At 39.5% G+C, this 128592-nt stretch overlaps 6 protein-coding genes across 11 annotated transcripts; 3 read left to right on the top strand and 3 right to left on the bottom strand.

The window, feature by feature from the left end:
• Positions 1-9704: 9704 nt before the first annotated feature.
• On the bottom strand, positions 9705-37274 carry LOC311081227 (vascular cell adhesion protein 1-like). Its single transcript, XM_084111662.1, has 8 exons — positions 37135-37274; positions 30624-30890; positions 30190-30519; positions 29673-29915; positions 19007-19120; positions 14113-14238; positions 10182-10511; positions 9705-9969 (listed from the first exon to the last, which is right to left on the bottom strand). The coding sequence occupies exons 1-8, from the start codon at positions 37196-37198 to the stop codon at positions 9725-9727; spliced, it is 1719 nt and encodes a 572-aa protein (XP_083967788.1). The 5' UTR covers positions 37199-37274; the 3' UTR covers positions 9705-9724.
• Positions 37275-39794: 2520 nt separating this feature from the next.
• cdip1 (cell death-inducing p53 target 1) lies at positions 39795-48952 on the top strand. 4 transcript variants are annotated; one of them, XM_084113411.1, is made up of 5 exons: positions 39795-39956; positions 44711-44831; positions 45668-45844; positions 47365-47632; positions 48376-48952. In XM_084113411.1, the coding sequence occupies exons 2-5, from the start codon at positions 44747-44749 to the stop codon at positions 48485-48487; spliced, it is 642 nt and encodes a 213-aa protein (XP_083969537.1). In that variant the 5' UTR covers positions 39795-39956; positions 44711-44746; the 3' UTR covers positions 48488-48952. The 4 variants fall into 4 exon arrangements, with proteins under 4 accessions (XP_083969537.1, XP_083969535.1, XP_083969538.1 ...); XM_084113409.1 differs by having other exon boundaries at positions 39812-39956; positions 45665-45844; XM_084113412.1 differs by having other exon boundaries at positions 39823-39956; positions 44738-44831.
• Positions 48953-51851: 2899 nt separating this feature from the next.
• Positions 51852-53479, bottom strand: polr3k (polymerase (RNA) III (DNA directed) polypeptide K). Its single transcript, XM_084113472.1, has 3 exons — positions 53247-53479; positions 52258-52345; positions 51852-52127 (listed from the first exon to the last, which is right to left on the bottom strand). The coding sequence occupies exons 1-3, from the start codon at positions 53355-53357 to the stop codon at positions 52000-52002; spliced, it is 327 nt and encodes a 108-aa protein (XP_083969598.1). The 5' UTR covers positions 53358-53479; the 3' UTR covers positions 51852-51999.
• A 198-nt stretch (positions 53480-53677) lies between these two features.
• snrnp25 (small nuclear ribonucleoprotein 25) lies at positions 53678-55478 on the top strand. Its single transcript, XM_084113459.1, has 5 exons — positions 53678-54081; positions 54182-54272; positions 54344-54449; positions 54525-54599; positions 54725-55478. The coding sequence occupies exons 1-5, from the start codon at positions 53872-53874 to the stop codon at positions 54780-54782; spliced, it is 540 nt and encodes a 179-aa protein (XP_083969585.1). The 5' UTR covers positions 53678-53871; the 3' UTR covers positions 54783-55478.
• Positions 55479-55631: 153 nt separating this feature from the next.
• LOC311082557 (uncharacterized protein) lies at positions 55632-58312 on the top strand. The gene is made up of 6 exons (XM_084113456.1): positions 55632-55753; positions 55925-56135; positions 56316-56426; positions 56566-56619; positions 56847-56994; positions 57109-58312. Exons 2-6 carry the CDS (start codon positions 55991-55993, stop codon positions 57215-57217), a joined length of 567 nt encoding a protein of 188 aa, XP_083969582.1. The 5' UTR covers positions 55632-55753; positions 55925-55990; the 3' UTR covers positions 57218-58312.
• Positions 58313-60208: 1896 nt separating this feature from the next.
• Positions 60209-97200, bottom strand: mrtfbb (myocardin related transcription factor Bb). Of its 3 annotated transcripts, XM_084113383.1 has the most exons (17): positions 97043-97200; positions 89332-89397; positions 81936-82173; positions 73584-73649; positions 72672-72727; positions 72121-72196; positions 70419-70559; positions 68924-69084; positions 68511-68636; positions 66216-66463; positions 65353-65521; positions 64538-65275; positions 64333-64452; positions 63035-63181; positions 61363-61497; positions 60915-60975; positions 60209-60817 (listed from the first exon to the last, which is right to left on the bottom strand). In XM_084113383.1, the coding sequence occupies exons 3-17, from the start codon at positions 82087-82089 to the stop codon at positions 60360-60362; spliced, it is 2856 nt and encodes a 951-aa protein (XP_083969509.1). In that variant the 5' UTR covers positions 82090-82173; positions 89332-89397; positions 97043-97200; the 3' UTR covers positions 60209-60359. The 3 variants fall into 3 exon arrangements, with proteins under 3 accessions (XP_083969509.1, XP_083969511.1, XP_083969510.1); XM_084113385.1 differs by lacking the exons at positions 81936-82173; positions 89332-89397; positions 97043-97200 and adding an exon at positions 77306-77545; XM_084113384.1 differs by lacking the exons at positions 81936-82173; positions 89332-89397; positions 97043-97200 and adding an exon at positions 75686-76092.
• Positions 97201-128592: the final 31392 nt, after the last annotated feature.

The raw sequence follows: 128592 nt of genomic DNA, 5'->3' as shown, positions 1-128592 counted from the left end.
AGAGTCAGACTGTATTTTCTTCAAACCAACTCAGAAGAAAACTGCAACTTTACCATCACTGAATGGGCAAACATCTTCGACTTCCTCACTCCTTGGTTGCCTGCGTGGCCTTTCTAGCCCAGGGCCGGCAGGTCACAATCTGCATGTGGTCAGCCATGTGCTCATGGAGAGAGAGAAAACCTTCAACCAGAACAGAGTCAAACAAACCACTCAAGTTCATCATATCTTCTTCATCCAAGAAAGAAAATGATCGCAAGTTTAACATTTGACACTCACAGAACCAACAACTTTGAACAATTTTCAACAACTTCAAGAATTGTGTCCACTGCACAGACCATGCAAGTATCAATTTAATGAGGTGCTCTGAAAATTATAAGCTGATGGTTCTTTTCATAGTTAAATGGATCTTCCATATAGTTCCATTTCCTGCTTCCGTTTCCATTCTCTCACTCACCATTTTACCTATTCATGTATGTATGTGTGTTTAGATAGGTGGTTTGCAGTCACGTGATTGTGATGACGCGCGAAATTCAGATGGAGGGCAGGAAGTGAAGAGCGGAATGGACGAGATGGAGGAAAGTCCATACTGTACTACTTTAGACGCTATTACAAAAGAAAGATATAACAAAAAAATCGAAACATATGTTGGACGTGATCTTTACGCTAGGAAGAGGAGCGATTTTTCAACTGAATTGAAAGATTTGCCTGTAACGTTACGTTTGTCTTCAGTTACAGGGGTAACTTACAAACCCAAAGAAAAGAAGAAACAATTACTTTGACTTTACAAAGTTCGGAAACTGGTACGTTACACAAACATACTAGCCACATAAGACTCACCTTTGACGAAGTGATCACTGCACAAACGGGCATTTTCCGATTCGGCTCCTCCCGACCGCAGACGTAGGTTTGCAAGCAGAGTAGGCAGCCAGCCGATTTTGCCGGGGCTTCAGTCCCGAATGTATTTTGAAATTTTAACTGACAAATATGAAACCGGACAACAGCCTATTGTAAACCTCCGAAATCATAAGTTGCCTTATTTCATTGTGCTATGGTTTTGCTGCTGTCTTTGACTGGTGATTGTTGAAATCTGTCTCATTCAGAGACGCACCACGTGAATGATTTCAGCCTATTTCTCCAGGATTTGCGCGCAACAGCAAACAATCTCACAGCAATTTTTTTTAATTTTATAAATAACGCAGTCAGCAGCGCCGCACAGTCCTCTGTCAGATGAGATGTTGTCACGGTATATGTCCGAATATAAAACTCTGAAACACGAACTTTCCTGTCGTGTCAGCCGTGCGCTCGAGGCGCGCACTCTTCAATATCACGCACTAATGCAATCAATACATCTAGCCTAAATCGTTCATGACATTCTTTTAACTATAAGCAACCCAATTTGTCTAGATATGTAATATTATTTCCTTTGTATAATGAGCTTGTCTTTGTTTTAAATTATATTGTATTTTTATTGTGAGTGCATGTGAACTGCTGCACAGTCGTGTGATTTAGTCAGCTTGATTAACATTATTACAATGTATTCCTATTTAACACAAATGCTCTTTGCTAATTATAGAAACTATAAGCAAAATTGAAATGTTTGATCGATTTGAGCAACCATAAACGACGCAAAACATAGGCATTTTGAGTTTGTTATAGTGCTTCCTAAATGTAGCACAACACTTCCTGCCCTCCATCTGCATTTCGCGCCATGGCAACGCAGTGACGTGACGTCATATGCAAACAAGCTATTAGTTATGTCTGTGATTTAGTTAATAAAACTTGTGCACAATATGTATTTGGTTCTGATTCTCAGCTTGAAACAAAGTTTACTTTACGATTTAGATTCTGACTACAGGCTCTTAGTACTGTACAGTAAGAAAGACATTTCCCTTACCCGGAAATGAATATTTCTTAGAATTAATAAACAATTAACGCAGAGTGTTCACACCGAGTGTGAATAGGTGGGTTGATTTTAATATTAATTTTACTACATTAAGTTAATTATATGAACTGATCCAAATATTCATAATCAATTATAACCAGTTATTATTGATTATTAATATTTCATAGAGCTAATTCTTCACATCACATTCACAGAGTACAGAAGAAATTTAAAAGATGACCTGAGCAATGAATGATTAATACTCAATACCTTTAATTGAGGCATTACAAGATGACAAACAATCAAATATTCATAGATGCCACCTACGTCACTACAAATAGAACGCCGCCATATTTGCGACCGACTCGCCCGGTATGGCCGCCCAAACTGCCAATTTGAATGAGAGAGAGAGACAGAGATACCTGGAGAAAATTTCTATTTTAGGCTCCGATCCTTATTTGTTACCCCCAGTTCCCTTTCAAGGGAACTCGCGTTGCGTCGAGAATGACGCTATGGGGAACGCTTTGCGTGATGACGTCTTGAAGCACATGTAAAATCAGTCCAATGGTGTGGCGGAACGTCAGAGGCGGGTGACGTCACGTACCAGGAAGCTATAAAAGCCGGCCTGAAACAGAAAACGAAAGCTTTCTGAGTCTTCAGTCGCGCTCTGTGTTGAAATCTGTCCTTGTTATTTGGTGTTGTCTGTCTATATATATATATATTCAGTATGGCGAGCAAGCAGCAGTTTAGAGTGTGTGTTCATCCTTGCCCGCGTTATATAACGGGAGGTGATACTCACACTCTTTGTGTTGTTTGTTTGGGAGAGGAGCATGCCCAGTCAGCACTCGAGGGTGGTGACTGTGTGCATTGCTGTGCGCTTCCATTGCGTACGCTCCGATCCCGTTTGGCTCGGTTCAATCCCGACCACGCTCCCCAGGGCTCGGGTCCCGCCGCTGCCGAGGCACGGCGTCGATCTCAGACCTGGGGTTCACAGATGGATTTATCAGTGGATGTTGAGACGGGCTCTGCCTTATCTCAGCATCCGTCTGATAGATCCAGTGCCTCTTATCAGGGTGTGGAAGCACGCGCTGCGGTTTCTTCCCCCCCGATAGGGGTACCAGTACTGCAACTATCCAGCTCTGAGGAGTTGGATGTTGTGAGTATTGAAGCTGAGTCTGAGGATTCGCCACCTCAGTCTCATGCGTTTGAGGAACTGCTCGATGTCATTACTAGAGCTGTTGACAGACTGTCTATTGAGTGGCCAGAAGATAGGCAGGACGTTCGTTCGAAAAGTAAGCTCGACGAACGCTTCCTGCCATCTCGTGCGCAGCCCCAGCGCAGGAGCCTGCCGTTTTTCCCCGATCTCCACACCGAGGTGTCGAGATCGTGGGCGAAACCAGTGTCTCACAGAGTTTATACACCACAAACATCTCACTACTCCTCAATATCTAAATATAAAGAGTATGGTTATGGGGAGATGCCGAAGGTGGAAGAGACGCTTGCGGGCTATCTCTCTCCAGCAACGGCATCTTCTCTGAAAGCTCCTACACTTCCCTCTAAGCCAGTTAAAGTAACATCTTCCCTGGTTCATAAGTCGTATGCAGCCGCTGGTCAAGCTGCAGCGTGTCTGCATACGATGTCCATTTTACAAGCCTATCAGGCTGAATTGTTGGGGGATTTGGAGGAGGGCGGGGGAATTGGTCCTGACACTGTGGCCGAACTTCGCAGAGCCACAGATTTGTCTCTCAGGGCCACCAAGGAGACCGCTAAATCTATCGGGCGGTCTATGGCAGCCCTGGTGGCCACTGAGAGGCATCTGTGGCTCAATCTAAGTGATATCAAGGATAAAGAAAAGCATGTTCTCTTAGATGCTCCGGTCTCCACTGTTGGTTTGTTTGGTGATGCAGTTAGTGTTGCGGTAGCAAAATCACAAGAAGCCGCTAAGCAAGCTGCTGCTCTCCAGAAACTTCTCCCCCGCCGTTCTTTCTATGAGGCTGCTGAGCGGGAGCAGCCTCACTCCTCTAAAAAGAGCGCTGAGCACCGTGCCACTGAGAAACAGAGCGTGTCCTCCCGTGCTCCCCCACAAAAATCTCGGGGACACGGAGGGCGCGCTCAAACCCAGCAGTCCTCGAGGGGTAAAGCGGATCTGCGGACCGTTATTACCGCCAAGAAGGCTGCTGGGAAGAAATCCTGACGTCCGAGGGCTCAGGACTAATGAGGGTAGTCCCCCCCGAAGCAGAGCGGTTAACACCTCTTTTTACGGTGCCCGTCTCTCTTCGGTACCCTCAGGGGACCGTTCTGCTAACCCTGCCGCCTCCGGTGTTACAGGGCGCAGCGGTCTCCGGCGAGCACATATCTCAAGGACCACCCGGAAACGTAGTGGCCTCGGGATGCCCGCCCCCTCCGAGGAGGGTGTTAGAGCAGTCTGTTCGATCGTTCCCTGCCGGTGCGCCGTTACAGGGCGACGAATTGACTGCTCAACAACAACAAAATCCAGAAACCAGTCTCGAGAGGCTGGTACCTCTAGTAGAATCTTTGACAGCGTGGAAGCTACTGTCAAATGTTTCTCGTTGGGTCCTGCAGACCGTGGAAAAAGGGTATCAGATACAATTCAAAAAACGCCCACCTCGGTTTATGGGGGTCCTGCCCACAGTGGTGGGCCCCGAGCAGGTTCTGGTCATGGAACAGGAAGTGAACACTCTGTTAGAGAAAGGGGCCATAGAATATGTACCTCCCTCCGACAGGGAAACCGGGTTTTACAGCCGGTACTTCATTGTTCCGAAAAAGGACGGGGGATTGCGTCCCATTTTAGATCTTCGAGTTCTGAACGATTCAGTCATGCAGCTCAAGTTCAAAATGTTAACATTGAGACAGATCGTGCCACAGATCAGGTCCGAGGACTGGTTTGTCACGATAGATCTCAAGGACGCATATTTCCATATTTCCATCCGTCCGTGTCATTGGAAGTTCCTGAGGTTTGCTTTCGGGGGCAAAGCATACCAATATCGTGTTCTTCCATTCGGCCTAGCTTTATCACCCCGCACTTTCACCAAATGCATGGATGCAGCTCTGGCGCCGCTGCGCCTCCAGGGTATTCGCATCATGAACTACATCGACGATTGGTTGATTTTAGCTCAGTCGCATCAGTTGGCGGTTCAACATCGAGATGTTGTTCTCGCCCACATGAAAGAGCTGGGGTTACGGCTGAACGCCAAGAAGAGTGTGCTTTCTCCACTCCAGAGGACCACTTTTTTAGGCGTGGTTTGGGACTCAGTGTCGATGCAGGCGCGCCTGTCACCGCCACGTATAGAGTCCATCCTTGCAGCTGTGAAAAGTGTAAAGCTAGGCCAGCTACTCACTGTCAAACAGTTCCAGAGGCTGTTGGGTCTCATGGCAGCAGCTTCCAACGTGATACCTTTTGGACTGCTGCACATGAGGCCCCTGCAGTGGTGGCTCAGGACCATGGGGTTTTCCCCGAGGGGCAACCCATTTCGCACAATCAAGGTCACGCGGCGATGCTTACGTGCCCTGGTTATGTGGAAGAAACCTTGGTTCCTGTCCCAGGGCCCAGTGTTGGGAGCTCCTTGTCGTCGCAAACTGCTAACGACGGATGCTTCCCTCACGGGTTGGGGAGTGATCCTGGAGGGTCGCTCATCTCAAGGTCTGTGGGAAGACCATCATCATTCCTGGCATATCAATCGCCTAGAGATGTTAGCTGTCTTCCGGGCTCTGAGGAGCTTTATCACAGATCTCAGGGGACACCATGTGTTAGTACACACGGACAACACGTCGGTAGTCGCCTATATCAACCACCAAGGGGGTTTGCGCTCGCGCCCGTTATCCAACTTGGCACGCCATATCCTCTTGTGGTCCCAGGGGAAGTTACTGTCACTCAGGGCAGCTTACATCCCCGGGGTCCAGAATATTGGAGCAGACACTCTGTCGAGACAGGGGCCGAGGCCCGGGGAATGGAGGCTCCACCCCGAGGTGGTGGAGCTAATATGGAGGGAGTTTGGCCAAGCTCAAGTGGATCTGTTTGCATCTCGAGAGACGTCTCACTGTCCACTTTGGTTCTCCCTCACGCATCCAGCTCCTCTGGGACTGGATGCTATGGTGCAGACGTGGCCGAGGCTACGTCTGTACGCTTTTCCCCCAGTTGCTCTGCTCCCGGGAGTTCTGGAGAGAGTTCGCAGGGACCGGGTTTGCCTGCTTCTTATAGCCCCGCGCTGGCCGGGCAGAGTATGGTTTCCCGATCTTGTGTCGCTCCTCGACGGGCCTCCTCTGGAGCTACCCGTCAGGAGGGACCTTCTGTCCCAGGCGGAGGGCTCGATATTTCACCCCCGCCCAGAACTGTGGAACCTGTGGGCTTGGCCTCTGAGGGGGCCCAGCTCATAGAGTCAGGTCTCTCAACTGAGGTTGTGGAGACCATTCTACAGTCCAGAGCTCCCTCCACGAGGAAACTTTATGCCCTGAAGTGGAGAGTCTTCACTTCTTGGTGTAGTGACCGTCGGTTGGATCCAGTCAACTGCCCAATTGGTACAGTTCTGGAGTTCCTGCAGGACCGGTTCACTGCAGGTCTGACCCCGTCCACTTTAAAGGTTTATGTGGCGGCCATAGGTGCTTACCACATTCCTTTGGGTGGAATGTCTGTGGGGAAGGACCCTCTGGTATCTCGTTTCCTTCGTGGCACCTGGAGGCTGAGGCCTGCAGTTCGCTCTAGGGTGCCACCATGGGACTTGTCCATTGCACTTCAAGGCCTGTCCCTGGCCCCCTTTGAGCCCATTGAGGAGGTTCCTGAGAAGTTTCTAACTTTGAAAGCTCTTTTTCTTCTGGCTATCTCTTCTCTCAAGAGAATTGGGGATCTTCAAGCATTGTCGGTTGCTCCGTCATGCTTAGAGTTTGCTCCGGGTATGGTGAAAGCTTTTCTACATCCCAGACCGGGTTATATCCCCAAGGTCCCCACTAATGTGGCCAGACCTATTGTTCTGCAGGCCTTTTGTCCTCCTCCTTTTCAGAATGCGGACCAGGAGGCTAATAATTTGCTTTGCCCAGTTCGGGCGTTAGACGCCTATGTCCACAGAGCTGCCCTGTGGCGTAAAAGTGATCAGTTATTTGTATGCTTTGGCTCCCCTAACAAGGGAGGTCCGGTGTCTAAGCAAAGAATGAGCAAGTGGGTGGTCGAGGCTATCTCACTTGCTTATGAGGCGGCTGGGCAGCCTTCTCCTTTGGCTGTCCGGTCGCACTCTACGAGGAGTATGGCGGCCTCTAAGGCCCTTATATCAGGAGTTTCGTTACAGGACGTCTGTGATGCGGCAGGCTGGTCCTCACCGCACACTTTCGTCAGGTTCTACTCTCTGGATCTAGACTCTGCTCCAGGGTCTCATGTTTTGTCTTCCTAGTGCTGCTCACCAGATTTCACACGGGACAGACACTTGTAGCTATGGAGGCGTTGGTATAGACGTTCCCCATAGCGGCATTCTCGACGCAACGCGAGTTCCCTTGAAAGGGAACGCCTCGGTTACGACTGTAACCTCGGTTCCCTGAAGAGGGAACGAGCGTTGCGTCGCCCTGCCATATCTCCTTCATGCCTGTCAGCCCGACTTCAGACTATACAAAGCTTTCGTTTTCTGTTTCAGGCCGGCTTTTATAGCTTCCTGGTACGTGACGTCACCCGCCTCTGACGTTCCGCCACACCATTGGACTGATTTTACATGTGCTTCAAGACGTCATCACGCAAAGCGTTCCCCATAGCGTCATTCTCGACGCAACGCTCGTTCCCTCTTCAGGGAACCGAGGTTACAGTCGTAACCGAGGCGTTTTCTTTAGTCCATTATTATCTGCCCCAGGCTTGCCCCAATTGGCCTTTCATGATATAGAAATACTTAAGTCATAGAGCTACATGGCACGCGTTCATGAGAGTCGAGGCGATGTCATGAATGAATCTATGAATCTGCAGCTGTTCGGCTGGCATGAATCAATCTATCTAATCCGTCCATCAGCACAGCCAGAGACATCAGTCAAATATCATAAAAGACTGCCATATCTGTCCAAAAGAACAGATGTTCAATTACAGAGAGAAGGTTTAATACACACAAATATCGAAATGAAAGAATCTTTCGAGTCGAATCTTTTTGAATGATTCGGCTGTGATTAAAAGCTATCAAGAGGTAAAGCTCATCAGTGATTATAATATAACGACTTAAATTGCAGTTTGTTCGTCACATAAAGCTATCATATGAATAAATAACGATATTAATATAATGGACGAGTCGTATTAGATCACTTTTATGATACTTTTGTGATGTTTTTTTGTCTTTTATTATTATTATTTTTTGCGTGACAGCCTCCAGTAGGCTAATGTTACTCATTCACTTTCATTACATCGACAAGAAGAGTCTCCATAGGCTACATATTCAAAAATGTCCCTTTGTCTTCCACGGAAAGTAAACTTAAGGATTTGCACATGAAGGTGAGTAAATGACGGCAGAATTATCATTTTTGGAAGAACTAGTCCTTTAATATGCATTTCAAGGCTGAGATTATGCATCGTCTGCAGAGCTAACGTTAACGTTACTCAAAATAACATCTAAAGCGCATGTGACGAAGACAATATCTTTATGAACTTCAGAAAAATATTTATTAGATTTAGGTAGGTATTAACTAACAGACAGATAGTTATATTCAAAACAACCCCAAATCTTACTAACTTACCATGATAAAGTGCATTTAAACAGATCCAACAATAAAATGAAGACAAAACATTATCTGTCGATATCTGTGTATAATGTTGGCCACGTGTATAATGGAAATATAATTAACCACAAACCAACATGAGACTTCAGGTCTTTTAAATAAATGATTCTCTCTTCTCTCTTCTTTTGGTATAGAATAAAATACCAGTTCAGGGTTCCTCTTTCCGCTGTTGTTACAGCCAACTGCACAACATATTGCAGGCATTACTGAGACCGCCGCGGTCGCAAAGATGGCGGCGCAAAGCTACAGTGACGTCACGTGAATCGAATGAATACTAGAATACTGCTGTTAGAAAACAATAATGTCAAAAACATGACATTTTATCATTTACATGATGTCATGTACATCAGTGGTTCTCAGTTGTTTTTTTCCATTTCCAGATCCATATTTTACACTAGACACAAAATAAATCTCAAAAAAATCCAAGTAAACATTAAAGAAAATTTACTTTTCAGTGACAGATGTTTAATTTCATGCTAACATTCAAAGGCAGGGATTTTATTTATGAATAAAATGGATGTGTAATAGCAGTTTCCCTGATCATGCATCAAGTCATTAAATACATACATTTACAAGTCAACAGCATTTTTAGTCCCATTTTGGAGAAAAAACAAAAAAACAATTCTGCAGCTATTTATGTGACAATTATCGATGCAACCAGAAGCTGGGAGAAGATAAGAACATTCCAGAATGTGGGACGACTGCCTGTGAAAGAAGACCTGTGTCTGGTACAAACAGAAACACACACACAATGTTTTCAAAGCTCAATCCCTGTCTACAGTTACAGAAGAGAGAAGAGCAGTGCTGGAGCTGCTGAGGAAACTCCCGACCCGACATCCAGAAAGAGTTTTTGTCATATATCAGCACAAAATACTCAAGTAAGTCATCAGATATTTCACAAATGTGCCCTCAGATTCCTTCCTCATTTTCAATGAGAGCAAAATGACTAAGCTAAATACATAAAAAGAAATTCAATGCAAAATATCTTAATGAACATTTATAAAATCCTATTCAAATATAAGCAAAAAATAATTACTGTAAATTATACATTTTATCGAACACAGATATGCAGTTCATTTTTCTTTTCATTTATAACCCACCTGTAGATTTGAGGATGAACACTTTGGCGTCTCTTCCCTGAGAGTTTGTGGCGATGCACGTGTAGTTTCCTGAGCTGAGCGTGGAGGACAGAAGCTCTGAGGAGCTGATCGCCTCTTTCAGATGTTCTGAGTGCCATGAGTACGTAGGAGCCGGGTTTGCCTTCACTGTACAGTTTAGTGTGAGCTCTTCATTTATATATATGGTCTCTGATGAACTGGAGTGTTTTGGTTTATCTGAGGAGGACAGAAGAACATATTTTCACAACTGAAACATATTTATGTTAATTAATATGCAATATTTATCAAATGATCTCAGTTAATATGCAAATCTCTGCATAATGATGAAATATGACAGTTGCACATCCTTCATGCTAGAAGACCCTTCAGAAAGTATAAACTGAATTAAATTTAATCAAATTTGCAAGCTTAGCAATAAGTTAACCTACAGTAAACTTCAACATTGAGTGTTTCTGATGGGGCTGTTGGAGGAGGTTGAGGTCCTTCTTTTCCCAGTTCCAGCTTTGCTTCACACCAGTACTGAGCTCCATCATCAGCTCTGTCTGGACGGATCAGGAGTTTAGATGTTTTACTGACTGGAGTCTTGATGGTGTCAGTGAAGATGGTTTGATCCACCAGAGTCTGTCCTTTGTACCAGTTGAGAGTGAGATTCTGAACAGGAGCCACATTGAGAACGTCACACTGGAGCTCATACTGGTTTCCCTCCATCATTGGTCCGTTGTGACTCACAGTGTTGATGGACACACTGTCTGGAGTCTCTGTGGAGGAAGATTTACACAGATATTTTAGAGAAAGAAAAGATAAAAATATGAATATATGTATATATATTTATAAATATAGCTGCGAGCAGCGATGACGGGCCCAAGGCGGTGGCACCGCCACCCCGTGCCTTTAGTTATCCTAAAGGCACCGGGGTGTGGGTGCCACCGTCTTGGGCCCGTCATCGCTGCTCGCAGCTATATTTATAACTATATATACATATATATGTATATGTGTGTGTATATATATATATATATATATATATGTAGTTGTAGTTTATAGTTTGACAAAAGGACAATGTTGTGTTTTATTGTGAGTGTTCACTCACATTCCAATATCGACGGAAAAAAATCATCCTCTTCAAACGTGCAAAAATGTGCTTGGAAACATCACAGTGGAGCATGCTTACCGTGAATGGTACGAATTGTACTACTGACTATTTAAACAGAGCAGTGTAATTTTTATATGTTAGGCTGACTATTTTATTTTTATATTTTATTAAGGCTATACTGAACAGGCTGCGATGACAAGATTGCAATGCTGGAATGTGTGTGTGTGTGTGTGTGTGTTTGTGTGGCACGGGCGCGATTGAACAGTGGACACATAAAAACATAATCCGTAATTTTGAAGAAACCTTGAAAAACATTAAAAGCAATAGACAAATCCCCCACACCCCACACACACAGAGACAGAGAGAGAGAGAGAGAAAATTCTCCAGAAAATCCACATTCAAACCAAAATATCTGACTTCCTGTTGGTTGGAGCTAATGACTGTAAATTAGAAAGTTGTCTGGCTTGATGAGAACAATATACATACCGAGTTTTGTTACTGTAGATAAAACTAACCCCCCACTTTTATCAAAAGGTGGCGCTACTGAGCCCCTCACTGTGCCCGTTTTTGAAACTTTGCACATGTCTACTGGCTAGTAAATGTGATGTGTCTGTCGAGTTTCATGCAATTTCAAGTATGTTAAGAGTCTCAAAAGCATCAAAAAAGAATAATAAAGTTTGATGCATTGCCACGGCAACAGTATCTAAGACATCAATAATCCTTTCACAGGTCTACATCTGCCGTGTGTCTACATTATACACATAAAGTTTGAAGCAAATTGGGTAAAAATAAGAGGGTGATTTCAAAGCATTTTGAAAGTGACACACTTCCTGCTGCCAGTTGGTGGCGCTATAACTTTGACTCACAATAGTCACGTCCATGTGATCGGCCTCTTACAACGAACACACTGCTGAAGTTTCATCAAGATCAGTTAATGTATGCAGAAGTTATAATACACTTCCTTTGTCCCTTATTCGCCATAAATTCGTTTCCTCGCCACGGCCAAACCATTTGAGATATCAAAAATCCGTCCGCAATTTAGCATCCTCAATGTCTTGACTTCATGCTGACCGAGTTTGGTGGCAATCGGAAGAATTGCCTAGGAGGAGTATTTCAAATTCCATTGCATGTGTTTCCAAACAACCCTAAATAGCTGACTTCCTGTTGGGCTGGCGTAAAAAGTAAAAGTACGAAAGTTGTTTGGCCCAATGAGATCTATATGTGTACTGAGTTTCATATTATTACATGCAAGCGTGTCTGATTTATGGACCAAGTTTTCGGACCCCGTTCAAGGGGGCGCTGTTGAGCCCCCCTGCCACGCCTGGGTACCAGCTTCAGCCCGGCCCTGATGGCGGCGGGTTCTGACCTGTGTGCAAAGTTTCAAGAGTTTTCGAGCACGTTAAGGGCCCCAAAAGTAGGGCCCTATAATTTCTGCGATCACAGAATCGCGGAATTGGCGAATTAACGCGGAATCTAGTGTTAACGAGGAATTTCGCGGAATTTTACATATTTGGAATAAAATTCTGTTTTTGTGTGGGAGAAAAACATTTGTCTGAGGAAAATGTAAACTGGGGGAAGCAAATCTAGGCGACACAACCCCTCATTTCAGCTCCCCCTTCAAAACAATGAGAGCATGGCGAAGCAGCTCTCCACGGCTCTGCTTTCGTCGGCGAAAAAAAAGTTAAGAAACTCGACGCTAAAGGGGGTCGCACACCGGACGAGAAGCGCAGCGCCACGTCTTTAAAATTCGTACACATTATTCTCTATGAGTGTCCACACACCGGCAGTGCCATTCGGCGTCTGTCCGCAGCGCCCAGCTACAGCTCAGGACCTTGTTCAAAATCCTTCCGTGCCACAGAGCGCCATTTACATTTTTGTCTCATATTTGTCTCAAATCGTCGTTAATGTATATACTGACTTCACTCTGTGCTGCAATATACATTTAGTTTTACATTCATTTACAGAAATCAGCTGCGTGGATGAAAATTGCTGATGTTATCGGATTTTCAGGTGATATTCTCAATTCATTCAGTTAACGGACGCTCTGAGGTAAAGTGTTCAGACTGCAGACTTAGCAACGATTGTATTTAATTGTACAGTACAATCATAACATAGTACAGACCTTATCTTAATTCCATAATGTCCTTAAACATTACAATATTGCTGGCCATAAACTGAGAAAGTGCGCGTCCGGTGTGCGATACCTCGAGTTGTCCTAGACGCAACGTGGCGCGGCGTTGCACTTCTTAGTACCCAGCCAAGCAGTTCCCACGTGAGTGTGAGGCGAACTCTTGTTTTGTAAGTTTAGTCAACATTCCGTTGACTGGAAGCGCAAAAATACATAAAAATACAAGGGCGCAAATTCGCCCTTTCAGGGCTTTGGCCCTAAATATCAATAGCAGAGAAACTCACTGTAAATAGTCACTGGGAGATTCACTGTACACTGTGTCTTATAGTTTATGAAGCAGGATGGCTCTATGCCCCATTCTCTCAGTTGTGACTCCCCATTCTCCCCATTCTCTCAGACACTCTCCATGTGATCAGACTGACAGTGTTTCTCAATGTCAAGGATACTTCCTTGGCAGGACTGGTCCTTCCAAGTCACTTCCTTCAGAGGCTAGGCGAGACATGAGGCGAGGCTCCTCTTTAGCATTCGGAGAACACGTAAATGGAACAGGCTAGCAAGTGCACGTCATTGCGTCATTACGTCAGTGAAAATGAAAAACAGAGCGTTGCTATGGACGCAGTTCTGTTCACTCAGGCAATATAATCGTTTTTAAATCAATAAACTCCTTTTTAATCATATTGATTATTTGACTGTCAAGTGTGTTTAAACAGTGCGGGTCAATTTGACCCATAACATAATGGATGTAATTATTTTTATTAAACAATTATTTTTATAATTAATTATTTTTTAAAACAAATGTTTGGTAACGTAAATATATTTGAAAGCATATTGCCCCGTTAACGCTCCGACTCCGTTAACGTCCAACATTTTGAATTTTTTGAACAAGATAGCAAAGCTACACGCCACGGATCTGCATAGGATTGTGGGTGATTTGAGAGCGCGAAGAGCGCGAAGGCTACACATATGCATCCTTTCCTGTATATGGGATATTTTTCGAACGAAGGACTCCGAGGATCCTCGACATTGGAACAGTCCTTCGACGGATGTCGATGACGTAGCATCCTCGAAATTCTGGCTTCCGAGGATCCTTCCTTGACATTGAGAAACGCCTTGACTCTGGTCATGGGCACTACTCCCTCACTGGCTTCCAATCCCATTCCTCTAAGCGGGACAGAAGTGCTGCAGTCGACTGAGACAGAACCGCCATACTTCACAATAACTCTCTGTGGGTTGAGCTGAAGAGGACATTCATCATCAGCATGTGTACCTGTTAAACACATTGAGAAGGATGTGATTTAAAACTGGTGAAGATTCAGCACAGAATAGCATCACTAAAGTATTGGATTACAAGCAGACACAGAAATAACTTTCTAAGAGTCATTAAGACCTGCAAACTGAACACTGGTCCATGATACGCCTCTAGAGTTTTGTATTTTATAGAGTTGGGACCATGACATCTTAATAGCTAGTGAAAAATGTAATGGGTTTCTGTAAAAGCCCATCTATTGTCATATGCAACAAAAAAGCTTTACTAATACAGTAGCAAGGCAATATTTGGCAGGGTTAGTCCAAACTCAAACATGTCAATTGAACAGAAATGAATTTACCACTCCCAACTCTGTTACTTTAGCCTACAATAAAGTAAAAGCAAAACTTTAAAACATATTTAATCTCATTCCAGATGCATCGGAAGAATAAAAGAAAGAATTAAGTCAACATACAAACCTGTGAAACTCAACAGCTGTAAAACTGCCAAGAAATAAAGTCCAAAGAAATTGATCAGAAAATACTGTAAATAAGACCCAACTTTATCACTGTAACTCAGAGTGCAAGTCTGTGACTGAATAGCTGTAGCTCGAACAACGCAATAGTGAAACAACAACAACAAAAAAACTAACCCCACCAATAAACGAATTTGAGAGGAAATTTCACTGGGTTGAAGTCACGAACATTACGTATTAATGGATGACTGCAAAACATACTCAGAAACAAAATGAAATCTAGAAATAACCTGAATCCTTGCAATGATAGTATTACCCTAACCAGATAACCAGAAAATACGTAGATGACGTTGGATGTTGGAGTTATTTTGGTTCATAATTTGATGCTCTCACAGAAATTTAACATCATACAAAAAAAATACAAAAAAAACAAAAAAAAACTAAAGTTTCTCTGAAAAACATTTTCCAAGGGGTCCTTTATGGGGTGAGATTTCGGTCAGAATTCTGCGCACGCAAGATCACATTTTGAGCGTGCAAAAGGGCATTTCGCACGCGCGTGAACTGAGTTTTACGGAGAAATGTTCGTCTCGCAGATAAGAAAATATTGCGAGCGAACGAAAATCAATTTTGCATTTAAAATAAGTATTTGGATGTGCGCGGACGTTCTCTTTCGTGTGTGCAAAGTTTCACTTTCTTGCTCCTTTCATACCAGCCGTTGTGTTGCTCAACACAACCCAGCGTTACAATATGCCATAATTCCAGCCAATCAGAGATGAGACTGCTAAATTCTGATTGGCTGGCTTGAAAACCAATCACAAGACTCCCTGCATCACCGACTGCGGAAGAGAACTAGTGCAGTTGAGTAAAGTTGGCAGTAAATTCACAGATTCGATTGTTTTATAACAGCAGTGATGGGTGAACTAAATTTGGCAACAATACAGTGAATTACAGTGAAGTTATTAAATATTTTTCATAAAAATCATAAAAAAATCACAATTGTACAACTTAAAATATATTTTCCCCAAAATAAGTGTTGTTGTATAACCATCAGGACAGCAGTGATGTGTGAACTGAATTTAGCAACAATACAGTGAATTACAGTGAAGTTATTGAATTTTTTCATAAAAATCATTTTAAAAAATCATAAATTTACAATTGTATATACAACTTTAAAATTTTTTTTTTTTTTTCAAAATAAGTGTTGTAGTATAACCATCAGGACATCAGTGATGTGTGAACTGAATTTAGCAACAATACAGTGAATTACAGTGAAGTTATTGAATTTTTTCATAAAAATCATTTTAAAAAATCATAAATTTACAATTGTATATACAACTTAAATTTTTTTTTTTTTTTTCCAAAATAAGTGTTGTAGTATAACCATCAGGACATCAGTGATGTGTGAACTGAATTTGGCAACAATACAGTGAATTACAGTAAAGTTATTGAATATGTTTCATAAAAATCATCAAAATTATACATTTACAATTGTATATACAATTTAAAATATATATTTTACCAAAATAAGTGTTGTAGTATAACCTTCAGGACAGCAGTGATGTGTGAACTAAATTAGGCAACAATACAGTGAATTACAGTGAAGTTATTGAATTTTTTCATAAAAATCATTTTAAAAAATCATAAATTTACAATTGTATATACAACTTTAAAAAAAAATTTTTTTTTCCAAAATAAGTGTTGTAGTATAACCATCAGGACATCAGTGATGTGTGAACTGAATTTGGCAACAATACAGTGAATTACAGTAAAGTTATTGAATATTTTTCATAAAAATCATAAAACTTCTACATTTACAATAGTATATACAATTTAAAATCTATATTTTTCCCAAAATAAGCGTTGTTGTATAACCATCAGGACAGCAGTGATGTGTGAACAGAATTTGCCAAAAATACAGTGAATTACAGTGAAGTTTTTGAATATTTTTCATAAATAATAATCATAAAAAATATGCAAAACGATATTTATACAAAATAAGTGTTGTAGTATAACCATCAGGACAGCAGTGATGTGTGAACTGAATTTGATGACACTATAGTGTGTGACAGTGAAGAGCCACTGCACTGCTCTAAACAACCACCCGGGCCCGGCCCCACCCCACCCGTCTCGTCTCATCTCATCTCAAATCTCCGCCCACGCTACTTGATTGACATTCATAATTTGCATTTGATTTGCCATTTGCGAGGTCCGTTTGAGCATTTGATTTATCATTTGCGATGTCCGTTTGAGCATTTGATTTGACTTTTATATTCAATTATGACAGGTTTATACTGGGTTGATGATGAAAATTAAAAATCAAATCCCGAATGAGGAAATGAAATATGGTTTGAGCATTTGATTTATCATTTGTGCAGCCATTTTTAGATTTAGATTTATTATTTAATTATTTGACCATTTGATTTATCATTTGATCAGTTGTTTTGATACTTTGATTTATTATTTGATCTTTTTAACCATTTGAATTTTCATTTTAATTATGTTAGGAAAAAACGTCTCAGGTTACGACTGTAACCTATGTTCCCTGAGAACAGGGAACGAGACACTACGTCAGAATGACGCTATGGGGAACGCCTCAGGCGTGACAGGTGTCTGAAATCAAATATCATCTCACAGCAATCATGCTGACCGGCGACAGCCCGTGAATCATTAGCGTGAATGATTAACGTGCAACCTGCAAGTATAAAAGGGGCGCTTTGCAAACATGACAACATCCTATCGTCTGAAGGGACTGTTGCAGGCAGGCCCCGAGGCATGGCAGGAAGACGTAGTGTCTCGTTCCCTGTTCTCAGGGAACATAGGTTACAGTCGTAACCTGAGACGTTCCCTTTCGAAAGGGAACTCTACACTACGTCAGAATGACGCTATGGGGAACGATATACCAACGCCACCATGCTAAGGGGAGTGCATGCCAAAAGGCAGTGACAACTGTCAGAACCGGCAATTCAAATGAACGCTAGTACCACTCACCCCCAGGTCACACTGAGCTGTCAGTGACAGCACTCCCTACGGTCATAGCCCAAGCTAAATGACACCACAGAAAACCTCCATAAACATAGTTTAGTGAAAGGTCTACCTGGGCCTGCTCAAGGGCCAAGGACCACAACTTCAACTTCTTAGAAGGGGTCCCTTCTAGGGAATGTGGCTAGGGAACCTGAGGAACCCCAGCCAGTCACTATTCAGGGGAACGTGCCACCTGAAACGCCACCAGGCAGGCCTGACCTGGTGTCACTATATAAGACACTACAGTCTGGCCACTTCCTGTCTGTCCGAAGACAGAGCCTCTGGACACTTGCCTTTAGGAAGGCATCCAACCCGAGGGACTGTGAAGCAGGCAGTGAACCACTCGGACCGGATCTCAGAGACGGGATATCCTGGAGAGTATGACTCAGCATAGTGCTTTACAACCCTTGCCAGCGAGGGGAGTTTCTCTACTCAATCCACGGATCAACTCAGTGTTTGTGTTTCAAAACACTGAGGAGGCCTGTGAGGGCCTAAGGGCTGATCTAACTGGGAGGCCTCAAGAGAGGCCTACGACCGACTGACCAGACTCAGGAGAGCTGTCAGTGACAGCACTGAGCTGTCAGTGACAGCACTCCCTACGGTCATAGCCCAAGCTAAATGACACCACAGAAAACCTCCATAAACATAGTTTAGTGAAAGGTCTACCTGGGCCTGCTCAAGGGCCAAGGACCACAACTTCAACTTCTTAGAAGGGGTCCCTTCTAGGGAATGTGGCTAGGGAACCTGAGGAACCCCAGCCAGTCACTATTCAGGGGAACGTGCCACCTGAAACGCCACCAGGCAGGCCTGACCTGGTGTCACTATATAAGACACTACAGTCTGGCCACTTCCTGTCTGTCCGAAGACAGAGCCTCTGGACACTTGCCTTTAGGAAGGCATCCAACCCGAGGGACTGTGAAACAGGCAGTGAACCACTCGGACCGGATCTCAGAGACGGGATATCCTGGAGAGTATGACTCAGCATAGTGCTTTACAACCCTTGCCAGCGAGGGGAGTTTCTCTACTCAATCCACGGATCAACTCAGTGTTTGTGTTTCAAAACACTGAGGAGGCCTGTGAGGGCCTAAGGGCTGATCTAACTGGGAGGCCTCAAGAGAGGCCTACGACCGACTGACCAGACTCAGGAGACCACATACTCATACTGACCCTCAGTGAGGGGAGGAGCATTAGATCTACCTGGTAGGCAACCAGGCTGTAGCAGGAAAAAGAGGTTCCAGGAGGGAACCCGTAGCAGAGAATAAAAACTTGAGTCGAGCCAGGGCGCAAGCTCACCTTCGCTAGCTGCCTGATAAGGTCTGCTAAACTGAAAGTAAGCGGCCACTAGCTTACAAAAACCCAGCACCACTGTGAAACTACTCTCAGGGAGACCTGGAGAGGCCTTACTACCTGACAACCACAGTATGTGGGAGCTCACTTTCAGAGAGGCCTGGTGAAGCCTACTATCTGATAGCCACAGAACGTGGGAGCTCACTTTCAGAGAGGCCTGGGGAGGCCTACTACCTGACAACCACAGTATGTGGGAGCTCACCTTCAGAGAGGCCTGGTGAAGCCTACTATCTGATAACCACAAAACGTGAGAGCTCACTTTCAGGGAGGCCTGAAGAGGCCTACTACCTTAAAGACCATGCTAAGTGGAAACGCACAGTAAGTGGGAGCTAACCCTCCAGGGAGGCCTGGTAAGGCCTACTACATGACAACCACAGTATGTGGGAGCTCGACTTCAGGGAGGCCTAGTGAGGCCTACTACCTGATAACCACAGTGCATGGGAGTTCACTTACAAAGAGGCCTAGAGAGGCCTGCTACATGACAACCACAAAACGTGGGAGCTCAACTTAAGGGAGGCCTAGTGAGGCCTACTACCTGATAACCACAGTGCATGGGAGTTCACTTACAGAGAGGCCTGGAGAGGCCTACTACCTGACAACCACAGTATGTGGGAGCTCACCTTCAGAGAGGCTTGGTGAAGCCTACTATCTGATAACCACAGAACGTGGAAGCTCACTTTCAGAGAGGCCTGGAGAGGCCTACTACCTGACGACCACAGTATGTGGGAGCTCACCTTCAGAGAGGCCTGATGAAGCCTACTATCTGATAACCACAGAACGTGGAAGCTCACTTTCAGAGAGGCCTGGAGAGGCCTACTACCTGACAACCACAGTATGTGGGAGCTCTCCTTCAGAGAGGCCTGGTGAAGCCTACTATCTGATAACCACAGAACGTGGGAGCTCAAGAAAAACTCAAGTGGAAACTCAAAGTATGATGGAACTCAACTCCAGGGAAGCCTGGTGAGGCCTACTACCAGAGAACCATGACATGAAGGAGCTTACTTTCAGGGAGGCCTGGAGAGGCCTACTACCTGAAAACCACAGCTGACAGTGGGCCAGACTGGCAGTCCAGTTGACTGTCTATGGGGCTTTGCCTTCAGGGAGGCCTTATGAGGCCTACTACCTGATAGTTCAACCTCAGGGCCACTTAGTACCACAGTATGAGGGATTCAGCCCTCAGGGAGGCCTAGTAAAGCCTACTACCTGATCCCCACAAAAAAATGTGGGAGCCCATCTTCAGGGAGGCCTGAAGAGGCCTACTTCCTGAAACAGTCTAATCAGCTGGATGTGTACTGCTGCTGGGGACTCGCCTAACAGGGAGGCCCGGTCGAGCCTACTAGCTGATAGCGAGTCTTTCTGCTACTTTAATGAACACTGCTGGAACCATACTAATAAAAAACTTTCCTAAAGTTTTGACCTAGTGTATGCTCCACAATGTTGTGACCCACCTCCGAGGAGGCCTGTTAAGACCTACTACTCGGTAGTGAGTCTTCTGCCCGAACTACCAGGGCCAACCAACGAAGGTGAGCTGGCCTAGGAGCCCTATCTTAGGGGCTACCCGGTCAAGGAGGCCTGCTGGGGCCTACTACCTAACTGTGCAGCCTTCAAGGCAGAAAAACTGTTACTACAGCGCTTACAGCATCCTGGTACCTAACCACATCGCCAAAGGCAGTGTACTCAGCACAAAGCAAAACCCTCATAGCAGGGGAGTACAACATACGCCACTCTGCCTAGTGGAGGCCCCATTTCAAGGGCCTACCTACTAAATGCATGGGCGTCAGTTCATGGCAATGCCCTGGCTTCAAGGGAGCGGAGTTCAAATACCGGAATGAAATGTAGTTAGAACTCCCTGCTCAACCGGAGCCATCGTGGTGTGAGGTAGATAATACAGAGCTGAGAATGGATTACTCAAAACTACCCCGCGTTTAGTGGGGGAGTAACACCATATGCCCCTGAAATGTTAGACAGGCAGCGGGCCTGCAAGTGGCTCCAAAGGGTAACAGGGATTTGTCCTGTGCCCAGCCTGGGGAAGCGGGGCTTGCTTGCAAGCCAACCAACCTTCACCCCTCGTTCGAGTGGTTCAGCTCAACGGGCTGAGTGGAGCCAGCTCTAGAGGCCTAATCCAAGTAGCTCTGTTCGGCAGGGTCTGGCAAACTATCACATCGCAGAGCGAAAGACAGCCTAACCCTGCCTGAAGGATCATACCTCAACTACCACCCTGCATTACTCTACCACCCCTGAATGCAGTGAAAGGGGCGGGCCTTGGCCAACAACTCCCATTTAAGGGAGGAGGCTGAAATCTAGGGGAGGAAGCCTAACACATAATGAATGTGGCAGCTATACTTAGCAGAACGCCTCCAACATCCCAAACCTAACCTAGGCCAGCTACAGAGGCGGCCCGGGTTAGGGCCGACCTACAAGCATAGATCTACCTGAGAGCTCGGAGGAGCCACAGCCTACTTGATTGAGAGGCTGTAAAACACTCACCTACTGACACCTTACAGAGCTCAGGGGAGCGAAGTACTCAGGATACCAATGTCACAAACCAATAGGTAAGACATAAGATCTATCTGAAGCGCCAGCGTCAGTCTAAACCTAAAGCAAAAAAGTTCTTTTTTTTTTTTTTTTAGGAAGACCAACTACTCTACCCCAGGGTGGCTAACAGCCCTGCGGCTAAAAAGAAATGAGCGGTGGCCCACCACGCATAAAAAATGTTATGACAGGAAGGCCATCACATACTCAAAACGGAAGCCACAAAAACAGTCCCTGAAGACGAAAAGATGTTGTCATGTTTGCAAAGCGCCCCTTTTATACTTGCAGGTTGCACGTTAATCATTCACGCTAATGATTCACGGGCTGTCGCCGGTCAGCATGATTGCTGTGAGATGATATTTGATTTCAGACACCTGTCACACCTGAGGCGTTCCCCATAGCGTCATTCTGACGTAGTGTAGAGTTCCCTTTCGAAAGGGAACTTCCATACCTTCATCCCTCCAATAGCGCGCGTGGGAAAAGTGTCGGTGTTGGTGACGCGTTTTACCCACTTATGCTACATATTCAGTTTGACACAAAATGTGAATGTAGAGGTAACGTTATCCATTCTTACTGTTTTTATTTTATGTAACCATCTTTTGTCACACGATGTCCTGTCATTTCTTTGTAATCTTTAATAAATACAACTTTAATTAATAAATTCTGATTTCACACATTTGATCCATGGTATTGCTTGGAAACACAACGTCATAAAAACATGCCAGACAATACTCTTTTTTCCCGCACATGTTTACTGGGAAGAAATGGCAAAACATGAAGTGCTGCATGCATATATTTCAAGGAAGTGGACCCACCATTCCCTTCACAGACATAAGTTGGGAGAAATTCATTAAATCAGTTTCTGTGGAAAGACCTTGAGTGCATAGAAAGTATTATAGCAGAAGAGGCAGTACAGGCATACAAGTTACAAAGCCAGGAACCTACAAACCCACTGGCTACCACAGGGAGTGCTACAGCCGTTTCACGAATATCACGACAAAGATAAAACGAGCACAAAGGAGATGAGAGAAGGTAGTATTAGTTGAAGAAACTGCAAAAGGAAGGTTGGTATTATATTGTATAGAGAGGCGGTGCAGTATAAGACATTCAGTGCAGAGTAGACAGTAGTATACAGTTAAGAAAGTAGTATGGTTTACAGTAATATAAATTAAATATGTACAATGTATTAGCAATAGCCTTAAGAGCAGAATAGATATGGATATGCAGTATGAACAACATACAGATATGTGCAGTGTAGTAGCAGTAACAGTATAAGAGTAGTACAAATAATATAGATATATACAGTGTATTAACAGTAATATAATAAAAACACCCTGCAAAAATTGACCCTTCCAATTATAGCATCATAAACATCAACACCTGAACGCTGTGAAACTGGTCAATTACCCATGTTAAGGGAACAGGTGGAACCAATATATGGAGCCTGAGTTTTCCCCTGCTGAAATTTACAAACCATTTTTCTTTAATCAGTGATGTGGGGAAGGGTGCAGAACCTAAATCTATTGTTTTGCACTTTTTTAAGTGGTAGAGGCAGAGGATGGTGAGGCAACTCCAGTAAAAAGAAAGGCTCTGAGGTCTTACGCCCGTGTTCTCTACGCGTCCAAGCGGGCCCCACACCTGCTTCCAGTACAATGCATTATTTGCAAACATGAGGTTCAGACACACAGCAGGGAAATGGTAAAATAAAAACTAACACAGTGTGAAACACTCCATGCCGGGAAATTGTTACTTACTGAAAAACTTACTGGAGTATTTCTTCCAACATTGGAGCTCATCTGCAAAGAATATAATTGACAATATAACCGTCATTGTTGCACATGGAAGCAAGTGTCACGCAATTAAGATGAATGTGAGCTATACTGACCTTGAGATACTGGAACTCAAAGACTTAGAGACAAGTCAAGAGGAGGCAGACACCAGAATGATACTGCATGCAGCCCATGCAGCCAAACACAGCCGTGACCTGGTAATCAAGAGCCCAGACACCAATGTCTTTGTGCTGGCTCTAGCTTTCTGTAGCCACATTGATGGCCACCTCCATTTCTATACTGCCAAGGGGAGAAACACACACATTACTGACATTACCAAGCTACATGCCCATCTTGGCGAAGACAAATGTGATGCCCTTGTAGGTCTGCAGGCCTTTTCTGGATGTGACACTGTGAGCGCTCTGCATAAGGTAGGGAAAGCAAAAGCATTCAAACAACTAAGTTCAAAAACAGAATACATCACTATGTTTAGAGAACCAGGAACAAGTTTCACCCCATCACCAGAACTATGTGAGGCTCTGGAAGCTTACACATGTGACCTATATGATCAGAAGGACTGCCAAGATGTCAATATTGCGAGGGCTAAACTGCTCAAATCAGAGAGATACCTCCAAACAAAGACTCCTTGCATAAACACATCCAGTGGGCAAGCTATCAGGCTGCAGTACACAGGAGGAGTTTTGAGTGCATGTCAGACATTCCTCCTCCTGTAAATCATGGCTGGAAGATGGTAGGAGATTTCTACAGAGTGGACTGGATGACACTTCCGCCAGCTCCAGAGGCCATACTGGAACTTGTGCACTGCTCGTGTAAAAAAACAAATTGTGTTAAGGGTAAACTGCATGAGCTGCCATGTACAAACCTCTGTCAGTGTGTAAACTGTGACAATAAGTCACTTGAAGATGACTAGGGCACATGTGTGTATGTATGTACACATGTGGGGAGTGGTGTGTGTTTGTGTGTTGGCTATTCCTGCAGAAGTAAATCTGTATGACATGTTTATGTACATTATAACTCTGCTCTGTTTGATATCCTATGTTCTTTGATAGTTATAATCTTATTTCTATTACATGCAGTTCTAACTTGAGCTCTTAGCTCTTAGAATATTGGCTGCTTACTGACCCTTTAACGTTATGTCAGATGTAACTGATAATTAAATATGTCTTAAACATCAACAGGTTCATGTTTACCTTGAGTTTTTGGCGAACGTTTGCAAAACAGTCTGAGGTAATTATCCGCGAACATACAGTAGAGCTGTAGCCTATGTGAGTTGGACGAAGTGTTACCGTTAGAATGGAATGTTTACACCAAATCAAATATGTAATCGCATGATGCTACTGCTAGTTGGCCAGCTGAAACTACCCTACTTAAAACGACACTAACGAGACGCTTACATACGTTTGAACAACACAGTGTACAAAACTTCATACTTAGAATCATATTCTAATTAAATGAATTACAATCACACAAAGAATGTCCTTGGCGATGGTCAATATACCTTATTCAGAGCCATGACAGACATGAAAGTGAGGCTGTGAGGGATAGATTGCCGTGTTTCCAATGGCATCCGCTGTAAAAAGCTGTATAAAGCTCCTCGATTTTTTCTAGCTCCTACAGTTTTCCACAGCTTAAATTGTCGGGAGTTTTTTTGTCAACTGAAATTTCTTGGAAAGAATTTTTTTCAGTGTTTCATGAGCGGAACAATCCAAAAACACATTAAATAACAGTCTACAGCCCAACAAGCAGAAAACATTGTCCATTTTAACAGAGTTAAGGTGCAGTAAAATTATCTGTTGTTCTGTGAATGCTCACTGGTATGGCAAGCCGTTTTAGCTTAAATTGTACCCAGCGTTACTCGTAGTAATTGCATTTTTACTAGTAAGAATTAAATTTGAGAGCTCTACAATTCAATTCTTACTAGTAGCAATTACAGTTAGAGAGCTCTCTAATTCAATTATTACTAGTAAAAATTACAGTTAGAGAGTTCTCTAATTCAATTATTACTAAGAATTACAATTGACTTACATTCATTTTTAATTACGGAGCTCTACAATTTAATTGTTACTAGTAAGAATGCCACCGAGCCGGGGTGCAGTCAAAGATTTCCTTTTCCCCATTCTCTCGTGTTTTGTTTTGACGTTGGCTATAAGCTTCTGCAGATCTTGTACACCAGTATCCAGCTTGAGTTGGCATGCTGCATCTTATTTGTTTGTAACTCAAGTTACTTGAATTGTGATGACTGATATATTACCATATTTTGTGTGGGTAATGTGTTGTAGTCCTTGGCTGCTGAAAAAGTAATATATTTTGTAACTTGTTACTTTTGTAATATGCTACCCCCAACAACTGCTTCTGATGTAGCAACAAATGCAATGTGTGAAATTGTGGAACTAAACTAAACTAAACTAAGAATTACAATTAGAGAGCTCTCTAATTCAATTATTAGTAACAATTCCAATTTGAGAGCTCTCTAATTAAATTCTTACTAGTAAAAAACGAATTAAAGATATGTATAATTGCAAAGCTCTGTAATTGAATTAAAGAGCTCTGCAATTGCATTCTTACTAGTAACAACTGAATTAGAGAGCTCTCTAATTGGAATTCTTACTAGTAACAATTCAATTGTAGAGCTCCGTAATTAAAAATGAATGGAAGTCAATGGAGACATATGACTAGTAAAAATTCATTTGTAGAGCTCTCTAATTGGAATTGTTACTAGTAAGAATTGAATTAGAGAGCTTTGTAATTGTAATTCTTACTAGTAATAATTGAATAAGAGAGCTCTCTAACTGTAATTGCTACTAGTAAGAATTGAATTGTAGAGTTGTAGATTCTTACTAGTAAAAATGCAATTACGACGAGTAACGCTGGGTACAATTTAAGCTAAAACGGCTTGCCATACACTGGTGAATTCCAGTCATTTCTATTAGAAACCACACGATCAGCAATTTCGTGTGTGGTCAAAAATTTCCCTATGGGACCAAAGTGGTCACTGGAATTCGCTGGATTTGACCAACAGAAAGCTGTGTGAAAGTGACTCCTGTGTGAGCTGTGCTTCATACATTACATCGCTACACTGCTGACAATGGTCAATGGACCTTTTTGCCTGTGTAATTTCACAAAATTCACAAATGTGACCGCACCTTTACTCGCTGCAACATAAAATGTAATCAATAATAAAATCTACACAATGGACATGTGGGGTAGGCCTACTTAACGAGTTGGAAAAGTGAAAAGGTGCATCAGCTTCATTCTCCGTTTGTTTTTCCTCTTTTCTGATGGATGTTCCAGGCACTTCAATGAAATTATACAATCAAATACAGCCCTATAATTATAGCTAAAAACCCTCAACACTAAACCTTACTCTATCCCTTTCAATAAAATACAAATTTACTGTAGTGTTTCATAATTAAAGTGAGAGATCTAGAGTGAGAGAACTTCAAAAATGGAGGGGAAGGACATGACCTTTATTAAATTATTAACACCACACATCAACAATCATTAACAATATTCTTGAAAACATACGTACTGAAAGCATTTACCATTTTTATTAAAAGACTTGTTTGGATCTAAGCAATTCAGAAATGCATTTAAAATAAATCTAATTATACAATAACTTTCTGAATTACTAGTAGTTTATATATGTTTTTAAGTCTCATTATAAGGCTCTAGAAGGAAAGAAAGAAACCTTTTGTATAGCAATTTTCTCCTATTGTTATTAAAAGAATAAAACAGGCATATTATTATCTGTCAATACAGACTTAAGTCACACACAAAAGAAGAGGTTTAAAGAAGAAGAACATAAATGAAAAGTGCTGTCAAATTTGTCAAACATAGAAAGCACATATTTCTGGCTTTTGGCTTTTGACGTACAACACAGAAGCGCTACGCAGTTACACTGCGTGAAATAACTCGAGGCCCAGAGAGAAGGAAATGAATAGTGGAATAAAGTCGTTATTTTTGTTTGTTTTTGCGCACAAAAAGTATTCTGGTCGCTTTATAAACTTAAGATTGAGCCACTGTAATCACTTGGACTATATTAACGATGTCTTTAATACATTTTCTGGGCCAGCAAGTTATAGTGTCTTAGAAGCCTATGGAGGAGTGATCCAGCACTCAGATTTAATCAAAAATATCTTAATTTGTGTTCCGAAGATGAACGAAAGTCTTACTGGGTTGGAACAACATGAGGGTGAGTAATTACTGACAGAATTTTCATTTTTGGGTGAACTAACCCTTTAAGTTATTTACCACAAAGATATATTGTTCTTGTCACATGGGCAACTTTGACAATCTCACAACATGGTGGATAACACTTTTGTACAGCAAATAAAAGTCAGTATGGCATAAACAACATACAGGAAAACATTTTGTTGTCATGTGATAAGATAACTTGATACGTTTTAAACATTTATTTTTTATCTCAGACAATCTTTTTTGACACTGACACATATTCATGCATGTGACAGCACATGCTGCTATGAGCTTTTACACATTATACCAGCTTTTTTTTCAATGAACGTATTTATTCATTGTGATCTGAATGATGTTCAATATATCATCTGTTCAATCTTAGCATTTGCATCCACTGCTGAAGAGACACATTTCATTCTGCTTTACTGACTGCGATAACTTCCAGTTGATTGTTTCTTTCTCCGCACATAGATAAGTAATGCGATGATTATAAGAAGCAGTGCAACAGCCGCAGCAAAACTAAGAATGTAGTTTAGAGATTTGCCTAGAAAGGAAAAAGAAAAATAGGTTCAAGTAATGAATAAGTAATATAAAACTCAAAATCATTAGCAAAAAATTCATTTTGGGGTTAAATGACCGAACAGTAATATATCACATAATTAAAAGGTTGTTCTAAGAGCTATAGTTAATATCTAATGGAGAATATCATCATATTTTCTTTCATTTTCATTGAATACAGTACTTAAGTTAAAAATAGAGCAAATGTATTTAATATTCAATGTATAGAAGGCAGATACCATGGTACTAGATGCCTGTATAGCCCTAAGCTATACAGCATATTTCCTTCTTAGTATTTTTAGACATAATTACTTACTTTTATTACAGTTTGTATTTGACAGTATCTGAAACTACTTAATCATGGGGGATTAGTAGATTGTACCAATAAACCTGGGTACAATAAATCTGTATTTTCATATTTTCCATTAATTTCCTGGTCATTTTTGAATGCCAAGATCACAAGTGTGAATATAGTCAAAGCAGGGGTGGGCAACTCTGGCCCTCAAGATCCACTTTCCTGCAAAGTTTACTAATCAAACACACCTGAACAAGTTAATCAAGGTCTTCAGGAATACTAGAAAGCTAATGGCAGGTGAATTTTGTCATGGCTGGAGGTAAACTCTGCAGGAAAATGTATCTATTGTGTTTGTAAAATGTCTGTGTGTGTGTGTGTGTGTGTGTGTTTCCTCCGAGGGGGCAAGGGAGGCAACTGCCTCCTAAAGAATATTGAATGAGAAAATAATCCACAGCGCTGCTGTAATTATATTGTATAATTTAGTTAAATTATTATTAATTAGTTTTATTAGTTTGCTTAGCTCGGAGGAGAGTGGTACATAATGGTACTGAAGCGTCCATTGTAGCACGTAGTTACAGATAGCGGTTAATAAGGCTACAGCAACATTAGTTAATTGTTTTTGTGTCGCGACACGACAACTTGCTTCCCGAGCTTCAGATACAGACAATAAATGACGAGTTCAAGTCATGTCAGGATCATCGTATTGCCATTGAACGCACATGAATGCCACAACAAAGTGTAAATATGAGTGCATGGGAAGCTCAGGATTTTTTTTAAACCCCTATTTTACGAGTTGGGGGAATATCAGTGAGAAACGTGTCAGAATACCATAGGTGTTTAGCTGTGACATTGTCAGACTTTTCTATTTACAGCATAATAAGCTAAATGCCTGCACAAAATATAATAGCATTGTAATATAACAATATAATAGTATGTAGGCCTAATGAAAAAGTTGACAGTGGCTTCATAAATTAATTATAAACATAAAAAATCAAAACACACCTAAAGCACATTCTTTGTTCTTCATTTTCTGGAAGTAGAGTATAAAAACCTTGCTGTATTTTAACGACATCTTGCTCTGACGAAAGTGACCTGAACGCACCTTACTTCTAGTGGACCATCAGTAATGGCTAAGAGGCTTTATTTTTATATGAGTCTTTAAAAATACTTCTTTTTTTTCTGCATAGTGCACCTTTAAAGTCACTCACTTACAATGGAAAATGTTACAAAAATGCACAATTACCTTGTTTGGACACTTTTACACGTCTGGTGGTGCTGCCAACTGAATTGCTCGCAATGCAGAGCAGATCCTCAGGTGTTGAATCTGTTATAGTAAGAGTTTCACTATAAACTATATCAGTTGTGCTGACACTCCAGCTGATTGTTGGTTTTGGGTTTCCCTCGGCTTCACAAACTATCACCACTGGATATCCTCGAAACACAGGCACTATGGAGGGCAGTTTGGTCTCATTGATGATCGGTCCAACTGCAGGAAGGAGTGAAAGAAAAACAGTTTAAGAGGTTTTGCATTGCATATATGGCATCATAAATTTCTTATGTTAATCTACATTAATTTTAATTTAGTAGTTTTCAGCTAAATTGATCAAATTTAGAAAATTGATAAGAAAAGGTTACATGTTGATCCCTAACATCACACAACTTGACACTGTGTCACATGCTACAACCATTAAAAGTCTGCTTGATTTGGACAACAGATGTTCTTAAAAGATTAATAATAGAAACTGACAGATCTTACTTACAATATACAGTAATGCTGAGATGTTCTGATTGGGCTGTTGGAGGAGGTTGAGGTCCTTCTTCTCCCAGTTCCAGCTTTGCTTCACACCAGTACTGAGCTCCATCATCAGCTCTGTCTGGACGGATCAGGAGTTTAGATGTTTTATTGACTGGAGTCTTGATGGTGTCAGTGAAGATGGTTTGATGCACCAGAGTCTGTCCTTTGTACCAGTTGACAGTGAGATTCTGAACAGGAGCCACATTGAGAACGTCACACTGGAGCTCATACTGGTTTCCCTCCATCATTGGTCCGTTGTGATTCACAGTGCTGATGGACACACTGTCTGGAGTCTCTGTGGAGGAAGATTTACACACTGATATCTGCAGTCATGAATGTACATACATTAGACATTTCTGAGAATGAAAAGATAAAAATATCAATAACAGAGAAACTCACTGTAAATAGTCACTGGGAGATACACTACACACTGTGTCTTATTATAGTTTATGAAGCAGGATGGTTCTATGTCCCATTCTCTCAGTTCTGACACTCTCCATGTGATCAGACTGTCTCTGGTCATGGGCACTGCTCCCTCACTGGCTTCCCATCCCAACCCTTTATGCTGGACAGAAGTGCTGCAGTTAACTGAGACAGAACCGCCGTACTTCACAACAACTCTCTGTGGGTTGAGCTGAACAGGACATTCATCATCAGCATGTGTACCTGTTAAACACATTGAGAAGGATGTGATTTAAAACTGGTGAAGATTCAGCACAGAATAGCATCACTAAAGTATTGGATTACAAGCAGACACAGAAATAACTTTCTAAGAGTCATTAAGACCTGCAAACTGAACACTGGTCCATGATAGGCCTCTAGAGTTTTGTATTTTATAGATTTGGGACCATGACATCTTAATAGCTAGTGAAAAAATAATGATGATTGTGGTTATGGATGACTGCTAGTCACAGACATCAGTCACAGTCACAGCGTTCGGCAAAAAACTCTGGCTGGAAAATGCCGCCTAAGAAAAATCCAATCCTACCCGACGAGGTGGAGGAGATCAAGAAATCTCTGGACTACTTGTCGGCGGAGATTTCAACCATAGCAGCGCAACAGAAGAAAATCATTGATCTGATGGGGGAAATACAAATGCTAAAAAGGCAAAGCTTGGAGAAGGACCGAAAGATCGCTATTCTGGAGAATCGAGTTGCTGACCTCGAGCAATACTCCAGAATTAACGATGTGGTTATCAGCGGCCTGAGAACCAAACACCGGAACTATGCCAGGGTGGCTGCAGACGCTGGGCACACTGCTGCCGGAATGAGTGAAGCTTCCGAGGAGGAGAAGGAGTCGCTGGAACAACAGGTGATTTGCTTTTTGGACAGCAAAGGCATTCATGTTGACAGCGGGGATATTGAGGCTGGTCATACCCTGCCGAGCAAAAACAAAACGGCCACTCCATTGGTAATAATCCGGTTCATGAACAGAAAGAAAAAGTCAGCACTCCTCAGACAGGGAAGGAAATTAAAAGGCACCGAAGTTTACATCAACGAACACCTCACCAAGAAAAATGCTGACATCGCTAGAAAAGCACGCATACTCAGAAAACAAAACAAGATCCAAGCAACATGGGCAAGAAATTATCAAACTACATGGGTCGACACCTGAGGCAGTGAAAGTGCTTCTCATCAGGGACATCACCGAGCTCGATAAGTTTGAAGAAGGAATGAATCAAGAGCAACACAGGCCTACATAAAGTAACTGAATACAAACTGAACTGAACTTATCAAACACAATGACCATGACAAACTCGGACAGAAACTCATCTGCTAAATATGAACAACTGAACTTGGAAACTTTCAAATATACAGAACATAAACCTCAAGATATTGAAAATGACATTGATCCAGATAATAATTTTTACATTGGTACTCACAGCCAGTGTGAATATTACACAGTTGAACAGTTAAAAAAACACATAAAAATGGATGGCACAATATCAATTATACATTTTAATAGGAGCCTTATCGCAAACCTTTCAAAAATCAAACAGTGCCTAAAACAAGTGGAAAATAAATTCACAGCAATAGCAATAACAGAGACTTGGCTCACGGAATAACATCATGATTTGGTTGAGATTGAGGGATACGAACTGTTTATCATCAACAGGAAACAATCAAAAGGTGGGGGGGTTGCATTATATATTGACCAAAGATATCAATGTAAAATAGTTAATAAAATGTCTTTTGTTTTAGATACAATCATGGAATGCATCACAGTACAAATTGAAATGGAAAAATCTAAAAACATTTTAATTAGCTGCATTTATAGGAAACCGGGATCAAATATTAAAATGTTTAATGGAAAAATAACAGAAATATTTAGTAATAGCAATAACAAAAAAATGGTTTTTATCTGCGGAGACTTCAATATTGACTTGCTCAACCCACAAGAACACAACAAAACTACAGAGTTCATTAATTTGATATATAGTACCGGCTTGTATCCCTCAATCACTCGACCAACAATAATTACAATAAATAGTGCTACATTAATTGATAACATATATACCAACGTCATTGACTATAAAGTTGAAAGTGGACTAATAAAAAATGAGGTCAGTGACCATTTGCCAGTTTTTGCAAACATACATAGCTACACTGGGACCAGGAAAGACAACAAAATATACACAATTGCCCGACACAGAACCCAAGAAAACATCAATATATTCAAAGAGGATTTAATGAAACAAGACTGGGGCAAAGTGTACGTAGATAACGTGAATGAAGCCTATGATTCATTTTTGACTGTTGTAACATCACTTTATGAAAAAAACTGTCCTGTAGTAAAGAAAGAAGTAAAACCGAAATCTGATGAAAAAACGTGGATAACTAATGGAATATTAAATGCATGTAAGAAGAAAAATGTATTATATAAAGAATTTTTAAAGAAGAGGACAAAAGAAGCAGAAAATAAATATAAGATATATAAAAACAAACTAACCAGAATCATGAGAAGCAAAAAAAAGAATTATTATAGTAAACTACTGGAGGACAACAGAAGCAATATAAGAAACACTTGGAAAGTGCTGAATGAAATTATCAAGAATAAAAAAGGCAAAACAGGAGACACTAACTATTTTCTGACAAGAAACAATATAGAAGTTAAGGATATGACCTTAGCTGCAAATTAATTTAATGATTTTTTTGTTGGAGTTGGTCCAGGCTTAGCTGAGGGGTTTGCAAAGACTGGCAGTATAAATGATGTGCTAAGCAAGATTGTAAATATTAATGAATCTATGTTTGTTAGGGAAACTGATGAAAAAGAAATTATAGAGATCGTTAAAACATTTAAGAGTAAAAAGTCAACTGACTGGAATGGTATTGACATGTTTATGGTAAAAAGTATTATTGGTTGTGTTGTTAAACCTCTAACGCATGTGGGTCAATGACGTGAAAGCTTATTTTTTTCAGCTTTCATATGATGTATAAATCTCAATTTAAAAAAATTGACCAATGTGACTGGTTTTGTGGTCCAGGGTTACATATTAGAATGATTTCTGAAGGATCATGTGACACTGAAGACTGGATTAAAGATGCTGAAGATTAAATTTAGCTTTGATCACAGGAATAAATTACAGTTTACTATATGTTCACATAGAAAACAGATATTTTATACTGTAATAATATTTCACTATTCTCCTATCAAGGTACTCCGCTCTTGCTGCAGGGTCAGAATTTTTTCGCTTGGCAGTGGCATCTGGTAAAATAGATTCAAATAGTTTTAAATAAATAAATAGGCAATAATAAATACACTACTAATAAATGCATAATTACTAAACTGAAATTTCATGCTCTAATTTTTTGTTGTTGCATTTTTCTCATATTGTACAAAGAGTAAACAAACTTGAAATGTATGAAAAAAATATCCCAAATTGCATAAAAATCTATTCCAAATGATACTAAATTAAAGTATTTTTTGTATATAAACTGTCAATTGAATATAAAAGCATAAAACTGCCAATCTAGGACATATATCTATCATGGAAAACAGTCTGCAGTGGTCGCAGCACATGATATTTGGTCGCACCACATGATATTTTCAAATTCATTCAAAATTTAAAGGCACAGAATTGGCCACCTAAACAAAACAAGCTAGCTTCCCAAAAAAAGGTCACTATGAAATTTATAATACAAATATATATTTGTAGAAATAACTTTAATATAATATATTTTTTTTTGAGGTCATACCACATGACATCCAAATGTGGCAACTACATACCAACCATTACAGAGGTTTATTTTTTTCCAATTTGAGAGAATTACAAACCTGCTTGCTGCTTCCATGGGTCCTTGGTAAATTGGTATATGATGTAACGTCCTGTGTTTGAATAGTTTTCAACATAAAAGTCCCAAAATGGTAGTTCCTTGATGGTCACACCACATGATATTTCATAAAATGGACATCATCGGACAAAGTTTGTTTGTATATTATGATGGAAATATAAATACAAATGCTTTGAATTTTTTTAAAGGATTACAAAACATTTTGGAAATCATGCCAAATAGTGCAGAAAATAAATTTGAATAAATTCAGAGTAATTTCAAAGACGTTTTCAAAACAGAAGTTATGGCTGGACGGTCGCACCACATGATGTTTTGACACTTTAAATAACAAAAAAAATTACAAATAAGTAAAGGTTTTTGATGAGTTAAAGTGAGTACATACATGGGAGAGGTACTTCAAATATGCAGTATCTTTTTATGCATTTAAACCCGTTTTTGCCTGAAAAAATGCAATCGGACAGAAAATGTAGGCGTCACGTCATTGACCCATGTATGTAATCAATCTCTGAAAACTGGAGTCTTTCCAGAAAAAATGAAAATGGCAAAAGTGATACCAATATATAAGGCTGGTGAAAAACATACACTTTCAAACTACAGACCTGTTTCACTGCTCTCCCAAATTTCAAAAATATTAGAAAAAATATTCTCTAAAAGGCTCGATAACTTCATTATTAAACATAATATACTGTGTGATCAGCAATATGGTTTCAGGACTAATAGGACAACCTCACATGCACTTATTCAATTTGTGGAAGAAATAACAACAGCAATAGAACAAAAAAAATATGCAGTAGGGATATTCTTGGATCTTAAGAAAGCATTTGATACAGTAGACCACAATTTCTTGATTATGAAATTACACAACTATAGAATTAGAGGGACTGCACTTTCTTGGTTAAATAGCTATTTACGTAATCGACAACAATATGTTGAATTGCAAAACCATATTTCAAAGTCAAAGAAAATTACCTGTGGGGTCCCCCAGGGGTCAATGTTGGGACCATTGTTGTTTAACTTGTATATTAATAATGTATGGGAGGTGTCAAAAACACTGAAAACCATTTTATTTGCTGATGATACTAATTTAATCTGTTCTGGGGAAAATCTGGAACAACTCTTGGATACAGTGGAAAATGAATTACAAAAGATGAAGAGCTGGTTTGATGCAAATAAACTAACACTGAACTTAAGTAAAACTAAATGTATAATTTTTGGTAATCGTGCCACAACTCTAAACAAAAAGCTTATGATAAATGATATTGAAATAGAAAGAGTAAAAGAACTTACATTTCTGGGAGTAATAATCGATGAAAAATTATGTTGGAAGCCACATATACATTATATCAAGGCTAAAATATCCAAATCAATTGCTATATTGTATAAAATCAATTACTTATTAAATCAACAAACATTGTACACGTTGTATTGTTCCTTCATACTTCCATACATTACGTACTGTTTGGAGGTATGGGGAAACACTTACAAAACCAACACTGAACCAATATTTATCTTACAAAAGAGAGCCTTAAGAATTGTAAATAAAACCACCTATAGAGCACCAACTACTCCACTGTTTATTAAGTTAAAAGCACTAAAATTCAGAGATATTGTTGACTTCAAAACTGCACAAATTATGTACAGAATAAATAATCACCAGCTATCGAACAGTATTCAAGGATTGTTTCAAATGAGAGAGAGCAAATATCACTTAAGAGGAACATTTGTAGTGAAAAAAAACCTTATAAGAACAAATTCTAAATATCACTGCATCACAACCAAAGGAGTTAATGTATGGAACAGCTGCAGTGAAGAGATTAAATCAAGTTTAACAATGAGTAATTTTAAAAGACTATTTAAACTAAATATATTAAATAAATACGAAAAGGACTCAAGGTGATAGTATTGCATACAGGTTCATTGATCTACATTAAGTCTAGTATGGAGGTGTTATTATTTGATTTGATAGATGGCAATGAAGAAGATAGATGGAAAAGAAAGAAGAAAAGGAAAAAAAAAATGGGAATGTGTGCGTATGCATGTATGTATGCATCTGTATCTATGTGAATGCATGGGTTTATGTGTATAGTAGGTAGGTAGATATACGGTGTATGTAAAGATGTATGTATAAGAGAAGCATCAAATTGTTTTGTATTTAACTAAAGGATAAAGAAAAAAGAAATGGGGTAGGACCTGAAAAGTTTGTTATGAACTTCTTCCTACTCCTTTTGAACATGGGAATTTCTAATTTGAATTATTTACAATAATTTTGGAAGATTGTGCTGAGAAGTACATGACTTTATTTAGCTGTCATTTTAATTTTAATTTTATATATGTATGCATGTCTGTATATATATATTTTTATTTACATGTTCAAATAAAACTACTAAACTAAAAAAAAGCCCATCTATTGTCATATGCAACAAAAAAGCTTTACTAATACAGAAAGACAACTTTTGGCAGGGTTAGTACAAACTCAAACATGTCAACTGAACATAAATTAATTTAACACTCCCTATTCTGGTCTTAAGACCGAGACAGTCATGATCATTTAAAACATATTTAATCTCATTCCAGATGCATCGGAATAATAAAAGACAGAATTAAGTCAACATACAAACCTGTGAAACTCAAAACCTGCGAAACTGCCAAGAGATAAAAAAGTCCAAAGAAATGTTGAAGCATATTGAAAAACAATTGATCAGAAAATACTGTAAATAAGACCCAACTTTATCACTGTAACTCAGAGTGTAAGCCTGTGACTGAAGACCTCAAGCATGGCAATACTGATAATAAAAAATAACTAACCCCACCCAAAAAATATTTTGAGTAAGTTAATGGATGACTGCAAGACAGAAGCAGAAATGAAACTAAATGAATACTTCGTCCCCTTGGAATTATAAGGTTCTATCTGACATTTTTGTCAAAATTTAGTTATTCACATATTCTTATTCTGTAACTTTACATTATGTGATGTTGTTTTTTAAGTTGTGTACATTTTGGAACTTTTTATTTAGAAAATAAAAAGGTTCTTTCTACAAAGGTTCTTTAAAGCTCAATATCTCAAAACTGCTCAGAACGCAGATAGAACCTTATAATTCCAAGGGGACGACTTGTAAATAACTTGAATAATGTCGTTTCCCCTAACCAGATAACCAGAACATCTGTAGATGAGACTGATGTTGTTTGGCACATGAATTCCTTCTTTGGTTCATAATTTGATGCTTTCAAAGAAATGTAACATTATACAAAAACAACCAAAAAATATATTTAAAGTTTCTCTAAAAACATTTTCCAAGGGGTCATTGGCCTAAAAAAGACAGCAATCTCAGACAGCAAATGCAGTGAGTTTGCTTCATTCTTCTCTGAGAAAATCAATAATATCAGAAAGGCGATCAGCATATCCTCATGTGGCACTGAGGTAAGACAGATCAGACCTCATCCTCAGAATGTCACCATGTCTGATTTCGAAGAAATTAATGGTAAAATTATGGAAGAAACAGTACAGCACCTTAAAACATCAACCTGCGCCCTTGACACTCCCCACCTCCTTTTTCAAAAGTGTGTTAAACTGTTTAGAAGCAGATCTCCTAGAGGTGGTAATATCCTCACTTCTCTCTGGGAGTTTTCCAAATTCCCTTAAAACTGCAGTTGTCAAGCCCCTCATGAAAAAGAACAATCTGGATAAGACCATATTAAACAACTATAGACCAATCTCAAATCTTTCTTTCATAGGCAAGATCATTAATCAGCAGAACCAGAAAATATGAACATATCACACACGGTCTTTACACTGGCTCCCAGTTACATTTAGGAATGATTTTAAAGTATTATTACTGGTATATGGCCTATAACCTCAATACATTGCAGATATGCTCACTGAATATAAACCCAATATCACTCAGATCATTAGGATTACATAAACTAAAAATACCAAGGGTATTTCACTCTAAGCATGGTGAGTCCGCTTTCAGCTATTATGCCAGCCGCAGGAACCAGCTTCCAGAAGAGATCAGATGTGCTCCTACAATAGTTCAAATCCAGACTCAAAACACTTCTGTTTAGCTGTGCATTTACTGTTTCCACTGTGCGTCCAACTGATTACACTGTATTTTATCTCTGCATTCTCCTTTTGATAAACTGAACTCAAATGACACTGTTTTGTGAAGGGTATACTAGTGTCAGAACATATTAGATTGGGTTTGCATAAACCCTCATTGTATTGTCAGTACCCTTGCACAAATGCAGACAGCAGCTTGCTTTACTGTATACCAAAAGAAGCATTTCGGTTCTTGAACAGCTAAGAGTCAGTTTAATAAACTCTATGTTCAGTTCATGTTAAACTCGTGCGAGAACGATTCAAAAGCATACGGAACTGTCTGTTCTCGCATGGCTCTCGCGGTACTTTGATGTCATACACCGACCGGTCTGTGCAGCGCTGCTTTAAAGTCCGCGTGAACCGGAAGTTGCAAACGACTTTTCTCCAGTGCTGTGACGTATTTCCCAGTGAAAAGGAATATTGAACAGAGGGCAGGGTTTTACTCTAACGCTCCTCCTCTCCATCTCTCGCTCATAGCAGACTAACGATTTGAGGGGAGTGGTTAAGCGTTTCCCAACCCAAGTCCTCAAGCCTACGTCATCAATGAAGGTCCTCCAATGCAGAGGGGAGGGGCATTTTCAGATTTCGATTAAAGATTATGAAGCCAAAAAAAAATTTTGTGTGGATTGACTTGCATGAATTGTTCAGCACAAAACGATCAATTTAGGCGAACAAAGTAAATATGGTCAATTTTGATTTCATGTGGACTTGAAAAAAAAAAAAAAAAACTGAGATCAGTTTGAAGTGGGCGTAACTTGAAGGGGCGTAACTTGAAGTCTTGCAGGCTGCAGACAGATTCTATTGGAGAATTTCGGGAACCGAATATTGTAACACCATAATCAAAGTTCATAAATATTTGATCACCTGACCAACGACTGACCAATCAGAATCAAGTACTCCGTTGCAAAATTATTTCAATAAAACCTCACCATTTGCAGTGTGAATCAGTCTATTGACTTTCTTATGCCATAAATGCATTCAAGTGCCGCTCAATAAAATAGAGTAAACGGGCTCAACACTTACCTACTTAAAAACCCTACTACGGCGGAGGCTTAAAGCGTGCATAATAATTACGTAATGCTGACGTTGCTTAGTAACCTTGCGAGAGCGTCCACTCATGTGGCCTACTTAATATTCATAATCTATCCTTCGCCATAGTAAGATAAATCACCAGCGGGATTCACACACAGACACTTTATACACCTCCCATCTCCCATGTTTACGTCAAATCCTTCCCAGCAGCGGATGTTATTGGAAAACTGGAGCCACAAAGCATCAACGTTTAAGCTAGAAATCGGAAAGTTCTCAAAGCTGATATTTTGATTGACGCCGTGGATACAGAAGGTAACAGCACGTCGCCTGCATGAATACTGCTTTGTGTTTTTGTGCGCTGACAGCGTTATGATCTGCAACCGCAGGCCTGTGCTCGCATCATTCACGAATAGCCTATCAATCGCCGATGGATTTTAATCGCTAAAGATGTTTATCGCTCTCTGAAAGTTGTTACGTTTCGCTTGAATTTCTAACAGATGGATTTACATGTGTCGTGCTTTTATGTTAATATGACTAAAAGACTGAAATATATGTTAGCTAGCCAGGCTTGCTGCTGATATTGCGATGAATGAGTATTGCATGTATGCAATAGTGCGAGTCACTCTACACTTGTGTGCTAAATGTGTCAGTGTAGAGACCGGGACTTATTTTTAGACCAGAAAAAGTAACTCCCGCTTTCCTTACATTGATGATGAGGCCAGTAACTAATGACACAAATAGCTATTTGCAACACTATCTTTCTATGTTAGGGTGAATCATAGTCAAAGTTGAGTAATAGTGAAGACATGAAGGGTTAGGACAGTGTTATGTAATCATAGCCAGCGCCGATGGACGCAGGTTGGATAATCGCTGATCTCTGTTCCAGAAAACACCAGAACAAACACACCAACTCATGCGCTGCTCGCTCAGTTCAGCACGTTTAAAAGTTAAAAAGCTGTCGATAATCGTCTTAATATTATAATTGGTAAAATTATAATTAAATTAAAATTATAAAAACACAATAAAGTTAAGGCAAGACCCTCCCCCTCCCCCCTCCTCTATTAGTTAATTAAAAATTAACTAATAGATATCACCATACTTCTCCAGTTGGTTGTTTCCATAAATCAGAAAATACTGTCAACAGCCTGAAAAAAACAAACAAAAACAAAAAACAAAAAAAACAAAACATTTTCATTATTTTTGTTTAAGGAATAAAATGTATAAAATCAGGCAAATTATTTATGAACAAACCACTCTGTAAAAAAAAAAAAAAAAAACTCAGAATATATATAGGGATAAAACTGTAAAGTTTTGGTGTAGTAAGTGCTACTAAATTGGAGATATTTGACTCATTTTGAGAAAACGGCCTTTAATGAACTGTAATGGAAATCTACAGGCGCAAATAAAAATGTGCCATGAAAGATAGCCTACACTTCAAAGTGTATTTTGGATTTTCTTTCCACTAGTCTGAAATTTTTTTCAGTAGTGTATCGCCTTATTAAAACTATGCCAAGTGCGTGTTTCAAACACATAAAAAGTTGTAAGAATTCTTGAATTATCCCATTTTTATACAAAACGAATGGTTTCCCAGCTAACGGAACGTTCTCAGAACTTTGGCAAAAATTCTGGCAACTTTTTTTCCTTGTAACGTTATTAGAATGCTTGTTAAAAGTTATCTAGTCTTCAATTTTTTAAAGACTTAAAAACTAAAAAGTTATCTTTAGCTATTTAACCTATACATCGTTCATGGAACTTTTTTTCTGAAACGCTTTGGTTTGTTCAACGTTTTTTTTTGAAACATTACTACTTGTTTCAGAATATTCAGAGAACATTCAAAAGTAACGTTTGCAAAATTACTAAATGGAATGTTCCCTTAATGTTGATTATAACCATTAACAATTTAAAAACATTTTAAACGTTCAGAAAACGTTTTCATAGCAAAACGTTCTTAGTACATATTTTTGTTGAGTTACTGTTTATCTGCTGTAGATCTGGACCAACACTGGCCTATCCACCTTTTTCCTGCGCCCCATGACTTGAATTATGAATTATAGGAGTATAACTTAGCCTATGTTACCTTGTAAACAATCAGCGAAAGGTTCACTCTATGAACGCAATAATAAACATTTTCAAAATACAATAAGAAGACATTATTCCTTCACCCATTGATCATTAAGAGGGAATTTTCCTTTGTAAAGAAATTAAATAGTATAAAAGCATTAACAAATGACTTCAGCAGACCATGAATTCCCCAAAAGCTCGATTATTTCTGCAGCGTTGCTTTAATAAAAAATGTTAATTAACTGGAACATTGAGTGATAGGCTAATATTTCCAAGTGATTTCCATCATTTTTGACAGACGATAAATATTGTATTTACCCGTTTTAGAAACATTCCAGTAAACACTGCTAATACGGATTAGAAGTGAAAAGGGGAGACAGTTACATTTTAAACATCGGTGTGAAAACAAACCTGGAAAGAGACGTGAGGATTTGAGGAGAAAAACAAGATATTCTTAGTACAGTTCTGCAGTGAGTTATTCATTGGATATATCGTAAATTAAATCGGAAGAACAGACCACAAACACGCAGTATATGTTGTCTTTTTTTAACTACAGCTCAATAAAAAGGGGGGAAACAAAGAAAATAATCAGAAGGAAAAGATAAGAATGTAATGACTGAAAAGAGATCTCTTGTCATAGATATTCTTGTTATACAATGTCACATTAAAATACCAAGCATTACGTTATTAACATGAAGGAAATTACAGCTCTTTCGGTCAAACTGACAGATCAGGATTATTTGTAGCTCAACCTTATGATTTGAAATGATTTGTTTTTTCGCTTCTTTGAGTGGAACTTCCCCAAACCGGAAGTCCCTCTCATAATTTAGGCTTGTTAGGAAAAAGGTGGAAAGGTATCATTATGAAATGAAAGTGTATAAGCTAATGTTCACTGTTAATGTTAATGTTAATTCAATGTTAATGTTTTTAATCAACACGATGTTCTGCTGTATAGTTTTGTATCAGATCTTTTTTGAATGTTCTAATTATACACGGCGGCAATTAATGCATCATAAATGTTGCCATAATTTGTGGTTATACGGAGAAGCTTTCTGTGTAATTCATTTCCATTAGGCTATTCTAAGTAATACAGGATGTGAACTGGGCAACGAGTTACTCTGACTACATAAGCTAATGGACATTAGGCTCACGCAATATTTATACGCTCCACTTATAGTAGTAGTCACATGCTTTATTTGTGCATTTCCTGCTTCATCCCTATTGGCTGGTGGTAATCATTCAAAGAAAGTGCAAATGAGATAATGTGTAGTCATATCAACAGACATGAAGAGGACACACCTATGACTAGCCATTTTAATGGTTAATTATGTTATGTCAACTATATCTGATTATAAGTATTTGATGAGAACCATAATAATGCCACATATATGCAGTTAGGCCACTATTATAACTAAGGAATAATGATTGAAGTTGACATAAAAGGTCAAAACTGATGCCAGTTTTATAGTCTTAGTTATAGTGTCGTTTTGGTTTTCAAATGAGGTGCGGTTTCTCCCATGATTTTGTTTTTCATTTGCATTTATTTCCCTTAAACTTTGACAATTTTCATTTTTTTATATTTCACACAAAGGACACGATGTTTGATGTGGGTCGAGACTAACCAGACATATCTGAGGTTCTAAGAACACTGTGCCACTGTTTCTACTGTAAATATTATTACTTTAACTTCTTAAAGGCCAAAACTGTCTACTTAAGCCAAGAGACTGCGCATATTCCATAACATTGCGCTGCATATACAATATATATATATATATATGAGGATTATACTATATTATACTATATATTATTCAAACGTTTCGGGTTGGTACATTTTTTTTAAATGTTTTTCAAAGAAGTCTCTTACGCTCATCAAGGCTGCATATTTATTTGATTAAAAATGCAATAAAACAGCAATATAGTGAAATAATATTAGTATCATTTAAAATAACTGTTTCCTATTTGAATATATTTAAAAATGTAATTTATTCCTGTGATGTCAAAGCTGAATTTTCAGCATCATTAAGTCTTTAGTGTCACATGATCCTGATGATTTCTTATTATTATCAGTGAATATTTTTGTGGAAACCATTTTTTTTTCATGATGAATAGAAAGTTCAAAAGAACAGCATGTATTTGAAATGGAAATATTTTGTTATATTCTAAATGTCTTCACTGTCATAATTGATTAAATTAATACATCCTTGCTGAATAAAATTATTAATTTCTTTAAAAATCTTACTGACCCTAAACTTTTGAACAGTAGTGTTGATGATTGATGAATCCAAACATATTGTGTTTACATGAACGCTAAATAAAGTGATCGGGTTGACTGTCACAATCTTCAAATCAGAAATGATCTTGTGCGCGCACTGCACAAATATACAGAGTTTCCGGTTGTTTGCGCACACTAGTCATCCTCTTACAGTTTCTTTGTTTTAAAAAGCAGACTTAATATTTCTTTATTTCGGGTCCTAATTCAGAGACGACGAGCACATGAAGCTTTGTGCCGTGCTGCTTATATTTTTAAGGTCTGGTGGAACGTTGACTTGCACCACTTGACAGAAGTGGAAGGAGTGGATGGAGAATTTAGAAAAGGGGTGTCCAAACTCGCTCCTGGAGCGCCTCTATCCTGCAGAGTTTAGCGCCGGCTTTCCTCAACCCACCTGCCTGGAAGTTTCTAGTATGCCATTGCCTAGTAAGACCTGGATTAGCTGGATCAGGTATTGGGGTGGGAGCTAAACTCTTCAGGACAGTGGCTCTCCAGAAGCAGGATTGGAAACCCCTTTATTAGTCTAAAGTGCAAAGAAAATCTTTGTCCATAAGGCTAGATATTTCAAGCTTATGTATGTTGTTTTTATTTGTGGGCTCGTGGGAGTGTTGAAGCAGTGAGCATCTGCAAATTAATAATTGGATGTGAAATGCCTCAGCATCAGTAGTCCGGGATGCCGGGATCACATTACACTGTGTGCTTACTGAACCATGTGGCCTGTCTGTGTTCACCTTAGAAACTCCCTTATCTGGCCTCCTTCCAGGGAACCAACATGTCCAGTGACCCCCCTCCTCCTTACCCAGGGGGCCCCAATGCCCCACTTCTTGAGGAAAAAAATGGACAACCTCCAGTTTCTGGTAAATACCTAGATATTTTTCTCTTCTCTTTAAACATTTGAAATGAACTTCTACTTTTTAAACCTGCTTTTAATAGGAAAATGCAATGGCTTGAATAAACGCTCACACCATCATTAGCTGCAGAATTTCAAAACAGTTTTCTAGAAAACCATGGAAACTTGAATGTAAACACTTTCCTCACAACCTTTCAATGGGCCACTAGAATTGCATGGAACTAGATTTCTTTTGTTTCACTTAATTATAGCAACATATGTTCAATGATGAAATAATAACAACAATAATAACTATTATTATTATTAACATCACTTTGGTGTGAGCAGGAAAGACTATATATATGAATATATTAGCTAACTCTGTAAAATGTCTTGTTGAAACCACACTGCTGTCTGTGTATGAACATTTACTTTGATTTACAGTAAAGTCTGACACCACAGGATTCTGCAATAGATCACTAATACATTTTGTGACTATTTAAACACATTTAAACTTTAAAGGTTTGATACAAACTTGTGGAGATCATGCAGCTCGAGTGCTGCTGTTGTTGAAAAATTAAAATGGGTTTTGTGGTTTGTTCCACATTTGCTTCAGATTAACTTTTCACTCAAATTGGCTGATATAGAAATTTATAAGGAAGAATGTTGTATTGAATTAAAAAAAAAATACTATTATTAATTAATGCAAAATTAATTAATGTCATTTCACTTGTGGTCTCATATATCTGGACACCACTGCATGTTTATAATTAATGATGAGAGGAGCAAGTCTAGCAGGTGGGATACAGGAATTCTGTAATTTAAAAAATAAATAAATTGACATAAAGCTGTTTCCCTCAGCAGCCACTGCTCCAGTAATGACAGGACCTCCACAAGGACAGCCGCTGCCTCCAGAATACGGGCCTCCGCCTTATGAAGCCACACCTGGCTTTGTTCCTCCGCACGTCCCAGGCGAAGGTCCCAAGCCTATGTCTATGCCTATGCCTATGCATATGCATATGCCCATGCCTCATCCTCACGGTGGGTGTGCCAACCAAACTCACACACTAATGCATCAGCAGCCATTCACGGATCATTAGCATTTCAGAGTGAAGAGCTAGCAATAATGTTAAATCAAAATGATGTGATGCGACAAGTTACGAGCAACAAGTGATTTTTCTGTTCACAATGAAACTAGAGAAAGAGATGTGTCAGGGCTTTGAGCACGATTAGACAAAACATTGTCACAGTGTGTGTAATAATACATTTAAGTACTGAGTAATATTAACTAACTACCTATACTATATAGGGTTAGGATTAGGGTTAAGTTTTGGTTCAGGGTTAGTTGCATGTAATAATATGTAACTTACAGTTATTATTATAGTAACTATACTGTATGTAACGTGTAAAAAGGACACTGTAAAATAAAATGTTTCCAAAATCTTTCATCAAAATGTAATAACTGCCTCTGAATTGACACTGTTTTCGGTTACTGTTGTAGGTATTGCTGCCTTTCTAAAATCTTGTTTATAGTTAAAGCAGTAATTAAAAGGGTTAGTTGCTTAGTTCATCCAAAAAGATTTTTTTTTATCATATACTCACTCATACGTTCTAAACCTGTAAGACTTTCGTTCATCTATCTCCGAAACACAAATTAAGATGTTTTTAATGAAATCTGAGAGCTTTCTGTCCCTCTGTTGACAGCTACGTAAATACCACTTTCTCGCTTCAAAAAGTTCATAAAGAGATTGTAAAACTAATGCATATTAATCGAGTGGTTTAGTCCAGATTTTCTGAAGAGACTGGATAACTATATGATAACCAGATTAAATTCAGACTTTTATTCTCATATAAACATTGATCAGCGAACATAAACAGAAACTTAACTTGGCCTGCTTAACGGGTGAGAACAAACCTCTTTCGTTCTTGCGAAAGCTCATACGTGCTGCGTAACACACGAGAATTAACCTCATTGGTTCTTACAGAAGCTCAAACGTGCTGCGTAACACACGAGAATGAACCTCATTGGTTCTTGCACGTCAAGCGAACATGCTTGAGCTTCCTTTTACCACAACTGATGTGTGAGTAGATTAATGTTTTTGTTAATAAAATCCTTAATTAAATCTGTTTATCATATAAAGCAATCGTGCCAAGATACAATCTATGTGTGTAGAACTATCTTCAAGGGATAGTTCACCCAAAATTAAAATTTTCTCATCAATTACTCAACCTCATGGAAACACAAATTAAAATATGTTGGAAAATAATCCATACGACCCCAATGGATGAATCAGTATAAGTGAAACGATAGGCGTGTAAGAAAATTACGATAAAAAAAAAATTATAACTATATTTTAACGATATTTTAAGTGTCAAACGAGCAACAGCCATTCAATGGCATTATATGGGCTCACACAGATGGATTATTTTCCTACAAATGTTTGTTTGTGTTTATCTGAAGAAAGAAACAGCCATATGCGATCGGGGATGGGATGATGGTGAGTAAATGATGAGAGAATTTTCATTTTTGTAACTTTAACCTCAAAATTGATGCGCTGCAGGTGGTTACTACGCTCCCCCTGGGCACTTTCCTCATCCGATAGCGGAGCACTATGGTCCGGGGCCCAGTCACTTTGGTCCAGGTCACACAGCCACAGTTCTCTCCCCTCCTGGTACCACCACCACCGTGACTGTTCTACAGGGGGAGATGTTTCAGTCAACTCCAGTGCAGACGGTTTGTCCACACTGCCAACAACCCATCACCACCCGCATCAGCCACGACATCGGCCTCATGAATACTCTAATCTGCATGTTCTGCTTCTTTGTCGGGTAAGTGACGAACTGAACGGCACAATATATGATATGATCTCTCTCTGTGAAATCATTTTTCTGTTATGTTTGCATGTTGGTTGGACTACATGTCTTTATGCTCATACAAAATATCTACACCACTGTTCAAAAGTTTGGGGATTTTTTATGTTTTTTAAAGAAGTCTCTTGTTCAGCAAGACTGCATTTGTTTGATCAAAAGTTAAAGTTAAAAACAGACAAAATAACTGTTTTCTATTGTTATATATATATTTTAAAATGTAATTTATTCCTGTGATCAAAGCTGAATTTTCAGCATCATTACTGCAGTCTTCAGTGTCACATGATCCTTCAGAAATCATTCTAATATGATGATTTGATTCTCAAGAAACATTTCTTATCGTTATTATCAGTATTGAAAACGTGCTGCTTAATATTTTTGTGGAAACAAAAGAACAGCATTTATTTGAAATATAAATCTTTTGTGACATCTCTTTTGAGCATTTCAATGCGTCTTTGTCGAAATAAAAGTATTCATTTCTTTTTCAAAAAATCTTTCTGACCCCAAACTTTTAAATAGTGGTGTAAATGAATTTTAATACATAAATTAAAAACGTGCACCATACAAGAGGTGCATTCAGGCCATGCATGCATGAATTGCATTTTTTATGTAGTTTTGAATAAATGAATACACAATGAGCCCTGAATGATGAACCATACAGTACGCTCTCGAGATCCCTCATGGCTTTTGTCTTTGTTTTACAGTTGTGATCTAGGTTGCTGCTTGATCCCCTGTATGATTGACGACCTCAAGGATGTGACACACACTTGCCCCAACTGCAAGGGCTATATTTACACATTCAAGCGCATATGCTAACAGTCTATCCCATTAAAGATCGTGCTGTGACCTCATTCTGGTGGGTGTTGACGACTCACTTTCATTTCCGTCTGCTCTGTGATCGCCCCAGCTGACAGCTCGTATTTCTAGCCATTTCTCGCTTTATGTAACTATTGATTCACACATTTAATTTACAGGCACTTGATGTAGTTACTGACACCTCTAAAATGAAGCAGAGGACATGAAGGATCGGTACGTTTTAATATGCACAATGGTCATTGTTTCATCAAAGCACTGTTTCAATTTTTATTTTATTTTTTAGCAGTAAAGCAAAGTGTAAACGTGTAGAAAATATGTGAAAACAGTAACCTTAAGCTCATTTGTGAATCTTACTGAGTAGCGAAAACAACTGAATTTCACTACAGGGTCAGTATTGTTGGAATGTAGGATTATTATTTTATGCATTATTGTTTTATTTTAACATATTAAAATGAAAGTCTTTAATGGCTGGGTCTGGGACCGTTTAGCATTGTGCTGGAGTAACATTGTTGCTTTTACATGTGAAAAATGCATCTATATTCGGCATTTTATGCAAATGTTATGGAAATTTCACTTTTGTCATGTTTTCAATTTCTTATGTTTGTCGAAAAGACTCATTTGATTTGATATGCTTATATATGAAACATGCATTGTTGTGTAAATGTGACATTTTAGTTGAAAGGTTTCTATTGATGTCCATCTAAATCTCCTTTTAGTAATTCTAAAGCTCAAGGTGTTTTAATATGCCGTGTAGTTCATGTTAGGGTCATATTTGTGGAATTCAACCAATATACATTTAACATGTTTTTGAACTGTGAATCAGAACTATAGCCATGGTGCTTTTCAAACCACTATACTAGCTGTTCTGTTGTCAATAAGCTGTTTGAGCCTTCTCTAAACTATCATTGGCTATCCAGGTCAGTTTACCAGTCATTAATAAAGTAGGTCTGTTTGCTGATATTAAGATCAGTGTAGAATCATCTCTAATCACACATTTATTTGAACATTTATTCTAGCCAGAACTGCTGAACAACATGTTTAGAAGTGGCTGCTGCGTTATTTTTTTCATTTCTACTTAACGTGGTGAAGTTGTCGTCTTCTTCTTCAAAAAGGGAAGAAATCTCTTGTAAAGGCTGTTCAAAGCTGCTTTGCTGTTGGAGTTCACCAGCATGATGAAATGCGCTGCATGGCATCACTGTAATCTTGCATAGCGCTCTATTGGGCCATATGTCCCCTCAGTGTGTCAAGCTGGGCTTGTTGCTGCACTGGGCTTCATAACTCAAAGCAGATTAACCGTTCGCGTATTAATACTGTGTGTAACCGGCCACAAGGACTTAAATGATGGTTGTCCTGATTTTTCCTTTTTGTGGTCAGATTGTGATTTCTGTGGAATCATCCAAAGAGATTGTTTCCGTTATTTGGTCATTTCGGAATAGATGTTTGTTCTGGTTGTGAAATTGTAATCTTTCAAAAACCATTTTGCTCTGTCTGACAATGTGATTTATTGCTGAAATGGTACAGAAAACAAAATCTACAACATCCACAGTGCTCATGAGATATATATATATATATATATATATATATATATATATATATATATATATATATATATATATATATATATATATATGCACTGTATTATTAATTACTGCATTATTAATTATTATTAAGGTTGATTGTCCTATTTTTTTCTTTTTTGTGGTCAGACTTGTAATTTCTCAGGAACCATCTAAAGAGGTTGTTTCCTTTATTTGATCATTTCCGAATAGCTCTGTCCAAAAATGTGATTTAATGGTACGAAATTCAAGCACTACAACAGACTATCGCCCGGTTTCACAGACAAGACTTAAGCCTAGTACTAAAATGCATGTTTGAGCTGTCTTAACTGAAAGCAAAGTGCACTGACATTTCTTAAAATATGTCAGTACCATTGTTTTGAATCAAGATGCAGATCAGGAATGTGTGTTTTTTTTGTTTTTTTTTATAAGGCATGTTTATAAAAGATACTTAAATGTCCTAATTAAACTAAGGCCTAATCCTGGCTTAATCAAGTCTTGTCTGTGAAACCTAGCCTATATATCTCAATATGAGTTAAACCTCTGATTTTCACTTTTGCCTAAAGCTACACCATATAACTTTTGGCCCTGAAGCGTAAAAACAAAATGTGTCTTGGTCGTGCTATGGCTCTAGCACCAGTTTACCGGTGTGCAAGGGTTTCTTTGGAGGTTTGTCGTTTTGAATGATTCATGGTGAATTTTTCTGAATTTTTGAATTGTTGTGACGGCAAACTTTTATCTTCACGCTACTGCAACAACATTAACGCGGAGATACTTTTCTCTGTGTGCGGATATATACGGATACATCGTGACACGCACGTGCGAATGTATATATTTTTATCCACAAAATCCATCCCGACAGCTCAAAAATATTAATCGTTATTATTCATCAAAGTGTATTGGGCAAAAGTAAACGCATTTGGAAAAAATAATCTGATTAATAACATGTTAGCAAACACAAGTTACACAGTGTAGCTTTAAATGAAGATTCAGATACTAATCATCTTTCTCCTGTAGACAATCTGCCAATATTAAAAATCAGAATCTCCGTCTTTCCATTGTAGTATTTAACATGAAGGAAAAAATGTAGCAATTGCTAGTGTGTGCAAATGTATTTAAACTTGCTGTCTCATTGTAAATGATTCTTTTTAATCAGATCTGTCCAACGAACACTGGATTTTTCATAGTATTTGCACATTTGCCTCATACGTGTATGCAAGCATTACAAAAAGAACTTTTGCCACATTAAGTTCTATTTTCTAAGTTTAAATTCCAATGTTCTATTTTCTGACTGAAAAAAGGCCTCATCCCACCCTGCTTTATTTAATCAAAAAAAAAAAAAATCATCAATATACCTCTCCATCAAACATACACAAAACATATATGATGTCTGTTTGATTACTGAAAGATAATCTCCAGTAAATATGCATGTTCATGAGGTTTACTTGCACAATCCAGGCTGGCTCCCTTTAATCTAATATGCTCTTGACTACGTAGGTCTACTTGCTTTGTGAAGTGACTTGATGCTGTTGCAGACAGTAGATGTCAAGCTTGTGTTACAGGAATGCAGTTGTAGATAGATGCCTTGAGAATAGTTCAACTGAAGTCTCAAATGTGTATGTAAAATAAAACTTGTGAACTTAATGATTATTTGAACAAATAAAAAGACTATAACATATATGAGATGTAATTGTATTACTTGCGCACACACACGCACACATACAAGAATGGTCATCAGGCCAGAACAACCCAGATGTAAATGATGTGGTTATTGCACATAACCGAATGACACATGCACATTTTGTTAGTTAGTGAAAATAACGTTTTTTTTAATCCATTTAAATGATGAGACAGTTTTGGCTCCAAAAAACATAAATATATAATCAAAACAGAATATTTTATTATGAACACATAATATTTAGTCATATATTTTGAGTCTCAAAGTCCAAGACTGATTTAGTCTCTCCAACGATGCCCACACTGTATATTGCAACACTTGTAGAAAGTTGTCATTGGTTCATCAGCAGACCTAGTTTGAATCTGCATAAAGTAGGCCCTTGGGTGCTCACATTTTGGACAAGGTTCTTCAAAGAAAAAAAAAAGAACATGTTATACTCAAAATAAATCAAGTACACTTATTTAAAGCCACCTGAATGTGTGATTAAAAACACATAGAAGTATTGTTTTTTATTACATTAGGATACACCGTTTTACCTGGAGTGGAATCCACATTTTCCCAAGCAGCAGCGCCCCCGAGAACATCATCAACCTCCTTCAGTTTGGGGTACATTCTGTTATTTACCTGTCACAATAACCAACCAATTATTTCAACACACATCAGATATATATTATATCAGAACGTTTTATGCTGGCAGCGTCTCAAAAACTACATTGACAACATTTTTGAGGGATGTTCTAATCAAGGTTTGAAATTAACTTTTTCGCTCACACACAAAGAGCAGCCAGTTCGGCTACTAAATTTTTAAGTTAGCGGCCATTCAGATATTTAAATATATTTATTAATAAATCTTAATCTGGATTATTGAATTGAAAGCTTTTAGTTTTATGACAGATTATCATTGTTTGCGGATACTATAAAAAAAAGAATGGAAATTAAACAATTCTCAGTAACTTTTTTTTCGTACAATTTTAAACCAAATTTTAAAGTGTGCAACCCTCTTTACGCTTTGTTTCGCTAATGTTGGAGCATTCGGGTTGGAGGATATAATTTATTAATAAAAATAACCCACCAAAATGGATGGTGAGTTGAGGTGTTACACGCCATGGTTGATTTTAGAAGGTCTTTTATCAACCTTTCTCAGACCAAAAACCCTAACCAGCCACGGATATGAATGAACAAGAAAATGAATATTCGACTCAAACTTTTTTCCATGTTCTAAAAGAAAAGCTTACACATTGTTCATGTTATCTGAATGGAACGTTCACATTGTTTAATGCAAATTTAGTGTTATAATGTTATAAGCATTGATCTTATCAAGTGTTCCAATTGTTCAAATCACGTTTACAATCGAACAATCACTATTCCATGTGTAATTTAATCGACGCTTTGCATCATCCGATTTGTTTGACTCAAACTTTCACATCACTCATCTTTTCACTTCATTCGAATCGAACGTTCAACTTATTTATGTGTTCCATTATCACGTGTTCGTTTATGTGTTGTGGTGGTAACATCACATTACCTTCCTCGTGACATTGTGCACATATGGACATGTATTACACGCGAATCTGAAGCATCTTTGTCCTTCCTCCACGATTAAAACATTCCCACAAGTTGGACAAAACATAAGCATTTTCAACGGTTATATATAATATTGTTTACTAAATACTGGTATTGCTTTTCTGATCCAATTAAAGTAGGTGTTTACACACATTCTCAGCTGCAGTTGCTACAGGAAGCACATGATGACAAACGTGCCTCTCTATTCTGGGCTCGACATAAAACGTAATATAAACACAATGAAACATTGATTATAGAGTATACAAATAATAATAATTTGATATATACCTGGCAATATATAAAATTGTTGAATTAAAATATATATATTTGTAAGAATTATATAGCTAATCCCGGACATATAGTTTAAAAACGTACGCGGAACTAAAGTTTGGTGCATCATATAAATCTTCCGACAGTGAAAGCTGAAACGCAGCATGTTGATGTTACAGTTTCATCAGAAAGAATTTCCGCAAAATGCCTAATTTATTATTTCTAAATTCCATTTATATTCATTGTTAACTTTTATATGTCTTGTATTTCTGTATTTACTCTTAAATCAGGAAGTTTTCGCTTATTATTAGTTGAAAATGGATGAATTAAAGGAAGAAACCCCTAAGAATGTCGACGTGGCTGACTTTGCCGAGAAAATCGTTGTAGATGAAATTAAAGAAGAAGAAGAAGAAGAAGAGGAGGAGGAGGATGAGGAGGCATTGCCACATTCTGAATTTCTTGACATCTTCGAGGAAGGCTTGGCTCTGATAGTGCAGGACCCTTTACTGTGTGACCTGCCAATTCAGGTGTACCATAAATAACAATCAAGTTTTAAAATCAACTGTTATTAATGCATTTCTTTATAATCTTTTCTGCTCTCTGAAATCGTTTGTTCCATCTGTTCAGGTCACATTGGAGGAGGTGAACTCTCAGGTGGCTCTGGAATACGGTCAGGCCATGACTGTTCGTGTTTGTAAGCCTGATGGAGAAGTCATGCGTGAGTTTTCTTGGAGTCGCTCTGAATTGTTACAGATTTATTGATTCTAACTGGAGCAAATCTCTTCACAGCTATCGTGGTCGTGCAGTCTGCTACGGTTCTGGATCTCAAGAAAGCCATTCGCAGATACATGGAGCTAAAACAACAGCGAGAGGGAGGTGTCAAGCACATCAGCTGGTAAGACATGAAAAATGTGGTTTCCAGGTTTCATTTTGTCAAATGTTTTTTTCCTAATCTATTTACCCTGTCAAGGAAATACGTGTGGAGGACATTTCTTCTGGTCTTCAACGGAGAAAAATTAGAAGATGACGAGAGAAAGCTGAAGGAGTGAGTCCAAACAATTGCTGCTTTTGTAGAAATGTGTGAAAACTGCACAATAGTTAATTCGCTTTGAATTACGTTAATGATTTTTAATGTGATTTAAATATGACTGTGCTTTCCTTTATTCTCAGCTACGGGATCAGGAACAGAGATGAAGTGACGTTTTTGAAGAAACTAAAGAAAAAATGAACAGGGACAATCTCCAGTTTTTATTTATCACTCTAATTTGTAAATAGACGAGACATTTAAAGGAATAGTTCATCCAAAAAGGAAAACTCATCCTCATGACGTTCCAAACACTTTGTTGTTATTTTCCGTGGATCAAAAAAGGGAAAACGTTTTTTTGTTTTTTTTTTGCCCCAAAATGCTTTTTAACCTCTCCTTTCCACACAACAACATTTAAGTGACCACACTGTCGTCTAACTTGAAATTAGAAATACGATTTCAAGATCAGTTGAATAACAACCTAAATTTCGTATGATTTCAGGAGATTTGGATATAGTGTACAAGCCATATGGACTAGTTTTATGGTGCTTTTTTGTCCTTTTTGGAACTTGGCAGCTGTGGTCACCATGAACTCTGGACTATGTCCTTCAAAAATTCACCTTTTTTATTTCACTATACAAACCGACATCAACTACAAAACAGAAACCAAATCTGTCATGCAAATTAATGTATGTTAGGCAGGGATGCAAATGTTGGCTAGGCCTACTTGATGAAGACACTGTATTATTAATGTACATATTGTACATCCACAAAACTCACTGTAACTGCATGTCTTATGAAGGTCTTTAAAAAGTCATATTTGTGGGATTTTATGTTGCTTTTATATTGATCAAAATACTACTGAACATGATTAAAATACAAGTTGTTTTTAAGAGTGCAGTTTTATTCCCCTTGTTGTTATTTTAATATAGTCCCACCAGAACCTGCTGTAAAACTATATATTACTATATATAAACTATATAGACAGTTACTGTTTAAGACCCTTGTCGTGACATGCCATGAATTTAGTAAAATGCAGGTAAACCACACACTTTAAATATTGCGAACATGTTCCTCGTACTGTTACACTACAGTAATATGATGACCAGCCTCTTATTTCCTTTATACCTCAATGAATGTGAAGAGCGACTGATGAGACGCAACAGCACACATGGGTAACTATTTGTCATTTTTAACCACTTTTACTTAAAACAGATATTTACTGTTTATTCACATTGTAATTGTGCTTGGGTTGAGTAGTATTTTTCAAATCAGGAAAAAAAACCTCTATGAAACGGTATTCTTGACTAGACACTCGTTGTGACGCCGTATTGCATCTCTTTCAGAATGGACACTGTATGAAGTTTTGAGGCTCTCGGAGGTTTAAGTGAGCTGTCGTCTCAACCCTCAACATGCCTCAACAATCTGATGAGCGTTTGTCGAGTGTCTTTGAGGAGCTGAACAAGCTGTCCTTTCACAGACAGCAGCTCATGGACAGACGCAATGTCCTGGCCATGCTCATCCAATTCAAGCGAAACAACGGGCAAAACGAGCAACGTTAGTACGAGTCGATGGAACTATCTGATGATTTATTAACCGACTTACAAATGAAGCCGAAGAAACTGTGAAAGACATTTGGAGATTATTTTTTAAATGAAGAAATTTATGTGAATATAGAGATTTTAACGCGAATACACTGATGGTTTGTTACTCACACTTGATCTTTGTGACCAACAGAGTATTCCAAAGACACTGGAGAACTTCAACAAATTGACGAGGATCTTAAAGATCTCTCTGACAGGAAGATTCAACTTGAGAAAGTGCAAGAGGAGGGCTCTCATTTAATAGGTAAAATGACTCCTCATAAGGTTTGCCGTCTTGAAAAGATTTTTGCCAAATATATTCAAACATTTGGAAATTGACCGCTATAGTCATAGGCCTATTTAAAAGTATAGTTGTCATATGTTTGTATGTTTTTATTTTGCAGACACCACTAGGTCATCTAGCGTCATATTTGTAGACAATCCACCTCCGTTTCCAGGTTAGTAGGTATTTGTTTTTTACGGTAACACTTACGATAAGGTTCCATTTGTTAGCATTAGTTAACTACAATAGCTAACATGAACTAACAAGGAAAAATAGGTAACACTTTATAATAAGTGTAGTGTAATAAAGCACAAATAATTTGTATGATTACCATTTCAACTACGCCAGTACAAAATACAACAGGACCAGAGCTTCCTGAAAGCGGGTTGTTTGTTTTCTTAGCTCCGCAGGTTATTCTGGATGTTAAGCAACTTCCTCGACACTCCTCTAAGACACAGTGTCCGTTCTGTCGCCAATATGTAACCACAGAGGTCATGACCAAAGCTGGCAGTGTGACCTATCTTGTGTGTGTTATTTCCATGATTTTTTGGTGAGTTTAACTATTTACCTTATTTGCTTGACTTATTATCATTCACGTCCTGTATGTGATTACCATAATGTCTTTCTGTCATGACATATTTGTTTATGACTGTTTCTTGTGTAGCTGTGTAGCTGGCTGCTGTCTAATACCGTTCTTTGTGGATTCCTGCAAAGACGTCATTCACAAATGTCCAAAATGTCGCAGTAATATAAACACGTGCAAAAAGTTCTGAGGAATGGAAATGTAATGATGTCAATTGGACTGAATCACCAGCATCTGTACTGAAGACTTTTCAGGACTTTTATTTTTGATTATCGCACACAACTAAGGCGGTTGGAATTGTTTCGGAGATGTCATCCTGAACTTTTTAAAGGGACAATCCCCATGGAATTGCCTACGTGCCTTTACTGAAGGATGCAATTACGATATCCGATATTGTTTCCTCTCTGCAGGGGCCAAGCCAAGCTTTCGGCTAACCTTAAAACGTTCTAGAACTATCCAATCCGAAAGGAAAACAGAATATGTCTGAATCTTCAGGGTGACCTTCCAGTCTTCTGGTTTGAACTTCAATGCTAAGTTTGTATTTTGGGTTATTACACTATCAGGAATATAAAAAATGGAATCAAGAAGCAATACTATGACCAAATTCCTGATTGCTTTTGGATGTAATGGAGTAGGAGTTCTTCAGCTGATAAAAACAATCTTGTTTTGTAGACCATAAGTTATGATCTTTCTTTTGAGAAAAATACTATCTCTGGTACAATGTCAAATGTTAAGTTTATTTATTGTGTAGCTTTCTTTGGATCATAACTGAGGTTATGCATTGCTGGAACATGGTTCTGTGTTTTGGAGGGCCAAACAAGTCATTTCAGTGATTTCAAATACAGAAACATTTTAATGATAAAAGGCTGTATATACAATAAAGATATGTACAAAGATAACCTCCAAAAATATTTACAGTTGCACAAATACATTTGTATAAAAAATGTATATTGTAAAAATATATACACTGTGCAAAATATGAGGCATATGATCTACATCGCATGTCAAAGGGTCAGTATGTTTTCAAATATTTCTTTACCTCTTAATAACAAATAGCAATTACTCTGATGGACATGTTGAAAAAATAAAAAGGTATACAAGGTTCCTCTGAGGTCTTATGATAGGGTTTTGCTCCACCACGTGTCTTTTTTTTTTTTTTTCAACATATAAAAATATTTATAGAGGCATAAAATGTGTGAAAAAAAAAAGTATATATGTGAGAACTGCATAAATGCAGTAAAATGGTATGTTTACAAAATTAAAAGCTTTGGGTCTCTGACAGAGACAGAACTATGGTAATTACATTTCTAAATATAGAAATACATTTTCATTTTGACGTGTTTGGATATAGAAATGATTGTCTGAGTTCATGATCAGTACAAGGTCAAGTAAATGCATTATTTGGCATATTTTCACAAAGTGTCTAGGGGGAAATCTGTTATTATATCTGTCAAACACTGCAAAGAAACATTTCTTAGAGTGATACATCGAAAGGAAGTGGTGATAAAAAAAAATCTTTTTTTCGAAACATTCCAGCAGATGTCGCTACATTGTCACATTTTATAGAAAATCTAAAAAATCTATCTAAACTCTAAAAGACATTTAGACTGAAATCTAATTCAATCTTACAAATAACTAGAGAAGATGAGGTTTAGGTACATTCACAAAGGCATATCACCCGCCAGCTACCTGTACTTCAGTGGTTATGTAGAAAGAAGCTTGAATTCTGTGAAATATAGTGAATTTAGGCCTCAGCAGTTCATCTACATCCAAAGCAAATATCTACTCTACTGCAGCAAAGAGTCTGACCAATCAAAATGCAGCTGCTCTCCGATGTCATTCTGATCGCCTCATATGAATATGGAAATTTCACTGGTCCAGTTTAGGGTTGTTTCCTTGGTCAACTCATGCAGCAGTGCCAATTCAGCTGGTCTGTAAAAGCTAAATCGTCTCTCTTCTCTTTTGTTAGAGATGATAATGGCCCCTAATCTCCCTCCCTCTCTTTGGCCCCATGATGGGTTTGGTAAACAAACTTGCTCTGACCTTACCCAGTCCACGCACTAAATAAATTTGAAATTTTCATACATTAAATGTTATTAGTTAGCTGCCACAATTTCGAGTACCCTAATGCAACGGCTAACAGCTCATTGACCATGGAAATTGATAGTGAATATAAATGAGACACTAAACAGGTTCCTTCAAGGTGACGTCACATTTGGATCAATTACCATGGCACAATGCTTCCATCAAAAATATTTGCAAAATCTGTTTTAAAAGTGATAGTTCACCCCGAAATTACAATTCTGTCATCATTGACTCACCTCACATGGCTTCTTTCTTCAGCAGAACACAAAAAAATATATATTTTGAAGGTTTTTTTTAAGTTCCAAAAAGAACATAAAGGTGATGTGAAATGGATCCATATCGATCACTTTTTATGATGTACAGATCAAAATGTAGGGGTTTTTGATCAAAAATTACGAGGTAAAAACAAACAAAAAATAAACACACATGGATGAATCGTTCACAATAAGATCTATAAACTGTTGAGGAACATAGGCAAGTCAGCTATGTATATATATATATATATATATATATAGGCATTATTTGGAAGTGTTCCTCACAATCTTTGTAAATTAAACATCATACAATGTGATCCTGCCGCATTGGAATATAATAGTCAAGTTGTATGGATTAATTGCATGCTACATTTACGTCCAAAATGTTTAAATTCGTGGACTTTTTATAGACCGAACAGCTGAAACGGCTTCAAAACATCTTTTGTGTTCCACAGAGAAAAAGATAAAAGTTTAGAATGACATGAGGGTGAGAATAATAAATTTGGATGAACTATACCTTTCAATTCTAAAACTAGAGAGTTTCTGGATAACATAAATAGCAAAGGCACATTGTACGTATAATTCTTACTTGCTGCAAAATGTGTGATATGAATCTAATATATATTCTGTCAATTCAAAGACATTATAATAAATCACAATCTAAAAAACAGCATTCTATATAATATAGGCCAGCAGTTTCAAAGACTGCTTCAAAATATGAAAAGCAGAAGGTCACTGCCTAAATATATAGGTGAAAAACAGTGTCTCTACATTCTTTTTCTGCCTTGAAAGGTGTTGGTGACAGCAAACAAAAGCAAACAAACCTGCACTTATAGGCACAAATGAGAAAAGCTGATAATTATTGATGGTCACCACAGATCCACGGATGCCGAGCTTTACAAGAGTCCGACTGCGCACTGCACGCCTGTTAGTGGTCACTAAGGGTCAACAGATCTTTTTTAGAAAGTCTCCAATCTTGCTGCCTTTGTGAGCTTAGTCCCAGTGCAACTGTAGATCAGTCGAGTCCAAGAAATCAGATGAAAAGACAGTCGGAGAGGAGATTCCAGCAGGACCTGGGATCGTAAGGTCCAACCACTCCATGTTATCAAGGCCGGTGTCTTGTAGATGGAGGGTGGATGGCGGTGTGTCGGTGAAGGTCAGATCTGAAGTGTCCATTGGGGAGTGGGACCGCTCCAGCAGCTGGTTTTTGAGCTCCTCCATCAGTCTCTGGGACTGCGGCCCAGCGTCCTCCAGTAGGACCTCTAACTGGTTATCGGAGGCCAGGGTCAGCAGGCTGGGTGGAGGTGCTTGGGTCTGATTGGGCGTGCGGGCAACGTGTATTTGTGGGGGAGGACGTGACAGCACAGTGTTGATGGGCAGGGTGGTGATGTTTACCGTCACTGGCATAAGTTTATCCAGAGAAGGATCCTGCCTGGCCAGAGGGGATATTTCTGGGAGGGAAAGCACAGAAAATGGTTTAGTTGTACAAATCTATTGGAGCTAAAATCAAAGACCTGTTCTGTGGTTCTTTCTTTACACAGTTCTCACCTCCACTCTCAATCAAAACGTCAAACAAATCATCCATGTGCTGACTGGTAGCAGTGGGAACCTTTATGGAAGAATATGAGGTATTAAGACAATGGTAAAGTGTTCAATATACATTTCAAAGTATGCAACTGGCCATTGGCCTGGCCTGTTGTCTCACGGTTGAAAAAGAAATGGAAGAGACGAAACAAAAACAACAAACTACAAGAGACGGCAACAACGATAGACACAACTCTAGTTTAAATGAGTCCTGAGACATCTTTGTCTGTCATAACATCTGGAGAGAAAAAAGTGCAGACACTGAAACTTCCTACTGTGTCGAGTTCATGCATGTGTGCATGTTCTTCGGTTTGTGCATGCTATCAAATGGAGAATGCTTTGAAAGTCTAAGCATTTGCATCAAAGCTGGAGTATATTTTGGAGGATTTTCTGAAGTATAACTTTAAATTACCTGCATTGTGGCTTGTAGGCCTCTGGTCTGTTTGACGGCCTCCTCGTAACGGGGTGGGTCTTTGCTCTTTGGGCTGTGGTGATTTGGGAATGTCGATGGCTGAAGGATATAGTTGAGCTGACAAGGCGATGGAGGCTGAACAAAACAATATAACTTTCAAACTGTGTAATATGGGTTGTGGGCAGGGCAAACTGTAATATATAAGGTATAATGGAGCACTAGACAACAAAGAGTACACGCTAGTTAGCATGTTTCTACGCAGTTTATAGTGTGTTCTGGGTGGTTGCTATACAATCATAAAGGTGTATTGAGAGGTTGTTGACATGTTGCAAGCATGTATATTTGTTGTGCATACTTGACATGCGCTCTGGTTTCGTTAAACCAGATATTATGCTAAAATGATATTTAACTAGCAAGCTGAGAAGACGACGGTTTACTCTCCCACTATGTAGACCAGGGGTCGGCAACTTATGGCATGCGGAGAGATAATCCCAGAAGCATGCACCTCCGGTCGCACTAATGGCTTGTCGGATCTGCACTCTACCGCAGGTTAAAATCTCACACTTTAATAGTATTTATAGCTCCTAACTTAATAAAACAGGCTGTGTGACTATGAGGAATGATTACCTCAAAATGTACGTCCGTATGCAAGTTTGAGGGACTTTATTTAAATTGCGTGCCATAGGTTGCCGACCCCTGAAATAGACAGTTTAATAGCCAATATAGCACCCCTTGTGGCAACACTGAGAAAGCTATGTGTTGCATTACGAGACCTAAACCATTTTTGGAGCGCATCAACCCATGAAACACAGCTTGTGCTAACTAGGAGAATTTATGTTCATTTACTTATGCATGTTGAATACTTCAGGCTTAAGCTGTGTGTCCACCAAAGCTTTTTTTTCCTGAGGCCAGAGTATTTTTTTCAATTGTTTGCAATAGGAGTGCCACATTTTTAAAAAAGCCAGCAGCATGACGAGTCACAGAACATCTATTTCACGCAGATTGATGGGCACTTGCCCTTTGAAAATGTTGGTAAACACAGTGTTCATCACTGTCACCTTTTCCTCAGCCATCCAATCACAGTGAAGGAGGGGTGGAAGATCGTTTGAATGGATTGGCCAAAATTTCAATTAAGCACCAAATCTGTCGCAAATTGGATTACTCCAAGGTAATTGAAGAGTTTGCAGCAGCCAAAGCAAAAAAGGTCCTGTTTTAAATGGTGAGTCAACTGTATTAATTCATTAAACCTGTCTTAAGTCAACAGTAGGGGTCAATATGTGATAAAGTGGGCATTTTCTTTAAATTTGAAAGTAGGGGGCAGCATATTTCAATTTTGCCCAGAGCGCTGGATTGTCTTCCTCCAGTCTTGGGTGGAACAAATACAACATTGACCAACCGTCAGTAGAGGATAAGTTAATATTGCTGGTCTCTGAGTATTCATGTCTATACCAGATTACTGGTCATCCACAGGCTACCACAATATTAATGTAAAAAAAAAAGTACAGTTCCTCCAAGGGTCTACCAGATAAGGAGTTAAATGCTGCACCTTCAAAGCGTTCTCAAGCGCTGGGTGTTTTCAGAAAAGCACATGGAACTTTCAGCTGACAAAAAATGCTTAGGTGGACACATGGCCATAGAGACTTCTGTGAGCAGAGAGATCAGTTTGTCTTACTTTGTTAATGGGTCCATTTGGGGTTGTGTGTCTGGGCGAGACTCTAGGTGAGTTGTTGAGGAAGCACTGGGGCAGATCTGCCATGGGCTGGTTCTGGTTCTGCCTGTATTCAAACCCAGAAGGCGAGCTTCCACACAGGGGTAAAGCCTGCAAACACATACATCAGGAGGCAGAATTAGGCCCACTGCACGGAGCGAGTAAAAAAATGTATATCAGTGTTCCTCTTGTTCTTGAACCAACTCCCTGTCTTCTTGATAAGTGCTCTTTCTGATTTTCTCTGTACTTTCTACTTCTGTCACTTAAATAGCCAGGTCTGCGTTTGATGTTGTTGAGAGGGTAATGCATCACCTGAACTGAACTGCTATTGCCAGGGCAACATCAGAGATAAGTGCAAAACACATAGCAGGCCTCAGAAAGGCTTTCCATTTCAAGCTACGTGCCAAATCAGAGAGAAATGCGTCTGGGCCTTGTCATCACAATAGTGAGCTGAACTGGATTTATGAAGTGTCGGAACACTCAAAGCAAAAGAAAAGGTTAAGATCTAAAAGCACCCTAAAGTATACATGCATAACAATACAACTCAGAGAATACAATGAATTTCTAATTGTTGAATTATTGTTATTATTTTACTTCAATGTAAAACGTTGTTCCAAGCCTCTTCACTTTGTAGTTTGCTTGTTTTCTTAACTTCTGTTTTTTTGTCAAGCACTGGTTCTCTAAGCTGAACAGCCAATCAGAGTGATCTCTCTTACCAATGGGCTGTGCCACAGATTCAACATGTTCAATTCACCCTTTGCCGGGAGTTTGACTAATAGACGATCTGACCAATCATAATGCAGAATCCGCCATTTTGTCCGACAAACAAACCAGACAGGAGTGTTAGTAGATAAATGGACAGGAGTGTTGGTAGATAAATGGTGGACTTGAACTTGAAAATGGTGTGTATTGGCGTCTTTCTGCGGTTGAAACAACATAACTTCTGATGTTCATTCAGGTTTATTTTGTGCTGTAACTAGTAGGAAGAAATGATCGGTTCAAATGCTGCTTGATCTGAGGCACTCATTCTGTTGCGACACATTAAAGAGCCACAAAACAGCTGTCCAAAAAGTTGCTGACGGGGGTCCGAACCCTCAACAATGGCCCAATATTGGTTGATGGACAACCGTCAGCTGGTATATTACAGCCTTTAGGCATTTACCATTGCCAGGACATTGCTATATGACTGCTAAGGTGTTTTTAGTGCTTGATAACGCATTGCCATTCACTAGATGAAAATCATACAGAAGCAATTTGCTCACCTGAGGTGGAGATGGTGTTTGATTTGAATGCGTATTATTGGACGTCTGTGTTTGCAGAAGTGGCGTTTGTATGATGGTTTGAGGCAAACTTGGCATTGTTGTTTGGAGAGCTGTCTGTGCCTGCAAAGTAAAGAGAAAAACTCTAAATAAATATGCCATTTTCTTAACTGTAAATTGAACCAGCATATCATGAATGTTAAGAGACCTGTGTGCTGATGGAGTTGCTGGGCAGGCTGATGGGCAACAGGATTTGTGTGGCAGGCTGAGTGTTGATCAGTGTCTGCTGATGCAGCACTTGAGGGACTTGCTGGGTGTTGATGTAGAACTGCTGGACTGGGGTGTGGTGCATCTGGGCATGAGGCTCTTCCTGTTTCACACCTGTAGTTTTTGGCAGGGGACTCCGCTTGGAGTTACAGCTAGGGGCGGCGCTGTTCTCCTCTTTGACCTGGACTGATGTATTGGGTTCAGGCTGCTGCCCTCCACCCTGCTGACTCCTTTTCTCCACCTCCAGCTGCATCTTCAGCTCCTCCACCAGCCGCTGCTCCTGCTCCAGCTTACGCATCAGCTCCTCAATCTGACGCTCCTTCTCGTGGAGGCGCTGGTCTTTTTCGGACACCTTGATTTCCATGGTCATGTCTTCAGGTGTGGGTTTGAGGGGTGAGGTGCCTGTCGGCGGATGGGCTGGAGACAAAGTGCACAGAGGTTTGGTGAAACTGTCTCTGCTGTCCTCCATACTGGTGTTGGAGGCCTCAGACCTCTCAGGAGACACAGGTGGAGTTGTGCTCATGCTTTCGGGATGCAAAGCAGTTTTGGAGATGTTTGAATCTATGGCTGTAGTAGACTGAGAGCTCTCCTGGTGGGACTTAAGCCTTTCTAAGAGGTCTGTCTTAGTGCCGGACACAGGAAGTCCACGCAATTTCAACTCCATCTTAAGCTCAGCCACCTAGAAGACATAAGAACAACTGTACTTCTGCACACTCATCTATATGACGTGGAAAAATGCATGGGCATATTACCCACCTTCATCTCATCTAGGTTGGCAGGCAGAGATCCGGTTTTACGACTGGTCAAGGTGTTGTTGGGACGTGAAGAAGCCATACTCGGCAGAGACACCATGATGGGAGAGTGAAGGCTTGGGCTGGTGCTCAGGGTGATGTTGGGGCAGTTGTTCTGACTCTCAGCTACAGGCCTGCAGAGGAGTATGGGGTATTTTAAATGCAATAGGAACTTCCAGTTCTCTCTTCATTCACAATAAGCAGCCCTTTTACACAATAGAAGCAGAGGTAATCTTGCGGCAACAGGAGCCGAATTGGAAAATAATATGAGGAACTACCATACTACAGCTGTGGTGATGACAGGTCGGTTAGACAAGATTAATAGGCGAAACCATTATTTAAAGGCTATCGCTCATAGCACACAACGCTCACATTCCTTTCCGAGCTGTGAATTTCTTTTTGCAAATCAGTCAGGCTCATAATAAATCCTTTTAATGTCAGAGCTGAAACTGATATATCAGAATCATATGCAGTTGCACTGGTCCATAACCAATGATTAACTGACATCACATAAGAGGAACTAGTATTTCGTTTTTTTGTGCATGCATCCCTGCAGGCCATTTCACATGCCAGTTTCCCAATGTATTGAACATTGAAGATAAGTGTCAAGCTACAGTGTACGCAGGTCAAGTGTAACATGAATCAGATAATAATCATCATATTATACTATATTGTATACATTATATTACATACTATGTAATTTATTAAACGATAAAATCCTCTTGTCATGTTGAGGTCAAAGTGACACATGGTGCTTGTGATTAAGAGGTGAATGTCATGAGAAAGGGCCTCAAATGTTGGAAACTTTCCTTGAAATGTGACACATACTTGAGTGGTGCTGGTAAAATGGCCTGGTAATTGTAATGCTGTTGCTGTTGGCTGATAATCTGGAGCTGCAGGAACTGCTGCTGTTGTTGAAGAAGCCTGGCATATGCACAGTCCATCGGGGCTTCATTGGGTTCCTGCTTCTGGTCGGGTGGGATGTACTGGTGATACTTAAGCTTCTTAATCCGCGGTTTGGGTTCTTTACTCTTCTTGCTTCGACTCTTGTCACTGGACTGTTTGGGCTGGCTTTGCTACATGGAAACAAGGGCAGAAGAATTAAACAAAAAGTGTCACCTGAAATCACACAGCAAACATTCTGACTGCATTCAACACCCTGCCACTTGTGATTTCAGGTGATTCCCGTAATGTCCTCTCGCTAACAAGAGGTGTCAGCACTATGAGAATACGAGGAGCTGAGAGATTTGTGGGTGAAACCACAAGTTTGCAACTGCTGTGAATAGGTGGGACATGTATGAGTTCTACCCTAAATCACAGGAAGAGGAAACAGGATGCGTGGAGGGGACCTGACCCTCATTGTTCCACATTATCCCACTTATTGAGTCACAGGATACACATGCAAATGGTTTGGCTTCTGAGGAAGGGAGTTGAAAGTCATCAGGATGTAATAACACAATTTCAAGCTGGCGTATGTGTGCGCAGGTTTCCCAAAGCACGACTGTAAGAGAGGGTCAGCAGTGACCCGCTGTCATGTAGTAAATATGCGGAGTATGCTTTGAAGGCTTGGATTATGATGAAAGCAAAAGTTATTGCCTGATTCCTGTTTCTTATGTCCCCAGCTTAAGTTGGTTATTTTCCGCATTCATGAGTGTGAATATTTCATATGACCTCCAACTGAAGACAGGAGGCGGCTGCTAGCACTTCTGTCTCTGCATCTGGTGCTCTTCTGAAACTGATTTGGCCTAAGATATCTTTGACAAGTTGTTCTAAACAAGCTGTTTAGAGTGACAAACAACAGCTCTACTTCTCTCCTGTCTACACTGTGGTACAGAATCTTTCTTGCTAAATAGTTACACTACCGTTCAAAAGTTCAGTAAGATTTTTTTTAAAGAAATACTTTTATTCAGCAAGAACACATTACAGTAAATTGATCAAAAATGACAGTTAAGCATTTATAATGTAACAAAACATTTCTATTTTAAAACTTCAAAGCCTTGTCTGAAAGTTTTATAAGCTTCCTAACATGATTGATCATGTTGTTAACATGTCTTATGTGTCTAGCATTATTTTACATTTTTCTAACATGTTTGTAGCATGTTTTAATACATTGCTAGCATGAATTAGCATGTTGCAAGCATTTTTAACATGTAGCATGTCTTACTAAAAACACTATGTTGCTAGCATATAATGGGCCCTATTTTAACGATCTGAAACGCAAGTGTCAAAGCGCAAAGCGCAAGTAACTTTGTGATCTATCTATCATAATAATGTATGATTTGCAAAAATGAAAACTGCTGCTTCTGTGAAGATGAGAGAATCAAAGTGTATGCGCGTTGTGCACACGCTACATTGATTATGGCCAAGCATGCGCCCTTAAAATAGCATATGAATAACATGCGCAACGCACCACTGACTTTAAACTATTTTTTCCTGGTTAGTGGCGCAATTGTTTTCTAAACCTGCAAAATAGCATGAAGGAATGTTTGCGCTGGAACACGCCTCCTTTTTTTGCGCTGAACCGCCCAGGGAGCGCAAGTTCATTCCCTAGTTTAGCGACGTGCTTCTGTGGAGGGAAAAGCGCGCTTTGCGCGGGTGCAAAATAGGAATGATACATGCGTCAGTGTACAAAGTCAATTGCGCTGGGTGCAAGATAGGGCCCTTTAACACAATCCTAACATTTTAGCATGTTGTTAATATAACATTTGTTGTTAGCATATTTTAACACATTGCTAGCATGAATTAGCACGTTGCTAGCATGAATTAGCACGTTGCATGTTTTAACATGTTGTTAGCATGAATTAGCATTTGTACTGTATTATTTAAAAAAATAAAATAAATCAAATTACCACAACCTTGGACACATTTAAAAAAAGAAAAACTATACCGACCCAAACTTTTGAATGGTAGTGTATATAATGTTCTTGTATCTCTAGGCAAAAACACTTTGACATCATTTTTTTCAGTTAATTTCTGAGTTCACAGTCTTTGTGGTATATTTCATTATTTAGCTGGAAATGCTATTGTGAAATTAGTCAGAAATACTGTGAGTCACTGACCATTATCTCTCAAAATAAACACTGACAGGAAATGACATCAGCGTGGTTAGGACATATGGTTTACCTTCACGAGGGTGGGTCCTGGCTTTGTGGGAGCAGCAGCAGTGACTAGCTGAGTGGCAGTCATTCCTCGACCATCTTCTACTGATGTTTTGCTCAGGAAGTCTGAGCACTGGGTTGTAGGTGGACACTATTGAGATAAAAAGAGATTAAAAGCCATATGGCCATGAGAAGAGACAAAAACACATACATCTAACCAGCATCACAGGGCTGATGTCTGGATAAGTTGCAGGGAAAATGTATATAAGTAGAGACAACTTAGCTCTTCTGGAGAGCGGAATATTACTTCATATGCTTTAATTCTTTACCAGACCTTTTCATCAAAAGCTAACTGTAAATATTAGCACTGAATATTCCTGAACCGGTTATAAGTCAATATGGTGTGGATGTGAATCCAAGGACTGCTAAGAGGCTGACCTGGAGTTTGGAGCCGATCGGAGGCGATACAACGGATGGATCAGGTAGTCTGGCTTCTATAGGAGAAGATACAGAGCCCAGAGACTCATGACTAGCTGGCTGCTCTGGAGACAGAGCTTCACTGCTGTCCTCATTGAAGTTATAAACATCCAGTTCAGCAACTGCAGTGTCCAACAAAAAACAAAAGACAAAAGTTAGGGTGTTTTCAAACATGTAGATCGTTTGCTATGTTCCGAAACAGGTGCTTATTTTGTTACAATGTTGCATTTTCTTCTTGGTTCGGTTCGCTTCCACGAGGCAACATTTCAAAATGTAGCAAAATGTCACATGTGAGGAAAACCTCCTCTTATTGGTCAGAGTTCACCTTTTACGTTTCTCTGCACCATCCATCAAGATAGATTGAAAAGTCTGTATGCGGGCTTATTTTGGCTTTATCTGTAGCTGTCATGACACATGCAAACACTTACTTGATTCCCGCTCTGATAAATTATATATATTTAATTACATAAAAAAAATAAAAAAAAATAATATATATATATATATATATATATATATATATATATATATATATATATATATATATATATATATATATATATATATAACTTATGGTGCGTTCAAGTCATGTCGAAAAGATTGTATTTACGAGTTGAATGCACATGAATGCCACCACAAAGTTGTAATACAAGTGGGAAGCTGTGGATTTTCTTTAAGCCCCAATTTTTACGAGTTTAGGGCGTATCAGTGAGAAACGTGGTGGAATACCACAATATTTTAAAGGTATTTAGCAGTGACATTGTCAGGTATTTTATTTAAAACAAAATAAGTGGTTACACTTTATTTTAAGGTGTTATTGTTGTAATGTACACTGTAATTATACATTTAAGTACTGAGTAATATTAAATAACTACATGTCCTTACTATATAGTTAGCATTAGGGTTTGGTTTGGTTCAGGGTTAGTTGCATGTAATTACGGTAAGCATAATTTATAGTTATTACTAAAGTAACTGCATGTGACATGTAACAATGACGCTGTAAAAAAGTGTTACCAAATAAGCTAATTCCCTGCACAAAATATAATAGCATTGTAATATAACAATATAATATTTAACAATAAAATTTACAGTGGCTTCATAAATTAATTAAAACATAAAAAAGCAAAACAAACCTGATACACATTTTTGTTCATCATTTTCTGGAAGTAGAGTTTAAAAACCTCGTATTTTTCTGTAGTTAATAAAGAGAAGGTACACTTGCTCCGACAAAAGTGACTTGAACGCACCTGATGTCGTAAACACGACTTCCCACCTTGTAAATACGAACTTCCCAAGAGGACATGAACACACCTTTATAATGCAGTTAGAGCGGGAATCAAAGCTTCGCCGGGACAGCAATGCACGGAGAAGAGCAATTACACAGATGAAGAGGCACTCTTTGGTTTTCAACCACAAAAAAATGATGAAGCATGTAAATACATTATTTTATTGTTTTTACCAATGTCAACAGGCAGGATGTTCTTCACCACCAGTTCCATTGGTCCCGGCCGCTGTGCAATCTTCTCATTGAGGTCATCCGCTAGACGTGCCCTCTTCAGCTTCATCTGAGTGGCTTGCAAAGAAGGCTCTGCATGGGTTTCTGAAATACATAAACAGCTTCAGAATTGGCCAGAAAGATTGTTGGTGGCGGTCAGGTTAGACCTGTTGAGTCTAAGGTCGAGTCTATCACTCATTTTCCCGTGCCCAATACACGTCGTGAGCTCCGTCGTTTTTTGGGTATGGTCGGGTACTACAGAAACTTTTGTAAGAACTTTTCTGTTGTTGCTTCGCCCTTAACCGACCTTCTTAGTCCTAAGGTTCCATTTAAATGGTCTGAGATTTGTCAATCGAGTTTCGAGAAAATCAAGGCACTTTTAGTCAATTCTCCTATTTTATCTGCTCCTGATTTCTCTACTCCGTTCCTTCTTGCTGTTGATGCAAGTGACACTGGTGCAGGAGCTGTTCTCCTTCAATTAGATCAGATTGGTGTTGAGCATCCTGTTTGCTATTTTTCACGCAAATTCAATAAACATCAGCGAGGTTACTCCACCATCGAGAAGGAGGCACTCGCCCTTGTCCTTGCTATTCAACATTTTGACGTTTATATTGGCTCTGTTTCGCATCCACTGATTGTCTATACGGATCACAATCCCTTGATCTTCATTAATCGAATGAAAAATAACAATCAGCGCCTGATGCGTTGGAGTTTGTTTTTACAGACTTTTGAGCTCGACATTCGTCACATTCGGGGTAAGGATAACGTGGTTGCTGACGCTTTATCCCGTGTCTGAATTAATTGTAGTTTTGAGGTAAGATATTTTTATTTTATTTTTTTCTTCCCTCCAATTAATCATTTAAGGGTGAGGGTGTTACGTGGATATATATTGAACTGTTGAGTGTATTATTAATTGTTTGTATCTGAGTTCGTAGGTGGAGTTAGGGGAATTTCCCTGATTTACGGAATGAGTGACGTCATGGGAATTCCTGCACTTAAGCCGGTCTGGTGTTGAGGGCGGTCTCTCTGTTCTCTCTTGCTCTTCGTTCTCCGCCTCCGTTCCTGATTATTGTCAGCTGGGGTGGTTCGCCACATGGCGAGAACGTTCGCGTCTCGTTTCGCCTCTCCACGCTGAAGACTTCAATGATCGTGATCTGAATTTATTTTATTATTTAAAGCCGGGTAGAGGTTATTTTCTTTGTTCACTTTTTGTTATTTATTTAGAATATAGCGTAGAGAAGCAGTGGCCCGGAAGACTCACCTGTTTGTTGTTTTTTTTGTCGGGAGTTAGGTAAGATCTTTCCTGCAACGATAGGTTCAGTTAAGGGTTCATGTTTTTCTCTTGCTGCCCTACCTGTGCTGTTTATTTGATTATTGTTTATTATGTGGTGCTCTCTCTCTTGTCTGTTTTCATGGACTTGATTAAAACTGGTGGCGTGATTAACGTCAGAAAACCACTCAATCGTCTGTGATTTCTAAATATGTTCGGTCCTTATCTTATATGTGATTTAAACGAGCCAAGTCAGATAAAGGGCCGTAACAATACTAAAGCTACATCACAAATGAAGTATCCAGGAAGTGAAACAAAAGTGCTTCAAAAAGTGTAACTTCTGACACTGAAAATGCTCTTGAGAGCGAAATCACTTCTGTTTGGTCAGGTGCTTACCTTGTAAAATGTGCATGCGGACAAGTTCAGCACGTTCAGGTCTGCTACGGATTTTATGTTTCAGGAAATTCTCAGTCTGTATTTGAAGAAAATGCAATGAATGTGAATTTAGTAAATTATTAATAAAAAACTGGAGAACATACATCTCAGCATGTTACTGTTCTCATAGTAAACTAGTAGCTGACAAATGTTTACATACAGAAAAAAGGGTGGCAGATGGCCAAAGTTCAATTATATTATGTAATTAATTTTCATAATATATTATTATTGTTGAATTTAATTGTTCAAAATGTCTGAATGTCATTACATTATATAACAAAATATAAAACCAAGTGGCATCTGCAAACTGTAAATGTAATATTCAATTTTTTTTAAGTGTGGCTTAACTGTCCAAAGACTTGAGGCCAATTTTTCACTATAGCACTCAATGATGGAAAATATGATATTCTTGTGATTTTAACATAAACATCCTTATATTATTAAACCTGTGTAAAGGCCACTTCACTAATGAGTGAAAAGTGTACGAATATTTCCGAGCAGTGAAGTCTTACCCTTGCCCTCTCCAAACTTCTGACCTGCTCATGAAAAACTGCAGGTGTCTTCAGCGCTGCAAGGAAAATAATCTTCATTTAAAAACAAGACAAGTGACGACATCATTTAATATCTTATTATATAGCACTTATATGGAAGCTTGTTTCTGCAACAGACTTTTTTTTCTCTGATTTGCGGATTTACATCTCAAAATTCAGACGTTATGACTCACAACTGTCACTAACCAAACTAGGCCTCTGAAATGGTCTGCTGCACTAACAACAACCCTTTTCAGTGAAGGTATAATTCCTGACATGAATATGATTGAAGAATGCATGAATTGGTCTTTGTGGGAGAATCTGAGCCATTAACCATTGACTATAAAGCCCGGGAGGTAACCACAGATCTTGCTGAGCAAAAGTGCAGGCCCAGCCGCTGACTCACTCTTGTTACTCTTGGAGCTTGGACCATGACGTTAGGGGCCCTATACAGACGGCAAGCACTGAGAGAACAGGACAGCTCCCGCTGTTCCAGACAGACATCAGTCACACCATTGTTCTATCTCTACTTCCTTATCAGTTTGTATCCTCAACAGACGCTTTCTTTTATTAGAACTGCTCTCCTTACCGACACGCTTAACTTACTCCATCCTCCTGCCGCCAAAGGAGTAATCCACAAACAAACTGTGGCTGGAGGTGAATGTGTTCCACTTTATGAAGAATAAGTACAGTATGTGTACACAGCTTAGGTAATAATGTGTGTGGCACTTTGTCAATGACGCTGGATTAAGAGTTAAAATAGCAAATTAGAACATTTGTCTAACAAATAGGTTTGGTCTCAACGGAGTACTTCATGAAAGTCTAGGCTTAATTTGTCTAAACATTAATGGCTGACATTTAAGTGTTATTTTTCCATGAAGCATGCAGACTCACGTGGCATGATGCCCTGGTCTGCGAGCTGCTCGCGTGTGCGCCTCTGCTGTAGTCTTAACTGTAGCACTGTGGAGGAAGCAGAAACAGAACTCAGTGAAAAAATTTGACTTTAGTGAGCTTGCACTTATAATACTCTCTGAAACGCACTAGATACAGTCCAAAACAGGTCTTGACCTAAGCAAGCATGACACAAAAGCACTCATTGTCAGATTCTTCATAAAGTGTTCAGCAATTTTTAAGAAACAATGCCTTTTGTGCCTAAAAATTATTATTTTTTAAAAATGATTTAATATGAAACATGGTTGTTATAGATACATGAAACTAAAACCATAAAAAAAAAAACACTTTAGGAATTTGAAATAAAATTTAAAATTTAAAAAATAAAAATTTCAATAAAAATAAAAAACATTTAATTTCAGATAGTTTCTGAAATAAAATACGTTTTTTTAGAGCATTTCCCATTTTCAGTCAGTTTAACTTAATGTACTAAAATAACTAAAACTGAAAAAATAAAAACTATATAGAAATATTAAAAAACAAATGAATAAAAAACGACCGAAAACAGAAAACTAAAAAACTAAATATTATCAAAATATTAATAAACATTATAATAGTATTTCAATATAACATCCTCAGTGTTATTAGTAGAAACACTTGCTATTTATATTTAAAGGTTATTTAATATCAAAGCATTGCATTATTTCAAGTATATTTGGAAATCATAATTTGATTTAATAGTGGTAGTACTGCTCAGTTTTAGTGTTTTATTATTTTTGTTTCTATATTATGATTTATTACAAACAAATAATCGGTGACATTTTCCGTTTCATCCGAAATGTTTTGGGGTTGAAGTTGAACCAAAGAGTCGTACTTAATTAAATGCAATAAAAGTTTCAAGCTATACAAAATCTCAACAGTACTGACCTCAAAAGCAAACAACAGAATGCTGTTTATAAGAGAGATCAACAACAGAACAGCGTCCAAAGCACAAAATAATAAACAGTGCAATGTTCCTATCAACTTCTCAAGGTGATGTCAGCTTAAGACTTGGCTTTGGATTTGCTGCCCATAAAAAGCGAGATGCAAGGTGTTATGCTTTGTATGAGGAAGCACTGATGCACATTGAGATAACAACCAAGAACATCAAAAAGACAGTGAATGCCTGAATGAAAGGGTGAAATGCAGGGCGTTATGCACAGCCTACTACACCCTGGCTAGGGCTGAATGCTATTTCACCAATCCCACAAGACAGCTCGGTTTATACATTTCGAAAACACACAAGCGTGGACATGTTAGTTCAAGAGAATAACACCACTCCTCTGCAAAAAAACATTTGAAGAGGAGGGTGGCAGTTGATAGTGACAAATGGGATGGCGGAAAGTGGAAAATGCCCAACAGACCCCTGCTTCCACCCATCGCCAGCACTGGGAGCACAGAGCCAATCTGATTGGCTACAGAAAGAGGCCTAGCACACCCAGTTATGCTTAAGTCCCGGGAGAGCGACCACTCTGTCTGACTCACCCCTGCTAAAATAAACCCAGCCGTTGTGAGAACAAGGCCTGGGAAACTGAAGATTTTGGAAATGGCATGGGGGGAGTACATAAAACACATACATTCTGCATCAAACACTCTTAAAAATAAAGGTTCCAAAAACAGGGTTTTTGCATCAATGCCGTAGATTCAGAACCATTTGTGTCCCATTGAAAAGCCTTTCAGTGAGCAGTTCTGAATAGAACCTTTTTGTTTTAGTTTGAAGAACTTTTAAATTATCTAAAGAACCATTTGTGCATTTGAAAAGTTCCATGGATTTGAAAGGTTCTTAATGGAACCATGTATGCCAAGAACAAAGAGTGGACAGACTAAAGGAGGGGACCAAGTGCCCCTCCTAAAACCCCCCTAAAAGCTTGGAACACTATGTCCCGAACCATGTTTTCCATTATTTATGTGCGCCAGGAACTCCTGTGGGTTTCAATATTAAAGTGGTTATGCATTATAAATCAAGATCCATGCCACCACCAAGTGGCTTTTACAAAACAATGTGGCGGATGAAGCTTAGTAATATCGTAATAATCTTCACATCAGTATGACGGTACATGACATGCCTGCAGTCATCCCAGTGTTTGTTGAGCTGATGTCATTCCTCATGTTCTCTGCTGAACCCTGACTGACCTTTATGTGGCTCCAGGCTTCACTCTCAATCTGTACAAACAAAAGACAGCTTAGATGCCTCTAAATCTCACTCCCCTAAAACCCAGTCCTCAAGATTCAATCTAAATCCAAATTCGAGCCTAAAGTTGCAGTCACATTTACCATTGTTTGTCGAATTTTAGCAGACGAAATCAGGTCATTTCAATAAGAATCCACACGATCAGGAATTTTGCCTGACGGTGAAAGATTTTCCCACACAGATTTTGTACACGCAAAAATTCCACAACAGACCAACAGAAAGCTGCTATGTTTAAAGGCCCTCATATCCTTCAGGTGAAAACAAAAAACTGTAATTTAATACTGTAAAATTGCTTGCTTTAAAGCAATCTGTTGTATAACGTGCTATATAAATAAATGTGGCTTGACTGGAGAGCTGAATTGCAGAGCTGGTGCAAACAAATCTAGATCACTAAGATCAGATGCTTTCTAAACTGCTGTTTTCTCACCACTGTAATTTTTGTTGCGTGCCTATATTGTTATTGAGAGGAAAGCATATTTACATATTTATCTAAAACGCAAACTTCTTTTTACCCCTAAGCGAAGAACAAAAAAAGAACCTTACTGTGAGTATATTATCAGGGCCTTAAAACTGACATCTGTGCGAGTTGTGCTTCATAAATTTCCACAACACTGACAATGGACCTTTTTTGCCAGCAAAATTTCGCTAATGCGACCGCACCTTAACATAACCAGACACTACCATCGTAAATTAAATGAACGGGCTGTGTTATGGCTAACGAGCCCATTAATGTTGACTAAACTGAAGTTGTTTAAGAAACACTCTGACACTGACCTGGGCTGTGTTGACATTACTGTTAGAAAGAATATTTCAGCTGCTCGACAGATGACTGTATCTTCATGTGTGCTTGCAGAGCTCTGGAGGACAGCAGAGACTGTGTGTTGGCTCAGGTTTGAGATCAGATAAATGAATATACCATTTGGTTTACGGTTCATCGATGGGCACCATTCCCAACAACCGATAACTCACTTGAAACTCTCACAACTGAAGCCATATATTAATAACAGTGAAGGCTGCAAAGATATCCTCATGCACATTAAAGTCTTATTGTTAAAAACCTGTAAAGAGGTGTTACTCCCATAAGGCACTAAAAGCAAATACATTTTCAGAAGAGGAACGATAAGCCAGCTAAATGATTAACTGAATGGTGAGGTAATGTTTGGGTACGAGTTTGAATGAAAACCTGTTAATACAAAAATATAATACAACCAACATCAGACAGCCTAAAAAACAACAACAACAACAACAACAAGCCTCATCATTACTCTCATGTTCAACCTAACAATAAAACTTTGGTCAATTATTTGTACAATAACATTTGTATCCAATTCAGAACATGTGTTTCAGTAATAATTACCAGCTGCCGTGTGCTAAACTCTGGTTTCCCAGTGTCCTTCACTCATGTTTAGCATCAACTTTCCCCATTTTAATTCATGCTCTCATTAATCCACGTTGGAATTTTTTACATTTTTTTATTCTAAATATTTGCATTTACCCCTGCAGACATTCAAGGTCTCCACTTCAAGGCAGGCCATGGAGCTGAGAGATGGATCGGACAGTTTCTGTGTCTGGAGTCCCATGGATTGCTGTGGGAAATGAGGAGCGAGGCAAAATGGCGAGATCTGGCAAGAAATTCCCCAGCGCAATGTTTGATTCCAGACCGTTCCGACAAGTTCCTTCACCGGCTCTGTCTCTAGACTGCCTGAGTGAGTTTTTGTGGGTGTGTAGTTCTCAGCGAGTGCGGTTCAGCTCCAGGCTTCGTCAGTGACAGAGGAGAGGCGGGACTAAAGAGCTGTAGCTGTTAACCCTCAACAGCACTGATCACTGGGTAAACAATAGTTCAAATGCAAACTTACACAATAAAGACAATAAAGAGGAACTTAATGCAAAAATTCTCATGCAAAACCACAACTTCCCATACTTCTTTTATGCTACTTCAGTTTTAGCAGTGAGAAAATAAAATGTGTACCTTTTTTCCCTATGGAAAACATGTTGTCATGGAACAAAAATGGCAAAAACAATCAAGCAGCATCCCAGGGATGTCTCTGTTTCTTTTTGTCACTCAGTGTCGACATGTTTACAGATGAGATTCAACATTTGACTGTTTCTCATTTGTATTTCAGCAATCCGCCATTCTAATGAAGCACTATTGTGTCTCAAGGGGGTTCCCAGAAAAAATGCCATTACATTTCTTATCTACATCGAGGGATGTTTCTTTCATAGCTGTTGGAGATTAATATTGCAGAGAGGGAAAGAAAATATTTAAACAAAGCCTATCTGAATCAGCCAAAGTGATTAAACACAATGGAAAACAGGAACGTCCCGGGGGAAGCCAATAGGGAGCGTTGTCCCGGGCCCACTAAGGTGCTGTATGGTTTAGTCTACTCATTGGGTCCGGTGGAGAGGGAACCCACTAGGGATGTGCAAAACTAGTTCCCTTAATGGTTTTTAAAAAGCCTTAAATAATAAAGCTGGTTTTGAGGTGACCTAACCCAGATTGGACTTTCCTTAGAGGTGTTTACATAGGATGCATTCTTACAAAAAAACACAAAAAAAAACCAGCTAATTGAAGAGAAACAACACTTGTCTTGAGATGCATTTTTAAAAGTTGGATTATTTTTTTAAACTGCCATCTGAAAAACACAAACCGATGTTTGCCGATGTTAGTCTACATTCAGAGTTGAGATTTTTACAGAAAATTGCATAGTGTTTGATGGGCACAAACTATGATTTTTTGACTAGTCTGAAAGTCTGTTGAATAACATTGTGACACTAACTCTAAGGTCTACCTATAAATATTGTATATTTTATGTGTGTGTGTGAACTCATTGGACAATTGAATCCAACCGAAGATTAGTGTGAACAGTCAATTTTTTATGTTAAAGACTCACATGTTAAAGGACAATTCCAGTGAAAAATGAACCTAGGGGTATTTAACACATGGTTACCGAGTCGATCGTTCCCTGTGATGCGTTTTCATGAAAATCGAATGTATAGAGTTTTATCTTTAAAAACAGATTAGCTCATAGCAGTAGTATATGGGGCATAGAGTAAGTAAAATTAAATCGCTAGTTAATACCACTAACAAGGCTCAAAATAGCCTCACACTAACACGATAACATAATGAGGGTCCTTACATACAAACCGAAGCATTGAGAACTTTGTAAGTGTACAGACAGTTTAATAAGAAGATAATTTATAAAGACAGTACATTACGCGTTTACATCCAGGATCCATCTTGGAAAACAGTCTCGACTAATCGAGCCACGAACGCCGTGCTACGTTAGATTTCACAAACGTAACTCCTATCGACCAGCTATCCTATCGACGGCGTTCGTGGCTCGATTAGACGAGACTGTTTTCCAAGATGGATCCTGGATGTAAACGCGTAATGTACTGTCTTTATAAAGTATCTTCTTATTAAACTGTCTGTACACTTACAAAGTTCTCAATGCTTCGGTTTGTATGTAAGGACCCTCATTATGTTACCGTGTTAGTGTGAGGCTATTTTGTGCCTCGTTAGTGGTATTAACTAGCGATTTAATTTTACTTACTCTATGCCCCATATACTACTGCTATGAGCTATACTGTTTTTAAAGATAAAACTCTATACATTCGATTTTCATGAAAACGCATCGCAGGGAACGATCGACTCGGTAACCATGTGTTAAATACCCCTAGGTTCATTTTTCACTGGAATTGTCCTTTAATGTTATTATAATGTGTAGGTCATACGATAGCTTGTGGGAACATTGACATAAGTGTCAGTAGGGGAATTTGTGAACAGTGGTGACGCTTAGTTTTTAGAAGGGTGGGTTGAAAAGAGGAAGGATGGGTACGGTCTGTCCTCCAGCCTGAGCAGGAACAGATCTTGTTGATTTAGTTCAGTGAAACAAACTCTCTATGAGCTCATAATATCTTAAGGCGGCAGTGAGCAGGAATCAATTATGAGAAAAAACAAGAGTGTTCCTTTAAAAAGTATTTATTGCTGCAGTTCTTCTGATAAAGGAAATTCACTCGAACTCATAACTTAGTATATCCAAGCTGATAAAAAGCAGAAATGATGCCTTGTATTAGGATTTATTGTGAGTCTCTTTTAAGTTTAGCATTTTGTGCTGAATGTTATGAGGTGGTCTGTTGCACATTATGTTCTCATTAAGTATATTAATCAACCAGGACACACAAGACAATATATACAATTAAATATATATAACCAAATACAATAAAGAAGTAAACATGACCGAATTTGAAGTTTCATTCAGCTGTCTAAAGATGGTCACAAATCACTATATTAAACTGTTATTTTACTCTATTGACAGCCATAGTTCAGATTTCTTCTCAGTTTTATAGATCTAAAAGTAGAGAAAAAACTAAATATTTTCCAAGAAATATGTCTCTATACATGAAAATATATAGTTGACTTTATATTTTCGGAAAATATCATCATTTTAGGAAAATATCATAATCAAAAGTTGGAGATCTAACTATTTTAAATAACAATAATATAAAAAATCCAAGAGATTCTTGGCATGAGAACTTTCAGGCAAAACAAGGAAATAGAAGCACTAACTGAATTTGCAATGGTGTTTGCATTTCGGCAAAATATTTTGCTAAATATTTTGCAAGTAGCAAGAATTCCAAGGTCATGTTGAAGTGTCTGGTTGAATCACAGTTTCAAGTCTATTTCAGTGCAAAAGGTCTGAGAAAACTGGATTTACACAGAATGTAATGAAGAAAGTCATCATGTAGTGGGATCAGAAATACACACATGCCTGGTGGGGTCTGTTTTTCTTTCCTTGTGCAGTAAATTAACAAGCAGCTCACATTAACAAGCAGGACACACTGGCATTCTCAAGGGCAAGGATGTCCGTAGGGAGTGGGACATGAACTCTTTCTGTGATCGGACAGAGTCAAGTTCAACAAGGTTCACTGCCTGCCTGCCCATTGGATCAGCCTTAGTGCCTTCTTATTAGGGTTCATATACCAGTAAAACATTTCTAGAATGAAACTTTGGCCAGGATTGTGAGAGCCAGACAGAAGGACAATACGATTAGAGTGACCAGCAGTGACCAGATTTTTTTGGGACGGTTGACTCAAAAAAAGAAAAAGCTGTCATCATTTCCTAACCAAAACCCATATAACTTTCTTTCTTACTTGAAGCACAAAAAGAGATATTTTGAAAATATTCTGGTCGCTGTTTTCCATGCAATAATAAAGACAGGATTGGATCAGTCTGATTTAGAAACAAATCATTTAGTTTTGTGAACTGAGTCACTGAAAAGATTTGACTCAACAAAATTTGAGTACTTAAAACTCTTTATGGTGTTCAGGGTGTTGAATTAAACCAGTCATAGTTAAGTTCTTCAACAACAAGCCACCTCTTGATATTTTCGGTTGAACAAATTTTACATACTGCTAGTCTATCTCAATTTTTGTGCATCCACACTGCTGACATGTTTGCCTGCTGTAGCTTATCCACATTGTGTGCACGAAATAGATGACGACACAGTGAAACTGTCATCGGAAGGGCTACTTAAACGTCATCTTTTCAGCCTTACAAAACTATTGCAGTAAATCTTTAAAAAAAAATGCAGCTGCCGAAATTTCGGTGCATCAGAACATCCAATCAGCCAAAATATGAAAGTAATTATTTGCTTGTCATCACAGTATGGAATTATACTTAACCTTTTGTTTTTCCACAGAAGAAAGTCATACAGCTTTGGAACATAATATCCATTTTTGAATGATCAAGTGTTCCTTTGAATTACAGCCAAACAAAAACCACAACATGACTGCAGGCCTAAGAACCTTCCATATCGGAGACTTTCGGCAATCATATTTGACACCAAAATCTATCACATTAGTTTACCAGTCGTCCACCCTAACATGAGCCAAGAACACTTTGGAAAAGAGTTAAAGGGAGCACTTAAGACATGATTACATGTTGGCATTCACATACAATTCCTGTGTAATTCCCCATGTCTTACCGCAAACAAATTTCTCAACCTTCTGGCAGGCCTTATTTTCTCAGTGTCAAATCGGGGCGGTAGTTTAATGGATGATGAGGAAATAGGAGCTTGGAGCAGAGTTATGGCCTAAGGGCCTGACCAAATGAGCTTACTCACCGTTCTTGCGCTCTTTGATGGGTGGAAGGCTCTGAGTGTACTGGAGAGACAATTCCTCCAGGTCATGGGTCACCGCTTCGCTCCGTGGGCTCGGCACCAGCACCCCCATCATGCCTGAGTCGCCCTCCACTCCCAGACTCTCATGGGGCTCCATATCTCTTTGGGGGAAGAGGCAAGGGTCTCTCCCTGGAAACTACCACAGCGGAATAGACGACTGGCGGGAATCTTGGACTGCAGCCTGCCAGAAAGACAAAAGTGTTTTGCAGCCCTTGTAAACATTAGAAAGCCCTAATGGAGCTTAAAGTTGTTGTTGTTGGGGTGTGGTGGCAAAACTAATTTACTTGTATGCAATTGATTGTTAATACACTTTAACTGAGCCAGAAATGCAGCTCAAAGGTTAGTGTATCCATTTATGTCACATTGCTTAGAATCAGAATGGATTTTGTTGTAAACTGGTGATGGTAAACTTAAAGCTTCTTTTAAATAGCTTGAGCAAAATCTGCCTAACCTTGGACTGTCCACTACCATGTATTTAATCAAATAAGTTTGATTGTCCTCCCAGTTAACCTTTAAAACAAGCTCTTAAATCCTATGGCTGATGTTAAAAAGTGCATGTTGAATAAGTCTTGATGTGGCTCCAATCCGAGACAAGTTATACGGGAGTATATGCAGGCAGCATATCTGGCCCAGCTGTTTAATGTGTTATTCTTACAGATGCTTTACATCTTGGAACATAGAAAGGCCACTTTAGACAAAGATGTATGTAATATCTGCTTGGTGTAATTTTGCAATGTACCGCACTGGAAAATATATGTTACCATATTTCACACTTCAGACATGGAGATTTACAAAGAAAGACTATAGGGCTCCATAAAGTACAAGACACGCAAGATTCCAAAACATGTCACATTGAAAATTTATGATCAACATATCAGGAATACCTATATATACAGTGAGGAAAATAAGTATTTGAACACCCTGCTATTTTGCAAGTTCTCCCACTTGGAAATCATGGAGGGGTCTGAAATTGTCATCGTAGGTGCATGTCCACTGTGAGAGACATAATCTAAAAAAAAAAATCCAGAAATCACAATATATGATTTTTTAACTATTTATTTGTATGATACAGCTGCAAATAAGTATTTGAACACCTGTCTATCAGCTAGAATTCTGACCCTCAAAGACCTGTTAGTCTGCCTTTAAAATGTCCACCTCCACTCCATTTATTATCCTAATTAGATGCACCTGTTTGAGGTCGTTAGCTGCATAAAGACACCTGTCCACCCCATACAATCAGTAAGAATCCAACTACTAACATGGCCAAGACCAAAGAGCTGTCCAAAGACACTAGAGACAAAATTGTACACCTCCACAAGGCTGGAAAGGGCTACGGGGAAATTGCCAAGCAGCTTGGTGAAAGAGGTCCACTGTTGGAGCAATCATTAGAAAATGGAAGAAGCTAAACATGACTGTCAATCTCCCTGGGACTGGGGCTCCATGCAAGATCTCACCTCGTGGGGTCTCAATGATCCTAAGAAAGGTGAGAAATCAGCCCAGAACTACACGGGAGGAGCTGGTCAATGACCTGAAAAGAGCTGGGACCACCGTTTCCAAGGTTACTGTTGGTAATACACTAAGACGTCATGGTTTGAAATCATGCATGGCACGGAAGGTTCCCCTGCTTAAACCAGCACATGTCAAGGCCCGTCTTAAGTTTGCCAATGACCATTTGGATGATTCAGAGGAGTCATGGGAGAAAGTCATGTGGTCAGATGAGACCAAAATAGAACTTTTTGGTCATAATTCCACTAAACGTGTTTGGAGGAAGAAGAATGATGAGTACCATCCCAAGAACACCATCCCTACTGTGAAGCATGGGGGTGGTAGCATCATGCTTTGGGGGTGTTTTTCTGCACATGGGACAGGGCGACTGCACTGTATTAAGGAGAGGATGACCGGGGCCATGTATTGCGAGATTTTGGGGAACAACCTCCTTCCCTCAGTTAGAGCATTGAAGATGGGTCGAGGCTGGGTCTTCCAACATGACAATGACCCGAAGCACACAGCCAGGATAACCAAGGAGTGGCTCTGTAAGAAGCATATCAAGGTTCTGGCGTGGCCTAGCCAGTCTCCAGACCTAAACCCAATAGAGAATCTTTGGAGGGAGCTCAAACTCCGTGTTTCTCAGCGACAGCCCAGAAACCTGACTGATCTAGAGAAGATCTGTGTGGAGGAGTGGGCCAAAATCCCTCCTGCAGTGTGTGCAAACCTGGTGAAAAACTACAGGAAACGTTTGACCTCTGTAATTGCAAACAAAGGCTACTGTACCAAATATTAACATTGATTTTCTCAGGTGTTCAAATACTTATTTGCAGCTGTATCATACAAATAAATAGTTAAAAAATCATACATTGTGATTTCTGGATTTTTTTTTTAGATTATGTCTCTCACAGTGGACATGCACCTACGATGACAATTTCAGTGGGAGAACTTGCAAAATTGAACTTGCAAAAGCAGGGTGTTCAAATACTTATTTTCCTCACTGTATGTAGTTATGCAAAGAGGGATAGAGACTAGTGATGCATACTAGTCACTTACCCTAGTTAAATGCTGATAACTAAAATGTATATTGACTTGCACTGTGGCTGTCCTGTTTGCAATTTCACAGACTATATATTTTTTTTAAATTACTGTGCAAAAACATTGCTTTACAGAAACTTCATTGGCTCTAGTTCTTTTTACTGGGACACTGAACTGATATTTCTTAAGCACATTATTTCAACAAATCCCCAGTCAACAATACAAATACAGCTGTCCAGCTAACACACTGACACCATTTGGTGAAAAATAATTAGAAAAGTGACAATAAAATCAAAGTTAATTCTGAGTAAAGCTCCATCATCGTTTGGTTCCACATGCCACTTGGCTTGACATTTTAAGTACAATAAATTTTTTTTGAATGTTTGAGCATAATGTCAAATGATTTGAAGGGGTAATGGCGTGAGAAATCAAATCTGCCTTGATCTTTTGACATTTAAGAGGCCTTATTTATCAGTTAACATCCTGCAAGTTTCATGGTTTAAAAACATCCTCCTCATTGTAAACAAAGCATTTATTTGACCAAGCTCGTTTCTATGTTGTGGGATTTGTGACATCACACGGGCAAAAACATATTCATATGCACTGACTGGCTCCAGAGCAAGACATTGACGAATAGTATATTTGTCTACACTGGATGTGAGCATGTTGCGTCAAATCATATTGAATTCACAGTGAATACAGTATACAGATGCGTGTTCTGTCTCTGACACTCCACGCACTTCAGTGTTTCGACAACAGGCCAAATGGAAGAGTCAATAGAACCGTAAAGGAACGTTCAGTTTAAACAGCTCGTCTGTTTCTCTGTCAGAAGGATCCCAGCACTGAAACCAAGCGGATGGTTTATTCTAATGGCGTCCTGGATCTCGTCAGAGGATTATGTTTGTTCGGAGCATTTTGTTTTATAAACGAGGCACAGTGTAATGAAGAATTCACAAATAAACTTTTGTTGAAAGATGAAGCAGCCAACTGTATTGGATCTGACAGCTGCATCAGAAACTGTAAGTAAATGCTTTCATAATCCTTTGTATGTAAATTATGGTTTTATGTGGATAATGTTTTCAAAACACAATGTTAGCCAATCATAACAGAGGGCGTTTACTGACCAGCTGTAAAAGAGCTGCCCCAATGGATCATTTCAGACAAAGGGTCAGAATGAGGGTTAAAAATAATTGTTTCAGCCCACTCTGATCCTCTGTCTGAAATGACCCATTTATATTTATATTAACTATGTAAACCTAAAGGAACATTGAAAATTAATAAAAAAGTTTACCAAAAGATCTACACTTCGTCTACATATATATATATATATATATCAGTGATGCGCGGGTTGATCCAAAATGAGCGGGTGCCTGCGGTCACCCGCGGGTCACGAGTCATCCAAAAATATTTTTAATGATATTCGGGTCACGGTCGGTCGGGTCGTTTGAAATAAAGATGACAATTAAACCTTTGTAATTTATATAGTACTAGACACAATGTTCTATGAAATACATAGGCCTACACTTTATTGGCTGAATAACTGGCGCGAAGATGACGCACGAGCTCAGTCTGCAGGTAGAGATGGAGGCGGCAAGAGAAAAGGTGAAGACTGGGGAGTGGAAGCTCCGCAAATACACAAATAGAAAGAGCAAAGTGTGGGAGACATTTGCCGAAATAATGAAAGATGATGACCAAAGTGCTGGCTTTGTCATGTGTACTTCTTGCGATGCTATTTACACATTTGATAGCCACAAAACTGGCACGACCAACCAGGCACGGCGCCAGGATTCCAGTTTTGGATGGGCCAGACCAATTGTGGGTGGGCCTTAAATTAAAAACGTAAAAAAAAAAAAAAAAACCTTATCCAATCACTGCTTAACCTAATAAAAAAACATTGACTAATATAGCCTACTGTTATATTATCTGTGCGTATACATAATATAGATTTAATAGCTTGATGCTCTTTAAATATTTTGTTGCATTGTTAAAAGTTTCGGTGCATAGGACAGACCTATCCGTGATCGCTCTCTCCATGGTTCTGACCAACGAAGAGCGCTTTGGAATCTCCATTACGCATCATACGCATCATACCTGAGCTGCATTTTCCGATAACATTGTCTCTTAGCGCGCTACGAAGACTCTTAAGGTATAACTTAACTAAAAGTACCACTAAAGGTATATCATTGCTAGGCGTCTTTAGGGCTATCATCCACTCGCGAGGCAGAGGCGCTGAAAGGCAGAGGCGCTAGCGCCCTCCTAGCAACGGCGCTGTTTTTGGTAAAACATGATTTTGACGACTTCATTAAGTTTTGTTTTATAGAAAACTCTTTTTAAAAGATTTTCGTTTTGTATAAATTGCATCTTAATTTTGATCAATGTTTTATCAATCAATTGCCCGTATTTAATAAATAAGAAGCAAATATATAGCAGACAATGTAATAAGGCGCCGACACGATCACTTGCATTGCACGTGAACTGGAGGGTGCCAAAACTCAGCTTGTGCCTCACAGATTTGAGAAATATAGGCTATATTACAGAAAGCTTGAAATGTCTACTTTTAAAAGAAAATATTCAAACCAAAATAAATAGGCTACTCTCTGATTATGTAATCCATATGAAATGTGCATTTCTCTCTGGCGTTCGAGTCCGCATTCTTTTTTTTGCGGTCCGAGTTGCGGGCGGGTTAGTTGAAAACGTCGGTCGGGTGCGGGTTGTTTATACATTGACCCGCGCATCACTGATAGGTATCAACCTATACAAATGCTCCTGTCAAAGACAAATCCTGCTCTTGGATGATCCATTGCTCCATGCCAAGCTGAAGACAAAGTGGAGTTTGGCAAAACCGCAGCATCTGCTTATTCTACCCTGAGTCTGTGTCTGGAGAACTTCACAAACATTTTTTTTGTTTGGATTGGATTTTTTTGAAGGATTGCCTGTGAGCAATTGATGACAAATAAAAAATATAAAAAATCAAGCTTTTAAATCAACCACATGAGAGAGGGCTCACATGGTTGCTTTGTTGTGAGAGAGGAATCCTGCTTAACTGATGTCCCAAAAAAAACACCCACCACCTTCTCATGGTGGTGCTCTTTTCTCTGGAGGTTTCAGTTCAGCAGGGCTGATGGTGAGAACAAGCACAGGCGCATCCCTACGGGTATATGCTTTTGTTCTGAAGCCATGCGTGTCACAACTGTCACAAATAGGGAATATAGGCTGACATTGACTTGGCACAAGTGTTGAAACATTCTCCGCCCACTGTACAGTTATCCAGAACAGTCTTTCTATAATATTCTTCATAAATAAAATAAAAAATCTTATGACGCAAGAATGATATAAATTAAAATCTTGTCATTTAATTGCCATTTAATTGCCAATTAAAATCTTGTCATTGTTAATACTTTTGTTTAGTAGGCCTACCCTACCATAAAACCTTCTTTTTATAGTTTTTATCCATCAGCAGATGGCACTGTAGTCCTCATATGTTACAATGATGAGACAGCTGTGCTTTTAAAACAGTTACATTTCTGGATGGATGGATGGACAGACAGAGAAATGGATGGAGGGATGGATGAACAGACGGAGGAATGGATGAAGGGATTGACAGATTGAGGGATGGATGGATGAATGGATGGAGGGATGGATGAATGGATGGAGGGATGGATGAATGGATGGAGGGATGGATGAATGGATGGAGGGATGAACTCAGGGACAGACGGAGGGATGGATGCCTTGAATGGAGGGATGTATGGAAGGAGGGATGGATAGAGGGACAGACTGAGGGATGAATGGATGATGGATGGATGTATGGAGGGATGGACGGATGGATGGATGAATGGATGGACAGAAGGATGTATGGATGGATGGAAGGAAAGGTTGTATGGAGGAATGGACGGAAGGATGGATAGATAGATGGATGGATGGATGTATGTATGGAGGGATAGACAGAGGGTTGGATGGATGAATGGAAGGACGGATGAATTTGGATGGAGGGATGGATGGATGCCTTGAAAGGAGGGATGGATGAATGGACAGAAGGATGGATGGATGAATGAATGGATGGTCTCAGGGACAGATGGAGGGATGGATGGATGGATGGATGGAGGGACGGAATGAGAAATGGATGGATGGATAGATAGATGGATGGATGGATGGATGGATAGATGGATGGATAAATGGATGGACAGATGGAGGGATGGATGGAGTACAAAGCCTTATGCAACAATCATACAATGATAAAATAATAAAAATCCCAAATTAATTCACAATTGTATTTCAGCCATGACAACTCTCGGAGAGAATACATTTCAACCAGCATTTATTAGCATGGGGCATAAACGGACGAGATCTGCTACACTGCTGCTGAGCAGATACAATATTTGTTCAGCTTTAGTAAAAATAACAAACAAAGGAAAGGCTGCTGCAAGAAATGGTGGAACCCCCGTAGCAGATCTCTACAGGTGGAGCTGGGGAGGAGGAGGGAGGCTAGGGTAAGATGTATATGGCTATGTGGATTTGGAAGTACTTCTGATTGGAAGAACCAATCGGCGTTCATTAGAGTTTCATGTCTGACCTATTCATTTTTAATCCCATCTGCCAGTTCAAATTATTAAAAACTTTTTGAATTAAAATCACAATGATAAATATCAAAATAAATCACTGTGAATATGTGCATTGGTAATTTTACTTCCCTTAAAATAAGACAACGGAAAAAGCATTACACAAAGTAACAAACTGTTTTACAATTACTTGCTCATATACAATGACAACTTTACCACAGTAACATTAATTCTAATCTCTCTGAGAAGAGTAGATTTACCTGTCGAAGGAGAAGGTCGCTTTGTGCTGCAGTGCTCCAGATGAAGATCCCTAGGTCATGGTGCCTCTGAAACACAAAGGAATATCCTGTCATTAAATGAAACAGAACTACAACAGGTTCAAACTTCGTAAACCTTTCCATTAGAAGGTTTCTGTAGGTGAAAGCAGAGCCGTTCTACATCGTCCGACTGCAAACCAGCATGTGAAGAAGAGGGCAAGGAAAGGGAAGGGAGGCTTGCATCTAATCAATGCAGTTGCTGTGGAAACGCTAATCTGCTTGCACACTGATTAATGGCTAAACAATAGGATGACAGATATTTATGGATGTGTGCCACTCCACAGAAGAGGCCATGAAGAGATATGGAAAACAAGCTTATGAGAGCCTGTACTCCAGACTCAAACACAACCTCCGCAAACAGTGCATTCATATTCTTTAAAGCACAACAAGACAAACATCCGGCCGTGTTGCTCCAGCACATCTGAGGTTCTGTTTACATTTGATCTTTATTACACTATCAGAAGTGTCATGTCTGAATTTTAAATGCAGCATACTTTGTGGTGTCTTTGTATTTGCAATGTGAAATTTAAACTGTTGTTGTTTTAAATGCTGTGGCAAAAATCTTCAATTTCACGTGGTTTATTAAAAAATGATAGGGATACACCAATATTATCCAAGACTGACTGGTCACTGGTGCCCCCTCATAAGAGAAATATTCACCAGCATCATCTTCAACATCCATTTCTATGATGAAATCATTACAGCTGTAATCCTAAATATGTGGACTTGATGACTATATGCTTGTTGAGTTCACAATTTCTATGGAAAGCAGGGAAAGCAGATTAAGTGACTCGGTGAGCACTGTGATCTTGTTATCTTGTGCAAATTAAAAACAACAGGCTGATGAATGTCTTAACTCTTCCAGACTTACAAGCCTTGATGACTTGACTAAGCCTTGGCTGGCTTTCCTGCCTGCTCACATTCCCTGCTTTCAATCTTATTCAGCTGAGTTTAAAGACTTTCGGCTGTTTTCTCGCTAAGGATCAGCGGTAAGCCCCTCTCAGTGACATATTGAGAATTCATCTTAGTCCAGCACAATTTTGAAACCTCAAACAGAATTATGTTTTTAGTTTTGAAGTGGAAACTCGGGCCAAATGGGGACATCACTGTACCACTGTCGGCCAGTAAACTCATGGCCGGTTCACTGCTGTGGCTTCTTTGTGTTCACTCCACCTAGAAAAGGAAGTCAAGATGTGCATGACTGAGAACTCAGTATAAACAACTTGACTCTCCCTATGGAGGGAGATTGATCCTGTAGCTCCTGTAGATTCTGTAGATCAAATAGTAGAGCATGGCATTAGCAATCCCAAGGTCATGGGTTCGATTCCCAGGCAGTGACTGCATTGATAAAAATGTAAAGCTTAAATGCAATGCAAGTCGCTTTGAATAAAAAATGCATAATGAAAATGTTAACGGTAACTGTTTACAATGAAGTCCCCGATAGACCATATGCGCCAGAGAAACAGCCATCTTTAAAATGTTGTGTTTGAACTTCCTTTTTAGCGGTAGCTCTTCTTATTTATAAGGCATTACTGTCGAAGAGTAGTGTAGAAGTGGATTTACTTATTGTAGAGTTAACAAAAGTTATCATGAGCATTGTAATGTTTGAAACTGATGTCCTAACAAATGAGAGAGACAGACGACAGAGAAGATTTTAAAACGAGCGGTTAATTCATAAATCCGTAAGATCTTACCTTCATGCTGTGGAAATATAAACCGGAACGCTACATAAGGTCTATTCTCACAGCAAAGTTCTTTTTTTGTTTTTTCACTTATAGGGGTAAAAAGAAGTTCGAAATACGTGACCAGTTACTATTTATATTATTACTATTAGCGAACATCCCGACAGCGTCCACACTGCTGAGAGCGACATTTAGATGAATATGTAAACACGTGCTCTGTGCTATCATTTAAATGAAGGTGAGAAAACAGCAGTTAAAGGTATGGAAGGCAATTTCGGAAAAGCTAGCAATAGCAAGCTAGCTTTGAAAGCATGAGATCCCACCCTCCCTTCAGAGCAAAGCCACGCCCCCACCTCAAAACACATGACACAGCAGAGCCTGCAAAGCATCACGAGACGAGAGACGGCGTTAAATCACCTCATGTCTCAAAGCACAAAAACATTACAATAATAATGAACGTAAACAACTTACAGAGCTCTTACTTGTACCACCTGACTGCTGGAGGTTAATTTAGGCATTGATAGTGTTGACATGATAGGCACGCATAAATCCGAGTCTGAGGACGTGAACAGCTCCGGATATCCGTTAACATTAATGTACTGTAAACTAACAAGAGCAATCAATAAACAGTTTTTATTTTTATTAGTTAACATTAACAAAGGTTAATACATTCTGTAAAAAAATAGTGCTCATAGTTAGTTTACATTAACTAATGTTAACAAATTAAGACATTATCGTAAAGTGTTAGCATGTTAATTAATACAATCACGCATTGTAATGGCCTTAATAAAACATTCATTTTGCAATTTGAGTTTATGTTGAATGGAAAAAAAATCCTAGGTGTGTTTATTCAGTTCTGTTTATTTAAAATAGTTAACAGTTGTTCCGTACAGTCCAAACACCAAATCCAAGTGGCATTTGGCAGAACACATTATGGCCGTATTACCACATTACTACACAATGAGAACTTCTCCTCACACAAACACTGAATGACTCATCCACAGTAAACTGGAGGGGGTCAGCTGTGCTGCTAAATATAGCTGTGAGACCGGCCAAAATAAGCATCAGAAATAAAAAAGAAACCCCTCCAACGCTTTTCCATGTGTGCGCGAAGAACGCAGGCATCAGGAGTCAGCACAAAGAAAACACTGTGAGACCCGCTCGAGTGAGGAAAAGAAAAGAGAGGGGGAAAATTCCTTTACCGTTCCCAAAAATTATCCCACATTTTAACTTTCCCAGAAAGCCAGCTAATTCCCAAGAGGCTGTCCCTGAGCGCATTGCACATGGCCTTTGCCCCTCCCACTTCCCCTCATGTCATTGGCCCAGCACAGGACTCCCCAGGGAGTCAGTAGAGAGGGATCGCTAAACCAGTAATCAAAATAGCCTGCTGTCAGCCAGTCGGCATATACTGATGTTTTACAGATTTAATTTAAAATCAATCCATCAAAAGATGCAGATTCACTTAAAGGTAACGCTAATAGATGATTTAATCCATTTCAGAGGCTGACTCTCTGGTTCCCACACGATCATACAATTACTTCTCAGAATCTACTTCCCATTTTTTGATAATATGATTCAACCCAATTAGTGAGAAGTGCAGTTATTATGAGTTTTAATAGGTTTTCGTGAAACCTGCATCACTACAAACATTCCGCATCTTTTTCAGAACAACAGATGTTTGTCAGTCTGACTCATAATAGTGTCCTATTTTCATCAAGCAACAATGTGGCAAACAATGACATGAACTTGTTGATCATTTCGAACAATGGTCAGAGTGATGATATAAGCACTTTTCATAGTGCTCTTTTCGGGTAAACAAACATATCAACACCAGACATCAGTGCTAGTTCCTACTCTGACTGGAACAATGACAGCTAGGGCAATGACTAATAAAGAGCATCCAACATCAATACAATTTCAACAAAAGTTTAAATTCAATTACTCTAAAATGTCATGTGGTCTATAAAAAGTAATATTTTCCTCATGTACTGAATACATTTGAATGCATGTCTTAAATGATATTTTAAAAAATGTTTTAAAATATATTGTTAAAGGTAAAAATTACATGTACAATTACAAATATCATAAATATTACTTACTACATCAGTCTTTGGAAAGTCACACCTTGTCTTGCATTAATAAGGTCAAATCATCTGATATTTATAGAGACTTCTTGACCTTGACACACAGTCATGAGGGTACTTTTATGATATCATTTCCTATTTTATTATTTTCCCACCCTTGCATGTTTCTGCAAGTCGCACCACGTTTTTTTTTTTTTTGTTTAGATTTATTTTTAACGAAACATGCTAACTGCTATTCTGTCCCATTCTGTAATATACTAATGGAGATACTTTAGAGAGAACAGATATATGAGGAAAACAGGCGCGACCCAACGAGTCATTTTGCGCAATATTATCACAGCGCATCCTACGCGAGTTCGTTGACCATTTGAGAGGCTTAACTTTTGGTTGGCAGCGCTGACTTAATAATTATGTTGAAGTCTTTTGATCTGAGGACACTTGAGCATGGATATGAATCTGGTTCATCAGCATCAAAGCCTGTGAGGTCACATCACATGACATCTCAGTGGAATGTTATTGTGTCATGTGAGCAGAGTAAGAAAAAAAAGAAAAAAAAATCCCGATTCTCTTTTTTCCAGGCATTCGTTTGAAATACGAACTTAAAAAAAGCCAGGAAGATGTTTAGCTTAATGGAACACTGATATCTACAAAAGCAATGATCTCATTCTTGTTTGTGAACTGTAACTTTCCAAACTACAGTTCAAATGCATGAAATAACATTTACCCGATGATAACAGGTAACGATAACAACGTTGAGGCCGCAAGCTTTAAGTCAAACAGGCGACGCAGCAGACTAAGGAAACAATGTCCAGACCACCAGGGACACACCATGCTTATAGTCACTATAAATACCAGGACCTCCAGCTTTCAAGTTCTGCTTGAGCACAGCTGTAGTCTAAAGGTCCTGTCTTAACTGTAGGAGTGTGGACATGGACCAGAGGATGGAAGAGAGTATCAAAACACGGGCCGTTGTTTAAGACAAAGTCAGAATTCCTTTAAATTGATTCAAAGACAGGGAACAGTCCTCACCATTCATCTTTTCAGCACATGCTGCTTGAGGAATGACAGATGTATGTGAAATATGCTGTGGTGTACTGACACCCGCGGTGGGTAAGATTCAGCCTGTCATCGATGAAGAATGCTTTATTTGTTAAGTCAACGTCCATAAGCTATATTTAGGTGAGAAAAACTATTTTGGTTAGAGAATAGTATAAAAACATAGGCTATTTTGAGAAAAATACGATTGAGATCATTGGACTAGTAGTAGTTCAGTTCTCTTGACACATTTTGTCAGCTGCTTCACCAAGCCTAAAGATGCAAAACAAAACAAAAAACAGCTTTTATGATGAACTATATTTTGCGACAGAACTTACCGAACATCCAAAACCGTTTTGTGTGAGTACATATGATGGTATTTTTACCAGCTGAGAACTCAAAAAAAGCCAAAACAGCACCAGAATTGCACACAAATAAAGATCTGCTGCAAGGAGACAGTGGTTCTGACACCTGTGCCATCTCATCTCAAAAAACAGGTATGCTTGAGCATCTTGTGACATCATGTCCTGTTTTTGGTTTGATGTCTTTGGTACGTGTTGCATTCATATTTCAGTAGAACCGCTGTTTGGAAGCAGACCGGGTTCCGGCTTTGACTGTTCCAATATGGCGGACGGTTTACGTATAGCGTCCCATAGAAACAGCCGCTAATGATATTATATAATACTACATAGATTATATAGTATATATTATATACATCTATGATAGAAACAAACGCACCATGTTTGGACTTCCGTTTTGCGGTGGATTTACTTACAAAAGTTATCACGAGCATTATAATGTTTGAAGCGGATGTCAAAACAAATGTCTGTAGAAGATTTTAAAACTAGCGGTTCATTCATAAATCCGTAAGATCTTACCTTCATGCTGTGGAAACACAAACCGGAAGACAGAACACAACGAGCGCAGAGCTGAAAAGCGGCGGGGCTGCATAAGATCTATAAGCCGAGAAGCTGTGAAAATAAGGTGGCATTTGATGCTATGCAGGCAAACTGGCACAGATAAACAATTAAAACACATGGCTCTGACATTTAAGAGCTGCTTGCAAATATTATTCTTAAATCATAACACACATTCACTATTTTTGACAACTCTGTTGGTCTGTTACATTGTAGCAAAGCCCATTAATATGAGAAGCTTAAATAAATATCAATAATAACAATCTGGTTCCTGAAGTTTTTGGTGGTTGTTATGTTCTCCTTGACTACAATGACTGCAAATAGACAGAAACAGAATAACAGTACACACTGTAAGTGTCCAGTGACATTATGAGTCAAAAGGACGACCTATTGAACTGAATTTACTGATTTATAGTGAATATGTTTTGCAAGAAAAGGTGGCCTACGATCCAGACTATATTTAGGCATGAAGCCGCCCTAATTAAGGATTCTCTACCTGGAGTAGAGAGTAATTATTCAGGCCTGTGGCAGTAAACACTGGGAGTGTTTCATGCACTGTGCCTCCCTCCACACAAAACACACCGAGGCTAAAGGTCGCTGCATGGGAACGCTCAACAATGCTGTATTGCAGACACACCCATGAGTGTGTGTACACTTGTAACAACATTTTAATGTAACAACATTTTAATGAGCTATAAAGGCTGTTTCAGTTGTTTATGGTAACAAATACGCAACACAAACTACACTCAATGCCCTCACACCTGCTCGAGTGAAGCACACAAATTATTCATTTAGCAGATGCATGTGACTTGCAAATTTTTTGTTAGCATTATCTTTCAACACTTGTGCTGTACAAAGTGAAAATGTTGCTTTAAGAAGGTATTTCGACTTGCAGCCTCTAAAGTAACTTGTTGGTGTATCCTAGTTAGGTTGATTTTGACTTTTAATAAGTATAGACTTAAAATAATAAAACCAGTTTATGAAAACCAGAGTATGGTACACTTGCAATCAATCAAAAATTCAAGTGTTAAGTTAAATTGTGGAGGTTGATCACAAAACAAACAAACAAACAAACAAACAAACAAACAAACACATACTGGACAATATCCGATTTTCTAGCAAAAGTTGGTCAAATCAATAATATGAATGAATTAACTGATTTTGGTTTGGTTGAATTAATGAGTAACTTTCCACTCAATGTGAAATAGAGAGGGGATATCTTACAAAATAAGCAAAAATGACAATAATAACCAGGCAATAATAAACTAATTATTAAATTAATTTAATAAATTAAATAGCTATGCCCAACTACTGAAATAGAAATTTAAGTTATTATTTGAAATTAAATTTACGATTAATGAATAAAATAATGCAAACTGAATACAAGAATATTGTATTGTATTGCATTGTATTGTATTGTAGTGTACTGTATCTTGTATTGTAATGAATACAAGAATAAAAACTTTTTTTACGCTTATTTACCTGATTTTTTTTTTTTTAATTCGTATAGGCCTATATATATATATATATATGTATGTATATATATATATATATATATATATATATATATATATATATATATATATATATATATATATAATTAGATCATTATATAATACTTAGATAATTATCGAATATTTAGTCAATTGACGTCAGTTTTATTAATGTCATGATGTTCCTAAATATTCCCTAAACTTACTCAAAGAGTTCCTAAAGTGTCATGACACTGTGTGCGCAGCGAAAATATCCATTTAACAGTCGTCCCGTTAGATAAGAGTTCAGTTTATGACTCATTATTCTGAATTATTGCGCAGGTAACGTTATTTAATATAAAGTGTCACTTGTAACGCATTAAAAACTGTGGAGTGTCATTCACTCAGGCGTGCGGCAGCATCTTATAGATACGCAAGAAAAACCGAATAAATATCGAACTTACCGTTTCTTGGCTTCTAAATTATACGTGTTCCCTTGAATGACACATCTAGAATAGCAATAGAATTCCGGCAGGATATTTATTCTCTTTCTTCACTGAAGTATCAGTCGTTGCTGTTGGTAAAGATGGCCGCTTTCATTGTGTTTAGCCGGTGATGTAATGAAGTTGTGTTAACCCTTCGTAACACTTTGAGAACTGACACCACATCGACATTCTAACCTGCTAAATTAGAAAGTGAGAATAAAATAAAAGAATAAAAGCGATTGTTAGATGAGTATGAGTAATTCTGAAAGATGTAAACATAAGTCTACACGCAGCAATGCACATCATATTCTAATGTTGTGAAAATGCGTCCAAATGTTACTCGATTAAAAAATATAATCAAAAGCGTACAGGACTTTAGTTAAACTAATAATAATAATAATAATAAATCAGCCTTCTTTAGTTGGCATGTGAATTATATAGATTATATCAGTTACAGACCCTGATGTGAACCTTTACCCTGGCCTACTGTAAATGCCTGTGATCAGTCCAAGTGGGCTCAGCAAAAATATAGGCCTATAAGCAAAATGATAAAAGAAAAATAACCTAAATATTAAACTATGATAATTATGAATAATTTAAAACAAAAACAAGGTACCGATTCAGTGTATGACACTGCCATCTGGTGAAATCTCAAGGTCAGTTCACTCATACTCAACATGTAAACATCAACTTAAATATATCCAAATATAATAACAGGACTAATTCTTGAAGAACTGGATATCGCTGTAGAAAATAAAGCATACCAGTTCACTTTCAACAACTGGAGATTCAAGATCCTTATTGTCACTTTTTAAAACAGCATTATTTTGTGTGCTTCCACAAGGTTGTTGCAGTTCCAAAAATTATGCAATTATATAATTATGTAATAATAGGCTAAATAACCATGAAACTTCCCTGTATAAGGTGCACACATGAAAGCAGTGCTAAATAGGCCTTATTTGTGCAAAATGCAGGTATGATTATGAGGGTAGTTGATGTATATCCATGGACTTTATTCAAGATTTTGGGTTCAAACTGATAGTGAAAGTGTTAAAGCAGTAAATGGTCACTTGATTCCAGTTTTGCCATTTTAATCACATTTTGCCTTGATTAGCTAATGGTCCTGCTATGTGACAAATTAATTTTGTTTAATATTAGGTCAAAAAAAGCACCACATGCATAATAATTATTATAAAGTAATGCGGATTATGGCTTTAGATGGAGTTTAGCATTTCATCAACTTCTCAAAAGTATTTAATGCCAGTGTAATAACATTCACTCAAAACATTCAAAGAAACACATTATTTGCAATTACCAGAGTATACAGGAGACTTAATGCATGTGATATCTGATTGCTGATTGTAAACTTGTGTTTATGGCGTTCAACTGTGGTGTCAAAGTAAAATAAAGCAAGTTGTGAATTCAGCAAGTAATTTCTTAAAAGTTTGTCGTTTCATACTAGAAGAACTATAACTCTTGATTCACCCAAACAGTTCAGACCACTAATGGACTTTGTGAGTGTCCTTATGTTTCAACAGCCATTTAGAAAGTAGTAGATCACAGATAATTTGCAAACCAAACCAGATCCAACATAACAACAAACTTAAGCAACGTGGTCTGAGTCATAGGAAAGGTTGCTCTTTCCCCCTCTCTCGTTCTGTTTTCTCCTGCTTTCGTTTCTCCCACATGGTTGGGATTGGACGATCATGTCCCACATTGCCCACACTCTCCCGCTGATGGAGGTGTGAGGCTTAATCACGGCCCAGAATAGTGTGTGGTTTGGGGAAGGGGGGTGTGCTGGGGGAGGCAGGCTGGATGCCAGTCGTATCTCTGAGAGTGCTGGCGTGAGATGTGACTCATCGTGTGTCTTTACGTTCTGCTTCACACACAGTGAGATGATGGGCAGGATGGAGCCCCAGCTGCCTGAGAGACTTTGGGGCACCAACCAACCACTGATTATTCATTTCGATTACAAAACCCGAGTTTGTGTTGCAGCTGCGCCCTGGTGGTCAATGCATGTACACATGTTGATGTGTTCATGTGGGCAATCTGAGATTCTAGATTCTAGTCAGTTCCCTGATCCCGATTGCTTTCAAACTATGACATTAAATGATAGAAAGGCTGTAAATTAAACTATTTTACCAATTTTTATGGTTTTAAAACAGTGTGAACAAGATGCTGTATGCTAAAGTCGACGTGAGACAGAAGCTGTGGTAGTTTTTTCTTCACTATTGTGAGGTAGCCTATATCCAAGTGAAAATACTTCTTGAACAAGAAAAAACATTGGGTGGGACTTGATTTTGTCCATTGGGAACATACTTTCTTGAGTAGGTACTTCACGTCTGCTGAAAAGATAGGTTTTATATAAATGTAATTATCTGGACATACTTGCCATGTTGTCATTATCATGTGACCTACAGTCCCAGCGTCAATTGCATCACTTGACTTCTATTCACAAATCCTCTCCTCTGGCCTCATGGGATAGTAAAGTATCCATCATATGCACACTTCAGAATCTCACCATGAAATATTATAGGTCATCAGGTTTCTTTCTGCTTTAATGAGTACTGTGAATTCGGACATGCTTCTTTTGTCACATACTTTTCGCCTACTATGTAGTATGGGAAGTATGTGATTTCGGATGCAGCCAAGATGTCACTGCAAGAGGAGGGGAAGTTATTTTGATTCAAGACTATGAGGGCACATGAATTAAAAAATAATGATGTGCATGGATAAATCTTTTAAACACAGCAATGTTCCAAAACATACACCCTGACACATGGGTTTGATTCCCAAGGAATGCACTGATAAAAAAAAACAAAAAAACTTTAATGCAATGAAATGTAGCTAAAAATACTATGAGAATAGTATAAAATAAGTACATGTCTAATGTCTTGTTGCACAATTAATGCTTTTAAATATTTAGCAGTATTGTTTAACTGTTCTTTTGTGAAGATTTAGAGGAATATGTTGGGGAGAGTTACTTATAAAAAGTAATGTTACAGTGTTGCATTACTGCATTATAGTAACTACTTGCATTACATTTTACGGAAAGTAATGTGTCCTTGGAAAAAGTAATATGATTACGTATCTTGCGTTACTTGGACTACTGTATACTCCAACACTGTATATATATATATATATATATATAATTTAATGTCATGGCGTTCCTAAAATTTAAGTTAAATTAGATTAATTAGATATGAGTTCGGTACATTATTCTGAATTATTGCGCAGGTATTTAAATGTATGTGTCACTTTTAATGTAATAGACCAGACTATCATAGAAAGTTGAACATTTGTGTGATATTTAGTCTCAATTTGCTGAGGTTTTTACAGCTTATTGTCAAAAAACAATGAATGTACACACAATAAAATGGATCAGTGCACAGTATGGCACAGAATACTACACCTAATAATATTAAGACAGACTGCAGCTGATTGGGGTTGGAGGGAAGGGATCAATTCTAGTGAGTTCTAGAGAATTCTAGTCTAGTGAGACACTGAATGACACTGGGCCTTCTGCCAGAACTAGATGATGAGTGAGTGCTGTTCTTCAAAATGATACTGGCTTTCCTATGCACATATTTGAAGCTGAAGTATGATGGTGGGAAGATTGACCAAATCATTTTCAACACCTGCTCCAAGGCCTTCTTTTCTGGGTGACAGTTTGTGTCCTTGCAGAAACAGTAAAGTATAAGGAGACTGTATGCAGTATGTTTACCATTTGGACGCACCATGGCACCACTGCAAAAATGGAAAAACACTTGCAGTGCCATGTAGGATTCTTCAGATCGTCAGAATGGTTGAACCTTATGAACCTTTCAAAAAGGAAGTTCTCCTGTGGTTTCCACTAATGTGGCAGTGCGACGAACCAAATATGCCTCAATTACCTTTTTCTTTTTACTGTGTAGATTGTGATTGTTGAATGCATCAAGTCATGTTGAATTGCTGAACATGCCTGGATAATACAAATATATGCCTAATTATTATTTAGCATTGATATTATAGTTATTAATTACTCCTACCTTTGATACAACACAGAGATGTTTAACAAATAAGTTTACTTGGTGCATCAACGTGCAAAATGCCATTCTTTACACAAAGAATGACTGCACTATTAATGTGGACCTCCTGCATTTACTAAGCCAGCGGCAGCAGAGGGCAGTATAGTATTTCTGTTTTGTCTCATGGGCTACTTTGTTTTTTCTTCTTATATATATATATATATATATATATATTATTTTTTTTATTTTTTTTGGAATACTACAAAACTAGACGTTCTGTTTTGATCCATTAAACCAGAGCAAAATGATTTCTCAAGGAAAAATGCATTTCTCGCTATTTGAGAAACTGGGGAAAATCAAAAGGAAAGTGTGGAGGCCCAATTCTCAGTGTGTAGCCTAGTACTTGGAGAATTAGAAACTGTAAATTTCACTTGTTGGTCACGTCTTGTTAAAAACAAATTATCACCGCTAAATTACTGCAATTAGTCAGTCAAATTAAAGCTTGCGTTGTGTCTTTGACTGCATAAAGAGAATAACACATTATCATGGTCTCATTATAATACGTCACCATGCTGCCATTCACACGTGTATTCTTCTATAGCCTAAACAATAATATAAGGTTAAATGATCCATGAAGTGAATTCCTAGATAATGTCCTGATAATACTGACAGTGCCCCCCATTTCTAATGATAAGGATATATCTGTCCAGTATGAACACACACATGTGCAAACACTCTACACGTTTATTGATGGGAAAGCGTTTGCTGTCTGACAGCATCAGAAAGTAAGTATGGGGAGGTTTGGGGAGCTTTATTTGGTGTGTAATGAAACCCTTCTCAATGGATGGATACTGAAAGCTGAACATCTGCATCTAATTTAGTGTCCCTCCTCCTATGATGACGCGAGTACGGTCGCCGTTTATAGCTGAAGCGATTATGCCATCAGTGCATTCTTACAGTGTAACAGTTAAAGCCCTGCCAGGCTTCAGAATTCACACCACATCCTTGCAAGCGTCCATAATAACATCCCATGCTGGAGCAAAATGTCGAGTTGTTAATTGACATGCAGAAGGGTGTGTGTGTGTGTGTGTCCCTCATGCCAACCAGACCAGAGGCTCTGACCTTGAAGATTTGTATAAGCCAGAGCAGAAATATGACCCAACCGCTGGGTTGAATGAGTTAGATTGGTGGTGATTTATTAAAGCACAGAACATTTTGAAAAAAACATGAAGTGACTTCACAAGCAGGACATGCAGCAATAAGTGAGATATGGGTGTCATCACCCAAAAAGTGTAAAAGAAAATTATTTTTATTATTTAGGCTACTCATTGTCATGTTGTTCTAAAGCCACATGCAGTTCAATTTAACTTCTATCCCATTTAGGTTGAGATTGAAAGGAAAGGATGGGGGGATTATCAATAATGACTAGATTTCAGTCTAGTTTTATGATACTTTAGTGTGTGTGTGTGTGTGCGTCTGTCACAGATTTTGAAGTTTTATTCCTGTGATGCTGAATTTTCAGCATCATTACTCCAGTCTTCAGTGTCACATGATCCTTCAGAAATCATTCTAATATGCTGATTTGATGCTCAAGAAACATTTCTTATTATTAGCTATGGCTATTATTATCAGGATTCTTTGATGAATTGAAAGTTCAAAAGAACACCATTAATTTGATATAGAAATCTTTTGTAACAATGTAAAAACAATTTTACCGACCCCAACCTTTTGAAAAAAAAGGGCGACATGAACAAGATCAGTGTCTTCCACAATGGATGCCACAGGAGGATATGTCGTATATTCTGACCTATGAAAATCACAGATGAAGATCTGGACATGTTCTCAGAATGGACCCCGGGCGAATCCCAAAGACTGCCTTGAGATGGACATCACCTGGCAGAAGAAAACAAGAGCGACCTAAAACAACATGGCGATGCATGGTGATGGCAGAATTTAAGGAGATGGGGCGAGGTGCAGCAGCCTAAGGACGAAGAGGAGTAAAGAAACTTTTATAAACTTTTGTATGAATTTAGAACTATTGTAAATGGGCAATGACCAGGAACATTTGTAATGAGGGGGTCCATTACGGCGGTTCGTGTTTCAGTCTGCACACTGGGCTTAATTTTGACTCGCAACCCTCTGAATTTAAGTGATGGATCTGTATGAATCCACACGAGGGCCAGCAACCCTCATGTGCAACAGCAGCAATGAAACACCCTGAGCGAAAAAGGGCTTGTTTTGCTTATTGAAGTGAAACAAATCTAATTGAATTCCATTAGTTTGAGGCAAAGCCTGTTAACTTTGAATTGATCTTGTTTTCTTACCATCAGTAGCTTTTCTTCATTTAGTGTTGTTTTCGGGTACACTAATTGCAGGGACAATTACCCAGGTGTTAAATGGGGTTAAGCACCTTGCTCAAAAGCCCAGCGGTGATACAACAGAGTTGTGATTTTAAGACAGTTTCTGGGTCCCCCCCCCGCTGAAACCGAGGCCCTGTTTACACATGAAGATGTGTTTTGGTCGATCGGATCACAAGTGGACGACGCTAAATACAGGTGTAAACAGGGTCTAAAACGTTTTGAGCTTGTCCACTTTCAACCACTTGCAGAGGTAGTCGAAAATGCATTCAACCGGACTACTTTCGTAGTGTAAACGCTCATGTTTTCGAACAGCCACAAAAGACCGGCTGTTCTCCTCCTCCTGACCTAACGTGTAAACATTATGGGAAGCGCGCTAGCCAGACGGGATTTAAACTTTGGCTGGAGACCCAAGTTTGGTTTAGAGATAAAAAAATGTACCAAGCACAATGCTCTCTCACCATTCCTGATTTCTAACACACACTCACAGCGTTCGGCGGCTGTCAGAGCAGAAACGAAAGCTGCTGATCTCCGTATGTTTTTCCATCGTGTCCGTACGCGTTCATATGTAGACTGCATGAGTTATTTCATCCACTAAAGATCTGAAAAAGCCCATAGATCCTTCCCTCGAAGAAATCAGGACAGAAATGGTTGAAAGTGGACAAAAGAGACAAATTAAAACACCAAGTGTAAACGGGAATGTGTCTGCCTCGTCCATTTGTGATCTGATCGACCAAAACGCATCTTAATACCAGGTGTAAAAAGGGCCTGAAAGTGCAACTTTTGTTTTAGAGCCCTGGATGATTAACCATTAGGCTGCTGTCAGTGAAGTGTGACAGAGGAACAGGCGTGAGGAATTATTCATTATTATGAAATGCATGTTTTAATAATTCATCTTCAGATAAACAAACCTAGCACCTGCGATATTTCATATAGCTGTCAAAAGAAAAAAAAAAGAAAAAAGAAAAAAAAAAAACAGTGAAAAACTTTTAGAGATTATAGTTGATCCCTATGCTGTTGTTGGTGCAAGTGTATAACAAGCTTGTCAGGTTTGATTTTGCCGAAGAGACTGGGGCAATAAAACCTGAGAAATATTGTTTTCAGGCAGGATCAGGGAGATATACGACTTTAGAAAGTAAATTTACTCTGAGAAGAAAATGGGAGCAAAACAAATAGACATCCTAGCTCAGATGAAATAGTGCATTCAGTGGAGTAGAGAGTGAGAGAAAAAAAAAAAAGTGCTGGAAAAATAAATTGTAAGCTCTGGCAGCAATGAGACAGATGGGGCATGTTTGAGGGTGCTGACAAACGGTGACAGTATCCGTGCTTTGAAATGTAGTGCTGGTGTCACTGTCTCATTAAAATAACCCCATACATCCAGCGTGATAAAATATATGCTTGTTTTATGGGATGTGAATTTCAAAAGAAAAGTAAACTTATGACTGATGATCACTGGGAATAAAAACACACAGTCTTGAGCACTAGGTGCAGATCAAGTTAACTAGCTGATATTTGATAGAGGCCGTTGGGATTTGTTCTACATGTAAGACCCTCAAGGCCATTATGCGCTCATGGTCGTATCTATTGAGTCTCATGTCCTTGACTATTATTAATTGTATATTTACAAGATGCTCATGTCCTTTGTGAATTAAATATGACCATAGTGTTCGTGGGCAACATTTGTGAAACTTGGCAATGAGTGTCATTTGAAAGAATGAGCAATTTAAAATACAGTCTCTCTGAGGATCTGACCTGATCTAGTCTTGCTTTCTTACACTAAAACACTGCAGTGTTATAAGGAATGGTTTTGAGAATTTCTATAATAGCTAATAATAACAATGATAATAAGAAAAAATATTCTGAAATGACCTTAATTATATTATTAATTAATATTATATACAACATTAGTATTTGACAAATACAATATTCTTAATCATTGGTACTATTTATTATTAGTTGTAGTATATCAATCATGACAACTCTCGTAATAGTTTTAGCATGTTATTGAAAATGGCAATTTTTAAAGGGGTCCTATTATTCTTTTTCAACTTTAGTTAGTGTGGAATGTTGATGTTTGAGCATAACAAATATTTGCAAGGTTACAAAGCTCAAAGTCCACTCTAAAGGGAGATATTTATTTAACAGAATTCACTTTCCAAGAACTACAACGAACGACTCGTTTTGACTACAACACGATTTTTCTGGATCTTATGAAGTCAAAATGTTACTCATTTAAAAAAATCTCAGCCCACGGAATACGCAAAAAAGGTGGCGATGCCTGTTGCATTAGAAAAGACAGTGTTGTCGCTATGTCAAAGAGACAGTTTTTTCTAACGTTTCCAAAACTCATTTGTTTGACCTTCCTAAGGCTGATGAATTTAGAGTGGTTAATTTATTTTAAACACTGCTCCTGAACATTATAACCCCAACATTTATCTGTGTGCAGCACATTTTATGGAAAACAGCTTGTTTTCTGTTGCTTTTGTAAGACGGTTCACCGCTCCTAAGGAAAATTAACCATGGATTTGTGATCTATTATTGTTTGTATTACCTTAGTTTTCCGACAAGTATCATGATTAAATGGTGGATAACATTGTATCTATAATGTATAAGAAAATGATAAAAAAACATACCCCTCTGAAACGTCCTGTGAAATCTGTGTTTGCAAAGTTCGTGCTTGAAATCCGTTCAGCACAATCCTCTGGTTCATAAACATTGTCAGGGTCTGAATTGGGCTTTAATTGGTTTGAAATTTACGGCATCCTTACTCATATTTACACTGGAGAAAAAATTGCAGTTATTAAGGAGGGGCGGGACATTTCCTGAACATGTGCTAAGCGCTGCCAATCACAACAATCACAACAATCACCAATCACAGCACATTTTGTATTTCGGAAGGAGGGGCTTCATCGAAACCGGCATGATCGAGCCAGACTGGCGAGAGAGGAGCTGTAATAATGTAAAATATGTCAAAAATAATGTGTTTTTTGACCAATCAAGCATGAAAACATATTCTTGTTTACACCAAAAACAAAATCAAAACTTCGTAAAAAGGACATAATAGGACCCCTTTAATGTATTTTGTCTTGGCAGACTAGGTCTAACACGCTGCTGTATTGCTGATGCTGCAGCAGATAAAGTATGGACTTGATGGTGTGAGCATGTAAGATATGCTGCTGCTGCATGAATTGACATACATAAATCCTGTAGCAGATCTAGTATGTATCTATCTATATCCAATGGATGTATATATATATAAAATGTATAAATATTATACTACTACTACTACTAATAATAATACTAATAATACTAATAATAACAAATGATAATTATTATCATTATCTTCAACTTTTCTAGATCCCTTCCTAAGTATTCCCTTAATAAGAGAGTGCCGTAACTGTTACTGATTCCCCTGCTGCCCTTGTGAGTCATGCCTGCCTGGATAAGTGCCATCATCCTGTCCTACATGTCACCACTATACCCGATCCCCTCTCTCGTCCCTCTTCAGCTCCCCTGTCAAACTACACCTGAGGACACTCTTCTCATCTCTACTCATAATATTTTGAGAATATGCTGCTATTAGAGAGTTTTTTTAGACTTAGGTTAAAGCAGTGTTGGACATTTACTCTGATGGAACAAAGCCTCAGAAGTGTCAGTTTCTTTGTTTGCTTGAGACAAAACCTGCTGAAGTTGTTTTTGAGCGCATTGTTTTGAAGATATGAACTATCTCATTAAAGACTTGACAAATTAGAAAGTAATGTACTGCCTAAAAATAAACAACTAATTCAACTACAATTGATAAAACCAATGACATTTTCAGAGCACAAAGCAGAATATTTATTGAAGTAAGGACTGGTCAGTTTACAAATCACCTAGGATTTAAAAAGACATTCACACAGGGTTAGGTTGGCTGGTTAAGTAAGCTTCTTGGCTGGTAAGGCATAACTTCAATCTGAATAATTTATCTTATTACAACACAAAGATGACCTTATTGCAAACGTTATTTGAGGCTTAATCGATGGCTCATAGGTGACCTTATCCGTTTTCTTATTAGCAGTTTCCTTGATGTCGGCAATGAGGTACTTGATAAACTCCATGACCTCATCTGTTAAATTAACATTACGCTAATCAGCGATCTCATAGGTTTAACTGTCAAAAAAATGTGTCACTGAACAAGCTAATGAGCTCATCAGGGATGTCACTGGTAAACTAAACAGTGATGTCGTTAGTAGAGTCACTCGTGAATAGTCCAGTAATATAAGGGTGTTTACATGACAACGAAGTACTAAAAGCAGAAACGTTTTCCTTTGCTGTTTATCGTGTACAGATGACAACGTTGTCAAAATGATCCTCGTGCAAAAGAATCCGCAAAAACAACTATAGACTGAACACGTAATATGCATGACGCAACGTTTTCACAAATTCATGTTTTTGTTGTTTACATGACAATAACGGTATCGTTTTCAAAAACTTGCACTTTGAAACCCGTTTTGATTTCGTTTTCAGGCCTCCAAAACGCTGTTGTCATGTAAATGAACTGCCAAAACGCACGTTGTGTAAAAGACCCTAAATAAAGTGAATGACAACAAAAAAAGAATAATAGGAGCTTCAACCACAAGACTTGATATTTTAAAGGATTTCAAATGTCATATTTACTGAATACACACAAAATGATGAAGAAAAAGAAATTTCAAAGTTTCAAAGAAATTGTAAACAACGTTTTAATTGTGATATTACGGCCACAGAACATAGTGCCACAGAAATAACACAATTCACTGCAAAACATAAAAATGGTTCAAAATAAAGAATAGAAAGAAAAAAAACTACCACACAAAGACATCTGAAAGTATCTTGTTGAAACCGATGAAGCTACTGATGAAATGAGGGCAATTATCAGAAAGTACCACATTTCTGAGTTATTACATGAGCAGATCCTTAAACAGCAGATCCTGTCTATATTCCAGCATGGCGCTGCTAATAGGACAGTGTGTGTCAATCAATCGACTGTATCTCTGTCCCTGGGGTGAGACAGAGTGGAGAACTCCAGCTGAGACCAGAAATTACAGCATAGCCGTCAATGCTTGGCTGTGTTTTTTTGAAACTCCCAAGCTACTCGTTTAAAGTAGTTAAACTACAGTAGTCACCCTTTAAAAAAAGTATTGAAATACACTACAAACTACTAACAAAATATTACTAACTACATTGAATCTATTAAAAAGCACAAATTAAATAGATACATTTACACTAAAACACTCTCTCATTGTAGTGATTGTGCACTTTTAGTGGTCAGTTCAAATATTAAAAGTATATTTCAAAAAACATACTAATATTAACAAAGTAAAAGGCCACTGTACTTAAGAGTACACTTTCATGACTTTCATGTTTCTTAACACAATTAAGTACATTTGAATGCACTTAATTGAATAAAATTAAACACTTAAGTCATTAATAATCTTTTGTAGTGGTTTAAAGATTTACACTTATTTTGATGTGTTGACTAATACATCACATAAAGCACTAGATAGGTAACACTACATGTCAACTAACTCACATTAGAGTTTTAGTAGACTATCCTGCTTAATATCTGCAAACACTTTAATGTGATGTTCCGCCGACAGAAACTATAAGTAACTTTTCAAGTATGTCAACTTATTCTACTAACTTGAACCCTAAACCTAACCTAAGTCTACGAATACTCTAATCAGATTTAGCTGACACGTAGTTGCAAAAGTTATTTATAGAATGTCTAAAGTGACTATCGAAATAGTGTTACCCTTTATTATACTTTGAACTGTAGTGTGTTATTCAATATTACGTTTAAAGTTTATATGTTTAAATAGTACTAAATTAAATTCCAAATTGATCATTACAAATGTGTCTACAAATAGCCTATATTTAAATACATGACATGAAAGTTTCAATAGAAATTACATTAAAGTATATTTTAGTTAACCATAAATACTTGTCAGTACATTCTGAAGCACACTTTAATCATCAATCATCAAGCCAATAGAATTAATTATGAATTTAAGGCCCGGTTACACAGACAGGGTTTAGATTAAGACTAGGCTAGGCCCTGTTCATTTAGGGCATTTAAGTAAGTTTTATAAACATGCCTTTGAAAAAAACATTACTGATGTGCATCTTGAGACAAAACAATGGTACTGACTTATTTTAAGATATGCCAGTGCAAGTTACTTACAGTTAAAATAGCTTAATATGCATTTTAGTCAGGGACTAGCTCAAGCCTTGTCTGTGAAACCGGAGGTAAATATAATAATACTTAAGTCCTACTTAAGTGGATCTAAAGTTCAGCTAATTGCATTTAACATAAATTTAAACTATATACATTTTCCTTAAATTGCAATTAACAGGCAATAATGTGTCCAAAAATCATTCAGTTCACACTTAAGTACAGTTTTATAGAATATTGTTTCTGTAATAAAAGTTTGCTATTTCTATTTAAAAGTATACTAAAGTGTAATGCCATTCTGAGAATATATTTTGAGTAATGCTGGTGTTCAAGCTATGCTCTGAATTTGATTTATTTTTAAATGGATGGATTAAATCGTACATTCTGGTGTTGTTCTGGTTGCCCTAATGTCTTGATTATTCTCATTTCACCTTCTGCTGTGTGAAAATGAAGAGTCCAAATATATGCTGAAGTCCTGAAGTGATGATGTCGTGATAGGTAAAAGCACCAGGGGAACAGCTTTTCCAAGCACATTTTATGTTTGTATCTCACTTCTCATTTCTTGTTCTTAAAACAGACATTTCTAAGTAGATTTTTCATTACTGCATTCTATGTAATAATAATTGGTAAATACAGTGGGGAGAACAAGTATTTGATACACTTCCGATTTTGCAGGTTTTCCCACTTACAAAGCATGTAGAAGTCTGTCATTTTTATCATAGGTACTCTTCAACTGTGAGTGACGGAATCTAAAACAAAAATCCAGAAAATCACATTGTATGATTTTTAAGTAATTAATTTGCATTTTATTGCATGACATAAGTATTTGATACATCAGAAAAGCAGAACTTAATATTTGGTACAGAAACCTTTGTTTACAATTACAGAGATCATACGTTTCCTGTCGTTCTTGACCAGGTTTGCACACACTGCAGCAGGGATTTTGGCCCACTCCTCCATACAGACCTTCTCCAGATCCTTCAGGTTTCTGGGCTGTCGCTGGGCAATATGGACTTTCAGCTCCCTCCAAAGATTTTCTATTGGGTTCAGGTCTGGAGACTGGCTAGGCCACTCCAGGACCTTGAGATGCTTCTTACGGAGCCACTCCTTAGTTGCCCTGGCTGTGTGTTTCGGGTCATTGTCATGCTGGAAGACCCAGCCACGCCCCATCTTCAATGCTCTTACTGAGGGAAGGAGGTTGTTGGCCAAGATCTTGTGATACATGGCCCCATCCATCCTCCCCTCAATACGGTGCAGTCGTCCTGTCCCCTTTGCAGAGAAGCATCCCCAAAGAATGATGGCGAGTGGAGTTTAGACCAAAAAGCTCTATTTTTGTCTCATCAGACCACATGACCTTCTCCCATTCCTCCTCTGGATCATCCAGATGGTCATTGGCAAACTTCAGAGGGGCCTGGACATGCGCTGGCTTGAGCAGGGGGACCTTGCGTGCGCTGCAGGATTTTAATCCATGACGGCGTAGTGTGTTACTAATGGTTTTCTTTGAGACTGTGGTCCTAGCTCTCTTCAGGTCATTGACCAGGTCCTGCCATGTAGTTCTGGGCTGATCCCTCACCTTCCTCATGATCATTGACGCCCCACGAGGTGAGATCTTGCATGGTGCCTCAGACCGAGGGAGATTGACGTCATCTTGAACTTCTTCCATTTTCTAATAATTGCGCCAACAGTTGTTGCCTTCTCACCAAGCTGCTTGCCTATTGTCCTGTAGCCCATCCCAGCCTTGTCCAGGTCTACAATTTTATCCCTGATGTCCTTACACAGCTCTCTGGTCTTGGCATTGTGGAGAGGTTGGAGTCTGTTTGATTGAGTGTGTGGACAGGTGTCTTTTATACAGGTAACGAGTTTAAACGGGTGCAGTTAATACAGGTAATGAGTGGAGAACAGGAGAGCTTCTTAAAGAAAAACTAACAGGTCTGTGAGAGCAGGAATTCTTACTGAGGTGATCAAATACTTATGTCATGCAATAAAATGCAAATTAATTATTTAAAAATCATACAATGTGATTTTCTGGATTTTTGTTTTAGATTCCGTCTCTCACAGTTGAAGTGTACCTATGATAAAAATTACAGACCTCTACATGCTTTGTAAGTAGGAAAACCTGCAAAATCGATATCAAATACTTGTTCTCCCCACTGTAAATAAGAAAAATACACCATTAATTCACAAGGAGTGCCAATTTGAAGATTCTTTGAATGAGACGTCAAGTTTTGCTTCCTCAAAAAAGGATTTTCCATCAGAGTCGCACTTGTGGGCTTGTTTTTCAATTCACAAGAGTGTTATCAGTCAGAGTTACACTTCACCGTGAGCTTTTAAACCAGAGAACATCTCCGAGACTGTCAGAAAGCCCCACCGGGAGCCAAATTCCCACCTGACCTTGCAGATTGGAAATCAATTCAAATTCAGTCCTCATTCTGAGTGCTGTAAGAATGCATGGAGGCAGGCTCTGGGATGAAAAAGCATGATGGTTTACATGTTTATTGTAATGAGATGGAATGAATCACATTTCTGTCTCCATTCCCTAAAGCACAATTAAGCAGCTGAAACTGTCAGAATCAACAGTGTTAGATTAGCTCCACAACAGCTAAACATCAGAGGCCTTTTGGCTCTGCTGCTACGAGGCAATACCTTGTTTAGTCTTCTAATAGTGTCTTTGTGCAGAACAACTCAAGGGAAATGTGGGTACTTTTGACTGAACAAATCTCTGCCTCTGCTTCGTTTGACAAACTGGCTACATACTGTTGATCACACACTTTCAGGACTTTTCTAAACAAACACTTCAGGAGTCTGTGAAAGCAATTTGTGCTCCGATTTGTATGTAAATTGCATAGCTCTTTTGACATGCTAATTTATACCACATTTATTTTGCCCTCAAATTTGATTGGTAGAGTAGTATTCCTAGAACTGTAATATATTTTCCAACAGCACTGGGACTTTGTATCACAATGTTTGTATGACTCTTTCTGAAGATTGTTATTTCAGGTAACTGAATGTCTTATTGTATGAGTTATTGATTTATTTATTCAACTCAATTTGTTAAAAATCACAGATTAATTTAGGAATGAAAAACGTGATAGTCTTTATGAGTGAGTCATTGATCATTAATTCAACTGATTTACTCAAAAATCACTGATTGATTCAGAAACAAAACATTTATAAGTCATTGAATCATTCACTCCACTGATTCGTTAAAACATACTGATTCATTTAACAAGTGTTCATGAGTGAGACGTTAAATCATTTATTCAACTGATTTGTTCAAAAACACACTAATTAATTTAGGTAAAAAACATATGAACACATTTTCGAGTGAGTCATTGAATCATTCACTCCACTGATTTGTTCAAACACACTGATTCAGTCAGGAACAAAACATCACTACTGTTTGTTTACTCGAAGACTCACAGCGGTTCTGCTTTGATTTCGTTTGGAACTATTTTCATTGGCGGAGCAATATTATAAACAAATCACCAGCAATATTGTGCATAAAGAGTAAGTTACTCAATAGTAACTTCTTTATTGAACTGTTGTATAAAAGCAAGCAATATCAAACATTGTACTGTTGGCCTCAATATTCAGAACTTGCTGCTTGCTGTTTGTTTCATTTGGATAAGTTGTCTCATGAAAATGGCTTTTGAGAATATCATCAGGATGATACAATGTGTCATGATGTCAGGTCAAAGTAACTACTAAGTCAACAAACTACCTAACAGGAACCTCTTACTAACGGTCATCTAGACTGTTTTTCAGTTGTTGTCATGACAGCCACTTTTTTCTTCTCCTGCATTCTGTGTGGCAAATAGTGATACAAAAGAAAAAAAGCGGCTTGTCAGCCCATCTGCAGACACACCACATCCAATTCCACTCATCGCAAACAACTCCAATTTGGCAATTTTATGGAAAAAGCCTTGGAAGCTTGCAGCCCTTCTATTTAGGGGTCTAAGATTTCAACAGATTTTTTTGGGGCATGCACACTGCAACAGCAGCAGTGCTTTATAGGATCAGCTATAAGATCAAATATTACACATGAAAAGTCTAAGCCTGACTTTAAACAAACAAAAATAGGTGGATAGCACCTACCTTTAATGAATACAAGGGCCAACACTAAGCAATGGCTTTAAGTATTGTAGCCTGCAACACCTATGACATTAACAAACAACAATCTAAGCCTTTGAAAACAATGTGAACATGATGTTGTTCTCAAAGAGCCTGGTACTCAGAACAAAAGCCTGTTGCAGAGGCTCTCCACTCATTTTGCCATGTGGGCTGAACACCCACTCTTGTCCAAAATGTGTCATACGTGCTGAACTTGCATCCCCCATCAGCAAAAACAACAGCCATCAGAGCAACACATTTGCCAGTTATCCACACAACAGTCATACGTTCAAATACCGCTTTGTACATGTACAAGCAATCACAGTATAAAAATGAACAACAAGGGTAACTTTGCCGATCTTCAACCAGTTTTGTATTGTTACAATGTCAGTAGTATGCACATGAACAATGTCTACTCTTTCTCCATCTTACCTACACTCATTACTCTTACATTTCCGTTTGTCAGCAAAAGTCCACTTGTCCACAAATGTGTCATCCGTACACTTTTGTGAAAACAGATCATGCTTCCACATTTTTCTATCCATGATCACAGACAGTCAGATTGAGCCCAGTGCATTATGGGTGTTGAAGTTTTCTTACCTTTTTGGCAAAAGGGAACACCACATCCCTTTTTCTCTGTTTTCTAGCCATGTAGCACAAAAAACTTTTTTTAAAAGTAACAAATCCTTCCCTCGCAGGTCAATAGACCCCCTTCAGAATGAATGGATTGCGGGTAATGCTTCAATACACATAGAAACGCCTAAAAATGCTCAATTCAAATCAACAAAAAAAATAAACATTTTAATGTCTACATGTGCATCTGAATGCATACTGAAGAGAAATGACTTTAGGACCCATCAGAACAGCTCATATAAAGCTATAAGGCTATAAACATGAAATATCATGTTATAGAATTTTTTTATTTTTCAACAAGAGATCGGCAAAGACACCCAATATAAGATATTTTGAGCTGAATTAAATGTTATGAAATTTTGAATTTAAGTTGATAGAATGTGATGAATGTGCTTAAATTACTATTTATTTATTATTTATTGATCAAACCTAGTAATTTAAAGGCAAATAAAACAAAAAATAACAAAACAATCTCCCAAAAAATGCATTAAAAAATTGAAAAAAATATTATAAAAAAAATGAAATAAAATGCGCTTTCTGGACCAAAAAATGATCATTTTAGGGCTTCGGGTCATTTTGAACCGTGAGGGAAAGATTTGTTACAAAGTACGAGGGAAGGATGAAAAAAGACTATTAACATCTAATATTTAGTGGTTGATCAATTTATATATGAAGAGTTCAGATGCAAAAGCCTCTAAGTGCCATCTGAAATTTTCTTCTTGAATGATCATTTTTATCAAGCTTGTATATTTAAGTTCAGTAATTTCACTTAAATAGCAATGAAAATTACCTATTAATTGTCATTTAAGTGAAACTACTGAACTTAAATATACGAGCTTGATAAAAATTATCATTCTAGAAGAACATTTCAGATGACACTTAGAGGCTTTTGCATCTGAACTCTTCATATATGTATATATGATAAAACGTATAGGCCCTATTCACCTTATTTTTAACGGAAATACGGACGCAGCCAGTTGACGGTATTTTGTGCGAGACTTCCGGTCAGGCACTTCCGGTCACCGGCGAGCTAACTCACTTTTCACCATAGCGGTTAATCAAACAAGTGTTCGTAACAACTAACTCATCGCTATGGCTTCGGGGAAGACCGGGATTGTTTGTGCAGTTAGATGTTGTTATAATAACTGGTACAAAAGAAAGATTTACTTGGAGCAGGAGTGTTTTAATCATCGAAATCATTGACATTGTAATCATCAGGCGCCCTACGACCAGCGACACACTGGCTGCGTGGCGTTTTACATGTTCTCTTACGAGAGTTCTCTCGTACTGCGTTTTATCAAAACGCTACGGGAAAAGTCTCTTTTCACGAAACACTGAAGCAAAAATTATCCTTTAATTTTCATATATGTAAAACGCGTTGCGGCAGCAGCAGACAGCTGAAGCAAGACGGCTTGTCCACTCATTGGCTGCTCTGCGGCAACTGCATAAGCCTATCGAGCGCAGGCTGATGCAACATCAGACCAATGAGGGCGCTTCGCGCCCTCCTCGCCACTTCCCGCCGAGACGGGCGTGGCTTACCTCTATAAAAGGAGCTCGAGAAGGCTGATTCACTTGATTTTAATCTCTTCAGCGAAGCGCACGCATCGCTGGATCACGAGGAAGCACGCGTCGTCTGATGCAAGCACTTCAGCGGGACGAGCCCTTGAAGCCGCTGGCCAACGCCGCCTTCTACCGCCGTACCTGCTGCGCTTTCCGACGCCATATCCTTTACATTCTTGTTCTTGTGTTTGTGTGTGTGTGTGTTCGCTTTGCAACACACACCCCTAAAAGAGCTGCGTCTTTTTCAAGATGCCTTCTCATGCAGCGCTCGCGCTCGCTGACGGCGAACGCCTTCACTCCGAGCCAATTGCCTACGGTGACTCTGAGGACTCACCGGGCATCCTTCCGAGGCTGCCCTTCCTGGAAGCGGATGGCGGGATTAGTTTTTCTTTACGTTACAAGAAAAGCTACCCTGCCTCTGCACGCGTCATTCACCGGCGAAGGAGAAAAGAGTGTTCTTAGTCCCACCGTTGGTCGGTCTGACCTCTTTTCTCTCACATTTCTCAGTTCCCTGTTCGGCGACTGGAAATATTATTGCAGCAAGTGAGTCTGTTACACGCTTGCCTGCCAGCAAACGCCGAAGAATACATGTTGACGCCGCTTTCAAACCCTGTATCCCCCTGTGGCTCAGTGGTGGAATTATAGGTTCTCCACGCGGGAGACCGGGGTTCGGATCCCGGTCTAGCGGCATATATATTTATGCCGCCAATGCTTGCTCTGTAAGTCCCCTGAAGGCGACTGCAGAGATGCATTTTGCAGCCAGCGAGCGCGTAGTACCCGCTTGCCTGCAACCGAACACCGTTTCTACGGTTCCCGCGCGTCACTGGCGAAAGGAGAATGGAGTGTTTTCAGCCCCGCTGAAACTGGGCGATTTCCACTCTTCTCACATTCTGGCATTTTGCAGGCGTCTGAAAATGCAAATCACTCTGTCTGTTCCCCGAGAGGCAACTGCAGACGTGTTTTTTGCTGGCCATGAGCACGTGGTACATGCCTGCAAGCAAACGCCAGTGTGGATAATACTCGCGCTGACTTTGTCTATGTATCTTCACTGTGGTCCAGTGGTAGATTCTTAGACTTGCGCGCGGGCGATCGGAGGTTCGAACCCCAGGCCGGCCGGCAGAAAATATTTATGCCGCCGAATGCAAATCACTCTGTTTGTTCCCCGAGAGGCAACTGCAGACGTGTTTTTTGCTGGCCACGAGCACGTGGTACATGCCTGCAAGCAAACGCCAGTGCGGATAATACTCGCGCTGACTTTGTCTATGTATCTTCACTGTGGTCCAGTGGTAGATTCTTAGACTTGCGCGCGGGGAATCGGAGGTTCGAACCCCAGGCCGGCCGGCAGAAAATATTTATGCCGCCGAATGCAAATCACTCTGTTTGTTCCCCGAGAGACAACTGCAGACGTGTTTTTTGCTGCCCACGAGCACGGCCGATGATGCTATATGTGTAGAGAAGATGCCCACTGCTAGTGCCCATCCCTACACACTAGCACAGCCCTTCACACAGGGCCCGCGCTCATATATTCGACTCGGGTCGATCACGCACGCAACATAGTGAACGTGCCCACTGCCTAGTGCCCACAAACACTATGTTCTGCATGCCTTGTGGTTTCTGTAAAGACGAAACCTGTGTGCATTCACTCTGCTCAGACAGACAGTGCACTCATTGCAGTAACTGTGCCCGCTCTCCCGCGCCCACACTTACTCACGGTATTTCTGGTGTCCTGGCCACGGCCGATGGTGCTATAAATGTAGTGTCGATGCCCACTTCTCAGTGCCCATCCCTACACACAAGCACAGCCCTGCACTTAGGGCTCGCGCAAATAAAATCGACTCAGGTCGATTGCGCTCCCCACATAGTAAAAGTGCCCACTACTCAGTGCCCACGAACACTATGTCTATCAGATCACAGGCTCTCTGTAAAAACGAGACCTATGAGCGCGCGCGCTGCTTACACAGGCAGCGCGCCCAAAGCAGTAAATGTGTCCGCTCCCAGCCCACATCTACTCGCACACATGAGTCCCACGGGACTCGCGCAGCCCTCCCTCACTCAGCCAAGCACTGTTGTAAGGTCGAGGACGAGCGCTCCGCCCGCTGTATTAAGCGCGCCCCCCGCCTCAAATGCCGCAGGCATAACGCCTACGTTTGTGAGCCCCGTAGCACCTCTGTCGCACGGCGAACAGAGCGCGCTCTGTATCCGGCCCTTAGCCAACCATGCAGATGCATGGGCAGCGCTTCCAGGGGTTTTGGACTGGGTCTTAGGCATTATAAAGAGAGGCTTCTCGCTACAGTTTTTTCGACGCCCTCCGCGCTTCACAGCGCGCGTCGAAACTTCGGTACCGCTGAAAGTAGCACACCTACTTCGCGCCGAAATATCAAAACTGATAAGCAAAGGGGCGATAGAGCTTATTCCCCGAGATCAAAGCGAACAGGGGATATACAGCAGATACTTTCTAGTCCCCAAAAAGGACGGCGGTATCAGACCCATTCTGGATCTAAGACGACTGAACAGAGTGTTAGTGAAACGCCGTTTCAAAATGCTCACGACCAGCAAAATTCTCGCGCATGTTCGCCGGGAAGACTGGTTCATGTCGATAGATCTGAAGGACGCGTATTTTCAAATACAGATAGCGTCACATCACAGGTGATTCTTGAGATTCGCCTTCGAGGGTCAGACATACCAGTATACAGTCCTGCCTTTCGGCTTGTCCCTGGCACCTCGTACATTTACGAAATGCATGGATGCAGCGCTCGCTCCTCTCAGACTCAGAGGCATGCGAGTGCTGAACTACTTGGACGACTGGTTGATCCTAGCCCAATCACGATCTCAGCTCGTAGAGCACAGAGCCATTTTACTCGATCACCTCGAGAATCTTGGTATCACGGTCAATTGGGCGAAGAGTTCACTGAACCCCAGTCAAACGATTTCGTTTCTGGGTATAGTTCTGGACTCACAGTCTATGACAGCGCAGCTGTCGCCACAGCGTGTGCTGAACATTCAGCGCGCGGCGAAGTCTTTCCGCCGCGGCGCTTTCACCCCGCTCAGGAAATTTCAAAGGATGCTGGGTCTCATGGCCTCAGCATCGTCAGTTCTCCGGCTGGGCTTGCTCCGCATGCGCCCGCTGCAGTTCTGGTTGAAAGCGCGGGTACCGCGCAGAGCGTGGGTGTCCGGTCAATTACGCCTCAAGGTCAATCAGGACTGTGTCACAGCCCTGGTGCCTTGGATGGCGAACGACTGGTACCAATCAGGTGTAAGCCTGGGGACTTCCTCGAGGGTTAGGATGGTGTCGACGGACGCATCCACCTCGGGATGGGGAGCGCTGCTCGAGGGCAGACCGTTCTTCGGCCTATGGTCGGAACGAGAAAAGCTCCAACACATAAACTGCCTAGAAATGCTGGCAGTGCACAATGCGCTGACGCGTTTTTGTCCCCACATCAAGGACCAACACGTCATAGTCCGTTCGGACAACATGGCTGTGGTGTCCTACATAAATCGCCAGGGCGGTCTGAATTCCATATCCCTGTACAGGCTGGCGAAACGCCTCCTACTATGGGCTCAGCACAACTTACGCTCGCTGAGAGCAGTGCATGTACCCGGGCTTCTGAATGTGGGCCCGGACAGACTGTCCAGGAACAACGTTCCTACAGGCGAATGGTCTCTACACCCACAAACAGTCCGGCTGTTGTGGGAGAGATTCGGCAAAGCGGAGGTGGACCTATTCGCGTCCCACGAAAACGCTCACTGCCCCGCATTCTTTTCAAAGACCGACAGCGCGCTGTCCCAAAGGTGGCCGCGCTGCCCGCTATACGCTTTTCCCCCCGTTTCCCTCCTGCCACAGGTGTTGGAACGGGTCAGGAAAACAAAATGCCCAGTGCTGCTTGTAGCACCGTTCTGGAAAAACCAGGCATGGTTCCCAGTTCTGATGCAGTTAGCAGACATCGCTCCATGGCCAGTGCCGTTGAGGAGAGATCTCCTCTCGCAGGCCAGGGGCTCGATTTGGCACCCACACCCGGAACTGTGGTCCCTTCATGTGTGGGCGCTCAACGGATACCCGTTGGTCTCGCAGAGGGAGTCATGAATACCATCACTGAGGCTAGAGCGCCGTCGACCAGGCGGCTCTACGCTTCAAAGTGGTCGGTTTTCTCCAGCTGGTGTACAGCTCGGAGCCTTTCACCCCTCGAATGTGAGGTAGCGGAGGTTCTCTCCTTCCTACAAGAGCTGTTGGATAAGGGCAGATCCCCTTCCACGCTCAAAGTGTATGTGGCGGCTATTTCAGCGTTCTCCGGTTCAACGCTGGGTCAGTCACTGGGAAGGAATGATTTAGTCATCCGCTTCCTCAGGGGAGCTAGGAGACTGAATCCACCCAGACCTCCTTCAGTCCCTATGTGGGACCTTTCTACGGTCCTGGCGGCCATGAAAGGTGCCCCTTTCGAGCCTATCCAGTCTATCAGCCTCAAACATTTGTCTTTCAAAACAGTGTTTTTGATGGCTCTCGCTTCAGTGAAGCGCATAGGCGATCTGCACGCGCTCTCTGTGAGCCCGACGTGCTTGGAGTTTGGTCCTAATGACTCTAAAGTCATACTCAAACCTAAGCACGGCTATGTGCCGAAATCCCTCAACACGCCTTTTCGGGCTCAGGTTATTTCCCTGGCTGCCCTGCCGGCGTCGAGTGAGGAAGGGGACTCGAGTTTTCTTTGCCCTGTTAGGGCTTTAAGAACTTATATGTTCCGCTCTGCTGCCTTCAGACAGACAGAGCAGCTCTTTGTCTCGTTCAGCGGACGTTCCAAAGGAACGGCTGTTTCGAAACAGAGTCTATCCAGATGGATAGTTGACGCCATAGCGCTGGCTTATACTGCCAAGGGCATTCAATGCCCGTTGGGAGTCAGAGCGCACTCTACGAGAGGCGTTGCCTCCTCGTGGACTTGGTCCAGCGGGATTTCCTTACAGGATATATGTACGGCGGCAGGCTGGGCCTCTCCGTCTACATTTATCAGGTTTTATACCTAGAGGTTCCCGCCTTACAGGCTAAGCTTTTGTCGGTGTAATCTATTTACAGGCGCAACGCGCTACCGACTATACTGGGCAGAACTGTGTAAGACCCACGTTTTCCCACATTAGTGCAGGCTCCCTACCCTGGCTATGTGATGTCATATTCGCGTCTGTGGACATGTCTATATAAGGACGGAGGAAACCCCTCCTGTCTTTAGACTCTCCCTGTGAGGTCATGTTAAGCCTGCGGACGCTACAGTATAGGGAATTAAGGCTCCCCCCCTTATTCCCTGACTCTGTGTGAGTCTATCTGGTGCACTGTATGCCTGAAATAGCTTCCGGTGATCAGTGTTTTTATCCCAGCACGCACGGCGTTTTGCAAGGGGTTCCCGTAGCGTTTTGATAAAACGCAGTACGAGAGAACTCTCGTAAGAGAACGTACTCGGTTACTAACGTAACCTCGGTTCTCTCTAGAAGAGGGAACGAGTACTGCGTTCCCTTGCCGTGCGTTTGGTTCACTCTGGTTCGCTTCGGCGATCAAAATCAAGTGAATCAGCCTTCTCGAGCTCCTTTTATAGAGGTAAGCCACGCCCGTCTCGGCGGGAAGTGGCGAGGAGGGCGCGAAGCGCCCTCATTGGTCTGATGTTGCATCAGCCTGCGCTCGATAGGCTTATGCAGTTGCCGCAGAGCAGCCAATGAGCGGACAAGCCGTCTTGCTTCAGCCGTCTGCTGCTGCCGCAACGCGTTTTACATATATGAAAATTAAAGGATAATTTTTGCTTCAGTGTTTCGTGAAAAGAGACTTTTCCCGTAGCGTTTTGATAAAACGCAGTACTCGTTCCCTCTTCTAGAGAGAACCGAGGTTACGTTAGTAACCGAGTACGTCTTTGCACACCAGAAACGTGTCTGACGCGGCACTGCTAGGTGACATATGATAAGCCTCGTTCATTGGTGATTTCGACATAATGGGGAGAGAGTTGTGGAAGGCCTATATATAATGTTAAACATATAGCAGCAAAGACAAAGTCGGACTCGGCAGTATTGACGGCAAAATAGGCTACAGAATATTTCGTTCTGTATTGACAGGTGCAATATTAGAAAATCGATCTGCATTTGTCAAAACCTAAATTTTCAAACATCAAAATGTCATTTATTAAAATGTATTCATGTAAAAATGACATACAAACATCTTTTCCTATTCTATTTTGCCTGGAAACGCTTCCAAAACGCTTGCGTGTCGCGTGAAAAATAGGTGTCGATTCTATTTATAGCATGCACGCGTTTTCCGTGCCTGTGAGACTCGCGTGTCACGCAGGCAGTGTGCACGTTCTAACCTGTTAACATGGGAGCCGAAATAAAAACGGACACGCACGCAGCCAGTGTGTCGCCGGCCTGATGAATCCCTTCGCCTGTGGTTAAAAGCTTTACATATGAAGAAACCATCGAAACGACCGTATGTTTGTTCTTTTCATTTCGTGAACACAAAACCTACAGAAGACCACCCGATACCAGAAAAGTGGCTGGGCTATGAAGTCTCAATAAAAACCATGATAAAAACTCCCAAGGAGAAACAAAATCATTATAGTAACCCCTGTATAGAATCTAGTCATCATGGCATAATGGCATGATCATGGCATTTATTTTGTATGATTTACAATTATTTATAGCCATCTACTTATTGCTATCCTATGCTTTGGTTGCATTCTGATGGCATTATTAATACATTTGACATGACAAAATACCTCCATAGATATATTAGTCCAGCGTTGGCTCGACTGTGTTTAGGGCGGTGCTGAAGGCGCCGGCGAAGTTTTGGCACTCTGCCAGCTAGATGCATGAGTGTTTTCAACCAGGTCCTGTACCCTAACTGAGTGAGGCGGGGCTTTAGTTCTTTGTAGTATTCATCTGCTACGGCATGTGTAACATTTTTCTGTCAACTCTGCATAATCCTTCGCGATCGATATCGTTATTTAGCCCAGGGAAGCGAGGAAACGGAAGTGCCGCACAAAAACCGGATATTGGACCCATGTTTACTTCCGCGTTCGAAAATAAGGTGAATAGTAAGACACTGATTAGCTGGTTCAGGTGTGTTTAATTGGGGTTGGAGCTAAACTCTGCAGGACAGTGGCCCTCAAGGGCCGGGTTTGGAGACCCCTGGTCTAGACAGATGATAAATTTCACAGTATGTGATGTGTGAATGTCTTAGAATCTGACGATAAAAAAATACTTTAATGAATTGAAAGGGCAGCAGTCCAGGCTTTTATATTGAGACAGTGGCAAATCTAACAAAGCTTTAACAGCTGGCATTATGTCAAAGATGCTGAAGGCTGCTTTAAAATGAGTGCATGTTAAGAGAACAATAGAGACTTGACATCTCCAGTCACCCAAAAGGCTCTAGAAAGGTTGAATTAGCATGAAATCTAAAGGAATGCTATTCTTTCCTACAGTGCGTTTAACTGATCTTATGTAGTCATAATATGGAGGGAGATACTCCACAATGCTGGGGATTCACACATGACTCATGGCTTATGGGGAGAATAAATAAACGTAATAAATTCAACAGACATTTTGTATATTTCACAGTGGGTGCACTAGGCTCAAAGAACGGCATTTATGGAAGGGTTTTTTAAAACCTGCTAATTTGCTATGTGATCCAGATTGCCTCTTTGCTTAATAGTCTGTAATTATAGGGCTGTTGCAGAACTTGAAGAAAAGTCTTGCATATCAATCTAAGAAAGGAAAAACATGGCAAATTCCACATTTTTCCACAGTAAAAAAGTGTCAATGAAAGCTGTGCCAATCTGTAATGTGATGTGTACAGTAGCAGATGACCATGTTATGTTATTAATAAATGTACAGCAAATTACACAATCAGACTATCATTGTCATAGATGCTGGAACTATGTCAAGCCGTATCACTGATCTGAACATGCCCCTCCGAATAACCAATCATATAATAATCTTGTAATATATCATTAAGCTCTGAACTAATTGGATTTGCTTGATGTTTTTGTCTGCTTCTAGACGTTTTTGTCCTTTTAAACAGTATTTTGAGCTCAAAATAACCACTCTGTGTGCATAAATGTCATTGGCTGTCATTTTTGCCAAGAGCCCTTTGGCTATCAATCTAACCACTACCATGTCTTGGAGAACAACAACGTTTCTGCCCACTAACCCTGAAATTATATAAAAAAAGGTCCCAAAGACAAAAAAACAAAAAAAACAAAAGAAAAACGACAACAAAAAAGCTCTCTAGAGAGAACAAAAACATTTTTATTTGACCCTTAGGCACTTAGTGTCACATGCCTGTCCTGTCTTGTGCTGCACATGGGTGTTTTGGTGTTTTGTGCCATGTGCTCTCCTGTCTATTGTCTAGCCCCTCCCATCTTGTTATCTGATTATTGGTTAATTTGTCCCACCTGTCTTTCTCGTTACCCTCCTTTGTTTGTTCCCCTATTTAGCCTCCCTGTGTTTGTAGTCCTGTGCTGGTTCGTTGTCCAAGTTACCTGTTCCTGGTGTTTCCTTCCTGCTTGCTACCGGAGTTTTTGTATCTTGTCTGCCAGTGTCTAATAAATTTCCTCTGCATTTGAATCCTCGTCTCATGTTCAACTATTCCGTGGCAGAACGAACCAGCCCCATGAGGACTCAGCAGAGAGAGGCGTTTGATTGGGTCAGTTTTGGGGCGATGGTGGATGGTTTCATTCGCGATCGGGAGAGAATTGCCAGGGAAGTGGTCCCGAGTCCGGTGGTCCTGAGTCCGGTGGTCTCAGTTCCGGTGGTCCCAGTTCCGGTGGTCCCGAGTCCGGTGGTCCGCGTTCCGGTGGTTCCGAAACGGAGGAGGAGAAGGAAGACTCCCTCCGTGACTGTCCCGGTGAACCTTGTTCCGGTGGTCCCAGTTCCGGTGGTCCCAGTTCCGGTGGTCCCGAGTCCGGTGGTCCCAGTTCAGATGGTCCCGAGTCCGGTGGTCCCGAGTCCGGTGATCCCGAGTCCGGTGGCTCATAACACGGAGACCATCCCGGAGGTGACTGCTGTCCCTGACGCACCGCCCAGGCGTCTTGTTCTGCCCGCGCCGCCCAGGCGTCTTGCTTTGCCTGCACCGCCCAGGCGTCCTGCTCTGCCGGCCCCGCCCGAGCTGCTCGCACTGCCTGCGCCACCCCAGCGATCCATCACGTCTGCTGATCCAGAGACTGTTCACGTCACGTCTGCCGAGCCTGTGTCTTGGGACAAGATGGCCGCCACAGAGACTGTTCACGTCACGTCTGCCGAGCCTGTGTCTTCGGAGAAGATGACCGCCGCCGAACCCGTGTCTTCAGACAAGATGGCCGCCGCTGAGCCGGTGGTGTCGGTTCCTGAGCCGGTGGTGTCTGTTCCAGTTCAGGGGCCGGCTGTGTCTGAGCCTGAGCCTGTTCCCGAGCCGGTGGTGTCTGTTCCCGAGCCGGTGGTGTCTGTTCCCGAATGTTTTGTCCCTCCCGTCCCGCCCTCGTCTTATGGAGCGTCTGGTAGCCGCTCCGTAGGGAGGGGGTAATGTCACATGCCTGTCCTGTCTTGTGCTGCACATGGGTGTTTTGGTGTTTTGTGCCATGTGCTCTCCTGTCTATTGTCTAGCCCCTCCCATCTTGTTATCTGATTATTGGTTAATTTGTCCCACCTGTCTTTCTCGTTACCCTCCTTTGTTTGTTCCCCTATTTAGCCTCCCTGTGTTTGTAGTCCTGTGCTGGTTCGTTGTCCAAGTTACCTGTTCCTGGTGTTTCCTTCCTGCTTGCTACTGGAGTTTTTGTATCTTGTCTGCCAGTGTCTAATAAATTTCCTCTGCATTTGAATCCTCGTCTCATGTTCAACTATTCCGTGACACTTAGGCATTACGTCTGGATATATACACTCACCTAAAGGATTATTAGGAACACCATACTAATACTGTGTTTGACCCCCTTTCGCCTTCAGAACTGCCTTAATTCTACGTGGCATTGATTCAACATGGTGCTGAAAGCATTCTTTAGAAATGTTGGCCCATATTGATAGGATAGCATCTTGCAGTTGATGGAGATTTGTGGGATGCACATCCAGGGCACGAAGCTCCCGTTCCACCACATCCCAAAGATGCTCTATTGGGTTGAGATCTGGTGACTGTGGGGGCCATTTTAGTACAGTGAACTCATTGTCATGTTCAAGAAACCAATTTGAAATGATTCAAGCTTTGTGACATGGTGCATTATCCTGCTGGAAGTAGCCATCAGAGGATGGGTACATGGTGGTCATAAAGGGATGGACATGGTCAGAAACAATGCTCAGGTAGGCCGTGGCATTTAAACGATGCCCAATTGGCACTAAGGGGCCTAAAGTGTGCCAAGAAAACATCCCCCACACCATTACACCACCACCACCAGCCTGCACAGTGGTAACAAGGCATGATGGATCCATGTTCTCATTCTGTTTACGCCAAATTCTGACTCTACCATCTGAATGTCTCAACAGAAATCGAGACTCATCAGACCAGGCAACATTTTTCCAGTCTTCAACTGTCCAATTTTGGTGAGCTTGTGCAAATTGTAGCCTCTTTTTCCTATTTGTAGTGGAGATGAGTGGTACCCGGTGGGGTCTTCTGCTGTTGTAGCCCATCCACCTCAAGGTTGTGCGTGTTGTGGCTTCACAAATGCTTTGCTGCATACCTCGGTTGAAACGAGTGGTTATTTCAGTCAAAGTTGCTCTTCTATCAGCTTGAATCAGTCGGCCCATTCTCCTCTGACCTCTAGCATCAACAAGGCATTTTCGCCCACAGGACTGCCGCATACTGGATGTTTTTCCCTTTTCACACCATTCTTTGTAAACCCTAGAAATGGTTGTGCGTGAAAATCCCAGTAACTGAGCAGATTGTGAAATACTCACACCGGCCCGTCTGGCACCAACAACCATGCCACGCTCAAAATTGCTTAAATCACCTTTCTTTCCCATTCTGACATTCAGTTTGGAGTTCAGGAGATTGTCTTGACCAGGACCACACCCCTAAATGCATTGAAGCAACTGCCATGTGATTGGTTGATTAGATAATTGCATTAATGGGAAATTGAACAGGTGTTCCTAATAATCCTTTAGGTGAGTGTATATATAGTCTCATGTGGTTTGTCTCTAATTTATTCATTTATATTTTAATATGTTATAGTATATTCTATTCAAATATAGAAGTACAAATTATACTCTTACACAGATATTTTGAAGCCCTTATCCCAGAAAATATTGATTTGTGAATAACACCTCTGTGTCACACAAAGGTCCTTTTGTGTCCCTCCAAGTATGCTGATGAAAGTGTAAATGTTGACAGAAATGTTAATTTCATTTTAAACATGTAAAGCCTGTCATATGAAATCATAGTCAGAAAAATCTTTTTTTTTTTTAATGGAAGAATTTGTTGAACCTTTAAACAAAATATTGTCTAAAATTGTCTTATTAAAAAAAAAAAAAGAAAAAAAAAAATGTTGTCTAAAATTGTCTATTTTTTTTTAAACAATTGGTTTTATGATCAGAGCTCTTTAGTTTTCATTGAGGAGGGCAAAAAACAAAATGCAATGCAATACAATGATGATTGAGAGAGAAACAAATAAATGTTCCTCAAAAGCCTGTTCTGAAAAAGTTCTTAAGGTGGGCATTTTTTTTTTTTTTTTTTACAATTATACTAAACAAAACTTATATATCTGTGGGTGGCCTTTTACCTGCTAAGAAACTATTAACTATTAGTAGATTGTGTACAACAGGTTTTTCAGTAAAGTTTTAATCATGCTGATAATTTAGAGGACTTTGCGTATCAAATATGATACAGTAGAAGTTAACTTTGGTTAAAGTATAAATATAAATACAAATATAAATATAGTAAATATTAGGATTCAAATGAGGCATAACAAATCATTAAGGTTGTGAATATGATAAATGAGATAAGTGATAAATGATTTTTCATTTTTTCTGTCTTCATATTAGCTGGTTATATTATTACTCCTACATTAGGATGGATATGAATGCATAAACATCTCTGTGATCTCATTTACAGCATCAAAATTCTCTACAGGAACAAACCTTCAATAAATATCCTGAATAATATAGCCGTCTAATTTATCTTGCAGACTGTTTTTTTTATTTATGTTATGAGCTTATTAAGTACACGTAAGTGCTGGGTGAATACAAACAGTTTTTGTCCAGTTTTTCTTGGATTTAGCGATAAATACAAAAGCCACCTGGATTTCAGGCAAAGTTTGAATAAAATGATAGGGTGAGGGAGACGGCTTTGAATGCTGTGTCAAAAACGGGCCATTAACTTGATGAAAAGGCAGAGCCTCGCTTCAAAAACAAGTGCAAATATCATGAAAAAACTGAAATGTGAGCCAAATGTGTCTCATTTGAAAGATAAGAGCATTCAATGAAGCCAATGAAATAATAATAATAAAAATAAATAAAAAAAATCACGAGAGAGAGCTGGAATGTGAAAAGGTGACTGAGTGAGAGCAATTCCAATACCCAATGTGATAATAGACACCAGCAAATGACCAAAATGGCCGTCTTCGGGGAACAAAGAAGGGAGAAGATGCACCTCTTATATCAGGCTAATAAAAATATCGCTTCAGTCAGAGGATCGGATCTCACATGGCAAAAATTAAAATGAGGCTTTCATTACAGTGAGAAAATTAGCTTAGT

Source organism: Abramis brama, assembly GCF_963993115.1.
Source record: "Abramis brama genome assembly, chromosome: 1".
Taxonomy (NCBI): domain Eukaryota; kingdom Metazoa; phylum Chordata; class Actinopteri; order Cypriniformes; family Leuciscidae; genus Abramis; species Abramis brama.
The sequence above is the reverse complement of the archived record's forward strand: the minus strand, read 5'-3'. Positions and strand labels throughout refer to the sequence as shown.

Coding starts and splice junctions, on each gene's coding strand:
- LOC311081227 (XM_084111662.1), bottom strand. CDS start 37,198: ATGCTTCAACATTTCTTTGGACTTTTTTATCTCTTGGCAGTTTCGCAG. Junction 30,891..37,134: donor GCAGGTTTTGAGTTTCACAG/GTTTGTATGTTG, acceptor TGTGTTTAACAG/GTACACATGCTGATGATGAA. Junction 29,916..30,189: donor TCTCAGCATTACTGTATATT/GTAAGTAAGATC, acceptor TCCTTCCTGCAG/TTGGACCGATCATCAATGAG.
- cdip1 (XM_084113409.1), top strand. CDS start 44,747: ATGTCCAGTGACCCCCCTCCTCCTTACCCAGGGGGCCCCAATGCCCCA. Junction 44,832..45,664: donor TGGACAACCTCCAGTTTCTG/GTAAATACCTAG, acceptor TGTTTCCCTCAG/CAGCCACTGCTCCAGTAATG. Junction 45,845..47,364: donor GCCCATGCCTCATCCTCACG/GTGGGTGTGCCA, acceptor GATGCGCTGCAG/GTGGTTACTACGCTCCCCCT.
- polr3k (XM_084113472.1), bottom strand. CDS start 53,357: ATGCTTATGTTTTGTCCAACTTGTGGGAATGTTTTAATCGTGGAGGAA. Junction 52,346..53,246: donor TGCACAATGTCACGAGGAAG/GTAATGTGATGT, acceptor TTATTGTGACAG/GTAAATAACAGAATGTACCC. Junction 52,128..52,257: donor AAATGTGGATTCCACTCCAG/GTAAAACGGTGT, acceptor TTTTCTTTGAAG/AACCTTGTCCAAAATGTGAG.
- snrnp25 (XM_084113459.1), top strand. CDS start 53,872: ATGGATGAATTAAAGGAAGAAACCCCTAAGAATGTCGACGTGGCTGAC. Junction 54,082..54,181: donor TGTGTGACCTGCCAATTCAG/GTGTACCATAAA, acceptor CCATCTGTTCAG/GTCACATTGGAGGAGGTGAA. Junction 54,273..54,343: donor GCCTGATGGAGAAGTCATGC/GTGAGTTTTCTT, acceptor ATCTCTTCACAG/CTATCGTGGTCGTGCAGTCT.
- LOC311082557 (XM_084113456.1), top strand. CDS start 55,991: ATGCCTCAACAATCTGATGAGCGTTTGTCGAGTGTCTTTGAGGAGCTG. Junction 56,136..56,315: donor CAACGGGCAAAACGAGCAAC/GTTAGTACGAGT, acceptor TGTGACCAACAG/AGTATTCCAAAGACACTGGA. Junction 56,427..56,565: donor GGAGGGCTCTCATTTAATAG/GTAAAATGACTC, acceptor TTTATTTTGCAG/ACACCACTAGGTCATCTAGC.
- mrtfbb (XM_084113383.1), bottom strand. CDS start 82,089: ATGGAGCCCCATGAGAGTCTGGGAGTGGAGGGCGACTCAGGCATGATG. Junction 65,276..65,352: donor CCAACCTAGATGAGATGAAG/GTGGGTAATATG, acceptor TATGTCTTCTAG/GTGGCTGAGCTTAAGATGGA. Junction 60,976..61,362: donor GCCTACAAGCCACAATGCAG/GTAATTTAAAGT, acceptor TCTTCCATAAAG/GTTCCCACTGCTACCAGTCA.